At 35.8% G+C, this 144,179-nt stretch overlaps 5 protein-coding genes and 1 pseudogene across 8 annotated transcripts; 3 read left to right on the forward strand and 3 right to left on the reverse strand.

Moving 5' to 3' along the window:
- The first annotated feature begins 4,428 nt into the window (after positions 1-4,428).
- On the forward strand, positions 4,429-11,746 carry LOC126711832 (polyadenylate-binding protein RBP47-like). Its single transcript, XM_050411286.1, has 6 exons — positions 4,429-5,127; positions 7,461-7,932; positions 10,256-10,317; positions 10,389-10,519; positions 10,770-10,866; positions 11,356-11,746. Exons 1-6 carry the CDS (start codon positions 4,741-4,743, stop codon positions 11,521-11,523), a joined length of 1,317 nt encoding a protein of 438 aa, XP_050267243.1. The 5' UTR covers positions 4,429-4,740; the 3' UTR covers positions 11,524-11,746.
- Positions 11,747-23,147: 11,401 nt separating this feature from the next.
- LOC126711896 (uroporphyrinogen-III synthase, chloroplastic) lies at positions 23,148-48,823 on the forward strand. Of its 4 annotated transcripts, XR_007650860.1 has the most exons (12): positions 23,150-23,295; positions 38,395-38,671; positions 40,162-40,249; positions 40,831-40,900; positions 41,293-41,411; positions 41,977-42,069; positions 42,765-42,820; positions 43,869-43,954; positions 44,222-44,356; positions 45,795-45,857; positions 45,952-46,289; positions 48,672-48,823. XR_007650860.1 is itself a non-coding variant. In XM_050411291.1 (11 exons), the coding sequence occupies exons 1-10, from the start codon at positions 23,273-23,275 to the stop codon at positions 45,841-45,843; spliced, it is 996 nt and encodes a 331-aa protein (XP_050267248.1). In that variant the 5' UTR covers positions 23,148-23,272; the 3' UTR covers positions 45,844-45,857; positions 45,963-46,404. The 4 variants fall into 4 exon arrangements, 3 of the variants coding, with proteins under 3 accessions (XP_050267248.1, XP_050267247.1, XP_050267249.1); XM_050411291.1 differs by lacking the exon at positions 48,672-48,823 and having other exon boundaries at positions 23,148-23,295; positions 45,963-46,404; XM_050411290.1 differs by lacking the exon at positions 48,672-48,823 and having other exon boundaries at positions 45,952-46,404.
- Positions 47,896-54,247, reverse strand: LOC126711958 (serine carboxypeptidase 1-like; annotated as a pseudogene).
- A 20,533-nt stretch (positions 54,248-74,780) lies between these two features.
- Positions 74,781-83,289, reverse strand: LOC126711880 (serine carboxypeptidase 1-like). The gene is given in 9 exon segments (XM_050411289.1): positions 74,781-75,247; positions 75,329-75,434; positions 75,773-75,837; positions 75,839-75,860; positions 75,994-76,100; positions 76,363-76,614; positions 76,720-76,994; positions 77,123-77,230; positions 82,891-83,289. Coding segments are annotated over 9 exon segments (1,461 nt in total). The 5' UTR covers positions 83,276-83,289; the 3' UTR covers positions 74,781-75,106.
- Positions 83,290-128,452: 45,163 nt separating this feature from the next.
- LOC126694026 (uncharacterized) lies at positions 128,453-129,394 on the forward strand. Its single transcript, XM_050390054.1, has one exon. The coding sequence runs from the start codon at positions 128,453-128,455 to the stop codon at positions 129,392-129,394; it is 942 nt and encodes a 313-aa protein (XP_050246011.1).
- Positions 129,395-134,692: 5,298 nt separating this feature from the next.
- On the reverse strand, positions 134,693-141,916 carry LOC126711864 (serine carboxypeptidase 1-like). Its single transcript, XM_050411288.1, has 8 exons — positions 141,497-141,916; positions 136,878-136,985; positions 136,475-136,749; positions 136,131-136,382; positions 135,751-135,857; positions 135,495-135,581; positions 135,069-135,174; positions 134,693-134,984 (listed from the first exon to the last, which is right to left on the reverse strand). The coding sequence occupies exons 1-8, from the start codon at positions 141,879-141,881 to the stop codon at positions 134,841-134,843; spliced, it is 1,464 nt and encodes a 487-aa protein (XP_050267245.1). The 5' UTR covers positions 141,882-141,916; the 3' UTR covers positions 134,693-134,840.
- Positions 141,917-144,179: the final 2,263 nt, after the last annotated feature.

Below are 144,179 nucleotides of genomic sequence, written 5' to 3' on the forward strand. Positions count from 1 at the left end.
CTTTAAGACCACTAAGGAAGTAACTTAGTTTATGGTTCTCTAACAGATCCCTAATTCTGTTAGAGAGAGCTTCAAATTGCCCCTTGTAATTAACCACATTACTTATTTCGTGCAACTTGGTCAGAGCCTCCATTAGATCCTTATAAAAGGAAGAACCAAACCTGATCAACAATGCTTACACAAAGCTCTCCCAAGCCATGAACACACCTGTTGCTTTACAATCTTGAAACCAAATTAAAGCATCGCCATCCATATGAAAAGAAGCCATCAGAAGCCTCTCATTGAGTGGAGTATGATAGAAATTGAAATACTGATTATCTTTATACACCCAGGCTGTAGGGTCATCTCCTTTGAACCTAGGAAATTCGAGCCTCACACTCTTTGATAAACTTGGTAATGGCAGAGTAACAGCGTGAGATATTGGAGATGACTTTGGTGATGGTGGTTGTTGTCTCTTTTCTTCAGCTCCAGTTAGCTTCTGCAAAGCGAGGCTAATGGCATTCAATTGTTGGGTATTAGCATTCAATTGTTGGGTGATTTCTTGAAGAGAATGGGCATGGTGGTCAATGGTAGTTTTTGGGAAGCAATGGATTCATTGATGTATGAAGTGGATTGTGTTTCAATCATGGTCACAGGAAAGAGGGCTTTGATACCAATTGTTAAGAGCTTAGCTAAATCAAAAAATGGAAGGAAGGAAGAAGATGATGGATATGGGAATTAGAGAAAAAGAGAGAGTGTTGCTTCGAGGGAACTACCTCCAAAACAAAGCAGGGGTTAAGGGAGAGAAGAGAGAGTTAACTGGAATGTTATTTCTTACCTTTCTCATTCATCAATTTAGCTATATACAATGCACAATCAATCCTCATGAACTGCCAGTAACTAACTACCTCCCTAAATTAACTTCCATCACGTTATCAGTACCATCTAACTAACTAACATACTTAACTACCCAAAAAGCTTGACGGATACCTTGAGATACAACACCAATATTACACCACAAGTTACATCACAACTAAGCACACACATTACAACTGAGCACACACAGTACAACTAAACACAACACATTGCAACTGAGCACACACTAAGCAGTATACAATCATGATCCTAACAAAGAAAGAAGAGTAAATGGTGTATTAGGATAGAATTAAATAAGTGAAGGAAAAAGAAGTTGTTATCAACAATTATCTTTTAAGAAATGCTATGTCCACAATATTTTTATAAAAAATTCTAAGTGGTAGGATGTTACTGATTGTTATTGTTGGAGCAAAAAAGTAATCTTAGTGGTAGGTTCAAATTTGAACCAATAATTACTAACCATCTATAATTTTTTGTGAAAATGTTATGAAAATATTGTGAACGTAGCACTTTTCTTTACTTTTTCTCAACAAAAAAGATTTTTTGTGTTTATCAAAAGAAGATAAGCTGTTATTTCTATCTAAAAATTTGCTAATTTTGTGTAACCACTTAGCAATTAAACAGGATAGACACTGTATATTAGAATCTCATTCCCTTCCTTTTTTTTCGGTTTCCAAAAAAAAAAAAAAAGTTTCTCAAAAAATTTGTTTCTCGAAAAAAAAAAAAAAAATATATATATATATATATATATAGCAATTAAACAGGATAGACACTGGATGGAATCTCATTCTCTTCCTTTTTTTCGGTTTCCAAAAAAAAAAAAAAAAAAAAATTTGTTTTTCAAAAAATTTGTTTCACAAATATATATATATATATATATATATATATATATGTCATGAAAAAACTTGAATGGGCCAATATGCCTCATCAAACATATATATATATATATACTCATCAAACATATATATATATATATATATATGTCATGAAAAAACTTGAATGGGCCAATATGCCTCATCAAACATTTAGCTTCGATTTTGGGCTTGCAATGCACCTTTAGTCGAGAGGGAATCATCAACCAAAGTCCAATCGGCCAGCCCTACTTGAATCTATGACATAAGCCCATTTATCACATATGCATTTTTTTTTTCTTTTTCTTTTTCCTTTTTTATTAGGAGATATCAGATATGCATGTTTAATAGAAGATGTAACAAGAAGTTGACTCTAACCATTGCTACAAACTTTTCTTAGTTTTTTGGGGGCCTAATTTAGCTAATATTTATTTGGACAAAGTTTAGCTACAAAATTTATTATAATTTAAAACTACAACTTTACTTAATAAAACATATATTATTATATATTTTGAAAATCTAACTGTTGATTGCATGTTCTTTATGCTCTTAATACACATGTCAAATTTTGTGACAATCGGATATTATTTATTATATGATCTATAAGTTTATATTTTATGCATAATTTTAAATTACAAAAACTTGCAATTTAAACAATTTATTAATGACATAGCAATTGATCTTTAATTTTCTAAAAATTTTATAAGTATAGAGAATATAAGAAGAAGATGTAATTCAATGGTAGATTTGTCCATATTCTCCTCCAATAAAAAAATATTGAATAAGATTCTAGCCTTAAGCTATAACTAATTTTGTATCTAAACTTTGTCTTATCTATTTTGACTATCACATATACAAATATTTTAATCTCTTGATTGCTTTTTAACCAAGAAGATCAAACTAAAAAGAAATCTTGCTTACAAGCTATTAGTATTAGTATTTAATTGTTGCACTTCAGTTCTTTCCTAATTCAGATCTCGTATCACAAAGAATAAGTAGAGATCTTGTAACGGTATTTGATCATTTCCAAATTTAGAACTATATCTCACAACATAATATGTAATGGTATTGTCAGAGAACCTTGTAATTCAATTGATTGGGACTTATTAGTGATTTCAAAGGAGACATCCAAAATTAAAAAATCCCCCTCTTCACCTCATTGTAACTATCGAATTATCCAAAACAAATTATAATAAAATTATGTAATGGTATTGTTTATTCTGAAAAAGATGCTTACAAATAAGTACTTTTTGTCCATTTTAGTTCTTTCCAATATCACAACATCTATACTATTAATAACATGGTTTCCGGTTTGGTTTTCAACCTTTTGTGTACTAAAATACCCTCACACAAATTCTTAAATTCTCTAAAATACCTTTATCATTTAATTAAATAATTTTAAATTAAAAAACACAAACGATTAAAAGAGTAATTTACTTTTCCTAAGTTTTAGGTTTTTTCCTTTATCTTCTCCATTCAGCCTAAAATTTAAAACACTATCTCTATCTCATTTTTAAACAGTATTCCAAGTTATCTTATCCCTTTCTTTAAAAAAAAAAAATATACATGATTATTTATATATCACTTTTAAACACTATAAAATTAAACCAAAAAAAAAAAAAAAAAACTAAAAAAAAACAAATAAATGAAAAAGAAAATTATTGTACGTGCAAAGTGTATGTGATGAGTCTTTTTTTTTTTTTTGATAATTTGTGATGAGTCTTATATATATAACAATTTTTTTTTTAATTTCTTTTTCATAAAAGGATGCTTACTAGTTACTAGTGTTAGTATTTTTCTTTTCATGTGCTTAAGTTATTTCCATGTATGAAGAGTATTATAATTCAACTGAAATTTTTTCGTGTTTTCAACATAAATGTATAAGATTCAAATGCCTCATCTCTCAACTCTCAAGTTATCAAAAAATCATTACTACTAGTATTTTTTTTTTCTTTTCATGCATTCACATTCTTTCCAAATTTAGAACCTCATCTCACAATAAAGGGTAACATATATATATATATATATATATATATATATTTTTTTTTTAATGAAAGGATGTAACTCTTATTCATGTAGAAGATAAATAGAATATATCTTAGGTCAAAGTTAACTCAATCATATTTAAATTTTTTTTTATTCAAGTTGCATAACTGTCAAGAGATATGCTGGTCTAAAGTGTAACAATTATTAGTTACTAATACTAGTATTTTACAAGGTGTAATAGGATTATTTGTCATATCTCACATATGCTGTTTCAAACCACAACTTCCTTCCCCCCACACTATTTACCCAAAAAAAAAAAACTAGTATTTTATAAGTTAAAAAGTAACATTTTGTTTTTGTAGTTTTTTCTTCTAAATGATAAATCAAAACTGAACTAGTTCAGATTGACAGATTCCTAGGAAAATTTCCAGTTTGGCACAGATCATGTTTCTACCTGCAAACTTTCAAGTACTTCATCTATACTGCCATAAATAGTCATAGTTACTGTAATTGAAAAGACATGGCGTGAGGTGAAAAAAAAAAACTAAAAAAGGTAAAAACTGACTTGCCCTGAACACACTGTCATTTTTTTTGTTGTTACACGAACGTAAATGGTAAAAAATATTTCTAAAAAAAAATAATCTCAAATTCCAAAAAATATCTATTAAGGGAAGGGCAAAATAGCCAAAAAAATTTTTTTTTTGTTAAAACTCAAAACCCAAGTGGAAGCTCAAGCTGGCGGCGGATCCAAAAGAGAGAGAAACCTCAACAGTACCTATAAATCTCAGTTTTATGAGTCCAACGGTCCAGATCAACCCTTATCGCCTAATCCAACGGCCACAAACACAACCGCGTTTTACAGTGAATCCTTCTCTATCCTCAAAATAAAATCCTCACCCTAACCGTATCCGTACCCATCAGTATCACTTTCTCTCTCTAAAAAAAACCTTCAGATTCAGAGACTTTCTCTCTCTAAAATCCAAAACTTTCATTTTTTTTTTTTTTTTTAAAGAGTGAGAGTGAGTGTGGGATATAGAGAGAGATTACGATGCAATCGAATAACGGCGGCTCTGATTCAAAGCCACAAGAAAAGCAGAATAATAATAGTAATAATCAACAACAACAACAACGACAGACTCCGCCGCCGCAGTCGTGGGTGGCGATGCAGTATCCGGCGGCGGCGATGGTAATGCAGCACCAGATGATGGCGCCACACCATCAGCATTACGGTCATCCTCCGCCTCCTCCGCCTCCGCCTCCTCCGCCTCCGCCTCAGCATTACGTGCCGTATCACCCTTACCAGCTACAACACTCTCAGTCTCAGCAGCAGCAACAAGGATCTAGCGGCGAACACAACAAGACGATCTGGGTCGGCGATTTGCACCATTGGATGGACGAGAATTTCCTCCACAATTGCTTCGTCTCCACCGGAGAGGTCCAACTTTTTTTTTTTTTCTTTTCTTTCTATTTTCATTCATATCGTATTCGTATTCGTTTGAATTTGCGTGTATTCATCTATTTTTTGTGTTTGTTGATTTGGGTTTTGAATGAATGAATATTCAAAGGACACGTTTTGATTGCTTTATTTGGCATTTTCTCTGTTTGTGAACGTTGGGGTTTAGTTTAGGTTTATGTATGTGAACGTTTTGTGTGATATAATGAGAGAGGTTTTAAATATGTTTGGTTTTTGCTGAGAAAAGTGGTAACGGTATTATGTCCTTATTAGAGAAATTTGTGTTATTGGCTTATAATAAAGTAAAGAAAAGGATGTTACACCTGTTGTTTGGTTTCATTAATTACTTAGGGAAGATGGAGTTGATTTTGCAATGTTTTAAGAAGCAAATACACTCCAAAATCACCACTCTTGCATGCTTGTCCACAATGTGTTAGGAGGAAAAAAAAAAATTTTAAAAATTACGAAGTATTTGATTTTGGATGTGTTTAAGTATTTTAATAGTTGTAATTTATTTTAAAAGCTTAATATATATTGTGGGTTTCAGTTAGCTTAACTGGTAAAGTCTTTTATGGTTTTATAAGAGATCTGGGGTTTAAATTCCATCTACACCAAAAATTGATTGGTATCTTGGTCTGATGATAAAGAGCTATCCTCATGAACGGATGCTATAAGTTGACATTCTCTTAAAAAAAAAAAAGCTTAATATATATCTACACATATTAATTAATTACATATCCATCAATATGTAATGTCCTGTGTTGTGTTGAGTTTTGTGTCCATGCTTCTTAGGTTTGAATATATTTTTGTGCTTTAGGATTAGTATCAAGGTTTTTATCTAGCATATAGGGTTGAAGCTTCCTAGCTAGCATTATGAGCTTGCCCTAATTTGATGTTCTGATCATTCACTAATAAATGGTGAATACACTGATGGCTAGAACTGACTGAATAACACTTCTTCATGCTTGTCCTCAATTTGTCGAGCAGGAGAGTTTTTTTTTTTATTATTTATTTTTAAAAAATTTCCTTTGATTTTAGATATGTTTTTAAAATTATAGTTGTTATCTATTTTGAAAACTTAAAGTAAAAATAAAATATACCTAAAGATAGTTTAAAAAAAAAAGGCCATACCTAGTGCATAAAGTTTCCACTTTTACGAGGTCTTGGAGAAGTCATTTTAATTGTTATGACGGTGTTGTCATATCCAATTATGTTGTGTCTTGATTTTTTCAAGAACTTTTGTGGTGTTGTGTTTGTGCATGTGTTGATACTTCTTAGATTGGAAACAATCCTTCCTATGACATGATTTTGGAAATACATATATTGATGTCAACTCACTTATCGTGCGCAAGCATGGCAGTTAAATGCTTCATCATTGCTTGGAAAAAAAAAAAAGAAAAGAAAAGAAAAGTTCTTTATTGCCGACTTCTAACTTTGGCCTTGTTTCCCTTAAGGACAATAACAAAATCTGTACTTATGTATATTTGCCACTATATGACTATATATAGGCAGGATCAGATGTAGGATGATGTTGGAAGTTGTCTACAAAGGGCTTTGATGTGGAGGTGCAACTTTCTCTTTTCCCTCAAAAGAGAAATTTTTAGAAAAGAATCAGCCAAGATGTCTTCTAGTGTATTGTTCTCTTTAAACTTTGCGCAACATTAATTTTGTTGTGTCTAAGTATTTAAGGTCCTAATTGATTGACAACAAAGGTGGAGGAATTTTCTACTTAAAAGAGGAGTTATAAAATATAATTTAGGCAATTAGTTAATTGCATTGAGCGTATTGATGTACTTGCATTTTTTTTCTTTTTAACTATTTATAAAATTAGAATGGGGGCAACAAATCCATGGTGATTCTGCTGATCTGAATTTTCTGTTCCTTCTTCTATTGTGATTTCACTTAGGCTTGGTTTATTTTGACTGAAAATAGTTCTTGAATATTTTTATTAGAAGAGTGATTTTATATCTACTACAAATTTTATTACATAAAACTTACAAATTGGTGCGTCAACTTTTAAACACAAAACAAAAGAAGTAATTCTAAAATTTATTTATTATGTTGTTGATGTGGCACTAATCGCATTCATTGTCACGTTTGTCTGTAAGCCTTTTGTAGTAAAATTGGTAGTAGCTTTAGCATTTTCCTATTATAGATTTGTCACGGCTTTTCAAATTATATTTGGGAAAAAAACTTTACAATTTTAATTTACTTTCTTAAAAACAACTTTGTGAAATTTGAAATTGCCATATATTGCTTCTCTCTGTTTATTCAGTTGCTATTTTCGCAAACCTTATGTGTCATATATCATGCAGATTGCCTCCGTTAAGGTCATTCGCAATAAACAGACTGGTTTATCTGAGGGTTATGGATTTGTGGAATTTTTTTCGCATGTGACAGCTGAGAAAGTTCTACAAAATTATGCTGGACTTTTTATGCCTAATACAGAACAGCCCTTCCGGCTGAACTGGGCAACATTTAGCACGGGTGACAAGCGATCAGATAATGTTCCTGATCTTTCTATCTTTGTAGGAGATTTAGCAGCGGATGTTACAGATAGCTTATTGCATGAAACTTTTGTTAGTAAATATCCATCTGTTAAAGCTGCAAAAGTTGTTTTTGATGCCAATACTGGCCGTTCAAAGGGTTATGGTTTTGTGAGATTTGGAGATGAGAACGAGAGATCACAGGCCATGACTGAAATGAATGGTGTTTATTGTTCGAGCAGGCCTATGCGCATTGGTGCTGCAACTCCTAGGAAGTCATCTGGATATCAACAGTCTCAAGGTATTTAATTATTCTATTTCAATAAGAAATAAAGCAGTTGTAATACTTGATACCTTCAGATATATTGGTTGAAATGCATGCTTTAATAACTATAGTTTTCCTCCAATTATTTGTTCTGCTCTCTCTCTCTCTCAAACAATTTTTTCAGGATTCTCTGCAATTTTTCATATGTGAAAAGTTAGACAGCTGTGATTGTGGGTGCCCAGAATCACACCATCCCTTATATACAGCTGTTATTTCTAGCTTGATCTATGCAAAGTAGTGAAATCTGGCTCTGATCCTTTCCCCTTTTCCAATGCCTTGCCAGCATAACTAACTTGTGCTACAAAGCCTTTGAGACAGCTGCTCTGTTTTTCTGCTTCTTTTCCCCGACTTGGCTGCTGATGGACTTTCACACTACTGCTTGAGTGGTTTTTGACAGCTCTAGTTGTGATGTAACCACAGTTAGCCTTTGATTTTTTCCAATATATAGAATCTAGACTTTCTAAAGAGAGAATCTTTTTCACATGGTGGAGGTGTGAGATTCTTTTATTTATTCTTATCTTGCCTCATCAACAAACATTTGCAAATGGCACCTTGCTTTTTGGAGGGCCATTCCCTTCTGTGTTATGTGGACAATTTAGCAGGAAAGAAACAGGCAAACTTTTGAAGAGGTTGGGCGTCCTTGGAGCTCAAATTGTTTTTATTACAATTTATGTAGGATTAGATGGCTGCCTTAAGCGGGCACACTTTTTCCTCCTTGTAGGAATTTCTGGACTTGAGTACTTTTTACTATATTTGTGGATCACTAGTACACTACCTGTGTACACAAGGGGAGCCTGCTTCATCTGATTACTCAATGAAACGGTTTATTTTTACTTATTAAAAAAAAAGTCACCTTGCTGCTCTGTGGACCATTTAAGAATTGCGATTTTTTCTTTTTTATCAACTCCTCATTCTTGGTTATTTTGAATCTTTCTGTGTTCAATGGACATATCTGTGCTTATGTGGTACATTTCCTCTGCTTCATGTCATACTGATGGCTGAGTGTAATCCAACTAGTAGAACAATTATATTCTTATTACTCTTTCATTCAACACTTGCAGAATTGGAATAAATAGGCACTGGAATTAATATAAGGGAACAATTACCAATATGTTTAGTGAGGAATAAATAGACATTGGAATTAATATAAAGATTCTGGTGTTATTTTGTGTCCTTTATAATGGGACTAGACACATGAAAGAGCTCTGTTTTTTGATAACTGAGGAGTAGTTAACTAGGATGGAATATATTTTATTGCCATTGTACAATGACTTTCATCATAAATTCTTTATGTCAATTACTGTTAGTGGACAAGTAAAACTATTTGTGTTGATGGACTAAACAATGCCAATTTTAATATTTGAATGACGGATGTCACAACTCCTTGGAAATTAGTTGATCCTAATACAAAAAATGTTATACAATGGCCTTAGATTGATTTCATTAGCATTCCTTATACTTATTTTTTGGGTGGTAGAGCAGAAATTTCTACTTAAAAAACAAAATCAAAATACTTTTTTGGTTGACCAGACTGATGGAACAGTTCTTTGTTTCCATATCACTGGCCCAAAAGTTAAGTTGTTTGTCTATGGTACAAGTTGATGAGAAGAACACGGGTTATGTAGATGGTAATACCTCATCAGGCCTAGTCATGATGCAGCATATTCTGCTGCAGTATGGGTTTGAAGAAATAAACTTTTCATCAGAGGTTATGTTGAATACCTTTACGGATGTTTAAATTATGAGGGTCCTGCTGCTTTGGTATTGTTCTCAAAGAAGGCCAAAATTCTGTCCTGAAACTGGAGGAGTGTTTTTAGGGCAGATTGTCAATTTGTATGGTTGGAAATTTTGGTTTGGATCAACTATATACACAAGGGACATAATATCCAACACAAAAATTCAAATGAGTTTTGTATCTGAGGATGTCCTCTTTCTTAAATTTTTCCTTTCTTTCTAATTATTCTGCGAAGATGTTTCTCCAACACACATTTTTCTTAAATTTATGATTGAAATGCTGCTAGTAGTCGTTTCTCCTTCTGTAATTTGTTAAGAGTATTTGGAACTTTTAAATTTTAGATGCTGATTTCACTTTGGGCGTACTCTCTAGTATGCTACCCACTTGCTAGCACTCCTTTATGTACCCTTTTTCTACATATTTACTTTCACCCTGAAAAAAAACTGCTTGTATTTAAGAACATGGTTTGAAATGTCAAGGGAGCTACTCTAATGTAGCCATGGCATTTAACTTTGACTTTTGCTTATTTATATCTGTTTTAATTATTCTTTAATTTTTTGGTAGGTGGATATGCATCAAATGGTATGTCAGCGCAACAGGCTGATGGGGATTCTACAAACACCACAGTGAGTTTCATCTTCTTCTTGTGGATATAAGTAATAAACATTGGGATTTGCTAACCCAAATTTTATATTAGATATTTGTTGGAGGGCTTGACCCTAATGTCAGTGATGAAGATCTCAAGCAGCCTTTCTCACAGTATGGTGATATCGTCTCTGTTAAAATACCAACTGGAAAAGGGTGTGGGTTTGTACAATTTGCTAACAGGTAGAATTTTTTTACCATAACTATGTCAAGTTTTGGCACGTATCCAAACAAAAAGAAAGAAAAGTGTTGGTACATTACAATTATGCCGGTGAACTTTTTATCAATTGGCACCTTCTCCCTCAGAAGTACATGGTGTGATTGTGGATTCAAAACCCTCTTGCATGTGTGACTTACTAATAGAGAAAAAACATGTTTCATTAAAATTATGGCTTGCCTTTTACTCCATGATCCTCTTTATCTCTCTTTACAGAAATAATGCAGAGGAGGCATTACAGAAATTGAATGGCACAGTAATTGGCAAGCAAACTGTGCGTCTTTCTTGGGGTCGCAATCCAGCAAATAAACAGGTACTCGGCAGAATCTCACCCCCCCCCCCCCCCCCCCCCACTCCCTCTCCCTTTCCCCCAAAAGGAAAAAAAAAAAATGACACCATCACTCCATTTTCACTGCATCTACTTTTGGGTTTGGAAAAGAGCTTTTTCGAGGATCTAATGGACAATTCAGATTTCACTATGCAATTAGCTTTGACAGAGCTGTTTGAAGTCATCCCTAGCTGTTGGAAACTTGGAAGGGTCATTGATCAGTTTTGCATGAATGAGTGTTTATTTAAATTCTGAACACATCCATTGCTACCTGCTTTCTCAGGAAGTTTATAATGATAATCTTTAATGGTGGATCCATAGAATCCAATTCAGGACTGGAAATGCTTACAGCAGCTTTAAAACTTATCTCCAATGACCTGCTAAAACAATTGATCTTTTTAATTTTATCTGCCCATAAATTCTGATTTGTTGTGAGCTTGTTTTTCTTAATTGGTTCTTTTTGGGGTTTGGCAGTTTAGAGCAGATTATGGCAACCAATGGAGTGGGGCATACTATGGAGGGCAGCTTTATGATGGTTATGGATATGCTTTGCCACCACCTCATGACCCAAGCATGTATGCTGCACCATTTGCTGCATATGGAGCTTACCCCATTTATGGAAACCAACAACAAGTGAGCTGAAGGAACTGCACGAGTAGTTCTAGAAATTAGACAATATCACGCTTAACTGGGTGAAATTTCTTCATTTCTCTGTAAGTTGAGTGGTTCTGTAGAATTCTTAAGAAAATCCCTCCAAAGTGGAGTGGAACTGAATTTTGACAGACTGAACTAATTTTGTAGGGATTTGACTAATGATTTATTTACAAATCACTGGACTGAATGAGAAAACTTATTTGTTGGAATACTTTCTTTGACTCTTTAGCATGTGTGTAGGGGCTGGCGGCATGATAATTCAGAGACTTTAGGACATTGGTATTTGATGCAAAAAGTTGCACTCAACGTTAAATCAGTGTGTGTGTTTTCACTTAACCCCCCAAAAGGATAAGGTTTTTTGACCAGTCATCAACCTTATTTCAGTTTGGAATGTGGTTGATGCTCTTGTTAACAGTCTTGACCGAAAACATACAAGATTGTACCCTTTTTAAGTTTTGCTAAGTTTAGACAGCATCTTGGGTCTAGAAATATGCCTTTTTAGCATTTCAAGCAATGCTCCAAAGATCAAATGAAGTTCCCTACAATCATTCACCAGTAGTTTTTGCTAAATTCCAAGCATCATGGTTATGAGGAAATTTGTCTTTTCAGCCTTTCGAGCAATGCTTCTAATATCAAGTGAATTAAGGATTTCATGTAGGGATAGCATAATATCAAGTGAATTAAACATTTCATGCAGGGATAGCATGGTAGAGTATTTAATTATTGACTATTATCTTATTGCATAATTGGGCTAGAAATAGATAATAATAAATAATCAAACTAGAAAGCTGCACTCTATTTTAGGGGAGAAGGTATCTCATGCGTCGAGCGCATATGTCCTTTGTCTCACTGACAGGTGGGCCCGCAAGGCATTGGGATTTCTTTCATGTGCTCTGGGATCAAGATTGCTCTCTATTTGAAATAATTTGTTTCATCATCGGAATGTAGTAACTGGAATGAAGTGGTTCAGGGCTTGAATTTGAACAGAGACTAGGTTTAGCAACCAAAACAAAGATAAAGAGGGTTGAAGACAGAGAAAGGGCTTGAGTTTGAATGAAGACGAGAAAAAAACATAGATTTGTATGGATTCAAATCTAATGTTGAAGCTCGAAGGTCTCCAAGGCTTTATGGGAGGAAGCGACGATGAGTGTGAGGAGAGTGGGTTTTGGTGATGATTGGGTGGTCTGAGTTTGGGATTGTGTTTCTGATCTCTTTATCTATGGAAAGAAAAAAGAAAAAGAATTTTATAAGACTATTTTAATAAAATTTATTGCAAAATAGAGAATGAGATGTATATTATATTTTAAGAGTAATGCTACAGTCATAAACTATTTTACAACATTTTTATAAAATGTTAATATGACTAACTTTTTATTAGTTTTCATCTAGGCTCACCATTAATATCACTTTTTCATTTACCAATAATTACTTATCACATTAGCATTTTGTAGAAAAATTTGTAAAATATTTTATATCTCTAACATTATTCATATTTTAATAGTAAATAGTTAAAGTAAAGGGACTTTTTGAAAAAGCAATTTAGCCAAAAGATGCAAAATCGGATTTGAATGCTTTCATGTGAAAAGAGTTAGAATTAATCAATAAATTCATTGATTAAATCCACTCTAAAAGAGTTTGCTAACTTTTACATTATACAGGATTGTCGATACTTAGGTTGCGTTTGGCATTGGCTGAAAAATGCATTTTTTTTTATAACTATTTAGCTTATTTTTGTTACTATTCATCTTATTTTTGGTACTATTAATGGATCTCATTGCATTTTTTTGTATTATTCATGGGTCTTACTATACTATTTCAACTAAATTTTAGTTTTATTAACAGTTGTAAGAACTCAATTTGTAGCGACCCCAAAATGATTTGTGGGTTCGAACGCTAAAGGCCCAAACAATAAATTTGTAGAGAGTGGGCTGAAAGGCTAGGCATTGGTCATCGGACAGTGGTTAGTCATGGTGTTCATGGTGGACGCACAGAGGTGAACTAAGTTTGTCCATGGACGTTGTCCATTAAGCTTAATGTTCTCATTATCCTTTCACTTTTTGGGTCTCCCTTCTTTGGCGCATGAATCCTTACATTATATAACTCTTCTCAGTTGATCTTGACATTCCATCTGTCGATCAGGCAAGTAACTACTCGAGTACCTATCCCATCAGCCGCCTCCCCCCACTTTCTGTTAGTTGCAATAAACGAAACCGTAATAACCGAAACCACACTATTTAGGGGTCTTTTCCCATCAATGTGGCTAGGACGTTTGTTGGCGCATTCAATGCGGAGGTGACGTCTTTTCCTTGAACCACTCCCACATTGTACCCCCGTGCGAGTCCCATTCTACTTGCCTTTTCTTCTGGGAGAGCTTTGGAAGCTGCCTTTGATGACGTGTCGTTCTTCCCTTTTAGGCCTCGGGATGCCGAGGACAGGGTCATCCTTGGCTGCACCTCTAGGCCATTTGGACTTTCGCTGCTTGTCCTCAGCAACTACTCTCCTCGACGCGGGCCTTGGGCCCTAATGGAAAGTGGGCCGGGACCACAAATTATCTGGCCCCACAACAGTATTTTCAGCAAAAAGTTTTTAGTTTTAGCTAAATAAGTTGTTTCCAAATAGACTCATAATATCTTTAATTTTTTGTATGAATAATGATACTTACCCTTTAAGGTTAGGCCTTGGTGTGATGGTAGGTATCTTCCACCATAAGTGATAAGTTGTGGGTTGAGTTTGAAAATCAACTTTCCAAACGAATTAGTGATAAAACTATCTACCATTGTCTCTTAAGAGCTCATAAAATGAGAGTTTTGTAGACTTGGTGTGACTAAATGATATTTACTATCATATTTTGCATTACACGTTTTCAAGTTAGCCATCTCCTATCTATAACTAGATATGCAGCCAATGTAGTTCTTAATATCAAAGCTGATTTTGTAGCCTCTTGGCCTTTACCTTTTATATACAACAAGAACCTATGCAAGTTTTGTAACAAACAAATTTCACAACTATTGAGATGATAAGTTGTTATCGGTATATAAAAAAAATGATATTAGTAGTTGGCCTATATGGGAATCAATAAAAACTTGTCAAATCAACTATTATGAAAATAATTGGAAAAAGAAGAAGAAGTAAGGTTACTTATAATCAATACCCAAGTGCACACATACTTTTCATTTTTGTAATAATTTTTTTTTAAAAAATGTGCAATAAAGATGACACTATCAAAAAAATTAGGTATAGTACCACAACTTTTGCCACAACTTGCTTGAATGGTGAGTTGTAAGTGATTAAAGTGGTGAGTTTACAAATCCATCACTCACAACTCGCCACATAGAAAAGTTGTGGCATTAGTTGTGGTCTTAGCATTATTGGGAGGGTTTGGTTAATGGATGCCCTTAAGGTATTTGTTAATAAATTATTTTAGAAAAGTTTTGATATCACTTTTATGGTAATTATAAAAAGTTGTCAAAATTTCAGTTTTTTTTTTCTCTATAATTTTTTTTTAAAAAAAATAGTTTATAAATCAATACTCTTAGAACACCCGTTATTAATTTTTTGCATTTGGTTGACCTTGATTCGTTGGAAATGACTAAGAAGGGACCTGTAGTCATTCAAGAGAGAAGAATAATTTTTGTTAGAGGTATTTTTGGAAAGGACTAGATCCACAACAACTCTAGCATCAAACTCCATGACTAGTTAGGCAATTGTTGATAATGGGTCCTTAAAATGAATATTTTAGGTCGATTGTTAATAAACTATTTTAGGAAAGTTTTGATACTACCTTTATGGAAAATATAAAAAAATTAATTACTTTTTTATTTTCCATAAAAAGTTTCTATATATATATATATATATATAGGGGTAATTACACATAACCTACTTGTGGTTTAGGCGAAAATCACTTTGTCTATCTGTAACTTGAAAAGTGTCACTTAACCCACCTGTAGTATTTTTCCGTCAATTTCTGTAACCCATCTCAAGCCCAACCGTTACAAAAACACCTCTTAACCCCAAAACACAACATAATGTGAATCAAAACACTAATAACTCAGAAACTTTTCGAGAGAGAGACCTATGGTGAGATCAACATGTTCTTTGTGGTTTGAAATGTCTGGAGGGGGAGAAAACACAAGTTTTGTAATATCGAAGCTAGGGAAGGTATTTGTGACTGCTGTTGATCTGCATTTGGGTTCTTGATGGCATTTTTTTTATCATGACCCACCCACGTAGTTAGGTTTTGTAAAATTTTCTCAAAATTGGTGTATGTTAAATGTGCATTTTGCTATTTATATGTAGAATCGCTTAGGATGTAGCTAATGTGCTGTTATGGTTGTTTATATAATGCGTATACCTGAAAGAATCAAGTTTATTTGTCAATGATTACACTTGTTTATGAACTGTGGGTAGTGTGGTCCCTATAAATTTGTTGGGAATCTGGTTTTGCATGTGCTATAGATTGTCATTTATCCGTGTGTTGTCTCTCAACAACAAAACAAATTTTATATGAAAACAAAACAGCACTATGAATTGTTGTCTCTTTTGGCTTGTTGTCATTTTTTGTATATCAGTATGTAAACAAACTACTTATTTTAATTGCAGATGGTTGACTTCACATTTGATATTGAAATTTATGTTGGGAGATGTTTTGTGGAGGACCTAACCCTACGATATGTGGGTGGGTCTGTACATATATTGACAAATATTGACCCTAACAAGTTGAGTTTCTTTGAAATTTGAGATTTATGCCATCTAGTTGGTTCTCCTAAAGAACATAGTAGATATAGGTATTTACTTCCTAAAGGTGATCTAGAGCATGATTTAAGGGTCATAGAAACAGATTCAAATGTGGTGAACATAACTACCCTTCATAGGGCACGGTCAGCTAACAAAATCATAATCTATATTGACATAAATGTGGAGCCACTAGCAGTTAAGCATCCTGATGGAGGGGGAGTGGCAAATGATGGTGTAGGTGGTGATGGAGGGGGAGATGGCAAAAATAGGTGGTGATGTAGGTGGTGTAGGTGGTAATGAAAGAGTGGATGAAATAGATTTGGAGAGTGATTATGATGAAGTTGTATTGGAGGAAGAAGAAGATGTTGAGAATGTTAAAGATGTTGAGGTTGGTGCAAGAGTCAAAGAACAAGATGTTGAGATTGATGCAAGGGTTGAAGAATAGAATGTTGAAGGAGATGATGATGATGATTGGCTATATGAAGGCCAAGAGGGGGAGGACTTTGGTGATGACATATTTGCTGCTCCAAACTTAGCTTCACAAGGTTCTACTCCAAAATTAAGTGATGCTCCCAATACAGCCCCAGCATCAGGCAATGCTCCCAATACAGTCCCAGAATCAAACAATGCACCCCATGTAACCCTAGAATCAAGCAATGCACCCTATGCAGCCCCTGAGTGGGCTGAGCCAGCTTTTGAGGATGACCTGGTAAGTATGGATGGGTCTGATGATGAGCAGGTACCTGAGCAGCCAAAGTTTACTGCTAAGAGTGACATGAGAAATGTTGTATTGAAGAAGGAGATGAAGTTCCTAATGCAAAAGTGTTCAGAGCTGCTTTGAGGGAGTATGTAATTAAAAAACTTGTTAACATTAAATTCAAGCTGAATGGGAGGACCACGATATCAGTTCACTGCAAGAATGATTATGGGTGGAGATGTTATACATCTCAAATAAGTGGAGAGCTAACATTTTAGATTAAGACCTTGACTGATGAGTGTACTTGCCCCAAGTCTTTTAAAAATAGTCAAGCAACATCAGTTTATGTTGCTAAGAGGTTCATTGAGGATTTTAGCAAAAATCCAAATTGAGAGGTGAGTGGTATACACAACCATGTGATGCAAAATTTATCTGTTGACCTAAGTGTAAACCAAGTATATAGGTCAAAGAGAAAGACAAAGGATTTGATCAGTGGAGATGAGCAACTGCAATATGGTGTCCTTAGGGACTATGCACAAATGATAAACACTGTAAACAAGGAGAGTAGGGTGATACTGTAGACAGAAATGGCTAATAAGACTTCCTAACCAAAATTTAAGAGGATGTATGCTAGGTTCAATGCTCAGAAGGTAGGATTTTTAGGTGGATGCATGTCATTTATAGGTTTAGATGGTTGTCACATAAAGCACAAATTTGGAGGGCAAATCTTATTTGCCACTGCCAAGGATACAAATGACAACATTTTTCTAGTAGCCATGGCTGTTGTGGAACAAGAAAATAAGGAGTCTTAGATGTGGTTTTTGGAAATATTTGCTGATGATATAGGGAGGTCAAAGGAGCTTCAGTTGGTCTTCATTTCTGATAAGTAAAAGGTATGAAAGTTTTGTTCAGTTATACTTGAATTATTTACTTCATTTGTTGAACTAACATATTTTGTTTGTTTGTTTGGTTATTTACAGGGGCTTATACCTACAATAGAGACACCATTCCCTACTGTGGAGCATAGATACTATGTGAAACACATCCACAACAATTTCAAAGTTGATCACAAGGGATTGGAGCTGAAGGATGCACTGCGGAGGTGTGTTGCTGCCACAACAGTAAGGAAGTTTGAGAGAGGCATGTAGTACATAAAGGATTTGGATGAAAAGGCATATCAGTATCTTGCAAACATTGCACCTACACAGTAGACAAGGTCACACTTCACTCCTAGGGGCTTAACATATTGTTTGGTAAATAACTTGAGTGAGTCTTTTAACTCAATGATATTAAAGTCTAGGAACAAGCCTATCTTGGCAATGTTGGAGTAGATTAGAGTTAGACTTATGACTAGGCTTTACACAAAAAGGAAAGGGATAGAGAAGTATGTTGGAAAGTTGTGTCCAAGCAAACAAGATAAGTTGGAGAAATTGAAACTTGAAAGCAAGCCATTTAGTGCTACCTCAACTGGCAGTTTCCTTTATGAGGTAGCCAATTAGTATGAGAGGCATATAGTTAATCTTATCAAGAAGACATGCAGCTGTAGGTCTTGGGATTTAAATGGCATTCCATGCAAACATGCCATAACAGCCATTCATACAAACATTGAGACACCAGAAGACTACACCCACCCATACTACCATAAAGAAACTTACATGGAGATATACAAGGAGGTACTTCCTCCCATGCCTAGCTAGTCATAATGGGCTGAGACTGGACAGCCTGCTCCTCTAGCACATTACATATATAAACCACCAAGCAGGCCACCCAAGCAAAGAAAGAGGGCTCCTGATGAGTCTAGGAACCCTTACAAAGCAAGTAGGCTGAACAGACTTGTAAGGTGTGGGAAATGCAAAAAGAAATGGCATAACTCAAGAGGGTGCAAGGCTGGCATCATTGGGGAGACACCATAGCAAATGAGATAGAGGCTTAAAGAGAAAAAACTGTAAGTAATTGGGATTTAAATGGCAAAAAAAAAAAAAAAAACTTGTTTTTAAACTTACAAAGGTATTCATCTATTGAAACTGGGTTTTGTTGCTGGTAAGGGGAGGGGTGCCTACACCTAGTACCAGATTTGGATCTGCACCTTAGCCTGCACCCTAGCCACCATCCCAATAGCCTACCTAGACTTACAACATGAGGTCTTCCATTCAGCCTTCATCCTCACAACAAGGAAATTAAGCTTCACAGCAAGGAAATTAAGCTAGGCCATCTCACAGGAGAGCAGGGTGGTTCTCTTCCTCACAGCTAGAGTTTCACACATCTAAGGAGACTTGGGATACCCTACCAAGTTATTCACAGGTAACTTAGTTGAGTTGCTTCTTTCTTGGATGGTTGTGTAGACTAGGATTTTTTTTACAAGTGAATCTATTTTTTATTTTTTAGCCTTCACATGTAAATAGGAGCACTGGTGGTGCGAGGACTAGAGGATAGCTTGTTGCACAAAGGCCACGAAAAATGAATTCAGTGGGTGTAAAGAGTAAAAGTAAGAAATGAAGTTAGTGGGTACGCATGCCAGCATTGGGAGTAAAGGCAGGGGTAGGAGAACATGTGAGCCTGAAGCTAGTGTTTTTTGTGAAGACCATTGGCTTTTTGTAATTATCAATTAGTGTAAAAAACAATCACCTTGTTTTGAGCAATTATATGTACGTGTATATATATGTAGCCGACCTTGGAATGTGCTTTTTTGTAATTTACTAGAAGTTAAGGTACAATACACTCCAGGTGGTTATTATGTTATGAAATTTTGTCTTATTATTTGGAAGTTGTGGTATAATGGTATGGAAGTTGGGGTATTTATTCAATTCAGTTTGTATGGAACATTATTTGTCGAAAACAATTTGTATGGAACATTATTTGTCCAAACCAGATTATATGGAAGTTTATTTATTGCTGTTACAGATTGTGTCCAAGTAGATTTTTCCAATACAGAGTCTATGAAAGTTATTATTATGGAATGGTTGTTATGGTATGCACAGGTCATTGATAATTGACCAATACTTCTTTCATTATATGCCCAGAGACTAGTGGCATAACCAATACTTCTTTCATTGAATGGTTGTTATGGTATGCACAAAATACTCAATGATTGACCAATTCTTCGTTCATTGACACATCAAAACATTACATTAGTAGGCTAGTGCTATTACAATGCAAAGTCATTAACCCCATTGTCATAACTATCTCTACTAATCAATTAACTACTTCAGGGCAACAACCTCAGTCTCTTCACTCCAGAGAACCCAATTGAGTCAAAACACAACAACAACATAACAATAACAAAAAAGATCCATGACAAAATTCATGCAAACTTCCACATTCTCTGCTTCTCTTCAACAAACATGGCCTTTTGCTTATTTGCACAGACAGCTCAAGCCTTTCTCTCCTTCTCCTTGGCTTTGGCTTCCTCTTCAAGAGCATTTTTTTCCATTTGCCTAGCTTCTTCTACCATCTGCCTTGCTGCATCCATCGTTTCCAAAGCATTTCCCTCTCATTGGCAAGTTGGAGAGCACTTTAAAGCCTAAACATCCTTTCTAGAGCCAAATGTGCAGTTTCATTCACATGAGGACAAGTTGGGTTATCAGGCCAAACAAAGAAAGGACACTTAGGACCAACCTTATAACGGCTGCAACCCAAGAACCTCCTCCCAAAATTATACAAACTCAAACTTGTTCTCAAAACACAAGTCTGCTCATTGCACATATGCCCACATGAACCTGAGAAATTGCCACTTGATGAAGACATATCGACAAAACACAGTTCTTGGGAAGTAGAAATTTAGAGTTTCATACAGTAAGTTGGCACTTGAACAAAATCTGAAACCCTAAATTGAGAACAGAGACAAATACCTTGATTTTCTTTACTGAAACTATCTTCCCTAGCTTCGATGTTGTGAAATTTGTGTTTTCTCCCCCTCTAGACACTCCAAACCACGAAGAACACGTTGATCGCACCACAGGTATCTCTCTCGAAAAGTTTTTGAATTTTGGGTGTTTTGATTCGCGTTATGTTGTGTTTTGGGGTTAAGAGGTGTTTTTGCAGCGGCTTGGCTTGAGATGGGTTACGGAGATTGACGGAAACATACCACAAGTGGGTTAAGTGATATTTTGCAAACCACGGGTAGGAAAAGTGATTTTCGCCCAAACCATAGGTGGGTTATGTGTAATTACCCATATATATATATATATATATATATTATAGCCTAGAAATTGTACTCTATCCTAAAAAACATAATCCCTTGCTCCTAACATAGTCCAAAAACGACAACAACAACAAAAAAAATTGTCCAAATATCAACAAAAAAGAAATTAACCATGGGTACAATTTCTATCCTTTAAAATCTTGAAAGAAAAAAAAATCCATTTTATGAAATCGTTCTAATTTCAAAAACTTGACCTCTAAGTTAATACTTATTACTGATATAGTATCACTGCTCCCACACCTGCACTTCACGCCGGAGAGGCCCACAGAAGACCTACTACTCCTCATCACTCTTGTTAGACCGATGTACTACTGGCCACCTAGTATTTGTTTCAATGTTTGTTCTCTTACTCTCTATGAACTCTTTTTTTGTCTTTGTAAATTCTATTTTACTTTATCCAACTTTTCTAATGAGCAAAGAGTAAAGGTAAGTGTTTTGGTAATAGTTAAGTTTCAGTATGCTTTTCATTATAAGAAGTAAAGTTAAATAGTTGAATTGGTAATGGGACATCAGACATGGTCAGCAACATCAAGTCTCAAAATCACTCACATTAGTCAAGTTAAAAGTAAATTTACAAAATTATTATAATAACTCTGTAAATATACACTAATACTATTTACTTTTTATATAATTTTTTATTATTTCTTTACGTCTTCCAATGATAAAGGAAGAGAAAAGCTAAAAATGTGTAAATTTGCAAAATTACTACAACTGTTGTGTAAATTTACAATAATACTATTTACTTTGCATTGCAATATATTAAGAAACAACTCTTTTATGTATTTTCATTTGTTGATATTTTGTTAATACCAAATAAATGGTAGTTTAGATTTTCATTAAAAAAAAATTGTTTCATACTTTCGTCCCCCCTTAGTGGAATTCCTGGCTCCGACTCTGTTTATATTCAGTGGCGTAGCTATTATGGGACCAAAGGGGGCCCAAGGCCCCCTAAGATTTTTGAAATAATTTTTTTTTTTTTTTTGGAAATATCTTAAATAATTTAATTTTTTTTTTAAATAACCTTATTATTTTGGCTCCCATACCTAATGATAAACATTTTCTACCCTTAAAAAAAGATTTGTGACCACCCTAAGTTTTTTTTTATACTCAATAAAATTAAATTTTGGTCCATAATTTGGTTTACTTAACAATATATTAGAACCTTTCAAACAAAAAGAAAAAGCCCAAAAAAAAATTGCACATTATATTTTACATTTCATAGAAAAAAAATTACATATAATCCTCCAAAGATAAATTTCTGACTCTTCTACTATTTACTTCTGTCGAGCAATAATTACACAAAAAATGTGCGATTGTTAAAAATATATCTTAAACCAAGAGCATCCTTAATTTTTCTCTATTATAATTTGGACTAACTATGTCATCCATGATGTAATCCAGGGACATGGTCCCCCAAGAATCCAACTTGTTATTTTTTAAGAGCAAATCCAACTTATCACTTTGTCGGTGCATGTGGCGCACAAAAACCTATTACTACAGTATCGCTCTTTTCTCGTCCCCATTCTCAATCGGACGGTCATAATAAAGTAGTCCGTTTAATCACCATAGACCCCACACCCTCACTAACAAACCCACAAATCTACGTGGCCAGTGTTGGAAGAAAAGGCACAGAGCTACTTTACAGTGAAATAACGCACTAATTATTACTACTAATGGGGGCTTCACCAACCAACCAATAGTTAATTTCGAGCGGCTTCTACTTTATTAATTAAAGTTGGTTAAGCTTAAGTCGTCTTTGTTTAATAGTTTTAATCAGTGTCTTTTGGGAGATATTTCATTATTTTGGGACGAGAGGAATAATTACTTAATTAAATTTTCTTTAAAAAATTTAATTAATTAAATTTAAATTAATAGAGGTCGGTTGTATTTAATTTGGGATCTTCTCTGCGCAACACGTTCCCAAATGGCTCTTCAAGTTTCTCTCTCTCCTCCTCCTTCAAATTCTGCTTCTTCTTCTTCTTCGCATTGTTCACAACGACGAAGAATCTTTCTCTCTACGCTCAGATTCGAAGCTGCATCGTCTTTGTCAGCTTCTACTCCTAATTCGAAGGCGAAGGTCGTGGTGACCAGAGAGCGTGGCAAGAATGGCAAGCTCATCAAAGCTCTGGTATGTCATTCCTCACTCTCTCTCCGCAACTGTTATCTTCTCGAGATTTTTTTTTTGCGTTCCGGTTGGATTTCTAGGGTTTCAGAACGCAATATTTTGGTGCTTCTGTAGCTTTTTCTTTAATCTGCTAGTTTTAGTTTCATTCACTTTGTTGTATCTTCAATTTATTTGAATTTCTTTGTTGTAGTTGAGTTTGGCATGAGGATTTGGTGTTTGATTTAATGTGGAAAAGAACGTGGTTTTGTTAAGCATTATACTCGTTTTGTTATCTGGTGAATGCGTTTGTTTATTTTTGTCTTTCTTTGGTTGCATTCTTAAAAAAAAGGGATAATTACATTTTGCCCACATGTGGTTTGCCTCTAATTCTATGTACCGACCCGTGGTTTCAATTTTGACACTTTACCCACCTGTGATTATCATCGTGAGTGTGCCGTAACCCACCTCTGTTAAAATTAAGGGTAAATAGGTATTTTTGTACAAGTTTTATGTCTCTGTCCTTCCAAAACAAAAAATAGCACAAAAATGCAAGAGAAAGAAGATCAAAAAGTGGTATTTGTCTCTCTTTCCCTTCACACAAATCTTGAACATGATGAACATACCAAAAAAAAAAACCCAGATCAACCTATCACTGACTTAATGAAACATCTACAAAAAATCATTAAGCTTTAAGATTAGAGTTTAAGATTAGCATGTCACAACTCTTTAAAATCAACACATCAGATTTTAATTTTATTTTAGTGTTAAAAAATTTTAAAAACTCATATCTGAACACCCAAGACACAAAAATCAACAAACACAAACCCAGGACAAACAATCTCAACAAGCACAAATAAATCACAGATCTCAAGTCTCAACTACTCTCAGCTTTAGCTAAGAACAACGACTTTTCAAGTTTTTCCTCATGTAACTACCCACCTTCTCTCTCTGATCTGTACAGTAAAATTGTATACATAGATGCATTTCATTTTGCACAAAGTTCAAAGAATTGTTTTTGACTTAACACAGAACTTCTAAGATATTGCCACGTGAAAAGCGGCAATCTATGGCGCTTGAAAAGCTTGAAGAATTATTTTTTGGTTGTTGAAGCTTCTAAGAAATTGCATTGTATATTCGGGTCAAAATGGTGGTGCTTAGAAAGTTGAGAGTAGTAGTTTATTTATGTATTTTTTTTTTAGAAAATAAAGCTTAGTGGTTGAAACTTGAACACACGAAAGCAAGTCTAGCTATTTCAAAAGACTCCTAGTATGTGTCTATCCTCTTCACTTTCCTCAACCAAACTAGCGACCCTATTATCATCTATTTATTTCCCATTTCAATCACTTTTTTTTTTCTCCTAGTCCGTTTATATCTTCTATTTCTGTGTGCTCATAAATCCCGATGGCATGCACGATCAAAACCCAGGTTCAATACCCACGATCAAAACCCAGGAGCATGCACAAATCAAAGCCCATTGTAGGATTTGCCATAGCTGAACAGAGGAGCAACGGTGTCTTTCTTCCTCGGCTTGGATCTGCTACAGTTGTCTCAAGCGAGTGGGAGTGAGTGAGTTTTAGGAGTGAGAGTGAGTTTTGATCCGTTTTGGGATGTGTTTTTTACTTATTTGGTGTTAGAGTAACGGAAAACATTGAGGTGGGTTACGGAGCACTTACGGTCAGAATCACAGGTGGGCAAAGTGTCAAAATTTAAACCACGGGTGGGCACATAGAATTAGAGGCAAACCACAGGTGGGCAAAGTGTAATTATCCCTAAAAAAAATGGTCAATCTTATGTGTGCGAGTCTCTTGGACATTGAGAATCTGCTTGATAGTTAATATTTCTACAGCTTGTGCATTTTCTGCATGTACCATTGAGAGCTAGACTGATGTTACATTCCAAAAAAGCCAAAATCGGGCTTGTTTGACAGCTCTACAGTCAAACACAAAACTACATATTTTAAACAATATAATACACATTTTCACATATTTTTTTACCCACACTATACTCCAACTCACTCATCAAATAGGCCTGATTTTGAAGTTTGAACAGTTTTAGAGAGCTATATTTGGTTCACTTTCTACAAGAAAAAAATATTTTTGCGTAGGCTGAATTATTTATTTATTTATATGAATCAATAGTTTGAAGAGAAAATATTTTCTTATATTTTCTATTGGTGTAGGATGAAAAAGAAAAAGTGTTGCTAACACATGGTGATACTAGTTGTTTTTGTCACCATTCCAATTAGACAAAAATGAACATATTATATTATTTATGTTTTTGTATTTGTTTTTGTAAAATGAAGTGGCTGATAAGTAGATTGGATATGATTTGCATAAAATTAGACTATCTTGAAGCGTTTTTGTTTTGTTTTGTTTTTTTAAGTTATTATTATCAATATTTTGATCAAATGTATGATAATTTCACAATTTGTAAATAATGAAGTGAGACAACACCCCCACCCTCCAAATTTTTCTGCCCCAAAAACAAGCAAAAAGTAGGAAATACCTGATTTTCTTGATCTTGCATCTAATCTTCTCTTGCTTTAGCACAAAAGAATGGCGGATACTGCAGTTTATCACCTATATATGGTTTCATTGAGACCACAACTATTGCTTCTGCTGCTAATCTTTTTATCTGTTTGCTACACATTCGCAACCACTGATCTTGTGCATTCATTGCTGCCACCCATTGCAATTTACAACCTGTTTAGTTTTATGATTTTATCTCACTTGCCACTTCTTTCAATGCCATTGCCCTACAATGTTCACTATATCCCCCGTCACCGCGTGCAAATCTTTTCTTTCAATTACTAAAGGCTATTCCTTTTTTATCCATAAAATAGTTTCAGCTATATGGTAATAAATATTTTGCACTACTGTTAATTTTATTAAAACCAATATGGTGCTGCACGCCTGCACCGTTATTAGTTTTGCTCGCATATTGTGTTTGCTGTGTTCTTTGCAAAATAGTACATCCATTTGTTATTATTATCTTTTTGTGTATCGTGCTTACTCAGCTGTGTCCAGTGGACACAGAGCTGTCTGTCCACCACCAAAAAAATATATTAGGTACCACAACTTGATTCAGGGGCGGTTTTACCTTTGATCATTCAGGGGGAGGCTTTACCCTTTGTTCAGGGGTTCAATGAACCCCGACTTTCCTAAAATATATATATAATTTTTTTTGTTAGTTTAATATTTTAATTTATTCTTAAAAATATTTTTGCATATCCTAACTTAAATTTTATGTATCTTTACTACAAGTATTTTCATATAAATTTTTGCATATTCTTAAATTTATTCTTTACTACGAGTAAGTGTTTGTGAACTGTAAGTGTCACTCTTTATTATAAATTTATATTATATGTGTGTGACTGTGTCGAATATTAATTATGTGCATTATTTTTTGTTATAATGTTATTTGTGTAAATAATGATGTGTTTGGATATTTGTGTGTACAGTATAAATATAATATAACTTTATATAATTTAAGGAAATAGAGAGAGTTTATTACATGTGTGTGTATTGTTATCATGTTATAATAATTTTTTGTTATAAAATTAGAAAAATTCAAGAAGAAAAATTGTAAAGTTAGTGATTGTTCAAGTATTTAATTGGTTAAATAGACACGTAATGTATTATCTTATGTATAAATGAATGTAGTTGTGTGCGCCAATAATTAATACATTGCTAATGAGTTAAGTTTATTCATTTAGTTTAAAATATTTTTATAAAAACAATGACAAATTAATAGATAATAACAGTTGCATAAAAATAAAAATGTTAGACAAATTTAACAAAATAAAATGGTCATAGTTACCCACATTGGTAATAAATACTCATAATAAATTATCATGTAACAATACAAAATTTGAAAACTTGTAGAAGGAAATTGTAAAACTTCATTTTTTTTTTGTTGATAACTTGATATATTCAAGTTCTATTTTTACTAAAAAAAATAACATTTAAATTTTTTAATGATCCCCTTAAACAAAATTCCTGGAGCCGCCACTAACTTGATTGAGTCATGAATTGTGACGGGTCTAATTAAAGTGGTGAGTTTACAAATCCATCACTCACAACTCGCTACGTAGACAAGTTGTGACTTTAATTTTGGTTCTAGCATTATTGGGAGGGTTTGGATAATGGATGCTTTTAGGGCATTTGTTAATAGATTATTTTAGAAAAGTTTTGATATCACTTTTATGATAACTATAAAAACCTGTGAAAATTTTAGTTATTATTATTTTTTTTCTATAAAAAGTTTTTAAAAATAATTCATAAATCAATACTCTTATAGCATCCGTTATTAACTTTCCCTATATTGGAATGGGTATTATATATCTATATTACTATAATGGATCCTTAAAATGAATGCTTTAGGTCAATTGTTAATAAATTATTTTAGAAAAGTTTTAACACTACTTTTATGGAAAATATAAAAAATGGTTAAAAAAATTAATTACTTTTTTCATTTTCCATAAAAGGTTTATATATATATATATATATAACCTAGAAATTATATTTTATCATAATCTAAGTATATATGTGTGTAAAGCTCATTTATGGGGACATGAACTCCGGCTCTTGTTTTCCACACTCCATAAACACTTATATTTAGGTATGGGGCTATTCTTGGATCGGGGGGCAGTAGCCCCCCTAGATTTTTGGAAAATGTCAAAGTTATATGTATCTTCATAAGATTTCAAAGTTTGAGCCTAAGAAATTATTCTCCCCCCAACCCCACCCCCCTCCCCAAAAAAAAAAAAAACATAATCAATGGCCCTTAACATAGTCCAAACATTGACAACAACAACAAATTTTTTGGTCCAAATATCAACAAAAAAGAAATTAACCACGGGTACAATTTCTATCCTTTTAAAATCTTGAAAAAAAAAACCATTTTATGAAATATTTCTAATTTCTAAAACTAAACCTCTAAATTAATAGTTATCATTGATATTGAATTACTGCATCCACACCTCCACTTCATGCTAGAGAGGCCTATAGAAGACCTACTACTCCTCATCACTTTTGTTCTTTTGACAAGCGGGGCAACAAGCTGTCAAATTAGATGGTCATCATTACCTAACGGTTCACGTACCGAGGCCACACATGTAATAGTTGCAAAAAGAGGGATTAATGCCCTTCTCGCCTAAAACTCATTTAATGCCTCCCTGATTCACCACCCTATAAATTGAGGCCTTCTCCTTCATTGATCATTTCTTATTTTTCTCCTCTCTCTCAATATTCATAGTTCCCGAGCACCATTCTCCTCCTCAAGATCATCTTTCTTAGCATACCTACTGTAAGTTCCTTACTCTTTATCTTGTCTTTTAAGTTCTCCTCATATTTCCTAATATAGAAGATGGGTTTTGCACACCTTCTTAAGACCAAGGCTACTTTAGCCACCTTTAGGGCTAGATTTAATGTCCCTCTAGACGTAGATATAGAATACTGACATGAGGCAGTATAGAAAATGATAAGCGTTCTCATGTAGTGTTTTTTCCTTTAATGGCTATCTTAGAAAAGGGGGGGCGGGGTTAGATTTCCAGTGGATCCCTTATTACTTAGGATACTTAGGTTCTATGGACTTTGCCCCAACCAACTTCCACCAAATTTCTATAGAGTGGTGAGTTGTGTGAGTTGGCTTAACAATTTGTACAGTCTACGCCTCGACCACCATGACATCAATTTTTTGTACAATATGTGTGGTAATAAGAGGTCGGGTTATTACCTTAAAGTCTGAGACACTATGGTTCGACTAATATTGTGTCTCCTCGACTCTAACAGGAATTTGGCTGGAGAGTACGTGAAGGTGAGTGGTAACTGGCTTGTCGGCGAACTAACCTGCCTCACCTCACCTCGGGAGATTGGTCGGTTCCTTTTTTTTTTTTTTTTTGCACGGGAGATGTTATTGCTCGGCATTGCTTCTTTCTTCTTCCCCCCCCCCCCCCTCTTTTTAACACCTATGTTCCCTTTTGTCCATGCAGTAACAAAGCGTTTCAAGCCAGATCTCAACGTTGTACATTCTTGGGACCTAAATTTTGTGCTGCGGTCTGAGATCTTTGTGCACTACGATGGTCAGCTGAGGGCTTCCCACCTCATTCTTGAGTGTATCCCCTCATACACAAGCTACCAAGATCCCGAGCAAGCACTCAATATTGGTAGCCCACTGCTTTCCTACCTCGACATTCGTCTTCGTGGTTTTCTCCCGAGAGGATTGACACTCGGTAAGGCTTGAAGGCTCGGTCCTCAACAAATAAGAGAGGGGTCCTTACTTCTTGTCAGGGACGGCTCAGTGGACTGAGTATTTCACCATCGAGATGAACACATCCTTGTTGAGGAGTTGGCTGCAATTGTTCCCATGCATTCTTGTTGTTGATCCCATTCCTATTGAAGAGATAGTGTCCAAGGAGTCTGATATTAATATGGTGGTCTGGAAGAAAATGATTATTGATTGCTTTCTACCTGGGGGATGGTTGGTCCCCCAACAATAACCTCATCCTCTTGCTCCTTGTGGACGCAAAAGGCCATGGGATACTTTTGAATTTACCGTGCACCCACCCCGCTGATACACCATCAGGCCCCTCTTCAATCCCGGCTGCCGTACCATTGGTTATTTGGAAGACACCCTCTAACCTAAGGCCCACTGAGTTGGTAAGCTCTAATATAGCTTCTTCCTTTGCACCCCTTTCTCCTGGCTGGCAGAGTGTTTTCATGTTGGGTGACCGCCCTCTTCCCACGGACTCCTGCATCCGGAACTGGGCTAGTGGGCAAGGTGGTTGGATTGCTGACAGCCTTGGGCAGACACTTCTATTGCCTGATGACATGCAATACTTCGTCGAGGGCAGCGATGAGGCTATCTCCCTTAAGCTAAAATGGCATACTATTGCGGTAAACTTCAATTTCTCCCCTTTTATTTACTTACGTATTATTTCCATTTCTACTTCTAACTTGGCTTTTCTCTCCCTTTGTTTCAATTGTTTTGTCTGGCTGCTCAAATGACCCATATGTTGGAGGGACAACTCAACAGCGCCGTGGAAGAGGCTGAGAAGGAGAGGGCTCTTAAGGAGGTATTTGAGGCACTCTGCGAGATTAAGTTGCAGGACTGGTGGCTACCAAAGGGAGAGCTGCGGAAGCCGAAAGGTCCTGTGCAGCTACCAAGAAGAGGACGACAGACTTGGAGGGGAAGCTGGGTGATGCTGAGATGAGGCTTGCTCAAGCTGAAAGTGTCATCTCGACCAGGGATAAGGAGGTGGCCGACCCGAAGGTTGCAATGCGCAAAGTGAAGATAAATTCTACAATATGGGATTTGCTGACGCCTAGAACTCCAGTGAGCACATCATGCTTGAATCTCGGTGCTATGGGTTTGGAGAGGGGTGGATGGCTGCTGTAAATGCTCTAGGTCTCCCTAAGGAATCTCCTTTTAAAGACCCTGATCAAAGACCCTACCCCAAGCCCCTGCAACCTTCTTCCGTCTGGGACCTCACTCAGAATGAAGAGGAAGATAGCCTTAGTATGAGGGAGTTAGTCGAAGAAATTGAATCCTATACCGAGGTGATCGAATTTGACATTCCGAGCAATCCTACTACCGCGGAAGGTCAAATGACACAATCCACCCTGCCGAATCTCGATCCTCAGATGGTCATGGGCGTACCTCCCAATCCTCCTAAGCATACTCAAAACCCCGAAGCCTAAGACTTATTATTACGTTTATTTTTTGTTTTGTTTTTGTTTTTGTTTTTTTTTTCTTTCGTCATCGAGGTTTGGTGCTTAAATGTTTAAATTAAGCTTGACTCTTTTAAGGTTTTGACAAATACATTGGGAATGGATATATTTATTTTTAATTAATTTGGATTGCTTTACCTTTCCTTTTTTTTTTTTTTTTTTGCATAATTATTCCTTTGTTAATCCTAACTCTCATCGGATGAACCATGCAAACATTTCTCATACTTTAAAGCAATTCTAATCTTATGTATTTACTGTGTATGTCTTCCCCCGAGAACCATTTGGATTTGAAATAGGGTAGACCGAGAACGAGGCTTCGGTTTTTAATCCATTCACCTACTCCTACTTTTTAGGGAGAGTTGAGCTTAGACTTCTATCCTTAGAAATTTTTTTAATAAGGTTTCCATCTAGTCGATGACCGGGGCCAGGCCGATGTTAGGTTTTTGTCCTTAGAAATTTTTTAATAAGATTTCCACCTAGTTAGTGATTGGGGTCAGGCAAAGGTTAGGTTTATGTTCTTAGAAAATTGTTAATGAAGTTTCTACCTAATTGGTGACTGGGGTCAGCCGGGGCTAGGTTTTTGTCCTTAGATACTTTTGATATAACTTTTGAATAAAAAGCTCCTACCATACTTTGCAAATATACAGTACCATTAAAATGAAGATAGTTAAGTACAACACTCTTCAAAGTTTAACATATTCAATGGTAATATCTTTTTAAGTTTTGCACATTCCATGGTCGGGGAAGTGGTCTCTCTTCCAGATCTTCCAAGTAATATGCCCCTACTCCAGCAATTACAGTAACTCTATACGGCTCTTCCCAGTTCGAAGCCAGCTTCCCAGCGCTTAGATCCCTATCACTTCCCAATGCCCTATGCAGCACTAAGTCCCTAGCACTGAATTCCCTCGATCTTACCCCTTTATCATACCTTTGAGCCATCTTTTGTTAATAGTTCACTAACCAAATAGTTGCCATCTCTTGTTGTTCTGCTACTAATCCAGCTGCTTCTTCATTAACTCATCATTGGCGGCTGGTGAAAAGAATGAAACTTTTATAATGGACAAGCCTATCTCCATTGGTATGACTGCCTCGGCTCTATAGGCCAGGGAATAAAGGGTTTCACCAGTTGATCTTCGAGGCGTCGTTCGGTGAGCCTATAGCACATTTGGCAATTCCTCAGTCCACTTGCCCTTTGCTCCCTCTAACCTCTTCTTTAATTCGCTCATGATTGCCTTGTTCATCGCCTTGGCCTGGCCATTACTCTGCGGATATGTTAGGGTCAAATACCTGTTCTTAGTCTTAAGATCATTGCAATACTTACGGAAAGCCTTACTGTCAAATTGCAACTCGTTATCTGATACTAGAGATTTTGGTACCCCAAACCTCATCATTATGTTCTTCCATACAAACTTCTTGACATCTACATCTTGAATATTTGCCAACACTTCAGCCTCAACCTACTTGATAAAGTATTCAACGGCCACCAGAACAAACCTTCTATTTTCGATTGTTTGGTGAAACGACCCAATGATGTCTAACCCCCATTGCGCAAAGGGTCATGGACTACTAATTGGGTTTAAATTCCCTCATGGTTGATGTATGACTAGGGCATGCTTTTGGCATTGCTCACATCTTTTCACATATTCAGCAGCGTCCCTCTGTATCTTCAGCCACAGGCCCCCAACATGGTTGCCGCATACTCCTTCGTGTAATTCAGTCCAAAGGTCATTAACTTTGGAGGGGTGGAGGCACAACAGATAGGGACCCCCGAATGATCTTCTATACAACCTTTGGTTTTGGGACAACCAGAACCGTGCAGCAACTCTACGTACCCTTTCAGCTTCTTTAATTTCACTTGGTAGCTAATCTTCAGCTAGAAATTCTATGACCAGGTCCATCCAACTTGATCCGAATGCCGAAACTACCGATACCCCCACTTGCGGGTCAATGCTAGGCTCGTGTACTACCTCTATCGTAATCAACTGAGGAATTTCACTATCTAAGGATGAGGCCAATGTTACTAATGAGTTGGCATGCCTATTCTGTCCTCGGGTGATTTGGATTACCTTTGCCTTTTAAAACTTACTCATCATCTGACCTACCAACCTCAAATATTCGACCATTTGAGAATCCTTAGCCTCAAAACTTCCATAAACTTGACTCACCACTAGCTGAGAATCCGAATAGATCTCCACATCAGCCACCTTTAGCTTCTATGCGGCTCTAAGTCCTGCTAGAAGAGTCTCATACTCGGCTTCATTATTTGATGTTCATAAACCTAACCTTAAAGAATGTTCTAGTTTTACTCCCTCTGGTGACATGATTATGATGCTAATTCCTGCCCCTCAAACATTGGATGCACCGTCAACGAACACCCTCCACGGTTAGGTAACAACATTATAGACCCCACCAGGGCCCCCTTCAATGGGAGTGAATTCTATGATGAAATTGGCGAGCATTTGTCCCTTGACCAAGCTTTTGGGCTTGTACCGGATATCGAATGACCCGAGTCTAGTACCCCACTTCGCTATCCTTCCTGTAAAGTTAAATCTCTTAAGTAGAGAATGTAGGGGATATTTGGTTAATACGTACACAGTATGTGCTTGGACATAGTGAGGCAACTTCCTGGTGGCATGGACCAATGCCAATGTGAGTTTCTCCAAAGGCAAATACCCAATTTCTGTATCGACCAGTGTTTTACTAATATAATAGATCGACCTCTGTGCTCCCTCTTGATTCTTCAGCAATACAACACTCACGGCATGCTCGGACACTGCAAGATACATATATAAATCATCCCCTGGATGCAGACAAGATAATATCAGTGGGCTGACCAAATACTTTTTTAGGTCTTGGAAGGCCTCCTCACATTCCTCTATCCATTGGAACCCTTTCCATTTCTTCAGCAACTAATAAAAGGGTTGGCATCTATCCGCCGATTTCGGCATGAAAAGGTTTAACGAAGCTATCATTCCTGTCAACTTTTGTAGCTTGTGCTGTTTGAGTATTTCAAATACCTTCGTCAAGTCTTCTACGTGTCTTCGATTTTCCCGACTCTTCACAACCATGTCGTCTATATACACTTCCACCGTACTCTTGATCTTATCTCTGAACATCCTAGTCATCATCCTTTGATAAGTAGCCCTCGCATTCTTAAGGCCAAAAGACATCACCGTGTAGTGGTAATTGGCCTCAGGAGTTATGAAGGACGTTTTCTCCTAATCCTCGACTATTAGTGCAATCTAATGATAGCCTTCGAAAGCATCCAAAAAGCTCATCCTTGGGTGTCCACATGTTGCATCTACCAACTGATCAATCTTAGGGATAGGAAAGGGATCCTTAGGGCATGCCCGATTGAGATTAGTGAAGTATACACAAACCCGCCACTTTCCGTTCCTTTTCTTGATCACCACGGTGTTCGACAACCATTTCAGGAAAAAGACCTCTTGAATTGCCCTAGCTTGTTTTAGTTTTTCTAACTCTTCTTTCACGGTTTCAACATGTTGCTTAATCGACCTCCTTGGCTTCTGTTTCTTGGGGGGAAATGATGGGTCCACATTTAACTTATGAGCAATGAATTCTGGGTCGACCCCGGGGACATCGTACGGGTTCTAGGCAAAAATATCCAAATTCTGAACTAAGTTCAGCAACAGAGCTATCTGATTTTCCTACCTCATACTTGCACCTATTTGGAAATTTCTATTCTCATATGGAGGTATACTTACCTTAACCAGATCCTCGGCATTGTCAGCCCTCCAGACCTTGTAGATTCTTGTAATTGCTATGATAGGTCCTGCTTGGCCAACTCTTTCTACTTAATCTCTCGATTGATAGCTTCTACCAAATATTGCCTTACCATCTATTGATCTCCTCTTACCACAGCAATCCCCTGTTCGGTATGGACCTTCACCTTCACAAGCAAGGTAGATGGTACAACTCCCATAGCGTAGATCCAGGGCCGACCGAGAATCGCAGTGTATGGGGAGAAGGAATTCACCACAATGAAATTTACCATTACCTCTTTCCTTCAGTATGAATGGGAAAGGAGATTTATCCCTCAGGGTGATGATCACCATCCTACCATTAAATCCTACTAAGGGGGTGTCGTATTAGATAAGTTCTCTATTTTTAACCCTAACCCCTTGTATAGGTTAGGGTACATCACTTCGGCTTCACTTCTCTAATCTATTAACACTCTTTTCACTGCAAAGTCACCAATTCTTGTAGTGACTATGAGAACGTTGTCATGCGGTTGGGTCGTCCCTTCCAAATCCTCATCTCTGAACTCAATTGGCCCTCGATTCAACCTTGGTTTCTTCCTAGGCCAAGTGTCGCCCTCGGGATTCTCCACTGAAGCCATGCTCAAAATTCCCTTGCGTTGACTTAAATTTGTACCAATTGAAGTTGCATGTATAACTTCGATAACCCCCAACAGCGGTGGGAGTGTGTTCCCCTGGGTTCTCGATGCTTGCCTCGTAGCGTTGCCCTCGGGTGCTACCACAAACTCCTTCAAATGCTTGGACTTCACCAATTACTCCAAATGATCCTTAAATACCCTACATTGTTTGGTAGTTTGTCCCTTTTCCCAATGGTGTGTACAATACAAGTTCTAATTCCTTTTTGCAGGGTCACCTCCCATCTTGCTCGGCCACCAGAAGTATGGTTCATATGGTTCATTCGTAATCCACTCCAAAATCTTGTGAAAGGGCTCTTTAAATGCCACGTTGATCTCCCTGATCTGAATGTTAGGCTCTTGAATTCTCACTTCCCTTCTCGGCCTCGACTGAAAGCCCCCGGGCCGTGGATCCTTTGCATACTATGAAGTAGCGGGTGCCTTGCCTTTACTTTGCTACCGATCATCCTCTAGCCTTTTATATTCTTCAATTCGCCTCATTAACTGATGCATTCTCTCAAGGGGCCTCATGGTCAGCGAATCTCTTAGCTCTGAATCTTGTGGAAGTCCCAATCTAAAGGTGTTGCCAGCCACCTTCTCATTGCCTCCCCTAATTTCATTATACAATTCCCAATATTTGTTGGCATAACTCAGAAGAGTTTCTCTAGCCCTTATCTTCATGGATAGTAGTGCGTCAACAGGTTGGGGCACCTGACTACAAGTCATAAATCAAGCCCTGAACTCTTGAATTAACTCACCGAAACTCTTGAATTGACTGAGCCATTCTTTGTAGAGCCCAACTCATTGCATCCATCGTCGCACTGTGATGCTTATGTCGGTTGGGGGAATTCGACAATCGATCAGCAAACTCACAAGATCTCTCCCTTGATTGGTGGGAACCACTTTGGTGGTAAAACTCCCCTTGACTCTCCCCGGTGTTGCCAAAATCTTTGGGAGATTCACCACGATTCCTTCTTCGACACCTACCCTGCACTTCCAGCTTCAAATTTCTGACTTGTTTACACAAGCACTCTAATTCCTGATCCCTTCTATCATATTGCTCCTTCTCGAGAATGTAGGACGCTAATAAATACAACTGTAAGGATCCTTCTCCTGATTCCGGCCGCTCCTCGTGCTCTTCGTACTTATAGTCCTAATCCCTTTTTGCCTCCTCTCTCGCCAACTCGAGCCTCGAGACAAACCCCCGGACTTGCTATTCGCAGAACTCGTCGAATGCTGGTCAGCCATGCTCAAAGGTAGCTAATTTCGCCTAGAACTACAGCTAAGTAGGAGATCACCACAAACGGCGCCAATTGTGTGAGCCTGTACTTTGGTTAATGGGCTAACTCTTTTGTTGGGCTCACAATTTACTTGTTGTTGTGGGTGTATGGATATTCTACAATGGAAAGCTCCTAAGACGAAAGTCTATACCTAGTATACAATTGCCTACCTTCTTCTCGAGGTGGTTTGCTCTCGGTTTCTCTCTCTCCCTCTCTAACTCTCTGGTTCTTTACTTTCCATTGTCTAATCCCTTCCTTTCCTATTCTCTTCCTATTTATAGCCTTCCTTAGTGGGCCAATAATGATTGCTTTTTGAGGATTTTTCGTGCAGGTGAAGCCCTTTAGGATTATTCCTAACAAAAAGGGCCTCACTTTGGAAATAAGTGTGTCAATTTTTGGGACTTGCAACAGACGCTAGATGTTACTCGTTGGTGATATCCCCCAAGGCATTATCAAGATGCCTCGGAGTGGGCCCCGAGCAACGTCAGACCCTGAGGACTAAATAGTCCACGGCTCAATCCACTGAGCATCATGGGTTGGGCCTGTTGGGGAACTATTATTCGACCTACGACCCATGGGCCTTCCAATGATGGGCCAACAACCATACAAGTTGAATTGGTAATGGGACATGGTTAGCAATGTCAAGTCTCAAAATCACCAAAATCTCTTACGTCAGTCAAGTTAAAAGTAAATTTACAATGTTACTATAATAATTGTGTAAATTTACACTAATACTATTCATTTTGCATATAGTTTTTTTTTTTTTTTTTTTTATATTATTTCTTTACGTATTTCAATGTGGAAGGAAGAGACAAGTTAAAAATATGTAAATTTGCAAAATTACTACAACAACTATATAAATTTACACCAATACTATTAACTTTGTATTACAATATATTAAGAAGCCGCTCTTTTATGTATTTTCATTTGTTGATATTTTGTTAATACCAAATAAATGGTAGTTTAGATTTTCATTTAAAAAAAAAAATTGGTTCATACTTATGTCCCCCTTAGTAGAATTCTTGACTCCGTCTATATTTACATTTGTATTATATTTGTAGAATGATCATTACACTAAAAGTGCCCTAGGTTTAAAAATATATCTTAAACCATTAGAGCATCCTTAATTTTTCTCTATTATAATTTAGGGACTATGTCATCCCTGATGTAATCCAGTGACATGGTCCCCTCAGAATCCAACTTTTTTTTATTTTTTAAGAGCAAATCCAACTTATCTCCTTGTCAGTGCATGTGGCGCACAAAAACCTATTACTACAGTATCACTCTTTTCTCGTCCCCATTCTGAATCGGACGGTCATAATAAGATAGTCTGTTTAATCACCATAGACCCCACACCCTCACTAACAAACCCACAAATCTATGTGGCCAGTGTTGGAAGAAAAGGCACATAGCTACTTTACAGTGAAATTAACGCACTAATTATTACCACTAATGGGGGGCTTCACGAACCAACCAATAGTTAATAGCCACGTGGCTTCGAGCGGCTTCTACAGGTGTACCTACTTGATTAATTAAAGTTGATTTTCAAAAAAAAAAAAAAAACTTGATTAATTAAAGTTGATTAAGCTTAAGTCGTCTTTGTTTAATACTCCTAATTTTAATCAGTGTCTTTTGGGAGATATTTTGGGACGAGAGGAATAATTAATTAATTAATTAAATTTAAATTAATAGAGGTCGGTTGTATTTAATTTGGCAACAGCTGTCTCAAAACGGATCTTCTCTGCGCAACACGTTTCCAAATGGCTCATCAAGTTTCTCTCTCCTCGCTCTCTCTCTCTCCTCCTCCTTCAACTTCTGCTGCTGCTGCTGCTGCTTCTTCTTCTTCTTCTTCGCATTGTTCACAACGACGAAGAATCTTTCTCTCTACGCTCAGATTCGAAGCTGCTTCGTCTTTGTCAGCTTCTACTCCGAATTCGAAGGCGAAGGTCGTGGTGACCAGAGAGCGTGGCAAGAATGGCAAGCTCATCAAAGCTCTGGTATGTCATTCCTCACTCTCTCTCTCTCTCCGCTACTGTTATCTTCTCGAGATTTTTTTTTTTTGCTTTCCGGTTGGATTTCTAGGGTTTCAGAACGCATTATTTTGGTGCTTCTGTAGCTTTTTCTTTAATCTGCTAGTTTTAGTTTCATTCACTTTGATGCATCTTCAATTTATTTGAATTTCTTTGTTGTAGTTGAGTTTGGCATGAGGATTTGCTGTTTGATTTAATAGTTAATATTTCTACGGCTTGTACATTATCTGCATGTACTATTGAGAGTAGACTGATGTTAACATTCCGAAAAAGCCAAAATCTAATCATTTTGAACAGCTTTAGAAAGCTACATTTGGTTCACTTTCTACAAGGAAAAAAAAAATTTGTGTATAGGCTGAAATTTTTTTTATATGAATAAATAGTTTGAAGAGAAAATATGTTCTTTTATTTTCTCTTTGGTGTAGGATGAAGAAAAAAAAATGGTGTTAAGTGTTAACACATGGTGATACTAGTTGTTTTTGTCATATTGAATTATTTGTGTTTTTGCCATTGGTTTTGTAAAATGAAGTGGCTGGTAAGTAGATTGGATATGATTTGCAGAAAACTAGACTATCATGAAGCGTTTAAAAAAAAAGGTTTATTATTATCAATAGTTTGATGATGCGTCTATTCAAATGGATGATAATTTCACAATTTGTCAATAATGAAGTGGGAATTCCTTGTGTTTGTGCTTAGTGTCATATATTTTGTTTTTGTTCACAACCGATCCCAAGCCCCAAAAAAGGAAAAATTCATTCACTTTATTATGAATGCAACAACACCCCCCCCATTTTTCTGTCCCAAAAACAAGCAAAAAGAAGGAAAAACCTGATTTTCTTGATCTTGCATCTAAACTTCTCTTTTTTTAGCACAAAAGAATGATGCATACTGTAGTTTATCAACCATATATGGTTTCATTGAGACCACAACTATTGCTTCTGCAGCTAATCTTTTTATCTGTTGCTGCCTCACATTCACAACCACTGATCTTGTGCATCCATTGCTGCCACACATTAACAACCATTGCATTTACAACCTGTTTAGTTTTATCTCCCTTGCCACTTCTTTCGATGCCATTGCTCTACAATGTTCACTATATCCACCGGCACTGCGTGCAAATCTTTTCTTTCAATTATTAAAAGCTATTCCTTTTTTTATCCATAACATAGTTTCAGCTATATGGTAATGAATATTTTGATTTACTGTTAATTTTATTAAAACCAGTATGGTGCTGCACCATTGTTAGTTTTACTCGCATTGTGTTTGCTGTGTTCTTTGCAAAATATTACATCCATTTATTATTATTATTTTTTTGTGCATCGTGCTTACTCAGCTGTGTCCAGTGGACAGATAGCTGTCTGTCCACCACCAAAAAAATATATTACAGTGGGATTCTTTTTGAATGGGTGGTCAAATACAGTTTGGAATTAAGATGAAATTTCTACTGTTGAGTACAGGCCAAACATGGGATCAACTGTCTGGAGCTTCCCCTCATTCAGCATACACAGGGACCTGATCTAGATAGGCTTTCTTCTGTATTAAATGGTAAGATCACAAGCTTTGTGTTTTAGCTTGTTGGTGGTATGGACCCACTTTCTTTAATGCAAGTGCCAATGATGTCATTCTACCACTGATCACGGTTAGGTTATCTCTACTGTGGCAGCATGTATGAGTAGCTAGAATCAAACCACATGACAATTTTCTTGTCAGTTGGAATGCTGTGTTTGTGCGGATAATATGCCAAGCTATGAGTTGGCAAGCCTGGATTAATTTGGACTGATAAATATGAGATGAATCTTTAAAGAGATATAGTTAGGATAGGTCTTGGATCTGGTGTATGTCCAGGGTCCCAATTACCTTAGTTATGACTTATTTATTCTTTGCCTGAAATTGAACTTGCTTCTTATTTTTGTTTTTTAGTTTTCTTTTATTATGATTTTGGACAGTTGTGTGGCTTTTTACAACTAGTTATTCTCATGCCTCTTAAAGTTCTTGCCCCTACCCAGTATGACGCCTAATTGCATATATTTTATGTCATTAAAGAATGATTGGTTGGTGGTGCTTGCCTGACATGTAACAAATGAGATTTATTTTTCACATTATTTCTTCTTTTCTGTTTATGGCAGCAGACGCTACATTTGACTGGATAGTCATAACTTCCCCTGAGGCGGGTTCAGTCTTTTTGGAGGCATGGAAGTAAGGTTTAGAACTTGTTAACTATACTCTGGCCCACTTAGTAAAAGTATTTTTTTTTCTGCAAATTTTCTAGAAGATGTGACCTGAATTTTTGTTTGTGCTTCAAATGTGTCTCCTGTCTTCTTGAGCTGCATGTCAACCTTCATTTTAGGATATGTATATTATATTTCTCAATTGAAATGTTCTATACCTAGTTATGAATTGATTGCCTTTTTGACATAATGCTTAGGCTGTGTGGAAAATTGTTTATTCCCTAGGATGCTGGATGTAATTCAGCATATCATAAAATATGGTGCCTCAAAGAGATCTTAAATTAAATACTGGTTTCCTTTTCTTTTCTTCTTTTCATACTTGGCGAAAATGGTAAACTTGACCTTTATTTAAAACCTTAGGGCTGCTGGGACCCCAAATGTTAAGGTAGGTGTTGTGGGAGCTGGTACAGCGAGCGTTTTTGAGGAAGTAATGCAGTCCTCAAAGCAATCACTCAGCGTTGCCTTTGCTCCCTCTAAAGGTACTCATTAATGTATTTATGTGTGAGCTTGCACTTAGATTTAAACTTTCATTTTGCTTCCTGTTATTGGGAACACATGATAATCTATATGATGAGCACTGGGGGTATTATCATACATGAATCTTGATAATCAGCATGAATTAGACTCTTGACAATCCAACATTTTTTTAGTTGCTTTGCTAAAAGCTAAAAAATTGAATTTGTTAGAACAGTCTTGTGTTGATGAGAATGTTTTATGGATTGCAGAAATTTAGTTTATTATGTTGAGGAGACATTTAGTTGGGTTTGCTTTCCTGCAATTAGGGCTGATTATTGACTCCATTTATACATGCGAACACAGACATGCATACATGCACAGATACTTATATGCATACGTGTGTGTATATATATTGTTTGTTTTGGAGCAATTTGGGGTGTTTCTTTTGAGTATGTATCATTCATTGCTACCATGGTTTATTGTTTATAGTATTTTGTTCAATGGATAATTCATTCTTCTGAAAAATTACTATTATTTGATTCAGTTAAGCACCATAATGTGAAATTTTTGTGAATTGTCTCACTCCAGCGACAGGTAAGGTTCTAGCTTCTGAGCTTCCAAAGAATGGACAAAAATGCAGAGTCCTATATCCTGCTTCTGCAAAAGCTAGCAGTGAGATTGGTATGTGATATGCTTCTTGTTATATGTTTCTTTTGGCCTTTTCAATACTGAGAATGTTATTTTTTTGATATTTTATGAGAATGAGAATGGTGTTGTGCTTTGCAAAATCAGTCTGATTGGCTTGGTGCAGTAATACAAGTAAAGTTTTAGGGTAGATGAGAAGTAGTATGTGATCATGCAGTTGTTGACTCAAACTAGTGGCTAGAGTTGGCTTATAATATCCACTTTAAAAAGTGGCCAGCTGTGGATTTTTTTAATTAACAATATACAGAAATAGGAAACCAAAATTAACCAGCAGTTTCAAAACCTGCAGAATACTACTATCAAGACATAAAAAATGTTAAGGAATTTGATAAGAGGGATTTTGGGGACACTTCATTAAATGAGCTTCACTTTGACCAAGCCAAGTGCTTAGATCTTGAGGCTTTGTGCTTTGAGTTTTAATCCGCATTTAACAATACTGCTATGATAATGATGTTTTTCTTTGTGGGTAAATTACAAATTACCTTCCTATGGTATGGGGTAGTTACAAATTACTTCTGTGTGGTGAGGGGTAGCCCAAGCTTAATAGTTTATAGTCTCAATGTTTTATAATTTAGCAGTTAGTATCATACTTTTAGTTGATTTTCTTTGTTTTTATATTTAAAAAAGGTTGTGCAAAATCTTAAACAACAATTATGGTGTATGTGTTACAGAGGAAGGATTGTCTAATCGTGGATTCGAGGTCACAAGGCTAAATACATATACGACGGTAAAGTATTTAGTATTGCTGGTTTGGTTGTGGGTTTCTTGTATAACGAACATACATTGAAACTTTTATTGACATATTGCTTACTAAAAACAAAAAGAGAACTTTTCTTGACATTTAATATGAATCATAAGATTACTGACATGCGTCTTATCATGAGCTTAATGCTGTTAATTTCCTATTTTGGACTGTCCCTTGATCAATTTTTAATTTTTATGTGATTCTTAGAATGTATGTTCACTGCAAATTCTAATCTGCCAAATTTGCTTCCAAGGATTTTTCATTGTGGGGCCTATATATTTTGTCGATTTTCTGACATGCACTTGTCATATTAAACTTTGCTGATTGGAGTTCATTTTTGCTTCTGATATCTGCTTATCCATCTCAATGGGATTTTTTTATGGATAATCATTCATTGTGATGTTCTCTTCGATTCAACCTTTTATTTGATCACATGCCTCATGTTCACACCTCACCATCACAAAGAGTTGGAAGGTTCCCCTCCTTCTGGGGATCCTGTTGACAGGCCCGAATTTATGAGTTCTGAGCTGGTTAAATAAAATTAGGCTATAAATATTTCGCTCCTTTTCCCTGTGGAAACTTCACAATTGTTGGGAATTCCTTTATTTACAATGACATCATGTTTACCAGCTGTGGTTCTCTTCTTGTGGTTTTTTGGGAAGTTATAGATCCCTTGAATCAATGAATTTTTAGTGCCCTATAATTTAAAGAGTTATTAACATTTCTCCCAACTTAAGAGTGACAATGTTGCAGTAAAAATGAATTAATTGGTTATCTGTGGTCAATCTTGATTCTAGAATCTTCAAAGAAGTAGGTGTTTCTCTGGCCTCTAAAATAACTGCCTTATTCTTTTCTTGTGATATGTGGAAGCGTAATCTATTATAAGTTGCTGTTTATGTACATGGATAGTAATTTAAGTTGGTGATTTATACTTATCCAAAAAAAATAAAAAAATTCAAGCTGGTATTTATAATAAGCCAATTTTGTTAATTGTGTAAATAAGCCCCTGATTTGAAATGATTTCTTCCAGGTACCAGTCCATGATGTTGACCAAATGCTTTTACAGCAGGCACTTTCTACTCCTGTTGTTGCAGCTGCCTCGCCTTCTGCAGTTCGGTGTGTAATTGGTGCTTTTATTTTTATGCAACATTTAGTTAGTTTCCCCAGAGTTACAGAGTGGAGTGACATGTACTTGACCATTTCATATACTGCCTATATGCAGTTTAAGTCAACTTTGTGGTTACACCCCTTATGATGAGGGTCAATAAAACACCTATATTTCTTTTTGTTATTTGGGCTACCTAGGTTGACCAGGGGCTTTTTGATAAGGAAGTTTTAGACTTTTCATCCATGTACTTAGTTCGTAAATCTCCATTGCAACAGTGCCTGGATCAAACTTATTTCAAATGCAAAGGGGTGGAACAATTCAGTTGCCTGTATTGGTGAGACAACTGCTTTGGCTGCGAAAAGATTAGGCCTGCAAAATGTGTACTACCCAGCTCAACCTGGTGTTGAAGGGTATGTTCACTTTCCTTACATATTTTTTTGGAGATTTTACCTTATGCCAGTGTCTCTCTGCTATAAGTTATTGATTACAAACCTTTTGTGCTATGGTTGTTACAGAATGCAATTGACTGATCAAAAAAATCGGAGAAAATTTATGCCACTGACCTAAAATTTACTAACTACTGTTTCCTTTAATTGTAATTGGGCTGTTAACTCCACATTTTTTATTAGCCTAGTATAATCAAATAAGAATGAATTTAATGTAATATGTGATGAATTATGATAAGATATAAAGTGGCTTGTGCAAGAAAACTAGCTTTGAATCGTTGAGGATGGTAGTCAGATGTTTTGGTTTCTGTTAAATGAAAGAGACTTGCAATTTAAAATTTTTAACCATTTCCAGGAGATTACACATACTGTTGTTTGATGCGGTTTCAAACTGTACAACTTTTTTAAACTTCACTTTTTTCGAAGTACATGAAAAAAACCCCCATTTTCAAAAACTGAAAAATATGACCAAATGGGCCCTGATAGTAGTTTCTTCCAATTTTGAAATACAACCTAGGAAGTTATTACATGTAAAAACTATGGTAAATCCTAGGAAGCATGGATTCTCCATTTTTTCTCAGGTACCCGTATCCGATATGTATCGTACCAAATTCCTCTAGGATACCTCTGCATGCGTGTCCTAGCCTTTTATTTTTTGAAAAAAAAGTGACGATGTGTCTAGGATATGCCCACGATACTGTTTGGATACAGTTGCAACCCAACCCCTTGAGATAGCCCTAACTTGTAAGGATTTTTATTTATATTTTCTATATATTGGTTTTAAGCTGGAACTCTTATCTATTTACTCTTTTGCATCTTGGTTTGTATTCTAAACATCATTTAATGGCCATGGATTCACTTTATTTTCCATTATTGCTTTTAAATTGATATATACTTAATAATATATGAAAAATGAATGCTTAACAATATATAAAAAGTATAAATAAAAATATATTTAATAAGTAATTAATACATGTAACCCTACCGTGTCGTATCATAATTTTTCCAGAATTTTCGTATAGTTTATATCCCATGTTGTACTGTATCTGTACCCATGCTTCATAGGGTAAATCATGAGATTGAACTTGATATAGTTGGCACATTTATTTATAGTATTTGATAAATAGATTCGTGAAAACATAAGCTGTTAGGTTTTTTTTTTTTTTTTTTTTTTTTTTTTTTTGGGAAGGGGGTGTTAACTTAAGAATGTGTAACGGTTCTTGAACCCATGGTCTTGTCTTCCACGTCTTTACAAGGGGAGAAGGTGCCCTTTGAGCTAGAGCTCATTTGAGACTTCAAATGAGTTTTGTGCAGTTCATAACTTGGTTGTTTGGGTTCACTGTCAATTTGTGGATTGTTCTAGTACATCAATCGGACTTGTCACCTCCTAAATTTTTGGCAGGTGGGTTGGTAGCATCCTTGAAGCCTTGGAAGCACATGATCATTTCTAGGTCATTTTATCTAGGTAACTTTTTATTTTCCCGTGTTTTTGGTCATAAGTGTCATTTTTCTCCTTTTTTTCCTTTCCTCCCAAAAAATAATGAGTTCTTTCTCTATAGCTTTTCCCCAGGATGCAAGCAGACAAAGAGGCAACATGTTCAGGATTATGTCAGCGCCTCATAGACACAAATATTGCAGCTTCTGTGCAAACTAGCTGCAAAACAGAGATTAATCTTTCGCAAGCAGTTTAAGGGAATGGTATAAGACTCTTGGACACCCTGACGAGACCATATTAAATAGGCAAACATTTCTTCTGAGGTTAGTCAAGAGAATATCCGGATATTCTGACAAGGAAAGCCGTCCATTTTCACATCAAACCTGACATCAGCTATGTTGACAATGAATTTGTCTTGCTGCTACTTCATGAACACTGATTACTCATATAAATTTTTATTAGGTATGAAGTTGTGACTATTGTTTTTGTTCATTTAATAGGATGTGTCATACCTTTGTACATTACATTTTTATAGTGGAAGCTCAATTTATAAGAAAAGAAGCTCTTTTACGCCTTAGCTATTATGCTTCATACTGTGACTCGCCTTACTTTTGCTGTCCAGACCAAAATGACATATTTTAATCTCTCTTAATTTTTCCAAAATTCAGTGAGATTTAGATCAGGGTTCCTCTTGAATGTCAATTTTGTTTCCATAGATGGCTTGTCTATCTTGGGAGGCTTTGGCGCTGGTTGGACAATTCTTTTAGCTTATCTCTCGTTTGGTTTCGAGAGCCTCCCCCTCCCTCGTCCTTTACTTGTCTTTTGAAAGCCGTCATCCTGGATTTTCAGGAATTTTCTCCATGAAGGATAGCAGAATTGTCTAGTTTATATTCCCAGCCTTGGAAGCTACGGACTGGTAAATAATTGTTGCCATTTATTGCTATATGTAAGGACAAAAGAATCTTGGTTTGATACAATGATACCTTTGGGTTAAATTCCATATCCTTCAGCTACTAAGAATCTGGTGGTGGATGAAGGTCATATGCTCATGAGTCTCTTGAGTTTCTTTCCAATCAGAAAGAAAATATTCTGTGCTTCCAAAGTGAAGGGTTTGGAGTCTGCCTTTAGCATAGGTAGGGATCATTGGACAAATATACAGTTGGTCTTCTTCTGTACTTTTGATAAAGTATTGTCTAATTGTTTGGTAATCCTTATTTGGTGGGAGTCTTTTTTTTTGGGGGGGGGGGATCGATAATTAATGAGTGGTTTTATTAAATAAAAAGGCCGTATTGGGTATTGCAGAATGATTGGAATACGGAAAAAACTTTATTTGTTCAAGTATTCTACTGATGATAAAGTGGTATAGGTCCATCATCAGACATGGAGTGCCTGTTGAATGAAAGTAGTTATAGCATGAGTATTGATTTTGTTGGAAATTGAGAGTGCATCTCATGTGGGTCAGCTAATTTTGATAGATTCGAGCAATTGGAGTTATTACATTGTGGCGTGAGTAGCCAGAGTAGAAGATGTAGATATGTGTTATTCGGGTTCTGAGAATTTGATGATATATCTTGGTAGTTTTTCCCTTTTAGAGTGAGGGTAAATGAGTTTTGGTGTTGCAATTTAAGGCTTGTTTTGGCATGCTCAACACGCTAAAATATGTGAGCTGAGGTTTGATTGAAGAGGGGTTAAAGCAGAGGAGGAAAGTGCTTAGTTTTTTTCTTTTTCTGTAGTCGATCAGGGAGGTAGTGCATAAATCTTCAGTAGAGAGTTTGACTGTCACAACTCGATTGCTTAATGTTTAGTGGTTGTATTTTTGTGTGCACGTGTGCTAGTAGGATCTCCTTAAGCTTAAGAGTTCTGGGGAAGATTTAAAGTTACATGTCAGGGAGGTTCTCATTACTTTACAAATGAGAGATTCTGTCATCTGTACTTGTGGGCTTGATGTAGATTATTTCCACAACCAAAAAAAAAAAAAAAAAAAAAAAAAGGAAGAAATAACACAGCATGGAATATGATACTAAATAAATAGTTTTTATTTTTATTTTTTGAGTTTCTTTTCTCTAGTAGGAGTCAATCCATGGCCTTGCCGAAGCAATTTGAGCTTAGGTTACAAGTTCCTGGATGGTATGAATTTTTAGAAATTAATGTGTCAGATGGCAATTTATTCTGATGGGGGAAGTTCCCCTTTAAGGAAAGATGAGATCATGGTCAGTGCTCGTTCTGGTTGGTAGCTTGGAACCATATGCCCAGCTCCCCTTACTGTGGTGAATGTCAATCCTTTGTACCCAACCACATATCCTCCAACCTGCCAGCATCATCATGTTGAAAATTCATTACCTTGTTTACTGCTGCTGGGTAAACTATGGGATCAATTATCTTATATATTTACCTCATTGCCAGAATACCATGGGCGCCAAGTAGTGTTGACCGGTAGATTTAGAGTGTTTATGGAGTACCTAGAGGTGGTTACTGAAACTAGGCCATCCATGTCGCCACTGCAGGTTTCATTGACAGATAGTTTAAGGTGCTAGCAATCGTTAGCCTGTATTATATCTACTTACTGTAATATTTAATGGTATAGATTTTGACTTACAGTCACTGGGAAAAAACCATAAAGGCTCATGTAAAGATGAGGGTGTACCTGTATATCCATACACTAATTCCACTTGAAATGATCTGATTTATAGTGGGCAGAACTGTTGTTGGGCTGTCTGTCCATGGAGTACTTCTGCAGGCAGTGCAGAAGCAAAATTAGACATTTATATTGGGTGGCACTTTTAGTACAAGAAAGATCTTAACTTTGCATATGTTGGACTTGTATTTTTTCATGTTTCGTGACAGGATTATCTCTACCAATGTTGTCTAGTCCTCGGGTACCACAGGTTAGTCACTCATACCTGCAAGCTTCCCATTTTGTGGCTTTTGTATGAAGAGCTGTTTGCACCTCAACAAGATTTAGATATGTATCAACATAATGGTTGGAGCAGGGATCAAAATTGTGGACCTATATAGTGTAAGATTAAAACCATTTCTAGGTTAGTTCTAATTACAAGGCCAGTTAAGTTTGTAATGCACATGTCAACTGAATACATAATCACAGATTATTGCGATGAAATTCATGCTTAGTTTATAAGAGCAGCAAGTCAAACCTAATTGTATACTTCATGTATATATAATAATCTCCATAGCTATTTCTTTATTATTCTAAATAAATTTTAAATTATTTATATTTGATTGATGCGTAAAGACTTACAGCGCTTGGACCTGACTTAGGCGATGATAAGTTGCAAACTGGAGCATATATGTTAGAAACATCGAGCGCTCCAGCCTCTATGTTTCCTTGAGTTAGATAGTCATGACATGCACTTGAAAAATTACTGGTAGCGAAGTTGCAGTACTTGTGAATTCCTGCATTAGTTTCGTCGGAGTTTAAAGCATGTGTCCAGAAATAATCATATGTGCCCATTTGACCAATACCATCATCTATCCAAGCATTCCCAATCTGCATACATTGACATTTACATGGAAGCCTTAATTAGCATTGAGATACAGGCACGTCTTAGACTGAAGATAGACTTCACAATATACTCACTGCAATGCCTTTGATGTTGATTACTGTTTGGTTTTTGTTCTTGTTCTTTGAGAGAATTGTGCAAGCAAGTTGAGGTACATAATGACCAGCATAGCTTTCTCCAGTTATAAAGAAATCTCGGTTTTTATATTGTGGGAATCTATCAAGCCAGTTCACTAGAAAAGTGTAAGAGTCCTCCGCTGTTCTTTTGTCACCGTTTTTTATGTAATCTGAGGAGGTGTTCGAATATGAAAACCCAATTCCGGCAGGGGAGTCCAAAAAGATAACATTTGCCACTGCCAAAATTTTTAACAGGTATTAGTTTTACCGAAGGAGAAAAAGATTCAGATAAGATGTCCAGAGTACTTAAAGCTCTACAGCTTTACTCTATCATTTGAAAGTGAAATTAGAATCTGCTTACCTGTGTTCCATGCATAAACATTTCGGTAAAGTGTTTTTCCATCACTCGACTCTGAAAGGTCCCAGTTCTTCCATGGCTCCATATCCAAAAGAAGAGCATCCCGGGCCTGTAAATCTCAGTATCCTTTTTATTAATCTCTTCGTAGTTGCTAACTTGCTATGAACTAGATATAATGGAAACAATGGAGGTGGCATCGAGGTGAGCACCTGGTCTCTTTCTCAAAATAGAGAAGTAGTTAAGCGTATGTCTCAGCTCACATGGTCTTTTCTCTCTCTTTCTCAAATTAGAGAAGTAGTTAAGCGTAATGTCTCATTGCCAATTGTAGGAAAAGACCATATGTTGGGGTAAGCGATTTTTTTATTTTTATTTTTTTATTATAAATTTATTTTTTATTGTTGTTGTTGTCACGAAAAAGGTTTAGAATTTTTTTTTTTTTTTTTTTTTTTTGAGAAACAAAAAGTTTAGAACTTAAGTAAATCAGTAATGCAATAAAATTATGCGGTCCATTTTATTTCGGACTTCAGAAATGAGAGAGAGAGAGAGAGAGAGAGAGAGAGAGAGAGAGAGAGAGCAAATCTAAGTGAGGAAATTTGGAAGGTGCATGTTTATAATACAGAAGGAGATTGTGTTATTTTTAATAGATCACTAGCTGCAACTCAGCTTGAGAAAATGTTTTTTTCTTATTTTATTTTATTTTTTTTGAGAGTTTCAACTTATAGTGTTAACTATTAGAGACTTTATTAGTTGAGCTAATTAAAACTCACACGTGAGAAAATTGACACGGTATTGAAAGGTTAGGAATCAAATTGATACAATTGAAAGATTATGGATCAAATTGAAATATGGTGTATAGGATAGAAACAAAAAACGTAGTTTACTCTATAATTTATTAATTCTTGTATTATTGAAATTTGGATTTTAAGTTTATTTTTTGAATATTTATCATTTTTATTGCCTTTTTATGGCCTTTATTTTTAATTTCTAACTTCTAATGTGTTTATATTTTTAAGTTCAAAATTAAAGAGTTTGCCCTAGTAGGATAGCATTTCAAACTTTTTAACACAATACTTAAGAAAAAAAAGAAAGAAATTTAGCCCAAAATTGAAAAAGCAACCTGTAAAATAGAATCAAGACCCAGTTAGTCCAAAATGGACCAACATGGACCGAATTGGATAGAATGTGACCAAAATGGACTGTTATGAACCAAATGGGACTAATAGGATCAAAGTAGGCTATTTTGGACTGAAATGGACCAAATAGACCGAATTGGACTAAATATACCTAATTGGACAGAATAGCACTGAAGTGGATTGAAATGGACCAAACAGGACCGAGGTGGACTGAAATAGATCAAATGGACCAAATAGCCCGAAGTGGACCGAATAGCACTGAAGTGGATTGAAATGGACCAAACAGGACCGAAGTGGACTGAAATAGATCAAATGGACCAAATAGACCGAAGTGAACCGAATAGACCAAAATGGACCGAATGGACTGTAGTAGACCCAATGAGACCGAATGAACTGAAATGCTACGCTGATGTGGCTTAATATGAGTGTAGGAATAATAAATACTACGTTTCAACTTTTAAATACAAGGGTTTTCTTTTCCTTCAATCAATTTGTTATTATAGATTATGCAAAGGATAGTTTCCTCTTAGATTTTTATAATTATCAATGCCCTTCAAGAAATGTCAAAATTTGGGTGAGGCAAGACATTCATTAGGTAATTTAGGTTGATGATACGTGTCATGTGGACAACATGATGACAACATGGATGGAGATCAAGTAGAAAATATCTTCTACTTTACATTTTCTAGTTGTTGCTAATGTTATGTGGGAAGTAGTACAATGAAGTGAACTATGAAGATTCCTCAGGCCATGCCTTGTACACTGATGGGATATATATAAAGTTGGCTTCAAGTTATACGTGGTGTAATTCTAAGTAATGTTATACTACCTAATAACTTATTATAAATTCACATATATTTTGAAAATTCTACTATTGAATTACATGTTCTATATATATTATCAACACTCACGCCAAATTATATGTCGATTAGATGTTATTTACCATTTGATCTATAAACTCATCTTTTATGTATTATTTTAACCTACAAAAATTTGAATTTAAACAATTGATTGAAGACATGACTATTAATCTTTGATCACTTTGAAATTTTGCAAGTATGGAGAATATATTAAGATAATGTATTCTAAAGGTGTATTTGTCAAAATTCATGCCCAATTAAAAAATACTGAGTGATGTAACATTGCTTAAAGTTACACTAGGTGTAACATAAACCCCCATATATATATATATATATATAGAGAGAGAGAGAGAGAGAGAGAGAGAGAGAGAGAGAGAGAGAGAGAGAGATCAAATTATTAATTATAAATAATTAATAATGTTAATATCTAATCTCATATATATCATTTTAAAAAATATAAAATTGGCGATTCTAATTTTTGTCAGTTCATTCAACTAAAATCATTGTATCTAATTAACTCAAATAATACAATTTAGTTAATAATTATTAGTTTATATTTTTGTGAAGTGGCAATTTTTTTAAAATAATAAAATTTAGTTAATAATTATTAGTATAGATTTTTGTGAAGTGGTAAATTTTTTTAAGTGGTGTTGTTTATTATTATATATGCGAAAATAGTAAGTTGATGAGTAACTTGTAAATAAGTTTGAACTTATATGACAAGAAAACAAATCAAGCCTAAACATATAATTTAACTTAGTGATAAACTTGAACTATACTCTTATTTGAAGTAAAATTAAATAAATGAAATACTTTTTGAACTTTTGACACTCAATTAAGCTTGTTCACACCTGTATATATTTGGTACATGAAGATATGTATGATAGGGTCATAGTAATGCCATTGAAGAATAAGAATATTGTGCATGTATTTGCTTGGCCTCATAATAGTTTGTCATGTAAACTTTTGAGATCTCACAGTTTTACACATCATTATTCTAATATGTATATAATTTTTTTTAATTAAATTTAAATTTTATTTTATATTTAAACCAGCCATTAAAATCTTGGCACATCATATTTATAATTCTATTTATAAATACAGTTATAACTTATAATAATGTCTAATTATAAATTATTTAATTTCATATACAACCTCAATCATATTTATTTCCTAATAATATTTATTATAATGATCAAATTTCATATTTAGACAAAAGAAAAAAAATTATATTATATTAATTTTTTTGTGTATTGCACATATTACCCATTAATGTGTGTGTATGTGTGTATGTATATATATATTATGGAGTAATATTAGGTTATGATTACGTTTTGACTTGTTAATTAATATATAATAATTTACATATTCTTAAGATAAGTAATGATAAGTTACAAACTATCTTACAACTTTTTTATAAATTGTTAATATGAAAAATTCTTATTGACGTATTAAGAATTTATAAAATATTTTGGACGTTTAGCATTAATTTTCTTCTAAAGATATGTTATTTTTGCATATATTGGAAGCGGGCATGGCTACTCCTAATTTCCCACACTAATAATGGCAGCTGGGACACGCCATTATGTTCTATTATCATAATGAAACAAAGAAAGTTTTTTTTTTTGTTGGATAATTTATTTGGGGAGGAGGGATCTGGATTTTGGATTTTCCTTTAAAAATACTAGGAAGTGCAAAGAGAGTAAGTTAAGGGAGTAAAATATGATAGTTGGCATGCGGGGCATAACTGCATAAGCCAAGAATTCCCACGTAAATACTTGTGTTTGATTGTGTAGAGAATATATTAGCATTGGATAAATACTTGTGTTTTATCATCAGCGTCGTTGTTCTTCTTCTTGTTTTTTTGACTGAAAAGATAGAAGTATATTGTTCTTGTTACTAGCTAGGAATTGCATATATTATTACTTGATTGGCACAGCCTATGAAGCAAGACTAATCTAGTGGTTATTTTCTACATTAATTCTTTGTGCCTATACTAGTTCATACAAAATTACAAATGAAAGATATGGTACTACTATCTTTACCTCCATTTAGCCACAAGACAAGAGGTTTAGTGGCAGAATTCTGAGGTGACTCCACAAAGTAATAAAATAATGCTCTCCCAGCTTTAGGGTCAACAGTAATATAGCCAGCATACTGATCGAAATCTACTCCTTCTGGTTGTCCTGGCAAGGCATTGATCTTGTCAGCTTTCATCAACCCATCTTGAGCTCCAATATACACTGGAGAAAAATGGCTATCTTCATCTTCTAGTCCAACCCATAGTTCAGTATTTGGAGGATTTTGGGATTTTTGAGATTTAAGCAACTCGTAAAGGTTGTCAATCTGGCTGGCTTTGCAAAGGATGATAAAAGCTAAATGGTGAAAAGAGAGGAGAATAAGAAACCTCGTGAGGAATGAAAGCTTCATGGCTCTTGTTGTTCGTTATTGCAAATTAACTTAGTTCTATCAAGGCCTAGGGCTTAATTTTGGTGTCTATTTATATGGTAAACAAATTTTCACATATTTTTTCATATCTGTTAAGTTGGTATGTTATGGTTGATATTTATAAAAAATATGTAAATGGTGGATTCATGTGATCACAGATCCACAATTAGTCACGTCAATAGTTGCAATAAATATTTCAATACTTTCAATACAAGTTGAGTGATACAATATTTCACGATTTTTTTTGTTAACTATTAAATTGGCATGTTATGATGAATGTTAATAACAATTCTGATATGTTTAGATGATATGATTTGGACAATTAAATTTAAATTTAAGGAATTAAAATCTAAGGGCCCGTTTGGTTATAGAGTTCAAAAATTATTGTTTAAAAAGATGTGAAAATTGTAGTTTAAAAAGTGTTATTGAAATATATGTTTTTAGTGTTTATAAAACAAAAAAATGTGTTTGGTATCATGGTTTAAATAACATGTTTCAGTGTTCAAAAACATAAAATATGTGTTTGGTATGTGTGTGTTAGATGGTAAAAAAAAGCTGAATAAAGTACAAAATAAATATTTTTTAAATCAGCAAAGTACAAAAAAAATATAAAATATTGTTTAAAAGCTGACCGGTACTGTTTACTGTGTGTGAAAAAGCTGACCGGTACTGTTCACCTTAATTACGAAAATGCCACTCAGTAATGTTTTTTGTTGTTCAAAATCACTCCCAAGCTGATTTTAAAAACTATTGTTTGAAACATATGTTTTGAGCAATATTTTTTAAACAATACTTTTTAAAATCAATGACCAAACATATTTTTTTTGTTTTTGAACAATATTGTTTAGTGTTTAAACACTAAACAATATGTTTTGAAATTAATAACCAAACACCCTCTAAATAACTTATTTAAGAAGTTCAAAAAAAAAGTCAAAGTTTAATTTGACAAATCTACTACAGATTTCAAACCTTTAAAATCCCTTCATTTAAAATTCCTTGGTTTCAAGTTCGAAACGCAACCTTCATATAATCGGTGAATTCATGTGATCACAGTTGGTCAACGTCAACAGTTCTATAAAGATTACGAAAAAATTGTGTCAAGTCAGTGTTTATATGGTCCAAAGTGAACGATTCAGTGCAGACGATTCAGTGCTAGGGTCCAGTCATAGGCAGCATATTATTTAAGAAAAGACCGCCCATGTTTTGTCAACACGTTAAGAGTGTGGCTGTCAAAAAAAAGAAGACAAAAGTAAAGAGCGTGTAAAACTGAGTCTTCTATGGCAAATACATGCGTGGTACACGTACATGATTGGACTCTCCTATAGTGTTTACTCTCTAGATTGGATTTGACCTTTTGAAACTGACACAGCTTAAAAATTGACAAGACACATGTCCAGATCTATGTAAAAACACGATTTATAGAGGTTCAATTTTTTTAATTTTAAATTGGATTTTCATGGCCAACAAATGAAATATGGTACAAATGAAATGGCCAAATTAGCAAAATGATAGTATTATTTTACTTATAGTTATAAAAAATTGTATTGTTTTAAAGTTATTTTTGGCCGACGGGAGCTTGGCTCAATTAGTAAAGCTCGGATACTTCATCTAATCTTAGGTTCGAGTCTCACTACCAACAGAAGTCCGTTGGTGGACATTCACACGAGTTGGCCCAAAGATTTTAACTCTAATACCTTGCCCGAGGGCTAGCATAATCTAGCGAACTCCTATTTTTATTTACCAAAAAAAAAAAAAAAAAAATTCTTTTTGTTAAAATTGTATTTCAAAATCACGAATTTTTTTCAAATTTTTGCTAAAAAAATATTTATGTTGAAATTATGTTTTCAAACCATGACTTTTACCTGCATATTTTAAAACCCCAACTTTATTAAATCAAAATTTACTCCTCATATCACATCACATCAACCACTTTATAATTTCTTCCCACAATTTCACATTCTCTCAGTCTCTCTCCCATTTCTCACTTCATTGACAATTTCTGAGAGCATCTACAGTAGTAGAGTTAAAAATTTAATTTTTTAGTTCTATCAAAAGTTATTTTATCTATTTTACCTACACATATGCTGTAGCAGTGGATCTATTTTAACTTTTAACACAATAAAATAATATTAACATCACAATAAAATAATATAACCATTACAATAAAATAATATATCCCACTCAAAAAAAAAAAAAATCCACAGCACCAACCACAACCACCTCTACCATCAATCACAACCACAACCACACCCATAACCACCACCACCACCAGCAGCAGCAGCAGCAGTCCACAGCAGGAAAAAAAAAAAAAAAAACTCAAATCTTCAATTTTTTTTCTCAACCCATACCAAACAAAATCACCAATCACAAACAAAATAAAAAATCACTAATCACAAACAAGCACAACATCAGCGAGCAAGCACTCCGATCAGCAGCGTGGGTATGAGGCGCATGGCAGTGTGGGTCTGAGCTGATCGGCGGTTTGGGACGATTGGTGGGTTTGAGGCTGAGAGAGTTGATCGGCGGTGGGTTTGAGCTAATCGGCGGCTTGGGACGGCGTTGAAACAGAGGTGAGAGTTTGAGATCGGTGGTGGTGGCGGTGACGTTGACGGTGACGGATGGTGGATGGCGGTGACGTTGATGATCGGTGGTGGCGATGTTGACAATGGTTAGGCCGGCGGCAGTCAGAGTGAGCTTTGGACTTGAGCTTTAGTGAATGAAGAGACTTGAGCTTTAGTGAATGAAGAGAGAGTGAATGAGACCGGAGTGAATGAGAGAATGAATAAAAAAAGAAGCAAGTTGTACTGGCTGAATAAAAAATTACCTTTTTTTTTTTAGCTCCAAGCTACAGTGCACATCTATCTATAGATGTGCACTGTAATAATTCAGTTAAAAAATTTAGCTATTGCTCCACTGTTGCATGGGGTTTTTTTGTGGTTTGGCACATCTGAAATAGCAATATAGCTATTTAACTCTACCATACTGTAAGTGCTATGAGGTTTTTGTTCCATTGTTGTGACACCACTGTCGTCACTTGCAGTGACCTGAGTTGTCCTATTCAACTTTTGGATGACGACGCTCCACCATCAAATCTCTCTCCTCCAAGAATTCTCATATTAAGTGGAAAAAAAAAAAAATTAAAGGAAATTTTGATTCTCAAAAGATTTGAGAACCTTTTGTCGTATCTTGTGAAATTTGGACATGATTATATCATAAAGTTCAGCATTAATGACCATCTAATTGACATGAAACTTTAGCACATCGGACATGAGGAATCAAGTGTTGGACTTGGAATCAAGCGTGTCTTCTTTCCCTTTTTTTTTTTTTTTTTTTTTTTTTTTTTTTGAGGAAAGCTATGTAAGGATATATATGGAAAATTTTGTGTAGCAAAGCAGCAGTGATTGATCATTTACAAATTGTCATTTGTATAAGTATACCTCTTCAACCAGTTAGCTACAAAAGGTTGGAATCCTAGAAACGTATATCATCTCTACTCACTTTAAATATACTTCTACGTGGCCTTTGTAAAAGCCAGTCCCAGTTGGAAATTCTGTGAAAATTATATTGGTTTATGGAAGAGACAGTGAGACAGCATTGTCCCATACAAAATCATTTAGGTCCAATGGATCCGTGTTCCATTATTGCTGCAATTGCAGATAATGCACGACTTGGTTGCCCGTCAGTCATAACAGCTAATTTTTATGTGAAAAACATGATTATAATTATAAAATGAGTTATGACATTAATTAACTGTTTCCAACATTATTGCCATGCAAACTATAGAATGTCCATGTGCATTAAATCCATTGAGCTCTGACACAAGGGAAAAAAGAAAAAAAAAGGATTAATGCTCGCTCTATCAAAATTTTGACATTTGACATATTTCAAGTACTGGGAAAATTCCAATCCATCAGGCTGTCTTGGGGGTTGATGTGATTCTCAAATATATTGTTAGAGATATATATTAGACATATTAGCCCAATGTAATAGGCCCAAGCCCATTCTTGCTTGTACTAGTAGTCTAGGGTTTAGTCGCCTATATATACTCATGTTAGGGTTCATTGTAACACAGGAAGTTATTGTACTACACTCTCATACAATAAAGATGTAGCCCTTAAGGGATTCCTCCGTGGATGTAGACCGTAAGGCTGAACCACGTAACCCTCGTGTTCTCAGTGTTCCTCCTCTATGCTTCCTCTTCCACATCTACTCTAGCATACACAACATAGTATAACACATCGCGTTGCTAATAATTAACATGGTATCAGAGCCAAACTCCGTTCTTGGCATCAAACAAATATTTCTAGCAAACAAAGAAGATTCTCACGTGCACACTGCCAACAGAAGTCACACATGCTTGTCTGCTGGATCTAGACTCCACAGCATCTCGCAGTCGCCATGGCTCCCTGCTGTGTCCAAATCCTCAAGTCCCAAGCAATCCGTGCCTCTCCCTATCAGATCTGCGCAAATCCAAGCCTCGCCTGATGAAGCCAACACCACAGACACGCTCCACGACATATCGTGACCAAAACCCAGGAACCCGACCTCCAACGGCAGCCGCACGCGCCACCACGCGTGGACAATGGCTCCTGGAACTTTCACACACGCCGCCGCAGATTCTCGACCCCCAAGCTAGATCTCAGTCACACGCGCCGCCAAGACGGCCTTGTCGTCCACCGATCTACTTGGCCTGAGAATCTGGTGCTCATACGACGCTGCACGCGCCACCACGCGCCACCTGGGTTTCCAGTTGCTCCTTCACGCGCCGGTGAACAGTGCACGCTCTTGCCACGCGCCGACAATGCTGCTGATGTCATCTGACGTCATATGATGACGTCATTAATCCACGTCAGCAGACATGCAAGCACGTCCACGTCAGCCCTAGTCCATGTCAGCGACACGTCATCAGCCACGTCAGCAGTGTCGTCTCGTCAGTACCACGTCACCTAGCTGACCGTTGACCCTACCGACCGACCCGGACCACCCGGATCTGACCCGTGAGCACTTTGACTGTTGACTTTGACTCTGGACCAGTTGACTTTGACTTTTTGCGTTGACCTTTGACCAAAAGTCAAAATTTTCAAAAGGGCCTATCTTGCTCAGTTTTTCGCGTAGATTCCGATTTTGGGCTCCATTTCTGCATTTGAGACTTACAAATTGGACAATTGGCACATTCTTCATTGTGGTTTCTTCAAAGGCATTTTACAAGGCATCTTCAAGTGATCTTCTTATGCTTATCCAACCTCAAGTCTTCATCAAGCTTCCGCCTTGAGTTTGAGGGAGGGTGTTAGAGATATATATTAGACATATTAGCCCAATGTAATAGGCCCAAGCCCATTCCTGCTTGTACTAGTAGTCTAGGGTTTAGTCGCTTATATATACTCATGTTAGGGTTCATTGTAACACAGGAAGTTATTGTACTACACTCTTATACAATAAAGATGTAGCCCTTAAGGGATTCCTCCGTAGATGTAGGCCGTAAGGCTGAACCACGTAACCCTCGTGTTCTCAGTGTTCCTCCTCTATGCTTCCTCTTCCACATCTACTCTAGCATACACAACATAGTATAACACATCACGTTGCTAATAATTAACATATATAATGAAAAATTATGAGTTTACATGAATAGTATTGTGTAAAGTGTATATTGTATGCAAAAATATGGCTAACATTTGCCACATTGGGAGAAAGTGGCAAACATTATGTGTGTGTGCACGTGCTCAACAATGTCAATGCCTCAACTGGTGAAATACTGAAATATCTTTGACTATTCCTCAATAGTGATTTTAATTTTTTATTTATTTATAAATCACCAATAAAGCCTACTATAGGACTTATTGTGTATTGCGGAATGATTGGAATATGGAAAACTTTATTTTTTCAAGTATCTACGGATCTACCTATGAGAAAGTGGTACAGGTCTTTCATCGGACATGGAGTGTCTGTTGTATGAAAGTAGCTATGGCATGAGTATTGAGCTAGTTGGAAGTTGAGAGATTTGAGCAACTGTGACTACGGGGTTACATTATGGTGTGAGAAGGCAGAGCTAGGTCTTGATGGTAATGAAGATGTAGGAATGTGTCAATTGAGTTTAGAGAATTTGGTGATATATCTTGGTAGTTTGGTCCCTCGTAGAGTGAGGGTAATTGAGTTTTGGTGTTGCAATTTTAGGCTTGTTTTGACTTGATCAACATGCTAAAATATGTGAGCTGAGGTTTGATGGAATATGGGTTACAGGCTTACGGCAGAGGAGTAAATTGCTTAGTTTACTTTCTGGGGTCAATCAGGGAAGTAGTGCATGAGTGAAAAATCTTTAGTGTAGAGAATGACTGTCAAAACTTTATTGGTTAATGTTTGGTAGTTGTATTTTTGTGTGCTAGTAGTATCTCCTTATTAGGCTTAAGAGTTTTGGGGGAGGTTCTTATTATTTTACAAATGAGAGAGGCTGAGTCAAAATAATGGTAGGATCTAGTTGTCTTGATGTTGCTTAAATTGTACCTGAATCTTGAGAATATATTGGATTTAGTTTGTGTAAGAGAAGGTTTGTTCTCTGTACTTGTTGATGTGGTCTTGCTTTTGATTATTTCACCAAAAGAAGAAAAAAGAAAAAAAAGGAAGACATAACACATCATGGAATTCAATGCTAAAAATAAACACTGTTTAAGTTGACATATTAGTTTTGATATCAAACATCTACTTTTAAGGTAAAAATTTATCTTATTCATGTTATTTAGAAATTGTGTCTTAAAAACACGATTTGAGTTTTACATATCTATTGGATACCAGTAAGGTTAATTTGAATATTTCTAAGGAAAAAATTCAATAGAATTCATGCTAAATAGAAATCATGTATTAGAAATACTATTTCAATTCTACATATCAATTTGGATATCAGACATCCTAAGAAAAAAAATAGAATTAATGTTATATAGAAATTGTGTCTTAGAAATACCATTTCAGTATTATATATTAGTTTGGATATCAGACATCCAAACCTTAAAGGTGTGGATATATACAAGGCAAAAATTTAAATAGTATTCATTTTATACCAAAATAGTGTGTGAGAAACGCTATTTTAGTTTACATATCAATTTAGATATCAAACATTTACCTCAAAGGCAAAAAATCAATCTTATTTATGTTATTTAGAAACTGTGTCTTAAAAACATGATTTCAAATTGATGTAGTGTGAGTGTGTAGAAACAGAATCTGTAATACACAATTATTACAACTCTTCCATGAAACCTAAGTTCTACAAGAATGCTAGGCTAGTAGACAAAATAATAGAGAGAACATCTCTAGCAAACTTTTCTTAATAAACACATAATATTAATCAATCTCTCTATAAAGAGTATTTATAGGAATGAAATTTCTCCCACTCCTTTTAGAAAAAGAAATAATAAACCTACTTCTACTTGAGAAAGGAAAAACAACTTAACTATTAAAAGGAAAAAAATTAAAATCCTAATTCAACTAGGAAAATGATTTTAATTGAACTTGTAAAAGTAAATAAATTCTAATTTCTCTAGGAAAGAGAAAACAATATAAAATATTAAAATATTTTATTTTCCATTAACTAATCTGCATCATAGATCTACATATTAGTATGGATATTAGACATCCAAACCTTTAACGTGTGGATATCTTTTTGGAAAATATTTAATCGTATTCATGCTATACATAAATCATGTCATATAAAGACTATTCTAGTCTATATGTCAGTTTGGATATCTTTAAGTCAAAAATTCAAATGGTATTCATTTCATACTAAAATCTTGTCTTAGAAACAAAATTTCATTTCACATATGAGTTTGGATATCAAACATCCACCTTTAAGGTAAAAATCCAATCTTATTCATGTTATTTAAAAATCCTTTTCTCCAGTAGGAGTCAATCCATGACATTGCAGAAACTATTTGAGCTTAGGTTACAAGTAACTAGATTATATAATTTTTTAGAAATTACTGTGTCAGAGAGCAATTTATTCTGATGGGGGAAAGCTTCCCCTATAAGGAAAAATGAGATCATGGTCTGTGCTCGTTTTCGTTTGTAGCTTGGAACCATATGAATTTATTGTGATGGGGGAAGTTTCACTGTAAGGAAAGATGAGATCATGGTCAGTGCTCGTTCTGGTTGGTAGCTTGAAACCAAATGGCCAGCTCCCCTTACTGTGGTGAATGTCATTCCTTTGTACCCAACCACATATTCTCCAACCTGCTAGCATCAACCCTGTTTAATGTTGGGTAAACTATGGCCTATGGGATCAATTATCTTAAAATTTACCTCGTTGTCAAAATACCATGGGCGCCTAGCAGTAGTGACTGGTAGTTTTAGTGTGTGTTTATGGAGTACCTAGAGGAGGTTACTGGAACTACGCTATCTATGTCGCCACTGCAGGTTTCATTGAGAGAAAGTTAAAGGTGTTACCAATTGGTAGCCTGTATTATGTTTACATTTTTTTTTTTTTTTGCACACAGCCTTAGAAACACGATTTCACAATTTAACTCAAACCGTGTTTTAAAAACATAATTTCAATTGAAATGGTGCACATGCTCTATACATACTAGTGTGTAGTAATCAGTGCTCTTATATCTAATTACTGTAATAGACTAACAGCTTTGGTTCATTTATGAAGAGAGAAATTTTGATAGGATTTTCTCTTGAATAAGAAATATCGGAGGGATCATTCGAAAAAAAAAAAAACCAAAAAGCTCATGGAAAGATGAAGAGCTACGTACCTGTATATCCGTACGCTAATTCCACTTGAAATGAGCTCAATTATAGTGGGCAGAATTGTCGTTGGACTCTCTGTCCATGCAAAATGTCTGCAGGCAGCGCAATAGAAAAATTAGTAATTTACATTTGGTGGCAGAAAGATCTTAGCTTTGCCTGTATGGTTGTTATACGTGAGAATATCCTGTTTTTCGCGGAATATTGGGATTAATGGTAATGTTTTATTTACATGTTAATGTTAGCGGATAAAGTTATATGGAGCAAACTTATATATATAAGGATACGCAATATATTGTCTAATCCCAAGTGGTGAAGTTATTTTGTTACCAACATGGGTTGGCTCAAGTGGTAAGCAGCTTGTGTCGCTTAAGCAAGGTCTCGGGTTCGAGACCTTGTGTATGCAGAATGCCCTGTTGGGAGACTCACCCACCACAGCCAGGTGTGCGACCCGGGTCGACCAACGGATTAGTCGGGGCGAAGCCCCGGATACCGTGGCAGGCAACCAAAAAAAAAAAAAAAAAAAAAAAAAAGAAGAAGTTATTTTGTTTTTTCCCCCAAAGGGAGGAAAGTTGTAAAACTAAGTACACGTAAATTTTCATTAGTATAATTGTATTAGGCGTACCTCTCCAAGCAGTTAGCAACAAAAGGTTGGAATCCTGGGAATTTTATATATATCATCTCTACACACTTTGGTATTTGGAAAATCGAAAAGTACTACGTTTAAAATATTTTCATAACAAATTATAGATGATGATAAATTGTTACCGGTTCTAATTTGAACCTACCGTTTAAATAAAAATAAAAAACTCATTTTCCAAAAACTAAAAAATATACTGTACAGGCACTGATAATAGTTTTTTCCAATTTTGAAATACAACATAGGAAGTTATTACATGTAAAAAACCAATGTAAATTATAGGAAGCATGGAAATTGGTTTTTATCATATCTAAGGAAAGAGTAAGTTGATGGATAACTTGTGACTAAGTTTGAATTTCTACCAAAAAAAAAAAAAAAAAAAAATTCAAATTTGAACATATAATCTAGCTTAATATGAAAAGCTTGAGTTTGGCTCATATTTAAAATGAAATTAAATAGATCAATAAGCCACTTTACAACAGTATTTATTTGGTACACGTGGATATGAGAGTGATGTGGTAGTAGTGCGATTTCAGAATAAGAAAGATTAAGGGTGAGTTTGGTTCAACTTTTTGAAAAAGTGCATAATGAAAAAGTGGAGTTTTGTAAAATTGCATAATGAAAAAGTGGAGTTTTAAAAAGCTGAGTGTTTGGTAAAAACTGTTAAAAAGTGCATAATGAAAAAGCTGAGTGTTTGGCTAGCACTTATAAAAGTGGCTTTTTGAGGGGTAAATGACCAAAAAGGACAATGTATATATAAGAGAATTTATTTCATACTTTTTTTTTTTATTATTATTTTTTTTTTATGTGAGTTTGTTTCATACTTAAATCAATTACTTCATCATACTTAAATCAATTTTTCTCTTTCTAAAAAAATTATTTTTTTCTTACCAATATTAGCTAATAATAATCTACCACTTAAGATTTATTGTGAAAGTATTGTAAAAATATTGTGATAAAAATTGATACTAATTTTAATTTGAATGTACTATTAAAATTATTTTTTTCTCTTTCTAAAAAAATTATTTTTTCCGACAAGTGTTAGCTAATAATAACCTACTTCTTAATATTTATTGTGAAAATATTGTGATAATATTTCCTTCTTTTTCATTTTTTTTCTCCTCCACTCACTTACCGCATTTTTTTTTCCCTCTTTTTTTCCAGTCCACACACGTACCCACTGGCCACTCTTTTCCTTTATTTCCTTCTTTCCTTTCTTTTTCCATTTCACTTCTCCAAGTTCCAGAACGTCCCAGAGAGCTCTCCTTCTTTTTTTTTTTTTTTTTTTTCTCTTCTTCTTAGCTCTTCGTCTGCATGATTCTTTCTCTTTCTTTTTTTTTTTTCTTTTTTTTTTTTTAATCCTTCTTTCCTCCTTTCTTTAATTCCTTCCTTGCCATTTCTCCAAAACACCAAAACATCTTCTTCGTCTCTTTTTTTTTTTTTTTCTTCCTTTTTTAATCCTTCTTTCCTCCTTTCTTTATTCCTTCCCTGCCATTTCTCCAAACACCAAAACATTCTCCTTCTTCGTGGCTGAGAGGGAAGGGCTTGGAGATCGAAAATGGGGTCGGAGTCAGATTCATCCGGGTTTGATTGGGTGGTGTTCGCCGATTTGATCGAACCCAGAGCTCGGTGTTTTTGACGCTTCGACTTCGATTTTGTCATGTAATTCTCTATGCTATATTCTGATTTTTTTTTTTTTTTTTTTTTTTTTTTTTTTTTTTTTTGCATTTTGAGGAATCCTAATTTGCAAGGGATTGATTTTTTTTTTTTTCCTTAACTGATTTGGGAATTTGTTATAGATTTTTTTGTGTTTGGATTTGGGAATTTGTTATAGATTTTTTTGTGTTTGGATATGGAAATTTGTTGGGAGAGCAGAGAGATGAGATGAGAGCTGATGATTTATCAAGGGTAATTTGGTTATTTTTGGAAGAGCCCAACGGATCAATTTGAAAATGCGCATGAGCTTTTTGTTTATGGACCTCCAGAGCTCCATAAACTCAAACGCGCGTTTCTTCACAAATCTAAAACACAACTTTTTCCAAAAAGTTGCGTTTATTACTTACCAAACACTATTTTTGGGCTGGCTTTTTTGAAAATGCGCGTTTTGGGTTTCAAACGCTGAACCAAACGGGCACTAAGTGACTTGATTGATTAATATCTATAATTTTGATATTTTAAGATTGTTAGAGCATCCATAGTTGGAATTCTCATCTCATCTTATTTTACCATCCTAAAAAGCCACTTTATCAATTATACAATACCATTTTACAATACCTCCAGCATCCTAACTTTTATTTTCCTATTCTACTCATTAAAATAATATATCTTCACAATAAAATATATATTTTTTCTTTTTTTGTTTTTTCTCAATTTTCTCCCCCACACGCGTCCCTTCCAGAATTCTCCATTACTTTACTTTTCACCTTCTTCAGCCTCCTCCTCCATCATCCATATCAACCCAACTCCTCCACAAAACTCCTCTATCATCCATATCAACCCAGATCGGTGAAAAAAAAAAAAAGAAAAAAAAACCATTAACACCCACACCGATCACAATGCCACAGCCACCATAGCTCCACCGATCTCGCCACCCACCGATCTCCGCCATGCCACAGCCACCACAATGCCGATCACATATACCAGCAAACCCAGAAAAAAACAAAAAACAAAAAGCAAAAAACCATTAACACCCATGTCGATCACAATGCCATAGCCACCACAACGCCACCGATCTCCGCCACGCCATAGCCACCACAACGCCGATCACATATACTAGCAAACCCAAAAAAAAAAAAAGAACCATTAACACCCACGCCGATCACAACGCCACAGCCACCACAGCTCCACCGATCTTCGCCATGCCAATCTCGCCACCCGCCAATCTCCATCACGAGGTCTTGGGTCTGAAGAGAGCAGATGAGAAAGAAAGAAAGAAGAGAGAGAAAAGAAGAGAAATAATAGAGAGGAGAGACAAATTTCGGGTTAAAAAAAGGAGGAGGGAGAGTATTAAATATTATTTTAAGTTAAAATTGTGCTACAGTACAATTCTAAAGGTAGAATTGTACTGTAGCACAATTCTAAATTTTTTTACAATACTTCCCTTTTATTACAATCCCAGATGCTGAGGCTTTTTGGGCTTAAAATGCCAAACTCACCTTACATTTGGCATATAGGTTGGGGAGTAAGTTGAGCAAGTAGATAGAATTTGACAGCTGGCATGCGGGGAAATAGGCCAAGAATTCCTACGTAAATAACTTGTGTTTGATTGTGTGGACATATTAGGATTATAATCTAATATTCTTTTTTCTATCGTGCATGAATGTTCATATAATATATGAGTGTCGGTATTATATATTATGAATAATATTATCATTGGAGTCGCTGTTGTTATTGTTATTATTACTACTAGGAATTAGTATATATAATATATTATCATTTAATTGTCACAGCCTATGAGATATTATTAATCTTTCTTTGTGTATTTTCTACATTTTTTTGTACCTATATTAGTTCATATAAATGAAATTGAAATATGTGGTACTGTATTTACCTCCTTTTAAATATAAATATTATTATTAGCAACGCGATGTGTGTTGTACCATGTTGTGTATGCTAGAGTGGATGCGGAAGGAGAAGCATAAAATAGGAACACTAAAAACACGAGGGTTACGTGGTTCAGCCTTGTCGGCCTACATCCACAGAGGAATCCCTAAGGGCTACATCTTTATTGTATGAGAGTATAGTACAATAACCTCCTGTGTTACAATGAACTCTAACATGGGTATATATAGGCAACTAAATCCTAGACTACTAGTACAAGCAGGATTGGGCTTGGGCCTATTACATTGGGCTAATATATGTTTAATATATATCTCTAACACCCCCTCTTAAACTCAAGGCGGAAGCTCGATGAAGGCTTGAGATTGGATAAGTATGAGAAGATCACTTAGAGATGCCGTGAAAGATGCCTTTGAAGAAACCACAATGAAGAATGTGCCAATTGACCGATTTCGGAGTCTCAAATGTAGAAACGGAGCCCAAAATCGGAATCTACGCAAAAAACTGAGCAAGATAGGCCCTTTCGGAAATTTTGACTTTTGGTCAAAGGTTAACGCAAAAAGTCAAAGTCAACGGATCTTGGTCAAGTCAACAGTCAGTGCTCACGGGTCAGATCCGGGTGGTCCGGGTCGGGTCGACCGGGTCAATCGGTTAGCTAGGTGACGTGGTGCTGACGAGGCGACACTGCTGACGTGGCTGATGACGTGTCTGATGACGTGGACTAGGGCGTGCGTGGCATGCTGATGTGGATAGGTGACGTCATCCGATGACGTCAGATGACATCAGCAGCGGCTCTTCGGTGCGTGTGACTATTCCACCAGCGCATGTCTGGAACTTCGGAAGGTGCGTGCGAGGGAGATTGATGCTAGGACTTTGGTGGTTTGGCAGATCGGCGAGCTACGAGTCTGTCATGGCGGTGCATGTAACCATAGGAGGATCTGACCCTGTGAAATCCGCGGCGGTGCGTAGAGAAGTCCGGTCTCCACTGAACACTGCACGTGCCGGTTTCATCAAGCGAAGCTTGGATTTGCACAGATCTGAGATTGATGTCACGGGTTTGCTTAAGTTTGTTGGATTTTGACACAGCACAAAGCCATGGTGGCTACGAGATGCCGTGGAGTCTAGATCCAGCAGAGAAATATGTGTGACTTCAGATGGTGGAATGCACGTGTGAATCTTCTTTGCTGTGTAGAGATGTTTGTTTGATGCCAAGAACGAAGTTTGGCTCTGATACCATGTTAAATATAAATATTATTATTAGCAACGCGATGTGTGTTGTACCATATTGTGTATGTTAGAGTGGATGCGGAAGGAGAAGCATAGAATAGGAACACTAAGAACATGAGGGTTACCTGGTTCAGCCTTGTCGGCCTACATCCACGGAGGAATCCCTAAGGGTTACATCTTTATTGTATAAGAGTGTAGTACAATAACCTCCTGTGTTACAATGACCCTTAACATGAGTATATATAGGCGACTAAATTCTAGACTACTAGTACAAGCAGGATTGGGCTTGGGCCTATTATATTGGGCTAATATATTTTTAATATATATCTCTAACACCTCCATTTAACCACAAGACGAGAGGCGTTGGTTGTAGAATTCTGAGGTGACTCCACAAAGTAATAGAACAGTTCTCTCCCAGCATTCGGGTCTACGGTAATATAGCCAGCATACTGATCGAAATCTACTCCTTGTGGTTGTCCAGGCAAAGCATCGATCTTATCGGCTTCTTTCAACCCATCTTGGGGTCCAATATACACTGGAGAATAATTACTATCATCATTGTGTAATCCAACCCATAGTTCGGTATTTGGAGGATTTTGGGATTTTCGAGATTTAAGCAACTCGAAAGGGTTGTCAGTCTGGCTGGCATTGCAAAAGATGGGGAAAACAAAATGGTGAAAAGAGAGGAGCAGTAGAAAGCTTGTGAGAAATGAAAGCTTCATGGCTCTTGTTGTTGCTTATTGCAAATTACTTTAGTTTCGTCAAGGTCTTTTGGTGGCTATTTATATAGCAGTAAGTGGAGGGATACAAAAATTTTCACAGTTATTGAGTCGGCATTTTGTGATTGGTGATACTCCAATCACAATTGTTCTTGTCAACCATTGTAACAAAGACTGAAAATTGTTGTGTCATTAGTATTAGTGTTAACATAGGCCAAGGCGAAGTAAATGATGCAGTGCCGAAAAGAACATTCTCTAGCTAGGGACCATTCATAGGCAGCATATATATATATAATTGGCTTGTAGCAAGCAGCAGGCCGCATAGAAATCTCAGAATGCAAAGCTTTGCCTTTAAAATGGCGCATAGCAATCTCAGGATGCAAAAAGCTTTACTTTTTGACTTTGAAAATTTTTTTGAGAAGCACCGAATTTTTGCCTGTATGGTTATACGTTAGAATGTCCTGTTTTTAGCGGAATATTGGGATTAATGGTAATGTTTTATCTACATGTTAATGTTAGCGCGCGGATAAAGTAATATGAAGGAGGAAAGTTATATAAGGATACGCAATATATTGTCTACTCCCAAGTGGTGAAGTTATTTTGTCTTTTTCCCCCAAGGGAGGAAAGTGGTAAAACTAAGGTTGTGTTTGTTTTGGGTGAAAATCACTTTCGGAAATGCTTTTCCGTAAATGCGGGTGTTTGGTTGCGCATGGAAAATAAATTTTCCAGAAATGCTTTTCAGTTGACCGTGTGTTGGGGTGTAAAATGATTTCCGTTTTTATTTTACCTTCAACTATCATTTTCCGGAAAACAGAGAGAAAGCTGAGTGAGAGTGAGATCGCGCCCGCGCGTAGAGAGAGAGAGAGAGAGAGAGAGAGAGAGAGCACACCCCTCTGGCCAGCCAAGCTCCGGCTAGAGAGATCGCACCCAGAGAGAGATCGAACCCAGAGCCCAGAGCCCTTCGACTTCAACTTCGAATCGCACCTAGATCGCACCCTTTGACTTCGCTGGCGAACCCAGAGCCCTTCGACTTCGCCATTCGACTTCGACTTCGAATCGCACCCAGATCGCACCCTTTGACTTTGCCGAGATCGCACCCCAGGATTGCACCGAGACGGCACCGATCACACTGAGATCGCAATTGAGAAATGGTTGGGTTTTGATGAATTTGACCGGATTTGACCAGATTTGATGAATTGTTTTTGGTTAGGTTTTGTTTATGTGTTTATCTATTGAGAAATGGTATTATATATTTGTTTGAAAGCTGAGAAAATGTGAGAAAATGTGAGGAACAAGAAGAAAATGTGTTTTCTAAATTATTTTTAGCAACACAACCAAACACTAGAAAATATTTTCCAAAGCATTTTTTGGAATGCAACCAAACATTTGAAAATATTTTCCTTTCTCGAAAATAGCATTTCCGGAAAATATTTTACATAAACCAAACACAGCCTAAGTGCACGTAAATTTTCATTAGTATAATTGTATTAGGCGTACCTCTCCAAGCAGTTAGCAACAAAAGGTTGGAATCCTGGGAATTTATATCGTCTCTACTCACTTTAAATAGTTCTAAGTGGCATTTGGAAAATCAAAAAGTGCTACGTTCACAATATTTTCATAATAAATTATAAATGATGATAAATTATTACTGGTTGTACGAGGACTGATAATAGTTTCTTCCAATTTTGAAATACAACATAGGAATTTATTACATGTAAAGACCATGGTGAATTCTAAGAGGCATGTATACTCCATTTTTCCTCAACTACCCGTATCTGATATGTATCGTACTGGATTCCTCTAGAATGCCTTTGCATGTGTCTCACAACATTTTTTTTTTTTTTAAAGTGATGATACACATGTCTAGGATATGCCTGTAATATAGCTTGGATAAAGTTGCGACCCAACCCCCTAGGTAGCCCAAACTTGTAAGGAATTTTATTTATTTTTTTTAGATTTTATTGTTGAACACTTATTTAGCTAGTTATCTTTTATTTGCTATTTTGGATCTTGGTTTGTATTCAAAGCATCATTTAGTGGCCATGATTTCACTTTATTTTCCATTATTACTTTTAAATTGATACATGTTTAACAATATGAAAAATAAATGCTTTACAATAATATATATATATATATATGTAAATATTTTTAACAATTAATTAGTACATGTAACCCCGTCGTATTGTATCATAATTTTTCAAGAATTTCTAAGTCATTTTATCTAGGTAACTTTCTTTTCTAGTGTTTTTGATTCTAAGTGTCATTTTTCTCCTCATTTTTTCCTTTCCTCACATAAAATAATGAGTTGTTTCTTCCTTAAGTGAGAGCTTGAAGCACTACTCTGAGACTATATATGTAAGTATTTTCCGCAAAACAGTGATTAATCTTTCGCAAGCAGCTTAAGGGAATGGTATTATACCCTTGGACACCCTGACGAGATCATATCAAATAGGCAAACATTTCTTCTTAGGTTAGTCAAGAGGATATATCCGGATATTCTTACAAGGAACGCTGTCCATTTTCACCTCAAATTACCTGACTTTAGCCATGCAACTCTGTTGACAATGAATTGGTCTTGCTGCTACTTCATGAACACTAATTATTCGTATAAATTTTTGTTAGGTATGAAGTTGTGACTTTTGTTTTTGTTTTTTTTTGTTTTTTTCATATAATAGGATGTGTCACACATTTGTACATTAAATTTTTTATGGTGGAAGCTCAATTTATAAGAAAAAAGATCTTTTTTGCCTTAGCTATTACGCTTCACTATTCACAGACTAATGCGATGCATGAGAATATATAATTATTTTGAGATGTAGTACAATGTATAATTTTTTCTCTAAATTTTATTGTAGATACTTTTTTCTTCCTAAAAATAAAACAATTTCTAAAAATAATTTTCATTAATTACAAAATTTTTACAAAAATTTATTTCTATCATTTTTTGGTGTTTTTGATTGATATTATTCTTTTTTGAAATGGTCCATATTCTTCTAAGTTTTAATTATTATTATTATGCATTATATTTTCTTAATTTCTTTTGGTACAACTAAATTTTTTAAGTATCAAATTTATTACTCAAATTCTCATTCTCTTCATGAAATTATTATGATAACTCAAAATTATCATATAATTACAATTGATATTACTCAAATGATTGATAATACTCTCTACCCAAACTTATTTTTTCCCATTCTTAAGTTGGTGCACTGAATTGGACCGAAGTTGACTTAAATAGACTAAATTGGACTGAAATTGACCAAATGGACTAAATTGGACCGAATAGACCAAAGTGGATGAAATGGACCGAATTGGACCTAAGTGAACTGAATTGGACTGAAGTAGATGTTATGGACCGAAATAGATTGAAGTGGAACGAAGTGGACCAATGGACATAATGGACCAAACTGAACTGAATAGACCAAATTGTAATGAATTGATTGACAAAAGGTAGACCAAAGTGGACTAAATTGGACTAATGTAGGCTGAAGTAACCGAACTAGACCAAGTAGACCGAAGTGGACTTAAATGGACCTAATGCCAATATGTAATTAACAAACCTAACTAAAAATAATAATAATAATTATAATTAGAAAGTATTGTAAAACCTGGCATTGAATACGAAATTAACATACGAATATGAATATAGTGGTGGAATGAGATTTTCTTTCGGGCGAATATAAACCAAAAATAAATAAACGGTGTAAATTTATGATAGTGAAAAGTTATGGTTATATCATACTCCCTCCGTCCCACTTTATTTGTCCTCTATTCTATTTTGGGATGTCCCAAAATATTGTCCTATTTCTAAAAATAAAAGCCATTAATTTACTAATGTTCCTATTATACCCCTATTAATTTACTAATTCAATTTTTTGATAAATTTATTTAAGGGTAGTTTTGAAAACTTATACATTTTTAAAAGGTAGACAAAACAATAAATGATGTTCCCTTAAAAAGTTTGACTTTTCAAACAAGACAAATAAAGTGGGATGGAGGGAGTAATTGATAAGTTATAATTAGTTTTGAAAATGAGTAAAGGCATAATGCATTATTAAACACATTAATGTTTATATACATTTTTTTTTTAATGAAAAAATGGAAAGGAAATGATGAGATGGCCGCTGATTTGGCTCAATGAAGCATAGCAACAATGAATGTCACACTTCAATTTATATATATATATATATATATATGTGTGTGTGTGTGTTGCGACTTGCCTTACTTTTGCTGTCTAGACCTTTCTAGTTCCCAAATGGCATATTTCCCACTTAATTTTTCCATGAGATTTAGAGCAGGGTTCATCTTGGATGTCAATTTTATTTCCATAGATGGCTTGTCTTTGTCTGGGAGGCTTTAATAAATAACAAGCGATTTTATTAAAGAAAGGATTGGGTATTGCGGAATGATTGGAATATGGAAAAACATTATTTGTTAAGTATCTGCCGATGAGAAAGTGGTATAGGTCTGTTATCAGACATGGATTGCCTGTTTGAAGCAGTTATAGCGTGAGTATTGAGTGAGTTGGAAGTTGAGAGTACGTCTCATGTGGGCAGCTAATTTTGATAGATTGGAGCGATTGGGGGTTACATTATGATGTAAGGAACCAGAGCTAGGTCTTGTGGTAATGAAGATGTAGATATGTGTTATTGGGGTTCTGAGAATTTGGTGACATAACTTGGTAGTTTGGTCCCTCGTAGAATGAGGGTAAACGAGTTTCGGTGTGGCAATTTCAGGCTTGTTTTGACTTGCTCAACATGCTAAAATATGTGAGCAGAGGTTTGATGAAAGAGGGGTTAAAGCAGAGGAGGAAAGTGCTTAGTTTACTTTCTGGACTATCGGGGAGGTAGTGCACGTTCTGGGGGAGGTTCTCATTATTTTACAAATGAGAAAGGCTAGCTAAGTCAAAAGGTAGGATCTAGTTGTCTCGATGTTGCTTAAATTTTACTTAAATCTTGGGAATATATTGGATTTAGATTGTATAAGAGAAGTTCTGTCATCTGTACTTCATGATGTTGTCTTGCTGTTGATTAATTCTACAAAAGAAGAGAAGACAAAGGAAGACATAACACATCATGGAATTCAATGCTAAAAATAGGATATCAGACCTCCAAACCATAAAGGTGTGGGTATATCTAAGGCAAAAATTCAATAGAATTCATGCCAATTAGAAATCATGTCTTAGAAACACTATTTCGGTTCTACACATAAATTTGGATATTAGAAATCGTATGAAAAAAATTCAATAGAATTCATGATATACAAAAATTGTGCCTTAGAAACATTGTTTTAGTTTTGTATATCCGTTTGGATATCAAACTTATATTTCCATGGCAAAATTTTTAATAGAATCCATTTTATACCAAAATCGTGTGTGAGAAATACTAGTTTAGTTCACATATCAGTTTGGATATTAAACATCCACCTTTAAGGCAAAAATTCAATCTTATTCATGCTATTTGGAAATCATGTTCTAAAAATATGATTTAAATTCTACAACTTGGTTTGGATATCAGACATCCAAACTTTTAAGGTTTGGATATCTTTAAGACAAAAATTCAATAGTATTCATGCTATGCAAAAATTGTGTCATAGAAAGATTATTTCAGTTCTACGTATCAATTTGGATATCTCTAAGGCAGAAAATTGAAATAGTATTAATTTTATACCACAATCGAGTATTACAAATACAATTTCGCTTCACATACGAGCTTGGATATCAAACATCCACCTTTAAGGCAAAAATCCAATCTAATTCATGTTTTTTAGAAATCTTTTTCTCCAGTAGGAGCCAATCCATGACATTGTAGAAAGTATTTGAGCTTAGGTTACAAGTAATTGGATAATATAAATTTTTAGAAATTACTGTGCCAAAGGGCAATTTATTCTGATGGAGGGAGTTTCCACGCAAGGAAAGATAAGATCATGGTCAGTGCTCGTTCTGGTTGATAGCTTGGAACCATAAGATATTATTATGATGGGGGAAGTTTCCCTGTAAGGAAAGATGAAATCATGGTCAGTGCTCGTTCTGGTTGGTAGCTTGGAACTTCATGCCCAGCTCCCCTTACTGTGGCGAATGTCACTCCTTTGTACCCAACCGCATATCCTCCAACCTGCCAGAATCAACATGTTGGAAATTCATAACTTTGTTTAATGTTGGGTAAACTATGGGATCAATTATCTTATATATTTACCTCATTGTTGAAATACCATGGGCGCCAAGCAGTGGTGACTGGTAGTTGTAGTGTGTTTATGGAGTACCTAGAGGAGGTTACTGGAATTAGGCCATCTATGTCGCCACTGCAGGTTTCATTGAGAGAAAGTTAAAGGTGTTAGCAATCGGTAGGCTGTATTATATTTAATTTTTTTTTTCACACAGCCTTAGAAACACGATTTCACAATTTAACTCAAATTGTGTTTTGAAAACACAATTTCAACTGACATAGTGCACACGCTCCGTACAGACTAGTGTGTAGTAATCAGTGCTCTTATATCTAATTACTGTAATAGACTTACAATTTTGGTTCATTTATGAAGAGAGAAATTTTGATTGGATTTTCTCTTGAATAAGAAATATCGGAGGGATCATTCGAAAAAAAAAAAAAAACCAAAAATCTCATGGAAAGATGAGGGGCTACCTGTATATCCATACTCTAATTCCACTTGAAATGAGCTCATTTATAGTGGGTAGAATTGTCGTTGGGACTGTCTGTCCATACAAAACCACTGCAGGCAGTGTAGAAGAAAATTAGTAATTTATATTGGGTGGCAGAGAGATCTTAACTTTGCATATGCGGGAGTTTGTGACAAGATCATCACTGCCAATGCTGTCTAGTCCACAGGTATCACAGGCTCATACCTGCAAGCTTCCCATTTTGTAGATTTTGCATGTAGAGCTGTTTGCACTTTGGCAAGATTTAGATAGACGGAGACATAATTGTCGGAGCAGGGATCAAAATCGTGGACCTATATAGTGTAAGATTAAAATCATTTAATTTCTTGCTTAATTCTAATTACGAGGCCAGTAAAGTTATTTAAATGCACTTGTCAACTGAATACAGAATTACAGGTTATTGTGAGCAAACTCATGCTTAGTTTATAAGAGAACTCCAACCCGATTGTATGCGTCTTGTATATATAATAATCGTCATTGCTATTTCTTTTTTATTCTAATTAGATTTTGAAATTATTTATAAGAAACTATTTTGATCAATTCATTAAGACTTACAGATCCGCTTGGGCCTGCCTTGGGTCCAGATGATTTGCAAAGGGGAGCATATATGTTGTAAATATCAAGGTTTCCGATCTCTGCATATCCCTGATATAGATAGTCATCACACTTGCTTGAAAAATTACCCGTAACGAAGTTGCAGTACTGGTGAATTCCTGCATTAGTTTCGTCCGAGTTTAAAGCATGTGTCCAGAAATAATCAAACCTGCCCATTATACCAGTATTATCATCTATCCAAGCATTCCCAATCTGCATCCATTGACATTAACAGAGAATCCTTTATCAGTTTTTAGTCTAAACATTGAGATACAGGCACATATCATAGACTGAAGAAAGACTTCACAATGTACTCACTGCAATGCCTTTGAGGTTGATTACTGTTTGGTTTGTGTTATTGTTCTTTAAGAGAATTGTATGAGCAAGTTGAGGTACATAATGACCAGCGTAGCTTTCTCCAGTTATAAAGAAATCTCGGGTTTTATATTGAGGGAATCTTTCAAGCCAGTTCACTAGAAAAGTGTAAGAGTCCTCCGCTGTTCTTTTGTCGCCGCTTTTGCTGTAATCCGAGGACGTGTTCGAATATGAAAACCCAACTCCAGCTGGGGACTCCAAAAAGATAACATTTGCCACTGCCAATATTATTTTAAACAGGTACTAGTTTTTACTTAAGGAGAAAAAAATTCTGATAAGATTTCCAGTACTTAAGCTCTACAACTTAGTCTATCATTTGAAGGTGAAATTACTAGAATCTGCTTACCAGAGTTCCATGCATAATCATTTCGTAATAGTGTTTTTCCATCACTGTTGACTCTGAATGGTCCCAGTTCCTCGAAGGCTCCATATCCAAGAGAAGAGCATCCAGGGCCTGTAAATCTCAGTATGGTTTTATTAATATCTTCCGTAATTGCTTTGAACTATATAATGGAAACACTGGTGGTGGCATCGTAGTGAGCATCTATGTTTTTAATGCCTGTTTTGTTTATGTTAAAAGTAAAGAGTTTGGCTTAAATAGAAAAAAATTTCATACTTTTCAATCCAAAAATTAAGGAAAAAGGAAAGAGTTTTTGAGCCTAAAACTAAAAAGCAACTTATAAAAAAAATCAAATTAAGACCCGATTAATCCAAAATAGACCGAAGTGGATAGAATGGGACCAAAGTGGACTGATATGAACCGACTAGATCATTATGGACTAATTTAACTGACTTGGACCGAAGTGGACCTCTTGGAGAGAGTGGGACCTAGGTGGACTGAAATGGACCGCAGTGGACCGGATAGACTGGACCGTATAGACCGAATCGGATCAAATAGACTGAATGGGACTGAATAGATTAATCTAGTGTGTATTTTCTACATTCTTTGTGCCTATACTAGTTCATACAAATGAAATTGAAACATGTGGAACTGTATTTACCTCCATTTAACCACAAGACGAGAGGGTGGTTGTAGAATTCTGAGGTGACTCCACAAAGTAATAGACAGTTCTCTCCCAGCATTCAGGTCTACGGTAATATAGCCAGCATACTGATCGAAATCTACTCCTTGTGGTTGTCCAGGCAAAGCATCGATCTTATATATACACTGGAGAATAATTGCTATCATCGTTGTGTAATCCAACCCATAGTTCGGTATTTGGAGGATTTTGGGATTTTCAAGATTTAATCATCTCGGAAAGGTTGTCAGTCTGGCTGGCATTGCAATAGATGGGAAAAACCAAATGGTGAAAAGAGAGGAGCAGCAGAAACCTTGGGAGAAATGAAAGCTTCATTGCTCTTGTTCTTGCTTATTGCAAATTACTTTATTTTCGTCAAGGGCTTTTTGGTGTCCATTTATATAGCAGTAAGTGGAGGGATACAAAAAGTTTTACAGCTATTGAGTTGGCATTTTGTGATTGGTGTTACTCCAATCACAATTGTTCTTGTCAACCATTGTAACAAAGATTGTGAAATTATTGTGTCGCTAGTATCAGTGTTAAACTGTTAACATAGGCCAAGGTGAAGTAAATGATGCAGTGCCGAAAAGAACATTGAGATAGCCACATTCACTAGCGAGGGACCATTCATAAGCGGCATGTATAATCGGCTTGTAGCAAGCAGCTGGCGCATTGAACTCTCAGGATACAAAGCTTTGCCTTTGAATTAAAAGGCGCATAGAAATCTCAGGATGCAAAAATCTTTTACTTTGACTTTCAAAGGTAAATCTGGCAAACACCCCTCTTTCTTGCCTGTATGGTTGTTATACGTGAGATTGTCCTGTTTTTGGCGGAATATTAGCTAATACTCTGTCTACCCCAAGTGCTGAAGTCATTTTGTTTTTTCCTCAAGGGAAGAAAATTATAAAAGTATTCTTAAAATTTTCATTTAGAAATTAATTTTCATTTGTATTAGGCTTACCTCTCCAACCAGTTAGCAACAAAAGGTTGGAATCCTGTGAATTTATATCATCTCCTCTCATTTTAAATGGTTCTAGGTGGCCTTAACTTGGAAAAGCAAGAAGTGCTACATTCATAATATTTCACAAAAAATTATAGATAGTAAGTTATTATTGATTCTAATATAAAATTATCACTTAAATAAAAATAAAAAAACCCCTTTTTAAAAAACTGAAAAATTTGTTGCATAGACACTAATAGTAGTTTCTTCTAATTTTGAAATAGAAGTTAGAGCATCCACATCAGTTTGTGGGAATTTTCTGTCTATTTTACACAAAATATCTACTTTTTCTATTTTACATGTCCATTTTTACAAAATACCTACGTCAATTTATCTATTCTACACATTTATTCAATAAAATATTCATTATTTTACAATTTTTTATTATTCACTCTCTCACTGTCCCTCTCTCTCACAGACCCACAGCCACCATCACCACCATCATCACCACCCAGCCACCATCACCACCATCTTCAGAAACCAAAATCCATTAAATCATACTACACTGGTCTTAAAATCCCACAAACCCCACTAGAAAAACCAAACTCCACCACGAAAATCAAGCTTAAACCCACCACCAATTTCACAAACCAACCCTTCCAATCCCACTCTTTTTCGCTCTTCTCCATCCTCTCCATCAGATTTGATCTTGCACTCGATTTGAGAACCGGAGAGGCCAAAACAGGGCGAGAACTCGATCTGGGTGTGGACAAAATCGAAGCATTGAAAGAGATGGGAGTGCGTTCGACATCGTTGTTCTGGGCACGAGAAGATGAAAGCTTTATGAGTGTGGTTTTGTAGACACTGACGGGCATGAGATCAAGCGTGGCATTGATGCTAGCCAAGCAAATCTCACAGTTGCAATTTGCATCTTTTCTACACCGAGGGTAGTAGCAACTGTCTCGAGTTTCAGACCTCTTGTCTTCCATGGCTATGGCCGTGGCCGTGGTGGTGCTTGCTCGACCTCGTTCTCATCGGCGGCAATGGCGATCGGCGGAAGCTAGAGGAAGAAAAATGGATGAGATGAGAGAAAGAGAGAGCTGTGTGCCTGAGAGAGAGAGAGAGAGAGAGAGAGGGGGAAGTGAGAGTCCGGTAGAGAGGAGAGAGAAAAAACTATTAAAAAACTAAATACACATGTTACAGTGCCTGTGTAAATTTACACAGGTACTGTAACTCGTTAAAAATTTTAGACAAGTTTATACAATTTTAAACGGACTGATGTGGGTGTATTTTTTTACTCAAAATGTGTAAAATTGGTCAAAATGTGTATTTTACACATTTATAAAACCACTAATGTGGTTGCTCTTATTACATCTAAAAACAATGGTTTCCTAGGAAGTATGGATACTCCATTTTTACTCAACTTCCCGTATCTGATACATATTGTACTGGATTCCTCTATAATGCCTCTGTGTGCATGTGTGTCCCAACCTTTTTCTGAAAAAAAAGTAATGATACGTCTAGGATACGTCTAAAGTTACAACCCAACCTCCTGAGATAGCCCAAACTTGTGAGAATTTATATTTATATTTTTTATATATTTGTTTTAATATTGAACACCTATCTAGTTATCTTTTTATTCATTCTTTTGGATCTTGGTTTGTATTCTAAACATCATTTAATGGCCATAGATTCACTTTATTTTTCATTATTGCTTTTAAATTGATATATGCTTAACAATATATATATATATATATATATATATAAAATAAAAATATATTTAAATATATGTGTAACATCATTTAGTCATAAAAAATGATTTTTTTGGATGGAAGAGATCTCTCTGAACCGGATTGGAGGATATTCAATAGCTTATGGTTGGATCAGTTTAGCCATGAGTTCCAGGGTTTAGAAAACAAAACAAGGAATCGATCAGGATCGCTAATGCCAAAATTCATCTAAAAAAATTAAGGTTATTTTCGTTCTAGAGCCTTGCTGGGTGGCTCAACTATTAACTTAATGGAAAAATGATGCCTAACCCATAATTTAGCTCAAGAATTACAGAACTCATTTTTGCGTATCCCCTAATAAATACCACTAATTTGGTTGATATTGGGATCTAAAGTCTATTCTACTTTACATTTCTGCTCTTGTTATTTGCTAATGCTATTTGGAAAGTAGCATGAAAGGTTCCTCGGGCCCTTTCTTCTACACGGATTAGACTACAGAAAAGGTAACTTTTTTTTGTTTTTGTTTTGTTTTTTGTTTTTTGTTTTTTTTGTTTTGTTTTTTTTTTTTAAGAATAAAAAAAAAAAGTAATTTTTCTTTGTCTGTTTTTGGGAGAAAATCTATTATGTATACGATACATATATCGTATATGTAATATCATCTCGTTTTCTGGAGGGGTGTTGATCTCGAAGTATCCTATTTCTTTGAAGAACTATATTTTGTTGCTGATTGAAGTGTTAAGCTTACTTCCAAAATTTAAAATAAGTCAATATTTGTAGATTGTAAAAGAAATTGAACTCAACTCAATTCAAGAAAATTTTAATTTATGTAGTTATTTGGAAAGTGAATTGAGTTCACATTCAAATTTCGGCTCAAAGATTAAATAAGTCAAACTAAAAAAATAATAATAAGTTCATGAATAAACTCTAGAATTTAAAACTCAATTTGGGTGTATATATTGATGTCGAATAGAATCTACTATTTAATTTTTCTATTTTTATGTAATTTTCATTATTTTGAGTTTAGATTATTTATTTCCTTATTTTTAGGTGCCTTTAATGTTTTTTAGATCAAATTTGGTTCTTGTTATGGTTAGATAAGATTTTGTAAGTTTGTAAATAATTTAAGAGATCTCAAATTATTATATTGAATTAATTATTAATATTGATAGTAAATCTCATATGTATAATTTTTAATAATATAAAGTTGGTGGATCTAACTTTTATAAAAGTTCATTAATAAAAATTATTTTATCTAATTAATTCAAACACAATTTATTTTTAATTATAATTTATTTATTAATTACTCATATAGGTTTGTGAAGGAGTAAAATTTTTTAGTGATGGTTTTTATCATTTGAGGAAAGAGTAAGTTGATGAATAACTCGTTAATAAGCTTGAACTTCTTTAACCCAAAAAAAAAAAAAAAAAAAAAAAAACATCAAACTTGAACATGCAATCTAACATAATATGATGAGCTTGAGTTTGGCTCGTATTTGAAATAATTAAAATTAACCAATAAACCACTTTACAACGGTATATATAACTGGTGAAGTAATTTGAGCAAGTAGCTAGAACTTGAAAGCTGGCATGCGGGGCATAGGCCAAGAATTCCTACGTATATAACTTGTGTACTGTTTGATTGTGCGGACATGTTAGGTTTACCTAATTTTCTCTTTTTTATTATGTGTGAATGGATGTTCATATAATATAAGTGTCCGTACATATTATGAATAATATTATCATTGGAATCGTCGTTATTTTTTTCCATTCTTAAGTACATCGAATTGGACAGAAGTGAACTGAAATGGATCAAATTGGACCGAAGTAGACCAAATGGATTGAAGTGGACTGAATGGATCAGATAAACTGAAGTGGTTGAAATAGACCGAATAGACCAAATTGGACCGAATTGGACTAAAATAGAGCAAATGGACTGAAGTGGACTGAAATAGACCAAATGGACCGAAGTAGATTGAGTGGACCAAATTGGACCGAAGTGACTGAAGTGGATGAAATGGACTAAATAGACCAAAGAGGACCGTAATAGACCAAATTGGACTGAAGTGTATCATATGGACCGAAGTGAACTGAATGGACCAAATTGAACTGAAAAAAATCTAACTGGACCGAATTGACCTAAGTAGACCTTGTGGACTGAAATAGACCGAAATATACCAAATGGGCCGAATAGACCGAAGTGGACTGAATGGATCGAATAAGACCGAACTGACAAAGGTAGACTGAATTGGACTGAAGTAAACCGAATTGGACCAAATAGACTGAAATGGACCTATAGTATATTTTCATTTAATTGTCACATCCTGGCTATGAGATAAGATAAATCTAGTTAGTGTGTATTTTCTGCATTCATTATGCCTATACTAGTTCATACAAATGAAATTAAAATTTGTTGTACTATACTTACCTCCATTTAACCACAAGACGAGAGGTTTGGTTGCAGAATTATGAGGTGACTCCACAAAGTAATAGAACAGTGCTCTCCCAGCTTTCGGGTCTACAGTAATATAGCCAGCATACTGATCGAAATCTACTCCTTTTGGTTGTCCTGGCAAGGCATTGATCCTGTCAGCTTTCTTGAACCCATCTTGGGGTCCAATATAAACTGGAGAAAAACTGTTATCATTGTTGTCTAATTCAACCCATAGTTCGGTATTTGGAGGATTTTGGGATTTTCGAGATTTAAGCAACTCGAAAAGGTTGTCAGTCTGGCTGGAGTTGCAAAAGAAGGGAAAAACAAAATGGTGAAAAGAGAGGATTACCAGAAACCTTGTGAGAAATGAAAGCTTCATGGCTATTGCTGTTGTTTTTGCAAATTAATTTAGTTCCCTCAAGGGCTTTTGGTGTCTATTTATATAGTAGTAATGGGAGAGACAAAAATTTTCACAATTGCTGAGTTGACATTTTGTGATTGGTGTTAATAAAATTAATGTAAATAATGGTTTCATGTGAAAATTAGTGATACTATCCAATCACAATTGTTCGTGTCAACTGTAGTAATAAAGATTGTAAAAACTATAGCGTGACTAGCATTAGTTCGTGTTTATATAGGCCAAGGAGAAGTAAAGGATGCAGTGTAGAAAAGAACATTGAGATAACAACATTCTCTAGCTAGGGACCATTCATAGGCGACATATATATAATTGACTTGTGAGTTGTGGCAAAGCAGGCGCCTATAGAAATCTCAGGATGCAAAGCTAATTTGCTTTTGACTTTCAAAGGTCACTAGTTATTATATAAAATGCATAATTTTGTATATTTGACCTTATATATAATATCTTTAATTAAAACGATTAATAAAAACTTTTCTAATTATTTTTTTAATTCCTAATTTATTAATGAAGAAAGTGATTTGAACTCAAGCAGATGAATCTTTTCTAATACTTGCATAAATAAAGTTATTCTAAAATAATTAATTCCGAACTTAAGATTAAAAAATCAATTGTATTTGTACACCTAAAGAAATTTCACTTTTAAGTCTTATTTTGATATTTAAATCATATGTGTAAAGTTGTGATTTTCAACTATGTTTTGTTAGCTTTAATTCTGTGTTAAATTTGATTATATTTTAGTTAATCATTTCCCTGTATGTTTGTGAGATTTAATGTAAGGGTTGAGTGTGAGAGTTTGATGAATATTTGTGAAGAATAGTGAAGTTCGCGACTTGCTCGCTGATAGGCCAAAAATGTATTGACCCCTTTGGTAAATTAATCAATTAATTAATCAAGTGAAATAATTAGATTCAATTACATGCAATAAACATGATAGCACAAACAAATCGCCAACTAAGTTAAATGCAATGGAAAATAAATTTGACACAAGTGATTTGTTTATTAATGGGGAAAATCACCAAGACAAAACCCTATCGGGTGAATTTAAGGTCATCACTCTTGAGAATCCACTATTATCAAAACAAGTAGTTATAAGTAAAAGGAATCCCAATACCTAATACCAACCTACAGTTGAACCCTTACCCCAATACCCAATTGGACTAGTATTGTAGTAGAAATCTCTCCTTTCAATGCATAGCTTCCAGTACGTGACTAACCAATGATGCACAGATCTCAGTACATGACTAACACACTAACTTGAGGAAGTTGTTGGCTGCAAAGTTCTTCAGTTCATCCAACAATGAAGATCAGGAAGCTCCTTGGTCACAAAACCCTTGGCGCAAAGACACATTAGTTTCTACAAAGAGAAAGATGAACTAGGGCAACTTTTGTCTCCGATCACAATATGCATGTATATTCACTTTGCATCACTTGAGACGGCCCTTAAAATAATCCTTATATATGTCTAGAATTGTGAGAAAAGAAACCCTACACAAATACATATGGATATGTGTGAAATCAGATCTGGAAATTCTAATTTCGTAATTCTTGATAGATTCAACTTCTGTCGAGCTTCAACATTAAACCTCGAGAGAAAGGATTCTATCGAGACATCTGTCAAGTTTTAATAAACAACACTTCTTCACTTGTTTCTTGGTCAGACTTGTATGGCTTTAACACTAAACTTGAACACTTGTTTCTTGAAGTACTAAGCCCATCCTAGATCTACTCAATTATAAGTAAAGTACGTTTTGTTAAAGAATTAGCCAATTACATCAAATATGTCCCTAAAATCTCACATATGTCCTAACACTAGCGACTATCTTGCGAGTGGACAACCCGCGAAAGGTCATGTGAGAAGCATATGCTGGAAGCTGAATGGTCAAGTGCTAGGAGGAATTTTGCGAGTCATTTTGCTATTGGACCAACTCGCGAATGACCCATGAAACTCTTTACCCACACTATATAAGATCACATTACCTATGAAATTGTAAGAAGACTTTCAGAGAGAAAACTCTAGAAATACACTTGAAAGTTAGAGATTTTCGTGTTGTGTTTATGCTCTTTTAACTTAGGTTTTAGAGTGTTTATGCTTGATTTTTGTACTAACTTGCATTTAATCAAGTTTGTTGTCATTTGGTGTATGGTTTTTGTTTGTGTGGCCATCTTGTAGATGTCTCAAAGGTTTTCACGTGGGAAAGCACCCATAATTTATCTCACATCTTCTCCATTGTCAAAAATGACTCGACAGGTGTCAGTTACCTTTGATAGAAGGAGGTTTAAGACATTGTTGGGCTTCCAATCCTACAAAAATCTTTTCAAGAATGCATCAACTGTGGTGGAAGGACTGTGAAGTTTGATACGTTGGGATCAACATTCATCCCATGAATCTTTGTTGACAAAGATTGGGGAACCTATTTGGGATATTTGAAGAACTGATTGAGGAGCTTATCAAGGAATTCTACTCAAAAGCTTTGTTCACTGGACCTGAGTTGAAGTGTTGGGTTTAGGGAAAAGACTTCATCATCACACTAGACTACTTAGCCAAAATTCTCCAAATGAATAGTTCAGTGGATGTTGACAAAACTCCTTATGATGACAGATTGGGACCTCTTAATCTCATTCTTGAAACTCTAGGAGCTAATCTTGAAGTCTCCTCTATAGGTACATCCATTGGCACCGCAAGGTTCTCTCCTGAACTCAAGACCCTTGCATTGATCATGTACTCAAATTTGTACCCATTGACCAACACGGGCTTCATCAACCTTGGAAGAGCATGATTATTTTGTGATCTTATAAATGGAGCTCAAATCAACATCTGTGCACACATTTTCTAGATTTTGGGAAAGATGGTAAGCAAATTAGCTGCTAGGACTTGTCTTCCATTTTGCAGTCTCATTATGAAGATTCTGCTACCTAAGGGAATTCATCCTCCCAAGGATGGAACAGTCCTGCCTTGCCAAGGTCCAATTTCCTTGCAATCATTGAAAAGCAGTAAGTTTCACTCATCTGCAGAGAGGGCAAAGAAGAATGTCACTAAACCTCCAAAGAGTGAATTAAAAACTCTTTCTCTTTCATCTCCTATTAGGAAATGCACTACTACTCCTAGCCCTTCTCAACAACTTGAAGTTGAAGCAACAACTCCTCATTCTACAAAGCCTTAGCCATCTCAGACCTAGCCTCCTTCTCAATCATCTATTTCTTAGACTTAGCCTTCTTCCATGACCACATATCTGGGATATCGTCTATCATATATGTTCACAACAATCAAGTTCAACTTCGCTTAACCGGACTTGAGATGCAGTTGGATCAAATTCAGCACAAGCTTGAATTAGATCTTTAGCTATTTGTACCACAAAGGGGGGAGAAACCTTTTGTTGTGAATATATGTCAGGTTTAGCATACAGTAAGGGGGAGAGTGTTGGGAAATTAGGACCCCAGTTGATAGAATTAACAAGTTTTAAATCCAAGTTGTTAATTAGATTTATTATGAACAAAACTTGTTAAAACAAACAAACATCAATATCATGTCAAAATCATGCAGCGGAAATGTAAATAAGGCAAGATATGATGACCCAGGAAAAATCATGCAGCAGAAAAGTAAATAAGGCAAGATATGATGACCTAGGAAAGCCAATGAAATAAACTAGTTTCACAGTAAAAAACCTGGAGGGAAACCTTTCCAAAAAGCAATCCACTATAATAAAGAGAAGTTTCAGATCTAGTACAAAACCTTTGTCCCTAGACTTTACAATCCCTGTAGATGAACTTACAGCAGAAAACTTCTAACACAGCAGAAAACTTCTAACGCTTCAGAACCTCTGAACTCTTCAATATATGAACACCACCCTTTTTGCATGGATCCCAGTATGTGACTAACTAATGATGCACGGCTCCTAGTACGTGACTAACTCACCAACTTGAAGAAGATGTTTGCTGAAAGTTCTTCACTTCATCAACAATGAAGATCAAGAAGCACTTGGTTACAAAACCCTAAGGTGCAAAGATGCAGTAACTTCTTTCAGAGAGGATAAGGCATCGGTCACCTTTTGCATGTGTTCTCCTTGTATTCTCTTATGTGGCGGCCTCTAAAATAAGCCTTATATATGTCTAGGGTTGTGAGAAAAGAAACCCTACACAAATACATAAGCATGGGCCGAAAATTAGATCTGGAAATCTGAATTTCGTAAAGCTCGATAGATAGCTATCTGTTGAGACCTGTTGCGAGCTATCGAGAGCTATTGAGGAGCTATTGAGGGGACAGAAAGTTTCTTGATCGGTCGACCTAGCTATCGGGAGGTATCGAGATTGTGATAAAAAGAAGCTAAAGAGCTCAATAGATAGCCTAGTTGTTGAGAGGTATTGAGCAGCTATTGAGCTTTAAAAAATCAGCACTTCTTCACTTGTTTCTTAGACAGATTTGCATGGCTTCAATACTAGACTTGAAATCTTGTTCTTTGAAGTATTAAATACATCCTAGATCTACCCAAATACAAGTAAAGTGCGTTTTGTCAAAGGATTAGCCAATTACATAAATATTGACATATGTTCCTAACATTGAATCACATATGTCCTAACAGAGAGCATATGGAAAGGGGGAGCACATTGGGTATACAAAGGAAGTTAACATATAGCCACACAAGATAGAAGTTCTAACTGCTTCTAACCGTCTTTTGTAGTTGTTTACTTTGCTTTATTTAAGCTTTCAATACTTTAGTTTAAAAAACTCAGTTTTCTTTAGTACTTCTGTACCTTGGTTTTATAACCTTTATGATGCATTTAGTTATCTGTTGTCTCTTGCTTTAGTTTTCTTTATTGCATCGTATGCCTTGGTGGAATTGCAATTAGTTTTTGCATTGCACTTAATTGCTTGCTTGTCCAGATGTCCATTTACATGATAAATATTTATTGTAGTCATTTCTTAATGACTGTTCATGTTTGATCAAGTTATGATATATATTTATATTTCAATTGGTTTTTACTTGATCACATTTTACTTGTTCTATATACATGCCTTGATTTCTACTTGTCTCAAACTTAATGAAGTTATTTGTACTTGTATCAGGTTATAGGTATATTTGGTATTAGTTCTTCACAGGTTTTAGATTTAGGTGTGAGTGAGTTTTGCCTTTATTCCTAAACTCATGTTTTAAGTCTAGAGTATGTTTAAGGGTTTTGTCACAGAATAGCCAAATGGGGAGATTATAAAGTTATGATTTCAATTATATTTCGTTGGCTTTAATTCCATGTCAAATTTGATTGTATTTTAGTCAATCATTTTCCTGTATGTTTGTGGGATTTAATGTAAGGGCTAAGTGTGAGAGTTTGGTGAAGATTTTTGAAGAACAGTGAAGTTCGCGACTTGCTCGCAACTGTCTTGCAAGTGGACAACCCGTGAAAGGTCACGTGAGAAGGCCATGCTGGAAGCTGAATAATCAAGTGCCAGGAGGAATTTCATGAGTTATTTTGCGACTGGACCAACTCAAGAACGACCCGCGAAACTCTCTGCCTGGATGTTTTTAAAGTGTGCTTTCCTCACTTCTTTACCCATACTATATAAGCCCACATTACCCATGAAATTTTAAGGAGATTTTTAGAGAGAAAACCCTAGAAATATATTTGAGAGTTAGAGATTGTAAACCCATAATCATCTACACAATTTCTCTCAGTTTTCCTCTACTCCAACGTCTCCAATTATAAACCCTTGAGAGGTTCTTAGCCCAAACACATACCTCACCCAATCTGAGTGTGGTGAGTTTGGTGCATGTGGGAAGCATTGGAAGAAGCCATTGATTGGTAGATGCAATTTGGAGCTGATTGCAGAATCCGGATAATTAGTGAAGACGTGACTCAGTGAAGACTGTTGGGAGCTGGAACTCAGAGGGTTCAAGTACATTGGGCAGATTAGGCTTGAAGGGTCTTTTTGATATCCTTGTACTCCAACTTTATTCATTAGTGGATTATTTTGGTTTGGAGGGCTACATAGAGGTTTTTCACTGAGTACTTCGATTTCCTCTTTGATAACATGTCTAAGTGTTATCTTGTGTTTGCATCTCTCTTTCTTTACTCTTTGTGCTTTCCATTTACTGTTTATTGTATTTGATTATGCATTAGAGTATTGTTTTGGTTTATTGCGTTTCATTTACTCTTATTCCGCACTTAGATAAGTAGAGTAAAAGCAATTTAGCCATAAGTTTAAAATAGGGGGTCTAAACAAGCTATAATGTTTTACACTATCGAGCTTTCAATTTGTTTTAGTGTTGATTTTATTCAAATGGTTAACACCCTAACTTATACAGCTTGAGTAATGTCTCTAATAATATTGTGCTTTAGCCTTTAAGAACACATATATTAATATTACACATGAAAAAATAATAAATTTAATAATTTAAACATTTGAAAAAAAAAATTAAATGGGTGTCCCTTGTTTTGTTTCTTTATAGTAGACTTCCTTTGACATAATATCCATACATGAAAATTTAGAAACAAATAACAATAAGTAAAATTAATTTATTTAATCAAAATTATCATATACAAATACATATGCATAAGTTGCAACTTGAAAAAAAAAAAAACAAACAAACAAAAACAAAAACGTGGAGTACAAGAAAGATTCTATGGAAAGACCATTGGTAAATATATATATATATATATATATATATATTAGTTTTGAAATTTTGATGATAGATTTTAGTTGGAGTAGGATTTAAATTTTTGAAACTTAGATGATAAAGTTTTAGCTAAATTAAATTATAATTAAATCTTATCCCTTGATTCGATGAAATATGTCCTTACAATTAATAAAATAATTTTTTTAAAAATAATTAATAAAACATTAGATGCACCTTGAAGGGGAGAAAAGCGTGGGGTGTTGTGTATGATTCTAGATTTCAGTTTAGAGTTTTTTTTTAATAATTATTTTTGTAAAGTTGTGATTTCCAACTAGCCTTTGTTGGCTTTAATTCCGTGCCAAATTTAATTGTAATTTCTTCAATCATTTCACTATATTTATGTGGGTTTATTTGTAGGGGATGAATGTGAGAGATTGGTGAAGAATCAAGCATCAAAGAAGAATCAGTGCAATTCACGACTAGCTTGCGAGAAAGCAACCCGCGAAAAGGCCACGTGTGAAGCATATGACTAGAAGCTGAAGAGTCATGCTAGCATATCATTTCCAAAGTACTTCGCTAGAAAGGCTATCTCGCGAGGTACCCGCGAAACATTCTGTTTGGCAAAAAGTTAAGTTGGTTTACCAAATTCTTTACCCACACTATATATACCCCCATTACCCACGAATTGTAAAGAGTGCTTTTCAAAGAGAAAACCCTAGCAAATACACTTGGGAGTGAGAGATTTTTATACTCACAATTCTTTACACATTTCCTCTTAGTTTTCCTCTATTCCTACCTCTCCATCTCTACATCCTTGAGAGTTTCTTAGCCCAAACACTTACCACACCCAATTTGAGTGTTAAGTGAGGTTTTGGGGTTATTGGGAAGTATTAGAAGGAGTCATTTAGTGGTGGGTGCAATTGGGCTGAATTGCAGGATCTGTAAAGCTAGAAAAGACAAGACTCTGAGAAGTCCGTTGGTAGCAGGTGCTTGAGGGCTCAAGTACATGGGGTATACTAGGCTTGGAGGCCTTTTGTTATTCATGTACTTCAACTATATTCTCTAGTGGATCAATTTCGACTTGGAGGGTCGCAAAGAGGTTTTTCACTGAGTTCTTTGATTTCCTCTTCGATAACACATCTTGGTGTTATATTGTGTTTGCATTTCTCTTCCCTACTCTTTAAGTTTTCATTTTATTGTTCATTGTGGATGGATATGGCTTAGAGTAGTGTTATCGACATATTGCGCTTAGTTACTCTTATTTTGCACTTTGATAAGTTAGGGTAAAAGCAATCTAGCTGCATTTTTTTTGGGGTCTAAACAAGCTCTAGTGTTTCACACTAATTTGAGCTTTCAATTTTCTAGGGAAGGAATTAAGTTAAAAAAAAAATTATAATATACTTTTAGTTTGAATAGAATTTAAATTTGTTAAAATTTAAATGATATATTTTTACATAAATTAAACTATTGTTAATTTTATCCCTTGATTTGAGGAAATATATCCTAACAATTAATAAAAAATTAATTTAATAATTAATGAGAGTAGTTGTTTCTTAGGAAAAAAATTGTTAGAAAGAAAGAGAGAGAGAGAAAGAGTATCATATAAATATATCAATTCCTCCTATGAATCTATACAACATATATATCCTTCCAATACAAATACATATGCGTAAGTTGCAACTCAAAAAAAAAAAAACAAAAAAAAAAAAAAACAAAAATGTGGGGTGCAAGAGAGATTCTATGGAAAGACCATTGATGAATATATATAAGCTTTGAAATTTTGATAATAGATTTTTAATTGAAGTATAATTTAAATTTCTGAAACTTAGATGCATGTTGCATGTTTTGTTAAAACACTTGTTGTTACTTTATCTAAAGAAATTGAAAAGAACAAATAATTTGTTGTCTCTATCAACTGAAACTTAGATACATGTTACATGTTTTGTTAAAAGACTTATTGACTCTATCAACTGAAACTTAGATGCATGTTGCATGTTTTTTTTTTTTAACATTTATTATTATTTTATCTAAAATGCATGTTATATATTTTGTTAAAACACTTTTTCCTACTTTATCTAAAGAAATTGATAAAAACATATAAGTTGTTATCTATATCAACTGAAACTTAGATGCATATTGCATTTTTTGTTAAAACACTTGTTATTTTATCTAAAGGAATTGATAAAAATAAATAAGTTGTTGTCTCTATCTAAAAATTGTTTTTATAAAAAGTATTATGGTAATTTGGTGAAGTCACTTCGCACAACCATGACTTCTAATCTCAACTTTTATTATATAGTATATAATATGATTTTAGAAGCACCCCTCTTTCTTGGCTGTATGGCTTTTATCATGGTTTTAAAAACCGAACCGGTCATAGAACCGTTTTTTTTTTAATTTCCGGTTGGACCCCGGTTTTTGACCAGTTTTTGGCCGGTTTTCCGGTTGTTGACCGGTTTTGGAGCTTTTAACCGGACCGGATTGGCTCCCGGTTCCCGATTGAACCGGTCGGACCGGTCGGTCCGGTCCGGTTTTTAAAACAGTGGCTTTTATACATGAGAGTATTAAGATTAATCAGTAGCGGAGTCAGAAATTTTTTCTAGGGGGCCAAACCAAATTCAAGAAATAAACTTTAACTCATCAAAATTTTATCATATATTCTTCATAGTATTAAAATTACTTATAAATTAAAGTAATTTTGTAGTTATTACCTCAATACTTCAATAAGCTTTTTTTTTTTTTTTGGGTTGTTGGTAGTTTGATATTATAATGGGGGGGGGGGGGGGTGGGAATATGATTATTGAAACATTGAGAGGTGCTAGGAGACTCTTGGATATATTATTTTCTTTCCTATGGGTATCGAGTATCGAGTCTTATCTATACTTCAATAAATAATTACACATATTTCTAATATTAAATAAAAATATATTATAAACAAGCATATAAGTTTAACAAATAACTTCATTTAATCATTTGAATCACAAACAGATAATAGTATAGTGACATCAATGTATTAAATATAAAATAAAATAATGGAGTATTAAAAGTGCGTTGCAAACCACATATTTAAACCAACTACAAAACATTTTCTCAAATGTAAACCATAAAACAGAGAGCACAACTATCAAAGTTAAGAACAAAATAAAATATATAATAGAATTGTACAATATGGAAGCAAGCTGTAAACCATAAAATATTTAGTCAAAGGAATCAAACCTTATATTGATATACACTAGTATTTCTGCTGCAATATTAAAATGGCTTGTCTCAGAGTCAGAAGAATACCACTGCACACAGCATCTCAGGCTGGGATTAGCGAGTGGTGGGGGAGTTGCAAGGTTGTGGCCCGACGGCGTAAGGGATTTTACTAATCTGATTTGGGTTTTTTACTAATCTGAATTTTTCTTTTTTGGCTATTTATCTATAATATATATAAGAGGATTTTTTTCCTTCAACTAGATTTTTATGTGGTTCAAAAATAACTTTATTAATGAATGGTAACTTCATTTAAAAATTGGGTCATAAATATCAAACAATATATTTTATTTTGAATTTAAAAAGATAACTCCTAAAATTTAGGATTTTTTTTCCTTTCACATTAAAAAAATTATATTTATTGCTTATCTCTAAAATTTATTATTTTTATTTGTTTGAAACAAAAATATATTTCTAAATTATAATAAATATAAATTATTAGCCTTTACAAAAATAAAAAATAAATAAAAGAACATCTGAGCATGCGCTGAGACTAGTTTGTTAATAAGTTATTGATTGGTGAATGCAAGAAATTAAATGTTAAGAAGATGTCTCTTGAAAAAGAGTGGTTAGAATTCTGAATTAACTTGAAAAATTAAAAAGAACTGAAGTTTAATGATAATGGTATTTTTTGTGGTGTGTTATATCTATAGTTTGGAGTTTGAACTCCAATAATTTCTCTCCAATACATTGTAAATTAGACAAATATTTTTATTAAAACCAATTTAAAATAAAGTTAAATGCGATTTAGTTGCTATTCGCTTGTAACTTATAAGAGCACTCCTGACTTATTAATTTTTTTCTCTGATAAAGAATTTTGGTTTACATAATATTTCTAATTTGGGATTTGTGAAAATTGTTTTGTTTTTTGTATCCATTTGGAGGGGTTATGGGCAATGGGCTAATAGCCTAAATGCTTTTTTTTTTTTTTTTTTTTTTTTTTTTTTGGGTTTCCTGAATCATTTTTTTTTTTTTTTTTTTTTTTGTGGGTTTTTTTTTGAACTAATTTTACAATTTGAGTGAGGCCCAGATGAATTTCAAAAGAAACCAGTAATATTTTTTCGCCTAAAAGACCTAGGGGGTGGCCAGTAAAGTATATTTGCATGTAATTTTATGATTCTTTGTAATAATATATTAACACTGTAAATGAGAATTTTGAAAAGCTGGGGGGGGGGGGGGGGGGAGGGGGGGGGTTTCAAATTAAATTATTAAATAAATATTAATAATAAATTATCAAATAAGTAAATAGTAATAATAAAATTACATTAAATTCTGATCGTTTAGAGTTTAGACTTTAGCGGTGTTTTTTTATTTTTTTATTTTACATTTCTCTTCGGAATTTGTGGTAATTTTTTAATATGAAATATGAAATGAGTTTGATCATTCCTATGGGTTATGTTTAATCTATGCCCAAGTCAATACAAACAATAATAATAAAAAATAGTTTCCCAATACCGATTTTTTCTCTAGTGACAGTCTAATTGAAAAAATCAACACACTCACAAATTAAATACAATAACCAAAACTGAAATCAAAAGAACAATAAGTAATATGAATTTATTAGATTAAAACATAAGCGCAAGTTGCGTTTTGAGAAAAAACAAAAAAAAAACACAATAATGTGGGGTGTATTGTGTGAGATTTAATTATAGGAATGACTTACTGGTTAAGAGGGATTGTATCGAAAGTCTTTGGTTGAATATATATAATTTCTAAAAATTTTTATAATAAATTTTAGTTGGAGTAGAATTAAAATTTTTAAAACTTAGATGATAAAGTTTTATCTAAATTAAATTATTATTAAATATTATCATTTAGTCAAGAGCTTTGTAGCTTAATATCCTAATAAAATATTAGTTTAATAAGATGTAACTTGAGGAAAAAAACTAAAACAAAAGTATAGGATTTAAATTTAGAAATTTTTTATAATATACTTTTATTGTGAATAGAATTTAAATTTGTTTTAAATTATTGTTAAATCATGCAACTTGAGGAAAAAAAAATGTGGGTTGTGTGGGATTTAAGTTTTGAATTTTTTGATAATAAACTTTTAGTTTGAATAGAATTTAAATTATTGTTAAATATTATCCCTTAGTCAAAACATGGGTTGTTTTCTTTTTAGTAAGAAAAAACGTGGGTTGTTATGTGAGAATTAAGTTTAGAAATTTTTATAATAGTCTTTTGTAGGGGTGGGCTTTGGTCTTTATATCCAAAAGATGAATGGACTAATTAAGGCTCGAAGAGCCCAATACAATAAATTTGTAAAGAGTGGGATAAAAAACTAGGCTTCAACTAAATGGACAATGACCTCAATGGGCTAAAGAGGATAAGAGAGCAAGAAGAAAAAAGAACAATGAATAGACAAATGTGGTACACAGAAATTCTTCCTCGACAATGTCCGAGGAGAGTAGTTCTTGAATATATTTTTCTTAGATTTGATTATAGTTGCTGTTCTTAATGCTATGGTGTTTTCTTCACAGATTTTCTACCCCCTCTCCTTGGAGGGTCTCTTACATTATATAGCTCATTTTAAATGATCTTGGTCCTCCATTTGTTGATCATTCAGTTGACCACTTGAGTGCTTGTCCCATCAGACACCTTCCCAAGCCTCTTGTGAGTTACGGCAGCTAAGGAAGCACTATTCAGGAGTCTTTTTCACATAAATGCAGTAAGGAGGTTTGGTGGGATGCATTAAATGTGGGGGCAACAACCACTCCTTCAGTCATGTTAGGTCTAACCCCTCCCCGAAGCTTTTTCTCAATAGTATGATCTCCTCTGGTAATGTGCCACTAATGTGGCCTCACTGTCCGAGTGTGTGGCCTCCACGACTCGGCAATGGACTTCTCGGCCATGGATATGACACGTGACGCAGGTGCCTTATTTAAATTCTTGTGCCCCACAACTTTAGTTTGAATAGAATTTAAATTTATTTTAAATTATTGTTAAGTCATGCAACTTGAGGAATTTTTTTTAAAAAAAAAAAAAAAAAAAGGGTTATGTTGTAAAGTTGTAATTTACAACTATTTTGTGTTGACTTTAATTTTGTGCCAAATTTGATTGTAATTATGTTCAATCTTATGTACACTGTATTTTATGTGGGATTTAATTGTAAGGGTTGTATGTAAGAGAGAGAGAATGTGAAGACTCAAGGCAAAGTACAGAGCAAAGAAGAATTCGCAGGTAGCTCGCGAGAAGCCTTCCCGCAAAGTGAAGCATGTGATCAGCACATGACTGGAATGCGAAGAGTCAGGACAAGATGGTAACAGCTGGTTTTCGCGAGTGTCTCGAGGGTAAGGCCTTCCCGCGAGATACCTGCGAAACATTTTGTTTTGCCAATTTGTCATATCTGATACACACTATCTCTACCCACACTATATATACCCATATTACCCACAGATGTTGAGGAGTGCTTTAGAGAAAAAACCCTGGCCACTATCCTTGAGAGTGTGAGATTGTTATACTCACAATTCTCTACACAATCCATTGTGGTTTTTCCTCAACTCCTACCTCTCCATTTCTATATCCTTGAAAGGTTAATAGCCCAAACACTTACCACACCCATACTGAGTGTCAAATGAGGTTTTGGTGCTGTTGGGAAGCATTGGAAGAAGCTAAGTTTTGGCGGATGCAATCGGCATATTGCAGGATCCGAAGAGCTAAATAAGACACGATTCCGAGAAGTCTTGTTGGAGTAGGAACTTGGAGGGCTTAGATGCATCAGGTATATTAGGCTTGTAGGGTCTCTTGCTATTCATGTATCCCAACTGATTGTCTAGTGGATCAATTTACCGCTTAGAGGGCAGCGAAGAGGTTTTACGCTGAGTACTTCGATTTCTTCTCCGATAACACATCGGCATGTTATCTTGTGTTTGCACTCTTTTTCCCTACTCTTTTAGCTTTCATTTTATTGCTGTGATTTGATGAATATGACTTAGAGTAGTTTTATTGTTTGTACGCTTGCATTTACTCTTTTCCACACTTAGTTTATGTAAGAGTAAAATCAACTAAGCCGTAATCTTTAATTTGGGGGTTTGAACAGCTCTTGTGTTTCAACATATTTTTTAGCTTTCAATTTGTATTAGAGCAGGTACCCTTGCTGTGGTTTTATTACCTAAGTGTGATCTTAGGCCCCTTTATGATGGACCGATCATAATTGCTCAATGCTCTACCATTCTTTGATAGGAGTAACTATGCATTTTGGAAAGTCTGTATGAGGGCATTCCTGTGTGCTATAGATGAGTCAGTATGAGATTCTGTCGAGAATGGGTATGTTAGACCCACGACACCCAAGTCCGAATGGGACAAGGCAGATTTTGCTTTGGCAAATGCCAATAGTAAAGCAATTAATGCTATTTTTTGTGGTGTGTCTACTGATGAATTTCACAGGATATCGCACGTGGAGATTGCCAAAGAAGCTTGGACGATTCTTGAGACTACCTATGAGGGTACCAAGAAAGTTAAGGACACAAAGCTCCATATGCTTACCACAAGATTTGAAGAGTTGAAGATGGGTGACAATGAGTCATTTGATTCATTCTATGGCAAGCTCAACAAAATCGTAATTGCTAAGCTCAATCTCGGAGAGAAGATTGAGGATGCCAGGGTGAGAAAGATTTTGAGGTCTTTACCAGAGAGCTTCCGTGCGAAGGTCACAGCTATAGAAGAAAGTAAAGATTTGGATGAGGTCAAGATCCAAGAACTCATTGGATCTCTCCAAACATATGAGCTTGGATTGCCTTCCCACTAGTCGAGCAAATCTCTTGCTCTCAAAACCATCAACGAGAGAATGGATGACTCCTCTAAAGAAGATGATGTGGAGAAGGAGGTAGCATTCCTTGCAAAAAACTTCCGCAAATTTCTGAAGATGAAAAACAGTGGGAAGTTGTTCAGCAAAGGAAAGTTTTCATCCCCCAAAGGTGACAGGAAGGAGTTCAAGAAGAGAGATAGGAAGGATCCTCAATCGCCTTAGGGAATCGTGTGCTATGAATGCAACGGTCATGGACATCTCAAGAAGGAGTGTCCCAACTATTTGCGAGGGAAGGGTAAAGTGTTTACCACTACCCTTAGCAATTCTGAAACCTTAAATTCAGATACGAAAGGAGAATGTGATAGTGAAGGAAATTATAGGGCCTTTATGGCAATTGCCTCTGTTGATTCAAAGGATGATTTGAGCAATTTGGTTGATGAACTTGGGCAAAGGATGATTTGAGCAATTTGGTTGATGAACTTGGTAATCTTTCCGAGGATGAGGAAGTTGAAGAATCAGAAGATGAAGACGTATGCCAAAATGAAGGGGAGAACAACTTTCAAGAAGCATATGATTCTCTGCTGGAAGATTGTGGCAAATATGCCAAAGTTGTGAACCTTGCTATGAAAAAGATGGAAAAGGTTGAAGAAGAACATAGGTGTATACTTGTGCCGCTTAAGGAAGCAAAGTGTGAAGTAGAAGGACTCAAGGGAGAACTAGTTGAAGCTAACTCAAAGATCAAGTTTCTTGAACTTGAAATTATTCAAGCTAATGTCAAGGTTGAGTGCATCTCCATCAAGAAACTTGACAATGTGCTGTCCTCACAAAAATCATCACATGATAAGACCGGTTTGGGCTATATTGGAGAAGGAATCTCTAGCAACAAACCCAAGAAGGAAGAAAGGTTCATATCAGCCAAGAATGAAGAGAAACTCAAAGAAGTGAAGCCTGAGATTGAGACCCCTGTTGTAGTAAAAAGAACCATTGGTATAAATCAAAGGAAAAAGGGAAGTCATTACCCAAAAATCAAAGGGGGCCTTAAGTAAAGCATCTGTGTCATCATTTAGGTGCACAAGGGCACACTAGGCCTAATTTTTTCAAGCTTCATACACTCAAGAAGGCTGACTCTATGCGTGGCCAAGAAAGTTCAAAGAGAAGATTAAGGGGAGCACAAGCTAAGGGAGATAATGAGGGACATCTTATCAAAGATGTTATGGAAATGTTGAAGAACATGTCACTATGCCTTGCTAGCTTCACTCCAAGGTTTGAAAGTTATGTTGGTCGTACCCCTCCATCTAAGGTTCTCACCCAAAACACTCGTAAAGTGTGGGTGAAGAACGGTACTTATGCATGATCACTTCCTATGTCCATGCATTAATACTTTTGATGTTTAGGGTCATAGGTTCATGCATCATGATATACATATTCCTCCTGTGTCATTGCCTCCGGTTTATAGTTTGTTTCATTTTCAAGTTTTGTTTTGTACTTGTTGTTTGATTTTTGATCTTACTTTACATGTTCTGTTTTTTAGTATGTTGAAAAATTCAAAAACCCATAAAAATTGAAAAATCTCCAAAAAGTTTGATCGCTTGTGTTGTGTATGTTACATGTGAGTTTGGCCTAGTACCTTCGTACTAATGGTGTAGTGCATTTACGAGCTTAGCTTATTATGTATGCACATCTATCTTTGTGGGAAAAATCTTGAAATCTATGTGCGACTGTTGTAAATTGATCTTTAAGCTTATCATGAATGATTGGTCAATAGTTTTGTTGGTTTTGATACATGCATAGACTTGTGCCTATATATCTTCCCACACTTTTTGTGTTTTTGCTTAAAGAGCTCAACAAATGTAAATCTCAAAATGAAAGAGATAATGAGCTGCAAAAGCCGTCACATATACTAGTATTTGACTAGAAAAAAGGGAAAACGACTTTTTATTGAAATGTATGGTGCTCAAAAAGCTAAAGGCTTACTCACAAAATTGAAATATAAAAAATTTCAGGCATCGATCTCAAAATGAGATGTATTGTTCAAAAATAATCAAATGTTATGATTTGTAAAGAAGCCAAATGAAAAGCTTCAAAGATTTGTAATCATTCTCTTGTGGGAGGTCATATATATTCATTTCTATAATTGAGATAGACCATTTAACTTAGTACCAGTTTTGTATGACTTGATTGAATTGATCATTGAAGTTTCATTCTGGACTAAGGACTATTCCACATTTGATACTTACACAACACACAAGACTTATGTTCAACAAATGCTTATTTCATTTGTGTGATTGTACATGATCAAATGTGATGTGTATGCTCAATTGCTTGCGAATCAAATCCAAAAAGATTTTTGAGTATTTTATATGTTTTTGAAAGTGTTTTTATATTTTCGTGTTTTAAGTTTTTGTTCAAAATGCATTTTTGTGTTGTTCTTGAAAAACTTTTTTAGAGGCATTTTCGCAAGAAGCTCGCGACTTAGCTCTTCCCGCAAAAAGAGGTTAAGGCAAAAACTTGAAAACACAAAATTTAGATAGAGACTTTTGTGACTGTTTTGCAACTAAAGGCTTTCCGCATAAAGCTTTGTGCTTCAGATGCATTTTTTGTGAGTAACTTCATAAGTATGTAACCCGTGAAAAACGCGCGTTTTTAGTTTTAAAGGGCTTATGTGATAGATTTTCAAACACTTCCTTATTTCCCTTGTTTTGTTTTCCTCGTGCCTCTCTTAATCCCTGTGAGAGTGCTTTTTTCGAGATACTCAGGCCCAAGGATCCCGAGCCTGAAAAAAGAAAGGATTTGGTGGACTGGGCCTTGACTCACCGCAGCTAAATGGCTGTTTAAGAATCAAGTGAATGCAGAGAATACTCCTGACAACATACAAAAATGACAAACAAGGATATCGAGGAGTGCCAGAAATTAACAACGTAAGCTCAGAAAGAAAAGAAAAGCAGGATTAGCAAGACGATAAAAAAAAGTATTGCGGGGATCCTGGGAATTATGAAACAGTATTTCATTAAAGCATTATCTGTTTGATTACAACAAGCTTATTAGGACGTGATACAAGGTCCAATCAAGCTCAAAAATTGCAGCCTTGAATGGCTATTTCAGCCTTCAAAACTTGCGAAGTTTGATTCTCGTTGGATCCGAGTATGTGCCATAGTTGCTTTTACAGGATATCGGGAAGTAGTATTTGTTTTTCCCTTTGTATTCTTTCTGCCTGGACTTTCTGATGATTTTTTCTAGTGAATCTCTTCTTTCTATTGTTTCTTTCTTTTTTTTCTCGCCGCTTTCTTCACAACCCATCTTCTCCTTTTATAGTGGAGTTTTTCTGGGCGTCTTGGGGAACCGTTGGTTCCCCTGTTTTGGTCTTTTGCAAATAGAGTATGTTCTGTCCTCATCATCTCGGTAAGTCCCCTTTTCCGTTTTCTCTCATTCTTTCCTTCTCTTGGTTCTGATTCCTTCGAAAGTTTCTGATTGGCCATCCTCTTTGGGATGTGCTGAGGTATGCCCTTCTCGGCATCCTCACTTCTGGCGTCTTTTACCTTTCTGTTTCTTTCCTATTTGGGCGGAATCCTGTTCTGCTCTTTTGAAATTGTTTTGTTATCATTCTTCTTCCTTGTCTTGGTTTCCCGACGCCTTTTCTGTCTGTGCCATGAAGGGTCGCTTGCGTTCTTTTGTTTTTCTTGTTTTCTTTTTCTGTCTTCTTTCTATCGATCTGTCCTGGTCTTCTTTTTCTTTGCGCTTATTGATGGTGCCTAAGGATCCTTGCGTTTTATACTTTGCTGTGATGTTCTCTCTCTTTTTTTCTTTGGTTGCTTTTCCTTTTCTGGGCTTCGGGATCCTCAGGGCTTTTCGTATAATCCCTTTGGACTTGGTCTGAGTTTTTTTTTTTTTTTTTTTTTTTTTGGGCTTAACTCACTATTTCTTGGGCTTAGCTTATTCTTTCTTGGGCTTATTTTTACTGTGATTTTTTAGACCTCAACATTTAGCCCCCCGAGCTCGTGGGTTGCCTGAAGCCCACGCGTGAGTGATTTAGGTTTCCTTAGGTTTTTGTGGGATTCCAGCTCTCTTATGCTGCTTTTGGTCGCCTCCTTTTTTGCGTGTTGTGTTCTTTTGTAATTATTACTTTTCGCAGCTTCTTCTTTACACGGGACGTGGCAGTTGAGCATTTGAGATAAAACTCTTCTACCCACTTATCTCGTTTCCCATTGCTTCTCATTAATAACTGCTGATTAACCCCCTCTTCAAATTAAATTTTTGCAACTGGCGCGTCTTTTCATAAACTGTTTTTCCCAACTGCTACTTGCGCCTTTATTGTAGCCGTTTCACCTTATCATTTTGCTTCTCTGAACTTTTTTTCATTCCCTGAGTTTTTCTTCTTCTCTGTTACTCTGGTCTTCCCTTTTTCGCACTTTCAATCTCTTTTCTTCTCAGAGTGTGCTGCTTCCATGGCTTCTTCTTCTTTTCGAAAGAGGAGAGAGCGTACCCCCAGTCCTTCTGAAGGGGAAGGTTCTTTTGGTTCTGCTCCGAGCGATTCCCGCGAGGTTGCTGAACGTCCGGCCTTCCCCTTACGGGATCCTTGGTATTCTCTCAGTTTATTTTTCCCTCATATATCTCATGGTGAGGCTCCTCCATCCCCTCACGTTTGGTTATTTTCTGGCCAAGCGGGTTTTGCTGGTTCCGCCCAGGTTCCTGACCCTAGAGAGATTTTTGATCTCCAGATCAGACAAGGAATCCGAGAGGCGGTTCCTATTTTCTTTGATTTTGTTCCGGGAAAGATTCAGGGTTGGCTTATATGGGTAGACAAAGAACTGTCTGATGCTGAGTTTGTGGGTCGTTTGGAGCGCGCCGGCATCCTAAAGGCAGTGGCTATTTCCAGAAACCTTGAGGGTTTCAGAGACGCCAAAGGGCTCAGGCATCTGGTACGTCGTTGGTGTCCTTCCCTTCATACTTTTTTCTTTTCTACTGGTGAATTGACAATCACCTTGGAGGATGTGGTTAATAACTTCCTCCTCCCGGTGTTTGGTGAAGAAAATCCCTTTGATATTGATCTTTCTGGTGAGGATCTCGTGGTAGAAGAGAAATTATTTGGTCATTTTGGTGGTCGCTCCGCCTCTCCTGGTGGTAAGCCGGCTAGGATGGGGAGATGGGTGATGACCCTCTCTCGTGAAAAGGATAAGGAAGTGAGGTGGGCTGGTTTCCTGGCCTTTTGGCTTAGTAAATTTTTGTTCAGTGAGTTCCTTGGGTACGGAGTTAAGTCTTCATTTTTTCCGTTGGCAATCAAGTTGGCTCGGGGTACCCAGTATCCTTTGGCCCCTCTGTTTTTGGGTCATGTTTATTCTCAACTGGACCAGCTTCATGTAGATGAGGCTGAGGGTGACTCCTGCTATGTGATTACTTCATCTCTTCATTGTGCCATTCTTCAAATTTTCATGTGGGACCGTTCTGCAGCTACCTTGGCTAAGTGTAGAAATTTGAAGTTTGTGAAGGACAAGTTCCAAGGATCCCCCGACATAGTGAAGGGTCTTTGTGGCAATTCTACTGATGCCTTTCCCATTATTTTTCGTTGGATTAGCTTGAAGGGTGGTGGCCTCAATCTTGTGGAGTTGTTTGACCAAGCAGGGAGCTTATATTGGAGATCCCCTCGTGAGTTTGGTCCTGGCTTTGCGTGTGATTCTGTGTTATCTTCTTTTTTATCTTCAACAGGTAATACCTTTGACTTGCGCCGTGGTGACGAGGGCAGTCTGGCTTATCTTGCCTGCATTAGCCCCTCCTGGCTTCATGTGCCTTCCTCAAGTGGCCCAAAATATACTCATTACTCAGCACACCGGGTGCTCCGACAGTTTGGTTTTGATCAAGACATTCCGCCAGTCTTTAAGGATGTGGTGCCATCCCTTCCTTCCTTGGATCCTTTCTTGAGGCTGCAGGCCTTTTCTTATTGGTCGCGGAGGAGCCCCCAGTTCGTAGTGCCTAACTCCCAGAGAGGAGTCTTTGCTTCCAGTGGCTATACTGGTTATTGGAGAAGAGTACAAAAATCTTTTGTTGACTATGTTGGCACTGGTACAATTCGGGAAGTCCCGAATTCTAGCATTGTTTCTGCTCCGACAGCTAATAGACGTTTATCCCTTCCTACTGCTGGGATTGTTTCTGCTGCTGCAAGCAGCAAGACTGGGTTTGCAGAGTGGCATTTCTCCAGGGGAGGTTGGGTGTCTTATGGATAGGATTTCCCTGAGGCCTGGCTGGGTGACAGTCTTATCATTGGTACCTCCTCTGGTGTGCCCATCAAAAAGGGTGCAACAGAGACAATTAGTGCTGCTACTGCTAAAGGTAAGGATGTTAAGTTGAAGAAAATGAAAGCTACTGATGTTGGCGAAAGTGCAGGGGGTGTGGAGATAGGCTCTGAAGCAAAAAGAAGGAAAACGGGGAAATCTCAAGCACACTTGGCATCTCACGAAGGCAAGGATGTCAGGGAACCTTTAGTTTCAAGGACCCGGAAGAAGACCAAGGTAGAGTCTTCTTTTCCCCAGGTTCCTGTGACTGCTTCAGTCCATGGTTCTTTAGGATCCTCTGGTTTGGTATCCCAGCCTCCTTTAGGACCCTCTGGGCGTACTCGTAGTAAGCAAAAGACTTCTAGAGAATCTGTAGAGAGAGAGAGAAGGGCAAGACTTCTTTCCTTCTTCTCTTTTTTTTTTTTTTTCGCATTCATTTTCTATCTTTGCTGACGAGTGGTGATTTCCTTTGCAGTCCAAGCGCAAGTCTGATTATAAGAAGGGTAAGAGCCAATCTTCTGGAGACGATGTGGTACGTGTGTTCCCCCTTCTTCTGCTCTTTCTGTGTTGCTAGTATTCCTGCTGTTTTTTTTTTTTTTTTTACTTAGTATTGCCTTCTCTGCTTCTCCTTTCTTTAGGTGGAGGTATCCCCTCCTGTGACTGGCAAGGCTCTGGGGGAGGAAACTATCACAGCTCTTTCTGTCATTTTTCCTGTTATGGGGGAGGAGCCCCCTACTGATGACCCTGCTGAGGAAACTGGGCAGCCGATGCAAGGTTCCCAGGATTCTCAGGATCCCAAAGCTTCTAGGATCCCATCATCCCAAAGTCCCCATCTTGCACGCACTCCTAGTCCTATCAGGACTGTGTTTCCTCAATCCTTGTCAGATAAGGATGCTTTGGGAGACACTCCTTTATCCAAACAAACAGGTAAACCTTGTTTCTTTTGAAGTGGCGTTATGTTTTACTTTCTTTTCCAGTTTCTCTTGAGTTCCTTCTTTTTCCTTTTAGGTCAAACCAGCGAGAAACCCGCTCCCAGTGTTGCCTCTTCTTTAGAATCAGAGAGCTCAGAAGGTGAGTGTAAGCTGCTTCATCGTGTTTTCCTTTTTCTTTCCCCCCTTTCTCTTTTTTTTTTTTTTATATATGGCGAAGCCCCCTGCATCTATCCCTTCCTGTAGCCAATTTGCCATCGGTCCTTCACCTTTTCTTCAACTTGCCTTATGTTCCTTCCCAGAATCTTCGGGGACGTCAGGAGATCAGGAAGAAGAGGTTCTGCCTCAAGAAACTGGAACCGGTTTGTTTCTTCTAAATCTGTTCTTCCTTTCCTTTTTCTTCTTTTTTTTGAATATTGATACAGGCTTTGCAGGTTCTGAGCCTGTTATCCCTGAAGGAATTGTGAGACCTGTTGAAGTTGCTGACCTTCTTTCAGAGCAAAAGGCTGCAAGTCCTCAGGTTTCTGCAAGTGGTGACGCGGTGATGGGGGATGCCTCGAAGGTGGCTGCCTCAGATCTTGATTCAAAGCTTTCCTCTTTCCTGACTCGCTTCGATCTTTTGGAATTCAACAGTCTTCCTGCCAGCCACTTTCATGTCTTTGGGTCTTCTTATGGCAGCTTCCTGCGCTTCTCTGTTCCTGTGGAGGGCTTGCCGCTGCTAGAGAGCCTGCTCAAGAGTCACGGGGATTTTACCAGTGGCTTCAGGGGAGGCATTTTTCTAGGCAATATTTTGATGGAGTTGCTGTGTGCTGTGTTGATTTCTCTAAGGAATTCCTCTGTTGATTCGTTGTCTGAAGAAAAGCTTCTGGAATGGAGAGGGGTGGTGCAGGACCTTCTAGAGGCCAAGTTTAATTTGTCTTTCCTGCTGGATCACTTGCGTCTGCTGGCTCATATGCTGTTTCAAAGGCAATCATTCAAGAGTATAGACACTGAGATAGCTGTTGCTGAGGAAGCTTTGGCTCATGCTCACAAAGTTCTACAAGATTTGAAAGTCAAGCGGCAGAGGATCCTTTCTTCTTTGGCTGTTCCTGCTATTTCTCCAGATGCTTCTCTGTTGGCCGGCCTCATTCCTTAGTTTTTTTTTTTTTTTTTTCATTTACATGAACAATTTGGGGTTGTATAAGTTTTTTTTTGAACATTGCTCTGCTCTCGCTTTCTCTTTTGTGCTTCAAAACTGCTTCTTATTTCTTAGTATGTGAATCTGCCTTTTTCCTTGGATGTATATATATTGTCTTTACTTTCTTGTGACTCTTTTCTTTCCTGAGTCCTGGACCATGGTTTCCACAGGTTTCACTGTAAGTTCTGGTCCAGGTACTTGGTGACTTATTGTGCGAGTACTGAACTGGGTACACTAGTATCCTTTTCTATGTATGTTTTTTTTTTTGAGATATGGTCCCAGTTCATGAACTTTGACAGGTTCCCCCTTTGCCAAGTGCTAGGCTAGGTATCCTAGATATTTTCTTTTATTCTGTGATCCTAGACCTATGCACTTGGGACTGTTTGTGGGATATCCGAAATTATTTGTGAGGTGGATCTTGGGCCATATGTAAAAGGGTATTACACATTCTCCCCTTTTTTTTTGACTCAGGTATCCTTCCTTGAATTTATCCGTATTTGGTTTTTGCAGTAAAGAAAAACTTAAATGTTGCAGAAACAGGAATTCCGTTAAAACATAATCATTTTTTGGAACAAAGAAAAAGTCTTTTGGTGCAGCATTGATCACAAAGTGTCAATCTATCACATGTTCCTGAACAAAATTATCTTAGGCCAGAATTCTTGATAAAGGTTGAAAAATAAAAAGACAAAATAAAAAGGAACTTAGCAGATAGTGAAGTTGGTGAAAGGACCCTGAGGTACTGGGGATCCCCTTGTCCTCATGCATAATATTGCTTCAGCCACTTCCCATTTATGGGTTCTGTCAGGACTGTTCCATCTTCTTTGGCAAGGTAATAATATCCACTTTCATGAGCTGTATTGATGATGTAGGGTCCTTCCCATTTTGGGGTGAACTTGGAAGGCCCTGGCAGGTTCCTCCTCACGTGCTCCGCCATCCTTAGCACTAATTGCCCTTTGGTGAACACTCTTGGGCGTACTGCTTGTGCATATGCTCTGGTCATTCTTTGCTGGTATCTTTGGCTCCTTTTCTTGGCCAGTTCCCTTTCTTCTTCTACTCCTTCCAGATCTACTAATCTCTTTTCATTGCTTGCGTCTTCACTTTCTCCCTGATTTTCTTCAAGAACTACCCTTGGTGTAGGAATGATTAACTCCACAGGGCTAATGGCCTCTGTTCCATAAACCAGGGAGAATGGGGAGAATCCTGTGGCTGTTTTTACAGAGCTCCTACATGCCCAAAGCACATCTGCCAGATGGTCACTCCATTTTCCTCCATACTCATGCTTCATTTTCTTAAGGATTTTTAATATTACCCTGTTAGTAGCTTCAGCTTGGCCGTTTCCTTGTGGGTAGTATGGGGTAGATCTTCCCTGCTTGATGTGGTATGCTTCAATTAATCCCTTCACATCTTTGTTTATGAATGGGGTTCCATTGTCGCTGATCAATCTTCTGGGGATCCCGAATCTTGTAATGATGTGGTCTCGAATGAAATTTGCTACAGCTGCTCCAGTAGCTTTTTTCAAAGGGATGGCCTCTACCCATTTTGTAAAGTACTCCGTGGCTGCCAGGATCCATATATAACCATTGGATGGAGGATTTATGGGCCCTATGAGATCGAGCCCCCAAGTATGAAAAGGCCATGGTGTCGTCATATCCTGTAGGACATTTGGGTGAGTGTGAATCGCATCCTCTAGGACTTGGCAAGCATGACATGTTTTGACCAGCTCCTCAGAGTCTCTTTTCATCGTTGGCCAGTAATACCCCAACAACAGTAACTACTTGTGCAGCCTTCTCTTCCCTGGGTGACTTCCGCAATCTCCAGAGTGCACCTCTCTGACTACTTCTCTAGCTTCCTTCGGTCCCAGGCATCTGAGGGGATCCCCGTGGTATCCTTTTTTGAACAAAATGTCGTTTTGCAAGAAATACCTGCACGCTAGTTTCTTGAGCTTATGGGCCAGTTCCTTGTCGGTTGGCAGGACACCCTGAGCCAGGTATCCTATGAAAGGAACCCGCCAATCTTCTGTAACAAACACAGCGTAGCTTTCTTCTTTATCGATTGCCAAACGACATTCCTTACATTTCCCCTGTATGACTGCTGCTTCCTTGTCCATATCTGGCCAGTAATACCCCATGCGTTGCATCCTCCTGTATAGGCTGACTTTTTCTGCAACTCCACATGTTTGGGCGTGTAATTCTTCTAATTTCAACTTTCCTTCCTTCTCGGCGATACATCTGGACAATATTCCTCCTGGCAGTCTTCTGTACAATTCTCCTTCTATCTGAGTGTAATCCATTAGCTCTTTGATGTTCCCTCTAGGGTTTACCTCTTTCATCCTTTCTTTGACTTCGTCCCTCCAATCCCACTGTTTGGATCCCCCTGGGTACATCCCTTGGAGGATCCTCACAATAGAATGTTCCTGCCTTCCTATTTTTATCAGTGTATCTCTCCCATCAAATGGTATTTGGGATCCCAGGGTGGCGAGAGCATCTGCGAACCTGTTTTCACTTCTTTGAGTGTATTCTATGCTGAAGGTTTGAAACTCCATTTCCAGTCTTTGTGCCCAAGTCCTGTAGGCTGCTAAGCTTTGTTCCCGTAATGCAAAGTCACCCTTTACTTGGGAGACTACAAGATTAGAATCTCCCAGCACTCTCATGTGTTTCACTCCTATGCTGAGTGCTATAGTCAACCCAGTCAAGTATGCCTCATACTCAGCTGCATTATTAGAGCATGAGAAACCAAGCTTGAAAGACAGGGGCATGACATCCCCATTTTCACAGCTTAGCACAATTCCTACCCCATTTGAAGTTGCTGTAGCTGACCCGTCAAACCTCATAGTCCATTTCTTCCCTGGGATCTCCATCGCTGCTACCTCACCAGGGATTTCTTCGCTCAGCGGGCCTTCTTCCTTCCCTGGGAATTGAGCTAGCAAATCTGCTATGGCCTGGCTCTTTACAGGCTTGGGAGTTCTTGTGCCTATATCATATTGTGAGAGCAGTACTAGCCATTGTGCCATCCTTCCCGTGAGGAGGGGCTGGTGCAGGAGTGCTTTTATGGGGTGGGACTTGGTTACCAAGAGGATTTGATGAGCTGAGAAGTACCTCTTCAACCTTTGGGAGACATAAACGATTACTAGGCAGGCTTTCTCTATTCTGGGGTACCTGGTCTCGGTATCCTTGAGTGTTCTGCTTACATAATATATGGGCTGCTCATTTCCTTGGTCATCTTCTTGTGCCAGCAAAGCTCCTATTGCCTGAGAGTTTGATGCTAAGTATAGCAACAGAGATCGCCCACGTACTGGTGCCTGGAGGGTGGGCAGATGGTTCATAATGCTCTGAATTCTTTGAAAAGCTTCCTGCTGCTCTGTTCCCCAGGTGAATTCATTTCCCTTTTTCAGTAATTTTGATAAGCCTGCCGTAGCTGAGGCTAAACCAGGCACAAACCTCCTGATATAGGAGACTCTTCCCAGGAAGCTTTTGAGTTCTCTAACAGTAGTTGGTCTTCTCATCGTGGCAATAGCTGTGGCCTTGGCTGGATCCACGCTTATGCCTTTGTGATGTACCAGGAACCCAAGGAACTTTCCAGCAGACACTCCAAAGGCGCACTTCATGGGGTTCATACGTAACTTGTATTTCCTGCATCTTTCAAAGACCTGCTCAAGTACTTGGAAATGTCCTGTTCTGGTTTTTGACTTGACCACAATATCGTCTACATAGTCTTCCATCTCCTCATGCATCATGTCATGGAAAATGGCTGTCATGGTCCGTTGATACGTAGCCCCCGCATTTTTGAGGCCAAAGGGCATTACAGTGTAGTAAAAATTCCCAATCGGAGTTCTGAATGCCGTCTTCTCTGCATCTTTGGCTGCCATACGAATTTGATTGTATCCACTGTACCCGTCCATAAACGAGAACATTGAGTTTCCTGCAGCTGAATCTACAAGGAGATCGATATTGGGCAAGGGGAACTCATCTTTAGGACATGCCTTGTTCAAGTTGCGAAAGTCTACACAGCAGCGGATTTGACCATTCTTCTTCTTCACAGGTACAATGTTGGAAAGCCATTTTGGGTGTTGGATGGGTTTGATAAAACCAGCTGTTAGTAATTTCTTGACTTCTTGGACTATTTGAGCTTCTACCTCAGTGTGGAAGACCCTGGCTGGTTGGACTACTGGCCTCACCCCTGGTTCCACATTAAGAGAATGGACTACCAACTCCGGGTCTAGACCAGGCATCTCATCATAAGTCCATGCAAACACATCTCTGTATTTTTGAAGTAAGGTTACCAGTTGTTCTCTTTCTTGAGCCACCAACTGACTGCTAATGAAAACAGGTTTCCGGGATCCTGGTTCTGTTCCCAGGTCTACTTCCTTCAGTTCTTCCTCGGGCTGAATCTGGGCCTCCTTAACTGGTTCTTCTAGGATTTCTTCTTGGGCCATCATGCAGCTTGGTGGTCCGGGACCTTCCTGCACAATGCATTCGGGTCCCGCGCACCTTCACAAACGATAAATTAGCCTTCCCCCAGGTTCCCGCACCACCACACATTCTCGGGATCCTGAAGAGCTGGGCTCCCTCTTTTGTATTTTTCTTTCTAAAAGGTTTCTCAGGTCACGGGTGCCCCTTCCTCCTTCTTCTTTTTCTAGGATAGGTGCCCCCGGGGTCCCCGGGGTGGGGTTCTCATCATCTGGCTCCAATTCATCATAAAACATCGTTTCTGCAAAGTTCACTTCTCCCTGGCTGAAAGGATTATGATTGGCAGGGATCCTTATGGGCCTCCCATTCAGTCTCCCTTTGATGCATTGATGGAACGTGGATGGAATAAGGCGATATTTATGAAGCCACGGGCGTCCCAGCAGCACGTGATAAGAAACTTCCGCATTAATTACATGAAACCTTGTCAAAGCTACTATTGGCCCTACCCTTAAGGCTAGCTGCACGTATCCTTCTGTTGCTTCCACCGATCCTCCAAATCCTGTTATCTCCATGGGGGTCCCCAGGATCCTTCTGTCAGCTAAGCCAACAGCTTCCAAGGTACTCAAGGCTATGAGGTTGAGTGATGCCCCTGTATCCACCAGTGCTCTCCTGACTTGAACGCCGTTTATGGTGGCCATTAGATAAAGGGGTCTACGGTGGTCTGGGTGCTCAATCTCCATGTCCTCATCAGTGAAAGTTATTGCATTGGTTGTCTCCAGGAAAGCTCGACTAGCATGTGACTCAGCTGTAAAACATTCTATCCCTGAATCTGCTGCTATACTCATGAGAGACTCTGTGGCTACTCTTCTTGCTTCTGGTCCGAATCCTAGTTGATTGAATAGTGACCTGAACTTAGGATTCTTCTAGAGGATCTTGACTGTACTCGGGTGGAAGGATCCTTCAGATTCTCCTGCCTCTGCTGGGTTCCTATGTATTACTACTGCTACCACCCCTTTTCCTTTGTGGTTAGGTAAGGGGTTCCTCTGCACTTCCGGTTCCTTCTGAGTGAGTTCCAAGGTTCCTTCCCTCAACTTTTTGTGGAAGAGCCTGCGAAGGGTCCAGCAGTCCTTAGTGGAGTGCTTCACATAATTATGGATTCTGCAAAATAAAGGATTCTTCCTTTCTTCCTCGGTTGGTGGCCTGGACACAGTGAATGGCCTGACAACCCCATCTCCAATCCATTTGTCTAGGACATGGCTTAGCTCCTCAGCTGTGCATGGGATCACTGGCGGTTCCTCAAACACCTTCCCATCTGGTCTCTTCCTTTTCTCTCCTGCTGATGCTGTCATAGCTTGGGACGCGGGCAGCCTTTTTGTTCTCATAGTTTGCGCTGTCCTTCTGGTTCTCTGTAGCAGGTCAGCAAACTGTGTGATACATAAATTTTCAAGGTTGAGCCTGTAATCAAAAAGCATGTTGGCTATACAGGTTTCCACGAACTCCTTTTCTTCATGGTCTCCATAGCAGTCTAGAGACACATCTTCGAATCTTTTAATAAACTGAACAGGATCTTCTCCAGGTCTCTGCCTCACCATCTGCAGGTTCTGGAAAGTGATTTTGTCTTCACCAGGGTAATATTTGGCGCAGAATTTTTCCATCATCTCATCCCAGGTCCTGATGGACCCGGGTCTCAGCGTGGTGTACCAGGTGTATGCCCTATCTACCAAAGATTTGGCAAATTCCCTTAGACATAATTCTTTGTCTCCTGCATAGGGGCCCATAGTGTGGACAAACCTGCTCACATGTTCCACGGCACTTCCATTCCTCCCATCGAAAGGATGGAACTTTGGGGGTTCGTATCCCTTAGGATATGGTTTGCCAAGGAGTTCTGGAGGGAACGGGGGATCCCGAGAGAATTGCTTGGGGATCCCTGAGAGTTTTTCCCTTTCTTGCTTCAAGAGGGCATTGACGTCTGCCAGTGTCAAATACTGAGGGTTGGCTCTTCCTCCTACTGCTGACCCTCCTTTTGGCTGGGTCCCATCTTGGTGGCCAGTAGGGGGAATGTTGTCTCTGACTTCCTGTGTCCTGCCTTCTTTGAGAAGACGAACTTCTTGCTCCAAATCCTTTAACATTGCTGTCATCCTGGCCATTAGGTCTGGTTCCTGTCTTGCGTGTCTTTGTTCCGACACAACCTCCTGTTCCACCAAGGGTATCCCACCTCCTTGCCTGGAGACTTCCTCGTTTTCTCCTACAGGCTCAGAGACCGTAGGTGGCACATTGGTTCCTTTGCTGTTTCTTTGTCTTGGAGGCATTCTCTGTGAAGGGATTGTTTCTTCCTTCTTCTTTGCCCAGTCCCCAGTGGAGTCGCCAAAATGTGAGAGTGCTTTTTTCGGGATACTCAGGCCCAAGGATCCCGAGCCTGAATGAAAAAGAAAGGATTTGGTGGACTGGGCCTTGACTCACCGCAGCTAAATGGCTGTTTAAGAATCAAGTGAATGTAGAGAATACTCCTGACAACATACAAAAATGACAAACAAGGATATCGAGGAGTGCCAGAAATTAACAACGTAAGCTCAGAAAGAAAAGAAAAGCAGGATTAGCAAGACGATAAAAAAAAGTATTGCGGGGATCCTGGGAATTATGAAACAGTATTTCATTAAAGCATTATCTGTTTGATTACAACAAGCTTACTAGGACGTGATACAAGGTCCAATCAAGCTCAAAAATTGCAGCCTTGAATGGCTATTTCAGCCTTCAAAACTTGCGAAGTTTGATTCTCGTTGGATCCGAGTATGTGCCATAGTTGCTTTTACAGGATATCGGGAAGTAGTATTTGTTTTTCCCTTTGTATTCTTTCTGCCTGGACTTTCTGATGATTTTTTCTAGTGAATCTCTTCTTTCTATTGTTTCTTTCTTTTTTTTCTCGCCGCTTTCTTCACAACCCATCTTCTCCTTTTATAGTGAAGTTTTTATGGGCGTCTTGGGGAACCGTTGGTTCCCCTGTTTTGGTCTTTTGTAAACAGAGTATGTTCTGTCCTCATCATCTTGGTAAGTCCCCTTTTCCGTTTTCTCTCATTCTTTCCTTCTCTTGGTTCTGATTCCTTCGAAAGTTTCTGGTTGGCCATCCTCTTTGGGATGTGCTGAGGTATGCCCTTCTCGGCATCCTCACTTCTGGCGTCTTTTACCTTTCTATTTCTTTCCTATTTGGGCGGAATCCTGTTCTGCTCTTTTGAAATTGTTTTGTTATCATTCTTCTTCCTTGTCTTGGTTCCCCGACGCCTTTTCTGTCTGTGCCATGAAGGGTCGCTTGCGTTCTTTTGTTTTTCTTGTTTTCTTTTTCTGTCTTCTTTCTATCGATCTGTCCTGGTCTTCTTTTTCTTTGCGCTTATTGATGGTGCCTGAGGATCCTTGCGTTTTATACTTTGCTGTGATGTTCTCTCTCTTTTTTTCTTTGGTTGCTTTTCCTTTTCTGGGCTTCGGGATCCTCAGGGCTTTTCGTATAATCCCTTTGGACTTGGTCTGAGTTTTTTTTTTTTTTTTTTTTTGGGCTTAACTCACTCTTTCTTGGGCTTAGCTTATTCTTTCTTGGGCTTATTTTTACTGTGATTTTTTATACCTCAACAATCCCAAACTATTTTTCACTCAAAACCCCATCAATTTCAAGTTCAAACTTTGCAAAATCATCATTAATTTATGCAGAAAATTTTCCAAATTTCATTGATTTGGGGATTTTTGAAAAAGGGGTTCGGAAAGTTGGTTTTTGTCAAAATTTGTTCAAATTTTTGATTGGGCTCTGTCCCATTTGTCTTATTTGTGTCTGTGTTAGCCCCATGTGGGAATTCTAACCTATATTTAGGCAGAATTTCACATGATCATGCATTGCCCACATGCTAAGTAGAGTGTTGCATATCATGTGTTTAATAAAATGCTCAAGTGACATTTTTGAGTTGTTTTGGGCTCTAGTGAGTTCCAAATTTTGGGATTATCCATGATTGAACTTGTATAACATGTTTTGATCATTGGGTGTGTGTTTTACACACTTTGACCCAAATGTGCCTATCTATGCCTTGCCATACATCTCGTAGGCACACCTCATGCACACTACATGCACACTTGATGCACACATATGCACAGTTGTCATTTTTTTTTTTTTTTGCATTTTAATGATATTTACATGTTTTACCACTTAAAGCATGTTCATTTGACACTGTTGTATTTTGTTTTAAGTGTTATGCTTCTGTTTTGGACTAACTTGACACTAATCAAGTTTTTGCTCTTGTTTGTGTGTTTCTACACTTCTTTTCCCTGTTGTGTGTTTACTTGTGCAGATGTCTCCCACCAAGCACTCTGCCTCTAAGAAATCCTCCAAACGTCCACGCACAGACTCCGACAACTTCAAGTCCATTAAGGCAGATATGGCATATAATGATTACGACAAACGAGCAACAATCATCATGGAGAGGGTTGTTCGATTGGAGACACTTCAGGACACTTCCATCCCTGAGGTGTTCAAGGAGAGAACTTGGACGAAGCTGCTAAATCCAAGTGGCAATGTTTAAGAGGAAATCATATGAGAATTTTTCGCCAATGCCACTGTGGATGGAGACCACATGAATTGCTAGGTGTAACACAAGGAATTTGTTATCACAAGGGACTCCATCCAATAATTCTTAGAAGTGCGTCCACCCTCCTAGCCAATCTCCATATAGTACGATGACAGATTGAACTTTCTCGAGCCAATGGAGGAGCTCCTTGGTGGTTCTCTAAACAAGAAATCAATGAACATTATTCCCTTCAACGTAGAGATGAGGACATTGGCTTATGTTGTGATCCACAATTTATATCCGGTGACGAACTTGACCTCATTGTTCACACTGAGGACCACTTTCCTATACGATCTCTACACACAAAAAGAGATCGACATATGTGGACACATATACCACCTTCTGACCAAGAGCATAACCAAAAGGAACTCCAGGACAATCTTGCCCTTCCCCACTCTCATCATGGGTCTCATTGCCAAGACAAAGCTGAAGATTTTGTGCGGTCTCACCATAGTACCTAGAGACTATCCCATTGATGCTAACACTGTGACTAGAAGTAGAGCCCACATCACTAGACCCAAAATCGGCGTTTCTCAAATACCAAGGGATAATGTTGAGAAAGAGGGTGGAGATACTGAAGAAGAGATTGACAGATTCACTTCAGCTCTAGAAAGTTCTGCACAACCATCCTCCCAAGCATAATCATGAGGACCCGATTGTCTTGATCACCTTATGGCACGGGTAAAGTAGATGTATGGCATGCTTGAATCTCATGTGCAGCATACCTCTGACCAGTTTGCGTACATCCAAGGGCAAATTACTGCACTATCTTCACAGATTGAGGATATGTCGATGGTGCAGGGTTGACTCAGAGTCTGACCAGTTCTAGCCTCTTTGGCCATTCCGGTCAAAAAGTGGGAGAAACTTTTGAGGGGGAGACTGCAAAGTTTGAGGGGGAGCAGAACACATATCATAGATATTGGTTTATTTTTGGTGGTTTAGCGGTTTAATTTGTTTTACCTTTATAGTTTTTTTTATAACTCTTGGATATTTACATTGCTTTCTTTTAAAGCTTTAAGTACTTTGGTTTAATTTCAGTTTAATATTCAGTACTTTGTTTATATCACTGATTTGTAGCATTTTTTTTTTTTTGTACTTTTATCTGTTCTTGAATTATCTTGAGTACCACACTCTTGTACCCTTGTTGGATCTTGTATCCTTGATGCAAATACCTCTAGTATTTCGCATTGGTTGTGTGTTGGACATGCAATTAATCCTTGTGATTGGTCTTTATTGCATTACATGTCCGGATGATCATCTACTAGCTAAATAATCATTGTAGTCATTCTTTAATGATTATTCTTGTATGATCAAGATATGCTTAACTGTCTATATAGTGTTTATTACCTTGATCACATTTTACTTGCTTATATACGTACCGTGTATTGAACTTGTCATAAGCTTAATGAAAGTTTTGTTTGCGTGCGAGTGTTTCAGGTCACAGGTACATACATGCAAGTGCTTCACTGCTTCTAGATTAGATGTGAGTGAGTTTTGCCACCGTTCCTAAACTCATGTTTAAGTTTAGAGTCTGTTTTAGGGGTTTTGTCACAAAATAGCCAAAGGGGGAGATTGTAAAGTTGTAATTTACAACTATTTTGTGTTGGCTTTAATTCTATGCCAAATTTTATTGTAATTATGTTCAATCTTATGTACCCTGTATTTTATGTGGGATTTAATTGTAAGGGTTGTGTGTGAGAGAAAGAGAGTGTGAAGACTCAAGGCAAAGTACAGAGCAAAGAAGATTTCGCAGGTAGCTCGCGAGAAGCCTTCCTGCGAAGTGAAGCATGTGATTAGCACATAACTAGACTGCGAAGAGTCAGGACAGGATGGTGACAGTTGGTTTTCGTGAGTGTCTCACGGGTAAGGTCTTCCTGCAAGATACCCGCGAAACATTCTGTGTTGCCAATTTGTCATATCTGATACACACTATCTCTATCCACACTATATATACCCACATTATCCATAGATGTTGAGGAGTGCTTTAGAGAGAAAACCCTAGCCACTATTCTTGAGAGTGTGAGATTGTTATACCCACAATTCTCTACACAATCTATTGTGGTTTTTCCTTAACTCCTACCTCTCCATTTCTTTATCCTTGAGAGGTTGATAGCCCAAACACTTACCACACCCATATTGAGTGTCAAGTGAGGTTTTGGTGCTGCTGGGAAGCATTGGAAGAAGCCAAGTTTTGGTAGATGCAATCAGGCGTATTGCGGGATCCGGAGAGTTAGATAAGACATGGTTCTGAGAAGCCTTGTTGGAGTAGGAGCCTGGAGGGCTTAGGTGCATCGGGTATCTTGTGTTTACACTCTTTTTCCCTATTCTTTTAGCTTTAATTTTACTACTGTGATTTGATGAATATGGCTTAGAGTAGTTTTATTGTTTGTACGCTCGCATTTACTCTTTTTCGCACTTAGTTTAAGTAAGAGTAAAATCAACCGAGCCGTAATCTTTAATTTGGGGGTTTGAACAACTCTTGTATTTTAACACATTTTCGAGCTTTTATATGTGATATTTAAGTTTAGAAAATTTTGATAATAAACTTTTAGTTTGAATGAAATATATTTTGTTTTAATTATTGTTAAATATTACCCCTTAATCAAAACATGAGTTGTTGTGTGGAATTTAATTTTAGAAATTTTTTATAATAGACTTTTAGTCTGAATGGAATTTATATTTGTTGAAATATAAATGATAAAGTTCCACCTAAATTAAATAGTTGTTAAATATTATTCCTTATTTGAGGAAATATATCTTAACAAAAAAATATATAATTAATTTATTAATTAGCGAGAGTCGCCATTTGACACAACCACGGCTTCTAAGCTCAATTTTTATAACATAGTACTAGTATTATTCCTGTGCGATGCACAACTTGATAAAGACTCATATGAAAGCTAATTTTTTTAGAAAAATAATTTTATTAAAAAAATTGTCTTAAGTTTTGATTGTTTAGAGTTTGGTCTTTAACTTAAATGAGTATCCATTGTTTTGCTTTTTTATAGTAAACTTCTTTTGGTATAATAATTTTGTTCGTAAATTCAAAAATAAAGAACAATAAGTAAGATGAATTTATTAGATTAAAAGATAAGTGTAAGTTGCATCTTGAGAAAAAAGAAAAAAGAAAAAAAATATAACAATGTGGGGTGTATTGTCTAGGATTTAATTATAGGGGTGACTTTAATGATTAAGAGAGATTATATCGAAAAACCATGGCTTTATATTTATATATATATCATCCTTCACCCCTTTCCCTATAATAAAGTGTAGGCCCGGCCCCCTAGATAGATGTCCCATATAGCCCCTCCTCCCCCGAGTTGGGTCGAAAAGGGAATCGAATTGAGTTGAGAGAAGTTTATGAATCAAGTGAAAATGAAAAAGAAAAATCGTAAAAAAAAAAAAGGGGGGGGGGGGGGGGGGCAAGTGTGCTTGCTTATTTCTATTATGTTAGAATTAGAAAAATACCAAAAATATGAAGAAGAACTAAGGCACTTGCTTCGGCGAAACCTTTCTCCACCGTTATGGAGTTCTTCTGGTCTAATCTCTGAAATCGAAGATCAGCTGACTAAGTGTGTGTGTGTGTGTATATATATATATATATATATATATGAAAATTCTGATAATAGACTATTAGTTGGAGTATAATTTAAATTTCTAAAACTTAGATGATAAAGTTTTATCTAAATTAATTTATTGTTAAATTTTATTCCTTAGTCAAGAGTCTTGTAGCCTAATATCCTAATAAAATATTAATTTAATAAAATTCAACTTGAGGAAAAAAAACAAAAACAAAAACGTGAGTTGTAAGGGATTTAAATTTAGAAAATTTTGATGATAGACTTTTAGTTTTATTTAAATTAAACAGTTGTTAAATGTAATCCCTTAATTTGAGGAAATATATCATAAAAAATAATATAAATTAATTTACGAATTAGTTGTTCTAAAAATGTTGATAATAGACTTTTAGTTGAAGTAGAAGACAAAATATTGTTTTTTTAGAAAGAAAACGTGGGTTGTTGTTTGGAATTTAAGTTTAAAATTTTTTATAATAGACTTTTAGTTTGAATAGCATTTAAATTTTTTGAAATATTTATGTTTAGAAAATTTTGATTGTAGACTTTTAGTTTGAATAGAATTTAAATTTGTTGAAGTTTAAATGATAAAGTTTTATCTAAATTAAAAAATTGTTAAATATTATCCCTTAATTTTAGGAAATATATCATAACAAATAATATAAAATTAATTTACTAATTAGTTGTTCTTAAAATATTGATAATAGACTTTTAGTTGGAGTAGAAGTCAAAATGTAAGTTTTTATTTTTTTAATTATTTTTTTTATAAAAAGAAAACTTGGGTTATTGTTTGAGATTTAAGTTTAGAATTTTTTTATATATAGACTTTTAGTTTGAATAGAAATTAAATTTATTGAAATATAAATAATAAAGTTTTACCTAAATTAAACAGTTATTAAATATTATCCCTTAAATCGAGGAAATATATCCTAATAAATAATATAGAATTAATTCACTAATTACTGAAAGTAGCCATTTGCCATAGAATGAGTCGAATGAATCGTCTTCACTCATTTTCAGCTATTCAAATCGAGTGGTTAGCATCTGCAACTTAGTGTCCTTCACCTTCTTCGTGCCTTTATAGGTGGGCTCCAATATTTTCCATGCCTCCTTGGCAATCGTTATGTGAGAAATCCTATGAAACTCATCTGGAGAAATACCACAAAAGATAGCATTTAGTGCCTTGCTATTTGCATTGGCTGCCGCAAGAGCCGCCTTATCCTATGTGGATTTAGCGGCCTTCGGCCTAGTCCATCCTACATCTACTGCATCCCAAACACTTTCATTAATTGAACATAGAAATGCCCTCATCCGGACTTTCCAAAAGGCATAATTGCTTCCATCAAAATATGGTGGAGCATTGAGTGATTGAGATCGATCCATCTCAAACGGGGTCAAGGATTGCACCTAGGTAATTAAACCACAGCAAGTGCACCTGCTCTGATAGTGTGTAAAACACCTATGAACATTTAGACCCCCAATTTACAAATTACAAACACAAGCTTATAATCAAACAATGTATGTGCGGAATATGAAAATAAGCTAAAAAAGAATTGGTAAAACAATATAAACCGAAATTAATCACAATCACAGTAGTAATTAAAAGGTAAAGATTAAGGGAAGAGAGATGTAAACACAAAGACAACACAACGATGTGTTATTGAAGAGGAAATTGAAGTCCTCGACGAAAAACCTATCCGCCGCCCTCTAAGCGGTTAATAATCCACTAGAGAATAAAGTTGGGATACATGAATAGCATAAGACCCTCCAAGCCTAATCTACCCAATGCACCTAAACCCTCCAAGCTTCTTACTCCAACAGGGTTACGCCGAACCTTGTCTTCTCTAGCTTACCGAATCCCGCAATAGCCCATTGCATCAACCAAAATGAACTGGTCCCTTCTAAACTGCTTCCTAAACACCAAATAACCTCCCCATAGATATATGGGTATGGTGAGATAAGGATTTGGCTAATGTACCACTCAAGGATGTAATAATGGAGAAGGTGAGAGTAAAGGAATTTGGAGAATCAAAGAATGAAAATTGTGGATGAGTCAATCTTGTTTTTCTTTAGGGCTTCTCTCTCAAAATTCTCTCTAAAAGCTCTCTACATTTCGTGGGTGGGTATTTATAGTAGGGTAAGTGAGGAATGCGAACAGTTAGTTTTCATCAAACAAGGCATTCTGGCGACTCGAGCTCGCGACTGGAACGAATCACAAGTTTGAGTCGTGAGCTAACTGCCTAGCCAATCTAGAAGTTTTGTCCTGTAGTGCTCCAGTTGGTGTGACCCTTCAGCTCCTCTGCATGCTTCACATGTGTGCCATCTTTGGCTACTTGCCAGTCGCGAGCTAGTCGCGAGAACCTGTCGCAAGGCTCTTCTTGAGTGCATACTCTTAAGCTTTTCTTCACACTCTCTCACACACTACTCTTATTTGATTCCCACCTAAATACAAGATTTCTAAATGCTAAATTACAAGCAAATTTGGCACGGAATAAAGCCAACAAAATGATTGAATAAATTCAATCTTATAGAATAGCATTTAAATCTTCTGAAATATTTATGTTTAGAAAATTTTGATTGTAGACTTTTAGTTTGAATAGAATTTAAATTTGTTGAAGTTTAAATGTTAAAGTTTTATCTAAATTAAAAAATTGTTAAATATTATCCCTTAATTTTAGGAAATATATCATAACAAATAATATAAAATTAATTTACTAATTACTCATCAACTAATATTGAAAAGAACTCATTGTCAAGATCCTCGATGATGGCTTTAGATGTTTCACGTGCAACTACATTCACAATGTCCTTTTGAATTTCATGGTGGGTAAGCTTGCAATTTTTAGGAGCTTTTAGGAACACTTCATTGATAGATTCATTGTGATCCCCCAAAAATTGTAGAAGTTCAAGGGAATTTCCTTTATCACTCGAACCTTGAGATTCATCATGACCATGAAAAGCTAATCCCCAGCATAAAAGAAATCTTATGCAATCAACTATTGCATTTAATTGAGCCCGATATTCAATTTTATCTTGATTTGATTGCTTAACCAAAACACTTTGAATGTGTTGTTTTTCCTTCATTAGATCTTCACTCTTCTTGACAACTTGGTTATGAGCACTATTAACTCCTCCAACATGGGAATTTAACTTCTCTTTCTGATTCCAAAGTTTGAATCCCTTCGTTACAAAAGTATCACCTCCTCCTTACTTACCAACATCTTGCCCAAATATGTAGCAATATAAACAAAATATTGCATCCATGTCTATACTATATTCCAAACACTTTCTATTTACGTACCATTCAGATTTAAATTGATGAGGCTTTCCAAAAAAATCTGTTAGAGGGTAATCATGGTTTTTCAAAATAGGTTGACAAGGGCCTCTTTGTAAATAATATCTTCTTGTTTCATCATGATTATTAGGATGATAAGATGATATCTTTTCTTGTGACCCAAGATCTGAAGGAAGATTTTCTAAGTCAAAGTCAACACGAATTCGCTTAGAAGATGAAGATGAATCTTGCATAGGAGATGAATCTTAGTTACGTGGTTTTCTTATCAAATATTTGTCCATAATTCTAACAAAATAATAAAAAATAAACTATAAGTTCATTTGAAATATTAATAAAATTATTAATTATTGTTGTTTAGTTGTTTCATTAATTTGTTTGTCTTTTATAAACTATAATTTGTTGTATTGTTCTTTCATTAATTATAAATTTATTAATTGTTGTTTACCCTAACATAATTTAATTTGTTTGTCTTTTATAATGTATTGGTTAATTAAATTATTTATTATTGGTATTTAGTTGCTTCATTAATTTTTTTTTTACTAACTACTAGTAGTCTAGCACACACCCCACTGTGCATTAGTACACACTAGCACACACCCCATGTGCACACACACCCCTGCCTCCGTATGCCTTTACTTCCCCAATTCAAATATCCCACTCCACATCACATGGCCCCATGGCCCCATCTACCCCCCACTTAACAAACAACGTTCACACAAGAGGAGCCAATTAAGAGCTCAATTCAAGAGAATTAAGAGCTCTCTCTCTCTGACCACAGTCCACAGTCCACAGCAAAACCCAAAGATTAAGAGATAAAAAGAGAGAGAAGTAAAGTGTAAAATACCTTGAGGGAGGCCTGAGGGGCGGCATCGCAGACCATGGCAACACGTCGAGGCATCGGAGGCGAGGAAGGATTTCTAGGCCAAGCGTTGGCGTAACAAGCTTTGATTTGATCGGACCAATCTTTGATCTTTGATGCTCGATCAAAGCTCTGTTGCTCGAGTTTCAGGCGGAGGCGCTGTCGTCGCGCCGTGTAGCACCGATGTGGTTGATGATGAGGTTTCAGGCGGAGACGTAAGGCATTGTCGTTAATGAGGTTTTTTTTTCTTTAGGTTAGGTAAGGTTTCTAATTTTAGGTTTTGCTTTAGCTTTACCATTTGATGATTGATGAATCAGTGAATGCGTATTTGTATTGGGTTTTGGTTGTTTTTTTTTTTTTTTTTTTTTGAGAATACATTTGGGTTAGACCTGTTGGATATTTAGTTAATAATTGATGTTGGCCTTTTTTTTGGGGCGTTCTATGTTTGTTTGTTTTTTTTTTTTTTTAATTTTAGTTAAAAAAAATTTGGCATAAAAAAATTTTAAGGGTGTTCCTAATTTTTTTTTTAAGCGTAGATAAATAAAAAAATTTTAAATTAATATATATAAATTTTTTTTTCAGGTCAGGGTGGTCTTAGGACCACCTTGGACTGAACGTGGCACCGCCATTGATAACAACCTGCCACTTAAAATTTATGAGATATCAAATTATTATTTTAATAACTTAATAATATTAATAGCTAATCTCATAGGTATAGTTTTTAATAATATAAAGTTGGTGGATCTAACTCTTAATAAGTTCATTAATGAAAATGATTATATCTAATTAAATAAAAAAATAATTATAATTATAATTTATTTACTAATTATTCATATAGGTTTGTGAAGGAATAACATTTTTTAGTGGTGGGTTTTATTATATGAGGAAAGAGTTATTTGATGAATAAATCATGATAAGCTTGAACTTGAATGATAAGAAAATATATCAAACTTGAACATGTAATCTAGCTTAGTATGATAATTCGATGAACTTGAGTCCAGCTCGTATTTGAAATAAAATTAAATACATAAACCACTTTACAACATATATATTTGACTCCTTGTGATAAATTAACCAATTAATTAGTCAAGTTAATTAATTAATTCAATTAGCATGCAATAAGCGTGGTAGCACAAACAAATCACCAACTAAATTAAAATGCAGCAGAAAATAAATTGACACGGTGATTTGTTTACGAATGGAGAAAACCTACACGACAAAAACCCAATCGGGTGATGATAAGGTCACCACTCCCGAGAATCCACTATTATCACAACAAGCAGTTACAAGTAAAGAAATCCCAGTACCTTATACCAACCTACAGTTGAACCCTTACCCCAATACCCAATTGGACTTGTTCTGTAGTGACAATCTCTCCTTTCAATGCACGGCTCCCATACGTGACTAACCAATTCGATGCTCAGATCCCAGTATGCGGCTTACTTACCAACTTGAGAAAGATGTTGGATGCAAAGAAAGCCCAAACATCTATTCACGGATTGAAGTGAAATCGGATCTGAAAAACTGATTTTCATAAACCTTGACAGATATCCTATCTATCAAGCAGCTGTTGAGCATTGGGCTTAAACAATCTTTTAAACCTTAATAGATACTAGCTATCGAGCTTTAAAACTCACCACTTCTTCATTTGATTCTTGGACAGATTTGCATAGCTTTAACACTTGTGTACGTTTTTAGACCCCTTAAAAATACAATCGGATTAACCTAGTGAATTAACCAAGTGATTACTTAGTCCAAATTTCAGATCTAGGTTAACATACAATCATATAATCATATCAATGTAAAGTGCGGAATATAAATAACACAAAGATATGATGACCTAGGAAACCACACCAGTAAAAACCTGGGGAGGATTTAACCTAGCTATTCTCAAGGTAAACCTGAATCCACTATGAAAGAATCGAAGTTTTACAATAGCGACTTAGACCACTAACATCCTATTGCTACCCACTAGTAGAAACTTATTGACATGACCATGTGCAAGTTCTGAGACCATGGACTCCTTCTTTCTTGGATTCTCCAGCAAATACAAGCACACTCGCTTGTGTTTCTTTAAGCTCTTTAGTGCAGCAACTGAATGATCATCAAGCTCTCAATGAAATCTCCTTCTTGATAATCCTAAGCATGTGTGAAGGCAACTACCTCTATATCTCACAAGAGATTCACTAGGGTTGAGTTGGAAAATTCTGCAGAAAAACATTCTGCCCGACTTTCAATCGATCGAGTCTAATTCTCGATCGATTTTGCCAGACCGAATTGCACAATAAATTCTGCAACAGCTCGATTCCAACTTTACACAAAAGACCTATACTTTGAGCAAGTCTAAACAAGACTAAAAGCCCGTTTTGATCATGGTTTGTCAACAATACAAATTAGAGTTCTAATACATAAGTTCCTAAGTACTAAGAACCTAACCACTTGAACTTGAAACCTTATTCCTTGAAGTATTAAACACATCCTAGATCTACCCAATTACAAGTAAAATACGTTTTGTCAAAGGATTAGCCAATTCTATATTTACATATATTCCTAACATGATTCACATATGTTCTAACACTAACAATTGGTAGCACGTATTATATCTACATCAATGTTTGTCTCACATATCTAGTTGCACCCATCTGCACATACAACTGACATGATGCACACACTTCGTACACACTAGTGTGTAATAAACAACACTCTTATATCTAATCACTGTAATAGACTTATAGCTTTGGTTCATTTATGAAAGAGAGAAATTTTAACAGGATTTTCTCTTGAATAGGAAATCTTGAAGGATCACTTGCCGAAAACCAAAAAAGCTGTAAAGATGAGGAACTACCTGTATATCCACACGCTAATTCTACTTGAAATGAGCTGATTTACTGTGGGCAGAATTGTCGTTGGGCTGTCTGTTTATGTAATACCTCTGCAGGCAGTGTAGAAGCAAAATTAGTAATTTGTATTGGGTGGCACTTTTAGTCCAAGACAGATCTTTACTTTGCATATGTAAAACTTTTATCTTTTCATGCATTGTGACAAGATCATCACTGCCAATGTGGTCTAGTCCACAGGTAAGTCACTCATACCTGCAAGCCTCCCATGCTGTAGCTTTTGCACGAAGAGATGTTTTCACCTCGGCAAGATTTAGATACATAGAGACATAATTGGAGTAGAGATGTCTAGTCCAACGTTTATTTTATAGTATATGATATGATTTTGAGAAGCATCCCTCTTTCTTGGTTGTATGGTTTTTATACGTGAGAGTATTTGGATTAATGGTAATGTTTTGACTACATGATGATGTTAGCGGATATAAGTTATATCAAGGAGGAAACTTATATAAGGATACGCAATATATTGTCAACCCCAAGTGTTGAAGTCATTTTTTTCCCCTCAAGCATTGACGGAGCTGTTATTGGAATAGGGGGGCAATTCCCCCCCCCCCCCCCCCACCCCCCCCCCTCTCTTTTTTTTTTTTTTTTAATATTACTATATTAATAAGTATTAATTTTAGCAATTTGTTCAATGAAATTACACTTTGCCCCCCTTAATAATGCCATCAATTCTTTTGAGAGTAATGTTATAGCCACAAATGTTTTTACAACGTTTATACAAACTATTGAGATAGCAAATTCTTATTGGTTCATATACTTGCATCACTTTTTACTTATCAATAACCACTCACCACATTAGCAATTTGTAAAAATTTTGTAGTTTTAGCATTTTTCACCTTTTAAAGGACATAAAAAATTAATAGATTAAATCTAAAATAAAATATACAAGCCCAAAAACACTAGCCCAAAAACAAAAATCACCAATAATAAAACTAAAAAAAATTAAGCCCAATCAATCTATTTTACCTAAAACAAACAACTTGGCCATTTAAAAAATTTTAAACAAAAATCCTTAGTAGTAAAACAGTAGACTCAAAGGCCGAAGCCACTGCACATAGCCAGCAGTAGAGTTGCCCCCCATAACTCCAAGTTCTGGCTCCATCCCCGCCTCAAGGGAGGAAAGTTATAAAAGTATACGTAAATTTTTCATTTAGAAATTTTCATTTGTATTAGGTGGATGGTCGGTGCAATATGGATGCACTTTTTGAAGCTCTGCGGACCATATAGACGGGTAGCTCGCTCCCCTTTCTTTCCATACCTCTCCAACCAGTTAGCAACAAAAGGTTGGAATCTTGGGAATTTATATTATCTCTATTAGGGGCAAAATCAAGAATTTTTGTTTGGGGGGCCGAATTATGATACTAATATTAGACAAGACAAATCAACACACACATTCGCAAACACATATGTACTTATAAAAACCTTAATGTTTTAATATTAGAGGAAGTTATAATTCATAAATATATTGTGCATAAAATTATTGACATTTACATATATATTGGCTAAATAATTTTTTATGAGAACTTATTCTCTTTTAAATTCCAATGACTATATAGTTTCAAAAAAAAAAAAAAAAAAATCCAATGACTATATAAAAGTTGTATAATTTGATCATAGAAATGCATGTACACAAATATTTAATTTAAAAAAAATTATCTCCTATCAATATTTTGCTCTGAAAATTTTTCATAAAATAAAATTCCTTTTTTACCATCTCGGTAGTGAAATTATGAAATTATTCATTTTCATTATAAAATATTAATTGTCTATCAAAGTGGTTAACAAAATTTTAATGAAACCAAATGAAGTACCAAAGCATGAATGATGTAAAACTTTAATAGAAGTAGAAGCGTAAGTTTTATAGTAAAAAAATTAAATTGAGATGGAAAATTAAAAAAATTACATTTCCCTATAAATATTGAACCAATTGACTAAATCATTTTTGATAAATTTCATTTTAAGCATGTAACAAATCAAATTATATAGTTTCAAGATTAACAAATTAAAATGTGAGGTTTTAAAAAGTAAAAAATTAAACCCAATAATTTCAAAATATAATAAATTCAACCTAAGGTTTCAAAAACTAGCAAATTAATAAACCCTAACCTATATTATAACTCAAACACTATGGGATGAAGTCTAATTTGTTATCTTTAGAAATAGAGGTTTATTTTGCTACTTTTGAAACTATAGAGTAATTTCATTAATTTGTTACTATAAAACTAGAATGTTTAATTTGTTAAACCACTTAAATTATAAGGTATATATATATATATATATATATATGGAAAGCCGAGCTGATACGCCAAATGTTTGACAAACCTTCCGCTCAAGCTATCCTAGCTATCCTAATTCCTCTTACATCCAATGCAGATGAGTTAGTTTGGGTGTTGGACTCAAAGGGGGGTTTTCTCAGTTAAATCAGCTTACATTGCTTCAAACCCTCAGTTCAACTCGCCAGTGAGATCAACAGTAAAATGGAAGAAGTTCTGGAGCCTAAAAGCTCCGGAAAGGTTAAAAATGTTCCTTTGGAGGTTATGTGTCAATGCCCTTCCCACCAGAGACAATCTTTTCAAGCGCATGAACAGTGTTGACACATCTTGCGTGCTTTGTAATGAGTCTGAAGAGAACCCATGCCACCTTTTCCTTCACTGCCTTATTGCCAAAGCACTATGGTTCGCAGCGTGTTGGGATTTTAAAGCAGAGGAAGTTGCTGTAGTGTCCACTGAAGATATTGTAAACATGGTACTCGACCCCCCAAATGTGTTATGTAACTCCTGGGAGCAATGGAAGGTCTCTCTAACCATGGCCTCAACATTAGAGGAAATCTGGTACCTCAGAAATTCTGTTCTGCACTCGAAGTCTCAACTGGAACTGCATGTTTCTATTCAGCTGATTCAAAGAAGATGTCAAGAATACATGGTTACATGCCCTATATCCCCTTCCCAACCGGTGCCTCATGATCCGACACGTTGGGCTCCACCCCCACTTGGTTGCATTAAACTCAACGTGGATGCGGCCTTATCGAGCTCTAAGGCAGCCGTAGCAGTTGTTGCAAGGGAATGTTCTGGCGCTGTCTGTGGTGTTTGGGCCAAAACCATCTCCCTCCGTTCACCGCTCCAAGCTGAAGCTGAAGCGATCCTATGGGCTGTCCAGATTGCTTTAAAGGAAGGGTGGAGCTATGTTTCAATCGAAGGGGACTCTAAGACCTGTATGGAGTATCTATCTCTGCTTAAGATTGATCTGGAGTGGTCCATCCGAACCATCATCTCTAACGTGGTTGTGTTAGCAAAGTCTTTGGCTAATTGTTCTTTTGTTTGGGTTAGAAGGTGTTGTAATTCTGCAGCACATGTAGCTGCTAAATTTGCTTTAAGCTCCTTTTTGTCTTTTCTTGTCTTCAAGGATTATCTTCCCCCAGCGATTTTAGCTGTTTGTATGGAAGAGTCCAAACTGTGTTCCTAGTTCTTTTTTTTTCAGCAATAGATTGAAGCTTATCAAAAAAAATATATATATATATATATATATATTCCTTTCTTTTTTAAGAATAGCATTGGACTAAAATATTTGGGTAACCAACTCAATTTTAATAAGGTAAATATTTGAAATATTCAATAAAAACACATAGTATAAAAGGATTTTTGATCATTTTAGAGGGGCCATGGCCCCCTCCCTTGTTAATAGTTCTAAATGGCCTTGGAAAAAGCAAGAAGCGCTTCGTTCACAATATTATCACAACAAATCATAAACGATAAGTTTTTACTAGTTCTAATTTGAAACGACCACTTAAATAATGAATAAAACTCATTTTCAAATAACTGAAAAATATGTCGTACAGGCACTGATAGTAGTTTATTCCAATTTTGAAATACAACCTAGGAAGTTATTACACGCTAAAACCATGTTAAATCCTTGGAAGAATGGATACTCCATTTTGCCTCAACAACATATGTATTCCATGTGTGTCCCAACCCTTTTTTTGAAAAAAAGGGACGATACGTCTAGGATATGGCCATGATACAACTCAGATACAACCCAACCTCCCAATCAAGATAGCTCAAACTTGTAAGGATTTTTATTTATATTCTTTATATATTAGTTTTAATGTTGAACACTTATCTAATTATTTTTTATTTACACTTTTGGACATTAGTTTGTATTCTAAACATCATATAATGGCCATGTATTCACTTTATTTTCCATTATTGCTTTTAAATTGATTTATACTTAATAATTTTATAAAAAAAATTATTAATTAATACATGTAATCACATCATATCATATCATAATTTTTCAAGAATTTCTATATCATCGTATCCCATATCGTATTTTACCCATGCTTCTTAGAGTAAATCATGAGATCTAACTTGATATAGTTGGCACATGCATTTATAGTATTTGATAAATAGATTTGTGCAAACCCATATGCAGTGAGAATATATGATGCAGCGAGTTTGCCATTGTTATAGCTAAATGAGGTCTTCAAATTAACTAGGGACTAGGGTGGTGGATTTACATAAGCTATTAGGGTTTTTTTTTTTTTTGTGTAATGGGTCTTGAACTAATGGCCTCATCCTTCACATCTTTACAAGGGGAGAAGATGCCCTTTGAGCCAGGGACGGACCTAGGTGGGGGCCCAAGGGGGCCTAGGCCCCCTTGGGTTCAAATTTTTTTTTTTTTTTTTAAAGTTATTATATATTTTATTTTTCTAGTTGGGCCCCCCTTTCAAAACTTTAGGCCCCCTTCTTCTCAATAAGCCTAGTTAGTCTCACCCAAATAACAACTATCCAACCCAAAAACTGAATAAAAATAATAAAAACATTCACAATGATGATTGTATTTTAGCAACAAAATATATATATATATATATATATATATGAAAGTTCAAAAACGTGTACAAAACACCTTTGAACGTTTAGACCCCCAAAATACAACTTAACCAATACAAGCAATATGTCAAACAACTAGTGTGCGGAAACTTAACACATGCTATAATATGAAATTGGTTAAACACTATCTAAGCCATAACAAAATAAAACCACAGCAGATAATATAAAGGCAAAGATAGAGAGGAAGGAAGATGCAAACACAAAGACAACACGCGATGTGTTATCGAAGAGGAAACCGAAGTCCTCGGCGAAAAACCTCTCCGCCGCCCTCCAAGCGGTAATCAATCCACTAGAAAATACAGTTGGGATACAAGGACAGCAATAGACCCTCCAAGCCTAATCTACCCAGTGCACCTAAGCCCTCCAAGCTTCTTGCTCCAACGAGGTTGCGCCGAACCTTTTTCTTTTCTAGTTTCCCGGATTCCGCTACTAGACCATAGCATCAACCAATGAAGATTGGTTCCTTCCTAACTGCTTCCCAGAAATCCAAACAACTGTCTCACAGTGATGATGATGGTGAGAACCAGGTTTGGTATAATGCCTCTCAAAGATTTGACAATGGAAAGGAAGAGAGTTGAGGAATTTGAAGAGACTCTAAGGTAGAGATTGTGGGTGAAGCAATCTGGTTTTTCTTTAGGGTTTCTCTCTCAAAATTCTCTCTGGAAGCTCTCTTTCAATCGTGGGTAAAAGGGGTATTTATACTGGAGTGGGAGAGGAATGTGAAACGTCAGCTTTTACAAAACAGGGGTGGCTCGCGGCTTGACCTCGCGGCTTGACTAAGTCGTGAGATCTAGTCGCGAGTTAACCGTATGGCCAGTTGTCCTGTTTTGTCCTATAGTGCTCCAGCTAGCATGACTGTTCATCTTCCAGCATGCTTGGCACGTGTGCTGCTTCTGGCGGCTTGCAGCCGCGAGTCACCCGCGAGTCCCAGCCGCGAGTCTCTGTTTTCTTGCACACTCTTGAGCAAACTTCACTCTATCTCACTCACTACCCTTACAACAAACCCACCTAAATACAGGGTTACTAAATGCTGAATTACAAGCAAATTTGGCACGGAATAAAGCCAATTAGATGGTTGAATAAATTCAACCTTACAATATATATATATTTTACCATCAAAGAACCAAAAAATCATTTGTTATTAGAGAAGTTAAAGCTAATTTTTTTGCAACTACAGTAAATTGGTATAAATACCAGTTCACTGTAGCAAATTATTAAAAATAAAATAAAATATTTTATTAAGATTACATCTCTTTCTTCAATTAAAATACTCAAATTCTCTCTCTTCCTTTATTATTTTAATGAGTTGTTTATATTATTTTAAATGAAGTGATTAAAAAATAGAACAATATTTGATATTTGGTGATTGTAAAGTAATGTGGTAAAATAGATAAAATAGTTTTTTGAGGTGCTAAAAACTAAAATTTTTAGCACCACCACTTTGAATACTCTAACTTCCACTACCAAAAAAACAAAAAAAAAAAAAAAATCATAGCCAACTTAGTATTGAAATAAAATAAATAAAAAAACATTATTTTGTTTTTTTTGTTTTTGGTAAAAAATTGCATCTTAATGTATTTAGAAACAATAATTTTGAGTATTTATAATTTTTTAATACTATATAGATGCCTATTTAGAGTTTTTTTTTTTCCTTTTATTTATACTCCAATTCTGGCTAACTTAAAATCCTTAATCCATTTCTTCTTTGAGCTAGATCGGACTTGTCACCTCCTAAATTTTTGGCAGGTGGCAGGTTGGTAGCATCCTTGAAGCTTTGGAAGCACACCATAACTTCGGTCATTTTATCTAGCTAAGCTTTTTCTTTTCTTGTTCTTTTGATTATAAGTGTCATTTTTTATTTTTCTCTTCTTTTTTTCCTTTCCTCCTAAAAAATAATGAGTTGTTTCTCTATAGCTTTTCCCCCGGATGCCTAGGCAACATGTTCAGGATTATGTCAGTGCCTCAGACAAAAATATTGCAGCATCTGTGCAAACTAGCTGCAAAACAGAGATTAATCTTTCGCAAGTATAAGACTCTTGGAGCTAGACTTGGACACCCTGACGAGACCATCTTAAATAGGCAAACATTTCTTCTGAGGTTAGTCAAGAGGCTATCCGGATATTCTGACAAAGAAATTAAGCTGTCCATTTTCACATCAAACCTGACATCAGCTATGCAACTCTGTTCAGGATTATGAACACTGATTACTCGTATAAATTATTATTAGGGATGAAGTTGTGACTTTTGTTTTGTTTCATATAATAGGATGTGTCACACCTTTGTACATTAGATTCTATGGCGCAGAGTTAGAACTCTAAAATAAATCATTTAGGACATATGGCGCAGAGTTAGAACTCTAATTTGGAATTTTAATTTGAGTTTCTCTCAACTTCACCTATTATATATATATATATATATATATATATACTAGCCATAGACAAACGTGATGCGTGAGAATATATAATTATTTTGAAATGTGGTATAATATATAATTTATTCTCTAAATTTTATTGTAGATAATTTCTTCTACCTAAAAATTAAACAATTTCTAAAAGTAATTTTAATTACACAATTTTTACAATATATATAATTTTATCATTTTTTGTGTTTTTGATTGTTTGATTGATATCCATATTTTTCTAACTTTTTTCTTTTATGCATTATATTTTCCTAATTTCTTTTGGTACAACTAAAATTTTGAAGTTTCACATTCATTATTCAAATTCTCATTCTCTTAAGGAGATTATCATGATAACTCAAATTTATCATATAATTACAATTAATATTCCTCAAATAATTGATAATACTCTCAACTCAAACTTATCTTTCTTAGTCTTAAGTACACCGAATTGGACCGAAATGAACTGAAATGAACCAAATTGGACTGAAGTGGACTAAAGTGGACTGAATAGACCAAATTGGACCGACATGGACCGAAATTGACCAAATAGTCAGAGTAGACTGAATGGACCAAATTGGACCTAAATAGACCAAATTGATAGAAGTAGACTATATGGACCGAAATTTATAGAATCGACCAAATAGACCGAAGTGGACCAAATGGACTAAATTTGACTGAATAAACCGAAGTGGAGTGAATGGACCGAATAGGACGAAATTGACAGAGGTAGACCGAATTGGACTGAATTGGACCGAAGTAGACTGAATTGGACTGAATGGACCTAATGCTGATATGTAACTAGCAAACATAACTAAAAAAACTAATGATAATTATAATAAGAAAGTGATGTAAAACCTGGTTTTGAATAGGATACGAATATGAATACAGCGGTCTTGTGGTAATGAAGACGTAGATATGTGTTATTGGGATTCTAATAATTTGGTGATATATCTTGGTAGTTTGGTCCCTCGTAGAGTGAGGGTAAATGAGTTTTGGTGTTGCAATTTAAGGCTTGTCTTGACTTGCTCAACATGCTAAAATCTGTGAGCTGAGGTTTGATGGAAGAGGGGTTAAAGCAGAGGAAAGTGCTTAGTTTACTTTCTGGACTATCAAGGAGGTAGTGCATAAATCTTCAGTGTAGAGTTTGACTGTCAGAACTCGATTGCTTAATGTTTGGTAGTTGTATTTTTGTGTGCACGTGTGCTAGTAGTATCTCCTTGGGGTTAAGACCCCCAGAACTCTAAAGTAAAGAGTTCTATGGGGGAGGTTCTCATTATTTTACAAATAGGAGATTCTGAGTCAAATTGTTGGATCTAGTTGTCTTGATTTTGCTTAAATTGTACCGGAATCTTGGGAATTTATTGGATTTAACTAGTGTAAGAGAAGTTTTGTCATCTGTACTTATTGATGTGGTATTGCTGTTGATTATTTCAACAAAAGAATAAAAGAAAAAGAAAGACGTAACACAGCATGGAATTCAATACTAAATAAATAGTTTTTTTCCTTTTTTGAGTTCTTTTCTCTAGTAGAAGTCAATCCATGACCGTACAGAAACTATTTGAGCTTAGTTTACAAGTACCTGGACAATATAAATTTTTAGAAATTAGTGAGAAAGGGCAATTTATTCTATTGGGGGAAGTTTCCCTGTAAGGAAAGATGAGATCATGGTCAGTGCTCGTTCTGGTTGGTAGCTTGGAACTTCATGCCCAGCTCCCCTTACTGTGGCGAATGTCACTCCTTTGTACTCAACCACGTATCCTCCAACCTGCAGCCAGCATCATCATGTTGGAAATTCTTAACCTTATTTAATTTTGGCTAAACTATGAGATCAATTATCTAATATATTTACCTCATTGTCAGAATACCATGGGCGCCAATTAGTAGTGACTGGTAGTTTTAGTGCGTTTATGGCGTACCTAGAGGAGGTTACTGGAACTCGGCCGTCTATGTCGCCACTGCAGGTTTCATTGACAGAAAGTTTAAGGTGCTAGCAATTGGTAGCTTCTATTATATCTAAATTAATGTTTGTCGCACAGAGTTGCACACATCCGCACACAGCCTTGTTTTGAAGACACAATTTCAATTGACAAGATGCACACATTTAGTACACACCGGTGTGTAATAATCAGCACTCTTATATCTAATTACTGTAATAGAGTTACAGCTTTGGTTCAGTTATGAAGAGAGAAATTTTAACAGGGTTTTCTCATGAATAGGAAATTTTGAAGGATCGCTTGCCAAAAACCAAAAAAGCTCATGTAAGATGAGGGATTACCTGTATATCCATACACTAATTCCACTTGAAATGAGATGATTTATAGTGGGCAGAATTGTCGTTGGGCTGTCTCTCCATGCATAACCACTGCAGGCAGTGTAGAGGCAAAATTAGTAGTTTGTATTGGGTGGCACTTTTAGTCCAAGAAAGATCTTAACTTTGCATTTGTGGGACTTTTATCTTTTCATGCTTTGTGACAAGATCATCACTGCCAATGTGGTCAAGTCCACAGGTATCACAGGTAACTCATTCATACCTGCAAGCTTCCCATTCTGTAGCTTTTGCATGAAGAGCTGTTTGCACCTCGGCAAGATTTAGATAAGTACGGACATAATAGTCGGAGCAGGGATCAAAATTGTGGACCTATATAGTGTAAGATTAAAATCTGTTCTAGCTTAGTTCTAATTACAAGGTCAGTTTAAGTTCTTTATATGTGCATGTCAACTGAATATAAAATCACAGATTATTGAAGCCAAATTCATGCTTAGTTTACAAGAGCATAAAGTCAAACCCAATTGTATGCGCCCTGTTTTATAATAATCTTCATGGCTATTTCTTTATTATTCTAATTAGATTTGAAATTATTCATAAAAAAAAAAAAATAAAAACTATTTTGATTAATGCATAAAGACTTACAGAACCGCTTTGGCCTGACTTGGGTATTGCATTTTTGCAAATTGGAGCATATATGTTATAAATACCAATATTTCCGATTTCTAAATCTCCTCGTGTTTGGTAATCATCACACTGGCTTGAGAAATTATCCGAAACCAAGTTGCAGTACTTATGAATTCCTGCATTAGTTTCGTCGGAGTTTAAAGCATGTGTCCAAAAATAATCATACATGCCCACTTGACCAGTATTATCATCTATCCAGGCATTCCCAATCTGCATCCATTGACATTTACAGAGAAGCCTTTATCAGTTTTTTTAGAATAAGCATTGAGATAACAAGCGCATAGAATTCACAATGTACTCACTGCAATGCCTTTAAGGTTGATTACTGTTTGGTTTTTGTTCTTGTTCTTTGAGAGAATTGTGTGAGCAAGTTGAGGTACATAATGACCTGCATAGCTTTCTCCAGCTATAAAGAAATCTCTGTTTTTATATTGGGGGAATCTCTCAAGCCAGTTCACAAGAAAAGTGTAAGAGTCCTCCGCTGTTTTTGTGTCACCGCTTTTGATGTAATCTGAGGACGTGTTTGAATATGAAAACCCAACTCCAGCTGGGGACTCCAAAAAGATAACATTTGCCACTGCCAATATTTTTTTCGAAGGGTATTAGTTTTTACTTAAAGAGAAATAAATTCAGATAAAATTTCTAGTACTTAAAGCTGTACAGCTTACTCATCATTTGAAGGTGAAATTACATGAATCTGCTTACCGGAGTTCCATGCGTAATCATTTCGGAATAATGTTTTTCCATCACTGTTGACTCTGAAAGGTCCCAGTTCCTCCATGGCTCCATATCCAAGAGAAGAGCATCCTGGGCCTGTAAATCTCAGTATGGTTTTATTAGTGAGTTATTCTATCCGCCCCACGAACATCATGACTAGATGTTTGAAATATCATGACTAGTTTCTTGTAACTTTCACACTAACCTACTATTTTTTTTTCATCAATTACAATCAGCCGAATAGAGGGTTGTGGCAAAAGTTACATATTTTTGGTGGGACTATAATTTTTTCACCAGTGACATCCCTTAACTTTTCCTATTTTTTGTTAGAGAAACAGTTAGGCGATAAGTATAATGCTTTGCGTCGGTCTCACAACTACTGATAGGAAAAGTCCAATATGTTGTGACAACTGGCAAGAGATATTTTAATTTGTTATGATACAGAAAGTTTATAACTCAAAGTAAATCAGCAATGCATTCAAATTTTGTGGCCCTATGCGAGTAAATTAGTAAGTAATGGTGTAAGAAAGCAAAGATAAGTTGTGAGAGAAAAAGCAAATCTAAAGGGCTGTTTGGTTGAAAAAAATGCTCTCTCATCACTCAAATATCATCGCTCAATAACTCATTTCCTATAATTCAATAATCCCCAAATATTTCCTAAACCCAATTTGGCACCAAAAACTCAGTTCTATTTTCAACTTTAAGAACCCAAAAACGTGGAACCCACCCTCTGACCATGCTACCATTATCCCACATGTATGTCTTCTTCTTTATTCTTTTTTTTTTAATAAATAAAAAATTGACTCTTTCTCTTTGTCAGTTTCTTCTTTTTTGAGAGTGGCCACAATGCAGGTGAGAGTTTTTTTCCCTGGGTTTGCATTTGGGGTTTTGTAAATCTTTGGAAGGATGTTATGGTGACCGAGGACTTCGTGAATTTAAAGGTAGATGGTGTTTCAGCTGAAGAAGCAATAGATGTGAAGAAAGGAAGAAAAAAAAAAACACTCACGGCTTGTTGTAGCAGAATCTGGAGGCTGAGAATGAATAGTGCTGAGAACGGAGGCTGAGAATGGCTTTTAGAGAGCAAAATCACCTTTCGGAAATAACAACAATGGTGGCTGAGAATGAATAGTGTTGTAGCCGTTGGCTGGGCATTATTGCTCTACCACGGATGGGACTTAACATGTGGGTGGGACCCACTAAGTTCAATAGAATTACAAAAATACCACCATAATTTAGTTTCTATAACTCAAAAACAATTAAAACTTGTATGTATCTCATTACTAAAAAATGTGAGAACTGGGTGATGAAAACAAAACTTGAAAACAAATCCAAACAAGTTGCATCTCTTTGGGTCTCATCATTTTTGAATGATAAGTAATGAAAATTGGGTGATGAGTGATGGTTACATCAAAATCCAAACAGCCCCTAAATAATTTTGTAAAAATTGGAAATTTGGAAGGTGATTGTTTATAATACAGAAGAAGGTGGTGTTATTATTAATAAAGGTAAAAGTTAACAAATGCATTGGTTTAAGAAATTTTTTAGAAATTTTTTACAGGAAAAAAAATTAATTTTTTATAGATTTTTATATTTCTTATAAAAATTATGTCAGTTTTTTTTAAAAATAGTTTATTAAGAATTGTCCTAAAAATGCCCATTAACATGACCCTTTAATAAATAATACAAGAATATGAGAGTTTTCTTTCCCTTCAAATCAATTTGCCATCATATATTATACAGAGGATAGCTAGCTAGTTTTCTCTAATCTTTTATATTTCAACTTCCAGGTCTCTTCACCACTTGACTATAAAGCGTTTTCTTAAATTTTGAAACAGGAGAGTTAGCTCGTGGATTTTTTTTTTTTTTTTTTTAGTTTTTTTTTAAGGATAAGGATAAAGATATCTCCAAACTGGATTGGAGAGATTCAAAAGACTATTAACGTGTCCAACCAATTTTAACAGTATTTAGTTCTTATCAGAACCTAAAAGGTTGGAGGACATATTGTCATTCTTTCGGTTCAGCTACGAAATGAACTTGTCCATTAGGTACAAATTCATAAACATGAGTTCCAGAGTTTAGAAGACAAAACAAGGAACTTGGCACTGCTAATGCCAAAGTTCATCTTAAAAGATAATTTTCTATCATACACAACACTTTCACAACAAATCTTAAGTGACAAGTTATTGTGAGTTGTTACTAGTAGGCAAAAAAGTAATTTCTGTGGTGATTCGAAAAAAAAAAAAATGAAAAACGTCAGGATTCAAATTAAAAACTCGTAATAATTTTCTACTTAGGATTTGTTGTAAAAATTATGTGAAAATGTTGTGAAGAAACACGCTTCTAAAAAAAAAAAATAAATAAGGTTATTTTCGATGGAGAACTTGCTGGGTGGGCTCAAGTATTGACTTATTGGCAACATGATGACGGCTAACCCATAATTTAGCTCAAGAATAACAACGACACTCATTTTCGCGTGCCCCTTAAGCCTAATAAACACCACTCATTAGGTTGATGATTTAGGTTTCGCGTGGACAATATGGTAGGTGACAAAACAGAAGATGTTGGGAATTGAAGTGGCCCAGTCCGACTATGGTGGCCACATGTTATTCAGATCTAGAGGGGCGGCGCCACCTTAAGGGACCACCCTGATCTGAAATTTTTTTTATATATATAATAATTTAAAAAAAAAATTTTGTCTACCCTTAAAAAAAATTTAGAAACACCCTCAGATTTTTTTTTTTCCAATAAAATTAAATTATACTCCATAATTTGTTCTACATTCAGTGAATAAATGATTGCTTGATTGTGTATATTGAAGTTGTGTACATTGAAAGAAATATAGCTTGTAATATTGATAATGAGACTATCACGCACTGATTTCAAAATATGAAAACTTGTAGAAGGCAATTGTAAACTTTATGTATTTGCATGTTTTTTAATTGTTGTTATTGTCAATATATGAATTTCTCTTTTTATTAGATTGTATAATTTATGCTTCTTAAGGAATATCTTGAGAAAAATTCCTGGAGTCGCCACTGCAGATCTAAGTCTATCCTACTTTACATTTAATGGTGGCCACATGTTATTAAGATCTAAGTCTATTCTACTTGATTCTCCACACACAAAAATAAAAAAATAAAAAAAAAATAAAAAATTATATTCTACTTTACATTTCTGGTTGATGCTATGCTATGTGAGAATAGTAGTATCAATATTCCTCTGGCCCTGCCTTCTACACAGATGAGACTACAGAATAAGCAAGCCTTTCTTTCTTTCTTTCTTTCTTCTTCTTCTTCTTCTTTATTTTTTTTATTTATTTTATTAAGTTTTCCGGAGGGTTTTTTATCTCAAAGTTTCCTTCATTTTATTGTGATCACCAACTGTATTTTGCTGCTGATTGAAGTGTTAAGCTCAATTCCAGAATCTAAAATAAGTCAATATTTGTAGGCTGTAATATTTATGTTCAGTTATTTGGCAAATGAGAAATTCATATTCAGGTTTATGCTCAAAGATTGAATAAGTTAAGCTAAAAAAATATAATAGGTTTTGTGTATAAACTTGTGAGTATAAATTCAATTTGGGCATATATAATATATCATATGTTTTTGTGTATATAAGTTTTTTTTTTATTCTTATTATATATTTTTATATGTATAATTTATAAAGACTTGATATTGGATTGTGTAAGTTTTTAAATAAGTTTATAAGATATCAAATAATTATTTGGATTCTAAAAAAAAAAACAATTACTTGGAATTAATGAATAATATTTACGGTCAATCTCATATATATATATATATATATATATTTTTTAATAGTAAATTTTTTTATTGGTAGTGTTCATTATATGAGGAAAGACTTAAACGAATCCAATTTAGTATAATGAACACTATATGAGATTACTAATGAACATTATAGGAAAGGCTACTAATGAACACTATTTCGATCATTAATGGTAGTGTTCATACTAAATTTTTTTTAATAGTAAATTTTTTTATTGGTAGTGTTCATTTTTTTAAAGCAAACTTAAACATGTAATCAAAGTATCTAATTTAGTAGCCTTCAAAAAAAAAAGAATCCAATTTAGTATGACGACGAACTTGAGTTTGGCTCGTATTTGGTACAAGACGATACAAGGGTAATGTGATAGTAATGCGATTACAATATAAGAAATATTAGGTTATGTTTCCGTTTTGACTCGATCAATTAACTTATAATTTCGATATTTTAAGATATGTTATTTCTATATATAGGATGCTACCTTTTTATGTTCTATATTCAGAATGAAAGAACGTAAGTTGAGCAAGTAGAACTTGATATATAGTTAAAATGCGGGACACTAAGCCAAGAATTCCTACGTAATAAATAAATTGTGTTTGATTGTGTGGACATATATAATAGGATTATCTGAGATTCTTTTTCTATTGTGTGTGCATGGATGTTCATGTAATTAATATAAAAGTCCGTATTATATATTATGTAATATTATCATTTGCAGTCGTTGTTGTTATTACTACCTAGGAAGTATATAAGTGGGTATTTTCTACATTCTTTGTGCCTATACTAGTTCATACAAATGAAATTGAAATATGTGGTACTGTGTTTACCTCCATTTAACCACAAGACTAGAGGCTTGATTGCAGAATTCTGAGGTGACTCCACAAAGTAATAGAACAGTGCTCTCCCGGATTTCGGGTCTATAGTAATATAGCCAGCATACTGATCGAAATCCACTCCTTTTGGTTGTCCTGGCAAGGCATTGATCTTGTCAGCTTTCTTCAACCCATCTTGGGGTCCAATATACACTGGAGAAAAATTGCCATCATCGTTGTCTAATCCAACCCATAGTTCAGTATTTGGAGGATTTTGGGATTTTCGAGATTTAAGCAAGTTGAAAAGGTTGTCAGTTTGGCTAGAATTGCAAAAGATGGGAAAAACCAAATGGTGAAAGGAGAGGAGAATAAGAAAGCTTGTGAGAAATAAAAGCTTCATGGCTAGCTCTTGTTGTTGCTTATTGCAAATTACTTTGGTTCCGTGAAGGGCTTTTGGTGTCTATTTATATATCAATAAGTGGAGTGCGGAGGATATAAAAATTTTCACAATGAGTGAGTTGACATGCTGTGATAAGTGTTAATAAAAATTATGTAAATAATAAGTTCATATAAAAATAATGTTACTCTAATCACAATTGTTTACATCAACCATTGTAATAAAGATTGTAAAAATTATTGTACCGCTAACATTAGTGTTTAGAAAAGAACATTGACATGACAACATTCTCTAGCTACCTAGGGACCATTATAGGCAGCATATATAATTAACTTGAAGCAAAGCATGCTCCTCGAAATCACTAGATGCAAAGCTTTGCTTTTGACTTTCAGGGTTTGTTTGTATAGAACTTATTTTGCTAAAATTAAAAACTGAAAACACTGTAGCAAAATAATTTTTAAATGTGTGAATAGTGCCGTGTGACCTATTTTTAATGAAAAAGTGGTTAAAAAGTGATATTTGTGGGTCTGTAAACAATGCATAGATGTACTGTTCACGGTTGACAAATCAACCTTTGCAGCTGAAAGCAAAGCAAAAAAAAGTTGAAATGCGCATTGCAGCAAACGTGGACGCAGCAAACGCGGATCCAAACCGCACCTCAAAGGTAAATTTGAGAAGCATCCCTCTTAATTTCTTGCCTGTACGGTTGTTATACGTGATAATATTAGGATTAATGGTAATGTTTTGTCTACATGTTAATGTTAGCTAATAAAGTTATATCAAGGAGGAAAGTTACATAAGAATACGCAATATCTTGTCTATCCCAATTCCTAAATGGTGAAGTCATTTTGTTTTTTTCTTGTGGGGGGAAAGTAATAAAAGTATACGTAAAATTTTCATTTGTATTAGGTATACTTCTCCAACCTGTTAGCAACAATAGGTTGGCATCAGCTGGGAATTTGCATCATCTATACTCACTTTAAATAGTTCTAAGTGGTATTTGGAAAAGGCTTGCTACAATTGGAAATTCAGTGGAAATTATATTCTCCTTTGGAAGAGGCACCATTATATCCTATACAATGATACAAAATCATTTAGATCTAAAGGGCTTCGTGTTCCATCATTGCTCCAATTGTCCAATTGCGGATAATGAACGACTTGGTCCTGCCTGTCAATCATATCAGCCTGATTGTTACGTAAAAATCATGATTATCATTATAGAATTACTTATTACAATAATTAACTTCAACCTATTAATTAAGTGCCATACAAATTATTGAATGTCCATGTGAATCAGGTCATGCTTGCCCAACCCAAAATTTGACTGACATATTTCAATTAAGGAAAATACTAGTACACACATCCTTAAAATGCACTAAAATTGTAAAGTCATGATTTCTAAGTTAGAAATCATGATTTGATGTCACAGTTTCAATGCATTTCAAAAATGTACGTAATAAGATATGTATAATAAACAATACGCTTTCAAGTATGGCCAAATTCCAATACATGCATCAGGTTGTCTTGGGGGGTCAATGTGCACTGCACAGCCAAATATCTGCAGATGTGTCCCAAGACTCTAAGCCAAAGCTCATCCAGGTCAATGCCTTAACTGGTGAAATACCTTTAGCAATCTTCAAATTTTCAAAAGAAAAAAATTGAATCATTGATAAAGCCTACTATTAGCACGAGAAAAATTTAACATCCCTTAACTATTGCCTACACGAGAAAATTTTAATCTCCCTCAACGTACTATTGCCTACAGATATTTTCTTGTTACCTACGGCTACATGCGTTGCATGTCCTAGAACGTTAGCATTTTTTATTTTTGGCAGAAATACATTTTTTGTCCTTACATTTTTACCCTATTTCCATTTTGGTCCCTACATTCTTATTTTACTGCTTTTAGTCCTTAAATGAAAAAAGTGTTCCATTTTGGTTATTACCATTACTCACTTAACATAAATATCTTACATGGCAAACAGAGTATACTGTTGGCACAGTAAATGCTAACATGTCCATTAAAATAATATTAAAAAATATCACGTCAGCATCCATGTCAACCTACTTAAAAAAATAAATTTATCAATTTTAAAAATTATAAAAAGGAAAAAACATAATGAAAAACAAAAACAAAAAACAAAAAAAAAAATTGGTAGAATTTAGATCTGTGTGTGTCTTTGTTTGTACTTGTTTCTTTTTCTTCTTTCTTTCTTTCTTTCTTTCTTTCTTCTTTCTTTTCTTCTTTCTTCTCCTTTCTTCTTCTTTCTCTTCCCAGATCACTATTTCTCCACCTCTTCA

The sequence above is a fragment of the Quercus robur genome, chromosome 2 (assembly GCF_932294415.1).
Source record: "Quercus robur chromosome 2, dhQueRobu3.1, whole genome shotgun sequence".
In the NCBI taxonomy this organism is placed as follows: Eukaryota; Viridiplantae; Streptophyta; class Magnoliopsida; order Fagales; family Fagaceae; genus Quercus; species Quercus robur.

Excerpts from the sequence above, each read along its gene's own strand:
- LOC126711832 (XM_050411286.1), top strand. The coding sequence starts at position 4,741 with ATGCAATCGAATAACGGCGGCTCTGATTCAAAGCCACAAGAAAAGCAG. Across the intron at positions 7,933-10,255 it reads TGGATATCAACAGTCTCAAG|GTGGATATGCATCAAATGGT; the intron begins GTATTTAATTAT and ends ATTTTTTGGTAG. Across the intron at positions 10,520-10,769 it reads TTTGTACAATTTGCTAACAG|AAATAATGCAGAGGAGGCAT; the intron begins GTAGAATTTTTT and ends CTCTCTTTACAG.
- LOC126711896 (XM_050411291.1), top strand. The coding sequence starts at position 23,273 with ATGGCAAGCTCATCAAAGCTCTG. Across the intron at positions 41,412-41,976 it reads TGCCTTTGCTCCCTCTAAAG|CGACAGGTAAGGTTCTAGCT; the intron begins GTACTCATTAAT and ends GTCTCACTCCAG. Across the intron at positions 42,821-43,868 it reads GGCTAAATACATATACGACG|GTACCAGTCCATGATGTTGA; the intron begins GTAAAGTATTTA and ends GATTTCTTCCAG.
- LOC126694026 (XM_050390054.1), top strand. The coding sequence starts at position 128,453 with ATGTTCCTTTGGAGGTTATGTGTCAATGCCCTTCCCACCAGAGACAAT.
- LOC126711864 (XM_050411288.1), bottom strand. The coding sequence starts at position 141,881 with ATGAAGCTTTTATTTCTCACAAGCTTTCTTATTCTCCTCTCCTTTCAC. Across the intron at positions 136,986-141,496 it reads AGTCTTGTGGTTAAATGGAG|GCCCAGGATGCTCTTCTCTT; the intron begins GTAAACACAGTA and ends TGAGATTTACAG. Across the intron at positions 136,383-136,474 it reads TCAACCTTAAAGGCATTGCA|ATTGGGAATGCCTGGATAGA; the intron begins GTGAGTACATTG and ends CAATGGATGCAG.